Below are 122,292 nucleotides of genomic sequence, written 5' to 3'. Positions count from 1 at the left end.
TGCATGGAAGTCGGATGCCCACCAGGCCCTTTACCACCAACTGCTCTAAACATGCTGTTAGTGTCTGTCCCAAGCGTCTCTCTTCCTCAGGACTCTTTCTGTCTGGAGAGTATAACCACCACCCCTTTGAGGCAGCATCTCAGGAAATCGCACTACAGGAACAAAGTTAAACAGAATTTTCAAAAGTTGTGTGTGTGTGTGTGTGTGTGTGTGTAGTCTGTGGTTGTGGCTCAGTTGGTAGAGTGCTTGCCTTGCAATGCATAAAGCCCTGGGGTTGATCGCAGCACCACATAAACCTGGCCTGGTATTGTAACATCCTAGCACACAGGAAGTGGAGTCCTAATGGCACACCCTGGTAACCCCAGCGCTGTGGTGGTGGTAGAGATGGAAGTTCTCTGTCAGTTTTAGAGGTGAGGCTATCCTCATCTACATGGAGTCCCATGGCTACATAGAGAGACTCTGTCTCAAAGAAAGAAAGAGAGAGAGAGTTAGCCTCAGCTACATTTTGAGTTCTGGGATACATAAAACTGTCTCAAAAAAGTTTCTGGCTGTGGTAGCTCAAGCCTTTAATCCCAGCGCAGAATCAGGCAGATCTTTGTGAGTTCAAGGCCAGAGTGGTTTACATAGCCAGGCCAGCCACACCACATGATCACATGACGACCTCTTCTCGATGACAGGAAAAAGCCGGAATCGGTCTGAGTCTGGTGTGTAACCCCCAGCTCTGTAGACACTAAGCTGGAGAACCACGCATTGGAGACCAGCATTTGCAAGTTCCTAGGTGTGATCTCCAGTACAGCAAAACTAGATAAACAAATGCATTGAAAAAAAAGATTGAACGAGGGGAGAGGGGATAGTAAGTACAAGTCGTTTATCCCTGCACTTGGGAGGCAGAAGCAGGGAGATCTCTGTGAGCTGGAGGCTTTCCTGGTCTGCAGAGCGATTTCCCGGACAGCCAGGGCTACATGGAGGAACCCTGTGTTGAAACCTTCCCTGCCAAAAAAAGAAAGAAGGGAAATTGAGTATTTTTAGGTATAGGTATTGAGTGGATTCCAGAATGACAAAAAAAAAAAAAAAAAAAAAAAAATGCATGTATCACCTAACAGACTATATAACTTATTTATTCTAATTCTTATGTGTTTTCTTTCTTTTTTTCAAGATTTATTTATTTTACATATGTAAGTACACTGTAGTGTCTTCAGACACACCAGAAGAGGGCATCAGATCTCATTGCAGATGGTTGTGAACCACCATGTGGTTGCTGGGACTTGAACTCAGGACCTATGGAAGAGCAGCCAGTGCTCTTAACCCCTGAGCCATCTCTCCAGCCCCCTTATGTACTTTCTGTCTTCCTCTATCTCCCTAGGTAGAACATAAGCTCCATGGGGGAGGGGCAAGGATTTTTGCTTGGTTGGTTCAGTGATGTTTTTACTGGCATCTAGAACAAAGCTTGGTACACAGTTGGTACTCAACAAAGACTCGCTGAATGAACTCAGATCTTGTGAAGCACTTGACTGTCCAGTGGCGACCATGACACAGGTGAACGATGTCCACAAGGAAAGCAAGAGAAGGGACTGGCAGTTAATTTAAGGAAGCCCCTGAAAGTTGTCCAGACATACTTGTAGGATGGAACTGTAGGGGGATCAGGTCGGGAAAGTAAAGAAGAGAAAGTTCTGTGGGGATGACCGTGCTAGGGAGAAGTGTGGACAGGCCCATGAAAGAAGCAGGAGGAAGCAGGTTGCCTCTAGTCTGAAATATGGCATCGGGGCCCAGAAGGGTTTCCACACATTTCACCATCATGAGCAACACTGAAAGGCAGAGGAAACACCTGACAAGCAACAGGCTGTGCAGGTCTAAAGAGTCTACCATTTTCACAAAATGCCACTCACAGAGAGAAGGGCGCAGAAGGGAGAAACCCAGAGACCTGCCCCCTACACTCACACGCTCTGGGCCTGCTCCATTTAACATTGAGGAGCATTCCAAAAAGGAAGAAGAGAACGTTGTAGGTGAGAATAAGACCATTCGGCAACTCAGGAGGTTGAAGCATGTTTCACGTCTTGGGTTCAATCTCCAGTATGGAAAGAAAGCATTGTGGGGCGGCTGGAGAGATGGCTCAGTGGTTGGTCCTGAGTTCAATTCCTAGCAACTGCATGGTGGCTCACAACCATCTGTAATGGGATCTGATGCCCTCTTCTGGTGTGCCTGAAGATAGTAGCAGTGTGCTCATAACATAAAAGAATAAACAAATTAAAAAAAAAAAAGGCATTATGGGGTTAAAACAAAATATCCCTGTACCCACCCCCACAAGAAACTATTATTGTGATGACTGAAGTATTGTGACAGGTATCTGTGGTCCCAAACCACTCTGGAATCTACAACAAGAGGATTTAGAATTCAGGGGCAACCTGAACAATAAAAAAATTAAAAAAAAAAAAAAAAAAAAAAAAAAAACCCAAGCCTGGTGATGGTGGTGTGCACCTTTAATCCCAGAGAGGCAGAGTTGGGGCAAGGCCAGCGTCGTCTGCAGAGTGAGTTCCAGGATAGCCAGAGCTACACAGAGAAATCTTGTCTCAAGAGAAAGAAAGGAAAAAAGAAATCTTCTTTCTCAATAAATACATGTGCAAATGCAATTTTTGTACACCACTATTTCAATATAGTATTTATAATTTTTTTCTTTTTCTTTACTTTGGTGGTATGTGTACTTTTTTTTTTTTTTTTTTTTTTTTTCAGACAGGGTCTCTCTACTAAGCTCTGGCTGTCCAAGTACTCACGTAAAAGGCTGGCCTTGAACTCACAGAGCTCCTGCTTCTGCCTCTGGAGCTCAAGTATTCAAGACATGGCACCACTACACTTGGTCTTTTTTTGTTGTTGTTGTTGTTTTTTGTTTTTTGAGACAGGTGCTTGATCTGCATCCTGTCTTTGAGCTCTCAATCCTCCTGCATCAGCTTCTGAAGTGCTAAGATCACTGTCCTGAAAAGCTCCACCAAGCTTCTCTAGGGAGCCTCATTTTATTCAGTTAGTATAAGGGCCTCTGATTAGCCCCATTTCACAGAGGAAACCCTGGAGGCTATAAGGTCTAAAAGTCACACTATTAGTAAGTGGCTCAGTCTCTGTTTCCTAAACTCTTTATTTCCTGCCTTAGCTAACTTGCCACCCTCTTTCTGGTCTTACAGCTAGTACCAACCCCAGCGGCTTTTCCCAGCCCATAATAATCCTTACTAATATCTTGTTGTGTAAAGGTTTCCTTTGAAATTGAAACATTCCACCCAGCAGGGAAGCTCCTTAAGCAGGAAGGTAAACAACACAAAATAGTTTCAGGAAGTGCCTAAAACTGACCAGATTCACTAGGCTTATCTCTCTGTGAGAGGTAGCAATGTGAAGCCTGAAGCTGAGCGCTAAAGATTTTGAGACCAGATCAGCTGGGGGAATGGAAGTAGAAACCAGCCAAGTTGCCTAGGAAAGGTTTAGACCAACTGAGAGGCGACCAGAAAGGACATTCTCCTACCTGTTGAGCCATCTACCCGCTGTGCAGTGTTCTCCAGGTTCCCAGCTTTTGTGAGCTGTCACCCATGCTGGGGTGGGCTTTGGTGATGCATCTGTCTTTGAGTCATTTCTGCTTCTTTAACCCCTACCCCTCACCCATATCCCTATAAGTAACCCCAATATAACTTAATGGTTCACCAAGTAGGACTTTGGTGATCTGTGCATTTTGGTATGTCCTAGGTTCCTTATCGGGGGTGAGTATAGATGCATGTGTCTCTGTGTGTGTTGCATTTCCCAGGGAAGTCTGGTCACACAATATGTCTCTGCTCAGTGAGTGACCTTCCCTCCTCTCCCCGCCCTCCTCACATAAGCCACCTAGCTCTTCCATTGCCCCAACTTGAATCTGCCTCGTTATTTCTGTTCTTCCCAATTCTTCCTCCTCCGACATCCTAATCCACTCATGGCCCCCCAGACCCCTCACTATACACCTGCTTTGGACACAGCCTGGCTGAGTGGGGGTTGAAAACTGGACTCAACGTCTCCAAACACGCTGTTTCCCAACCACACTGCCAAGGAACCGTCAGCAGCAGCTTGTCTTTGTCTGTGGCACACAGAATGGCTTAGACTTCCTGCAAGTTGGCCATGACCCTCTCCCCAAGTCTAAGATGCACTCATTTCTGTGACAGTCAAGATTCTTACATCCACCAGCCTGGTTCCTTGGTTCTTAGGGTCCTCAAAATTTGTCTTCTCTAGCAGATGGCCAGAAGAGTTGGGATGTCATAGCACTTGTTAGTCTTGAGATGAGATTCAGGAGACTCAGGATGGAGCCGGGCATCTCAAATGGGGGTGAGGGGTTTCCTTTTTGGTCCTGCACTGTCTTACAAAAAGCCCTGCAAGGCTGCCAACTGGAATTCCACGACTGGGAAGAGCGAAGTGAACCTCACATGGGGCTTTTCCTCACACAGCCCAAGAGACCAGAGGCTAAGACAGTTGTCCCATGGTATCATGGACTGGAAATACCATGTCCTTCTAGAATTTTCATATTGGGTTTAGGGAAAACCAAAGGTTTCCAGGACTTTGGAATCAAACAAACCTGGCTAGTCATGTCAGCTGTCCCTTCTTAGCAATTGTAACTTTGGCCAGTTAACCCCTGTGAGCCTTTGTTTCCTTCTGCCCCTGTGAAATGGGGCTCATAGTATCTACTTACTGGGTGACTGAGGGTAATGCACTTTAGAAATCCCATACGCAGGGAGCTCCTTCCATCAGCTACCCCAAAGCCCCATCTCATGTGGGGCTTTGGGGTAGCTGGCACTACTCTTGTGAAAGACAGCAAGGACTCCAGGTGCATTGTCCAGATGAGCCCTGCTACCGAGCAGAACTAGTCAGGAGAACTAGCAATAGACAGGCTGGGCACGTTTCCATGGTGCTAGGTCAAGCAGGCAGCCTTGGGGCAGTGACTGGCCCATTGCCCTCTGGGGGCACTCTCTCCCCATGAGGCTGATGTCCAATCCCACGGACTAATATGGAGGTGGAGAAGTGCATGAAAGGCAGAGGAGGGAGACGAATGAAGAACCAATGGTGGAGAAAGGGCCAGGGAGAAGGCTGGAGGGGAAGTGAGGGCCAGGCAGGCACAGGGTGGGGCTGGGAGAGGGGCCCGTGGTCCTGAGGGCAGCGCCAGCCCTGGAGGGAAAGCTCCGACCCAGGGAGGGAGGAGGGACAGGGAGGGAGACCAGCGCGCTGACACAGCCTCGATGTGTGGAACGGGCTGGGGTTTGGCCCACAGGTCAGGCGTCTGGCAGTATTATGGGATGGAGAGGCCTTAGGAGACAGGGAGAGTATTATGGGCTGGAACAGCCTTAGGAGACTGGGGAATATTATGGGCTGGTGAGGCCCGGCTCCAACTGGAGGCGGGAGGAAGGGGTGCGGGGCGGGAAGGGGGGGTGGTGGTGGAAGGGAGTATTATGGGCTGGAGGCCTCCTGCGACCAGAGGCAAGAGTATTATGGGCTGGCAAGGCCTTCGGTGGCCAGAGGGGGGAGCAGCGGGGGATGGCACCGGCTGCATGTGACTGAGGGGGGGCAAGTTGGGGGTGATGAGTGGGGGTGGGGGAGCTTATTATGGGATAGCTCTTTGTACCTACTGCGGGGACTGCTTCTCCAGAAGATATTATGGGATGTCGTGTGTGGGAGGGGGAGGAGGGCTGGGGGGATTATTATGGGATGGTGGTGCAGAATTGGGAGGGCCTGAGGAGCTCTTCTTCAAGCCCCCCCAACCCCCAGTTCACCCCTTCCTCTCTCATTATTCTAAGGTCAGCCTCCCTCCAAGAGTCCAATGGGAACACCTGAAATCCATCTCCCTACACACTTCACCCACACACACCAACAGCCACTCCCCCGCTCCATCCTGGGCACCTCAGCCCATCCTAGACATCGCCCCTGTCTAGCAGCCACCTCCGGACTGTGGAGGGGAAAATGGAACTCCTGGATAATACAGAAGAGAAAGCCTCAAAGCACGGTTGTGGTGCCCAGTGGTTCCCACCTGCATGTCACCTTTGACCCCTAAATTTTTATGCCACTCTCCTTTCTTCCCTCCCTCGGGTCCACAAAGTGGGGGCCTTTGATTCTCCCCTCCCCCGCCCCTCCATTTCCTCTCCACCTCCCTCCACAGCCGTAACCAGTAAAACAGGCGGCCGGCTATTATGGGATGGCTGCTCCCAGCAGCTCTGCAGGGAGGGGGCGGTCACCGCGGAATGTCTCTTGTGGGTGGCTATTATGGGATGGCCGCCTCTCTTCTGGGAGGGGTGGGGGCTAGGGAGGAGGATTATTATGGGATGGACCCAGCACAGCTGGGTGGGGCTGTCTTGGGTAGGTAAAGCTCTGGGGAGGGCGGGGGAGGGGGAGGAAAGGAAGGAAGAGGGAGGGAAGAAGCTGGGGAGGGTGGGGTGAGCCCTGGAGCCAGACCTGAGGCCTGGCAGGAGTAACTGGCTGGAGAGGTTTCTTTGGTGACAGCTGTTGGAAGAGGCCCCAGGGGCAGGCGCCATCGAGCCAAAGCCTAGGACACCTGGGTCCTATTCACTTCTTGGGGGTTGCAGAGTACAGGGTTTGGCGGGTAGAGCCGCAGGAGCTCCCTGGCTAGGTGGTTGTAGTACTCCCTTCCACCTGTGCCTCCTTTGGCTGGAGGACTCAATCTCCTTCAGGGGTTAAACACCGAAAGGGAACACCGAAAAAGTAGACTGGGTGGACTCCTAAGGAACAAATTTCACTCCCGACATCCCATCTAGCTACCCAGTCTCCACAAATCCTCTTTGTGTCAGTGCAGAACATGAGCCCTTTAGATTTTTGAGCAGTTTCTACAACAGAACAGAGGTGTGAGGAGAGAAACCATAGACTGTATGCTAAAAACTCTGGGATAACCTCCTCCGGGTGCTATTCTAGGTTCCTGGGTACCATGGAATGGAAACAGAACCCTAGATAACTGGCTAGAGGCTGCCCCTGGGGTGCATTAATTAGGAGATTATACCATCCTTAGTCTCTGTGGGCCAATCATGTCAGTGGCCTATTTATAATTGATCAAGGAGGTGAGCAGGGGGCAGAGGAGGGGGTGGTAGGTACAGAAGTGTGAGCTCCACAAAAGCAGCCCAAACACATCCCACACCTCCCCAGTGCTCTACTGAGCTGCCGAGAACAGTCCAGGTTCAGTTCCCAGCACCCACACAGTGGTTCACAACTGCCCAAAACTCCAGTTCCAGGGGCTACGATGCCCTCTTCTGTTCTCTTTAGCCACCAGACGTGTGTGTGCTGCATGCGTGTATATGCACACAGGCAAACACACGCAGAAAATAAACTCTAAAAAGAAAGGCTAAGTGAAAAGGAACTTGAGCCTTCTCGCTGTGGGAGAGGAGAGAGGGAGACGCAAAAGACTAAGTGGGTAGAATCCGCAGGGACACCGTTGGGCGTGGTTGATGAAGGACAGGGAGGTTTTCAATCCTCGGGCAGGAGGCTGTGACTGCCTACGTGTAAACTGTCCCTGGCTTCACTCTTCACTGAGGTAATTCGGTATATATACATAAGAAAGGAAAGATCAGGAGCAGTTGGAGAGATTTAAACAGAATCTCCTTGAGACACGGAGACGAGCTTCATCTAGGAGGATGGGGATAGAAGAGGGTAACCAGCTGTACGGTGTAAGAAACAGCTTTCCTGAAAGATGGGATACTTCCATTACGGTGTCCTAAAAGAGCCACATCCTAGTTGCCTCTGGCCTTCAATCTTAGCACTCAGGAGGCAGAAACAGGCGGCAGATCTCTGTGAGTTCCAGGATAGCCAGGATCTCTCACACACACACACACACACACACACACACACACACACACACACACACACACACCTCTTTCAAAAAACAAAGAAAAGGAAAACCAATCAACCACCACCACTGAACAACAACAAAAGGGGCCACATCCCCTCCCACCTACTGTGAAGCACAGACTCAAAGGGATGAACGGGGAAGAAGGTCTGGACAAGTAAATGGCACCCAATCTTGATGTCAAGAAAGTTGGACTGAGGGAGACTAAGCTTGTGGGATGGAAGGAATAGCTGGGACTAGCCAATACACTACAGTAAACCCACGCTGGGGTTGGTCCAGAGGGTCCAGCTGTTTTGGAAGAAGAAAACACGAACTTCAAAGAGGGGTGCTTCTGGGGAAAAAAAAAACTAATATGGCTTTGCTTGTTTTGAGACAAGTTCTCTCCGTTTTCCTCTAGCTGGCCTAGATTTACTGTGTAGACCAGGCTGGCCTCAAACTCAGAGATCCACCTGTTTTGTCTCTTGAATGCTGGGGTTAAAGGTGTGTACTACCTCATGCCTTGTTAGACCTAAGGGCTTAAGACTCTAGTTTCAAGGCGAGAAAGTGCTTAAATATGGAATGCTCAGGGTTATACACATAGGGTTTGGTGGGAAGACATGTCTAGCTTCCTTAGTGATCTATTTGGGAGCAAGGAGACTGTTTCTAGGTCGAGTCCTTCCAACATCTCTAGAACTCACCAAGTCAGTCCTTTGAATTTCACAGGAGAGTGTTATCTGTCTGGGGGCCCTTTCTAGGGAGGTGAGGGGAGGTGCCCGAGACAGCATGAGGGTCTTCCTGTTCGCTTTCGGGGTCAGGAAGGCCTCTTCCTGTAAAGAAGTTCCGGTTCCTTTTCAAGTTGTCGGGCTTCCACAGGTCTTCGGCCTTCCTGAAACAGACAAGACTAGAGCAGAGGGAGAGACCTCGTTAAGAGAAGAGGCCTAGAGGAAGTGGGGTGGGATATTGGTTTTTCATGTAAAGCCTTATTTTCTGGAACCAGGAAATGGGAAAATGAAAGATTCTTAGAAGGTTTAAGATTGTTGTTTATTTTTGTTTTGCTTGGGACAAGATCTTACGATGTGATGTAGCCCTGGACTGGAGTTCAGTTCCCAGCACCCATGCCGGGCAGCTTATAACTACTCCCTTATAATTCTAGCTCTAGGTGATATGATAATACCCCATATTCACTCTCTCTCTCTCTCTCTTTCTCTCTCTCTCTCTCTCTCTCTCTCACACACACACACACAGAGAGAGAGAGAGAGAGAGAGAGAGAGAGAGAGAGAGAAATACAAATTTAAAAGAGAGAATCTATCAAAAAAAAAAAAAAAACAAAAAAAAAAAAACAAAAACAAGGGCAGCAATTGTGGCCCGGTGGTGTGTTTAAAGGAAAGACATGATAATAATATGGATTTTAAGCATCAGGAACATTGACTGGATGGTTGCTGCTTACCAATCAAACCCCTGTAACATGTAGGGAGCACTAGGAGATGATTTGAAGGCACGTGTCAATAGGCCCTGCAGGAAATTATCTTGACCAGCCTTCTCTTGTAAAATCCTGTAAATCAGCATTTCTCCACCTGTAGGTCAGGATCCCTTTGGCCATCAGAAAACATAGATATAGAGAAAGGACTGAAAGAGCTGAAGGGTTTGCACCTTCATGGGAAGAACAACACCATCAACAGCCAAGGCACTGAAGTGGAGAGGGTGACTGGGAGAGGGAGCACCTTCATGGAAGCAAGTTGGGGGGGGGGTATAACATTTGAAATGTAAAAACAGAGGATATCCAATAAAATTGAAAAAAAAAACCAGATACTTCTATTACAACTCATAACAATAGCAACATTACAGTTATCAAGTAGCAACAAAAATAACTTTATGGTTGGGGGTCAGCACAACACGAGGAACTGTATTAAAGGGTCACAATGTAGGAAGGGTGAGACCACTGGGTCTAGAACCACCTACCCCGACCTCTATGGGGATGTGATCTCTCCTGAGAACATTCTATTTGTTCAGTTTTCCATGACAGGACTGCCACATAGTCAGTGGTCTTTTTCTTTCTTTCTTTCTTTTTCTTCCTTCCTTCCTTCCTTCCTTTCTTTCTTTCTCTTTTTCTTTCTTCTTAGTATGCAATAGAGCTTATTTAGGGCATGTTGAGGGAAGAGAGAGAGAGGAGAGGAGAGGAGAGGAGAGGAGAGGAGGAATAGAGGTTGGCCATCAACATGTGGAGAGAGAGGTGGGAGGGGAATGGGGAGAGAAGGGACAGAGAAGAAAGAGAGGAAGAGCTGAAGAGCTCAGTGGTATTTCTTTAACCAGAGATTTTTATATTGTATCATGGTCTCTTTGGCTGTTTAATGCTTCTTTTAAAAATATTTATTCATGGGTGCCCCTTTAGCCCAGTGGGTTAGAGCATCGTGCTGATGATAAATAAATACATTTTATTTATGAGACTTGTTTTTACTGTTGCCCAGGGTGACCTTGAATTCACTAAGTAGCAGAGTATGGCCTTGAACTCTTGCTTGCCCTCTGAGTGCTGAGGTTCTGGGCATATGATACTGTTTCCAGCTGTGACTGTTTCTTGAAGGAAAGCACCTGTGTCTTCCTATACTCAGTTGAGATAGCTCTTTACCTTGTTAGGTGCTCTGTCAAAGTGTACCTAACTCATGAATGAACATGGGTACTGGTGAGTAGAGAGAGCAAGGCATTGGAGAGGATTCTCAGCTCCTGGTGGTGACGGGATAGCCATCCACAGAGGCTGCCTGGACTTGAAGATGGCAGTGTAGAGGACTTCTGGAATGTTGAGAAATAGTTTGGGGATGGGGGTTTGTACTTAGTATGGGATGTTATGAGTGAGTTAAAGTTTAGCTGGCCTATTGTTTGATTCTACACAAAATTTCAAAGCTGGAGGTAGGTATCTGGAACATAGCTGAATTTGGTGGGGTTTGATGGGGCTCTAGGTTGGCTCTTGGTTCCTGAGTGTCTGGAAAGGGATGGATGAGTTAGGGAGTCCAGGGGTCCTGAACTCGGAGAGGCCAGAACACTCCTATTGTCCAGAAAGGGAATAAGGTGCGTGCTAATGGGGACAGGGCAGTTAGTGGTTTGCCACACCCTTACTTGTTGGAAGAGACTGACAATTTCTAGAGATGGGGGAGGTTGTGAATATTATGGGATGTCTGGTCAGACCTTTGTGAGGTGGTGGAATGTAGGGGAAGTATTATGGGATGTGGCACTGGGTTGTGTTGGGGAGTATTATGGTATCATGGGCTTTTTGAAATTGTGGGATGCCAGAGTAGATGGAGTAAATGATAGGACATTTTCCCAGTGTTAGTGGAGGAGATTTAGATGTCCATATGTGGGGGTGACAGTAGAACTTCTTTCTAATCATTAGTGAGCATCTCTTTGCTGGGAGGAATGGTAATTTATGGACCATGGAGCTAGGAAGAGACTGGGGCTGTGGGTGGTGAAGTGAGCATCTAGAATCTAAACTCTAGTGCAGGGACTGAGGGCAGTTCTAGGGGGTTGGTATTATGGGATATCAGTATAGAAAGTGGGAGACTGATTATTACGTGATATGTGTGGGAGGAGGCCGAGTGTCCGTTGTAGTATGGGGTGGGTGAGTTTCTGACAATCATGGGATACCAAACTGGGGGTGATTATTATGGGATGTCAGTGGGGGATGGGTTGAATATTATGGGATATGAGACTGAAGTGCTGGGAGAGGTGCTTATTATGGGATGGCCAAGGAGAGGGAGGGGTAATGAGTTATTATGGGATGTTAGCAGTAAGGCCAAGAGTGAAGAAGTTGGCAAAGAGTGGTTATTATGGGATATCTAAGGGAGGGGGAAGCAGGTTTAGTTTGTAAAAGATCTGCACTGTATGTCCATAGCCCCGGGCACATATATGCATAGAGTGTGGGGGGCGGGGTGTGTGTATGTGGGGTGTCCGTGTGTATTATGGGATGGCCAGGAGGTGGGCGGTTGCCCAGGTGACGCGCGCGCGCGCTCGACGGGGGCGTGGCCAATGGTTGCCTGAGCGACGAGGGGGCGGGGGTTGCCCGGGAGACCTAGAGAGGAGGGTGGCGGTAGTGGAGGGGGGGGTTGGAGTTGGTTGAGGTTATTATGGGCTGTCCGTGGGGGGGCGGGGCCTGTGCGGTGGGATTTCCCGGCCGGTGTTTCGGGCCCTTTAAGAGGCGACGCCGGAGCCGGAGCCATTTTCCCCCCTTCGGCCGCGGTGAGGAGGAGCCGGAGCGGGAGTGACACCGGCGAGACCCAGCGCGACCTGAGGCGGCTCTAGGGTGAGGAGCGCACGAGGCAACGGGAGAGACATTTTTCTCAGCCCGACAGCGTCCCGGGGGTCATCCCTTCACCTGTCCCTTCCTCTGGCGTCCCGGGGCCCGCGGGCCGTCCCCTCTCCAGGGAGCCGACCCTTCTTCCCTTGAGGCGGCCGGGTTACCCCCAGACGGCGCCCTGCCCTGAGGGAGTCCTGCTCCCCGCTTCCCCCTCCTGGACCCGGCCTCCCACAATGCCGGGCGGGCGCCCGCCCCTCGCCCTTTGCTCGCTAGCCCCCCGGGACACGTGGCCCGGCCCCCTTCCCGGTGGGTGCTCGATTTGCTCCAGCGTCTCGACTCTTCGGGACCCCGGAGCGCCCGAGCCTCCACGCCCCCTGGTCCCCGCCGTTCCGGAAGAGAACCCGAGTTGTCCCAGAGGACAGCCTTTGGAGAGCTGCCCTGTCTGGGAACTGGCCCCTCCCCGGGCGCAGAGAAGCGCCCCCCCACTCCCAAGTGACCTTGTGTCCCCGAGCACCGGCCGCCTCCCCTGACCCTCTCGGCGTCCCTCCACTCGAATCCCCCGCCCCAGGCACTCCTAGCTCAGTCCAGGCTAGCTTGTCCCCTCCCCACCATGCACCAGCCTGTCCTCGGGGGCGTCGCTCCCTCTTCTTGGGGGCTCCTGCTGGGGAGCCGGCTCTCGGGCTGTCCCCGAGGAGTGTGGAACTAAGTTCAGCCTGAGTGGTTCGGGTGCTTGGCTAGGGTGGTAGGGCAGGGGGGCGGAAAGAGCGAGTGGGGGAGGGGGACTGCGCGTCACTCACTGTTCTCCCCCCCTCCCCCGCACAGTGACTCGGGCCAGTGTAGAGGGCCCCAGGCCGCAGACCGGAGCAGCTGGGCCAATTCCCTGGCCGGGGAACGGAAGGGGATGGCGTCGGGCCTGGGCTCCCCGTCCCCCTGCTCAGCGGGCAGTGAGGAGGAGGATATGGATGCACTTCTGAACAACAGCCTGCCCCCACCCCATCCAGGTAACACCTTCCCAGAGGGCCCAGGGCAAGAAGGTGTTTGATCTTTCCTAGAGACTCCAGTGAGGCTGCGTGCGCTGCTTGCTGTGTGCAGAGCCCAGGGTGGAGGGCATCCGAAGGGAGTGGTTCTCTTCTGCGGAGCTCTTGTGTGCTGGGGGTGCTGGAGGAGGTGGCAGCCATGTGCCTCTTGGGCACCACGGACCCAGATGCAAGCTGGCTTCACTCAAGGCTGTCTGGAGTGCTCCGCAGTCCCCAGCTGAGGGAGCTCTCTGGGTTAGCAGACTTTACCTTGTGCAGGTTCTTGAAGGAATGCAGGTGGTTCAGACTCTAGTGGTGGGGTGCGTTGGGGATTTCTGTTGTAGGAGCCCCTGCCAAGCATCTGGGATCCCCCGGTTGCTCCCAGGAGAAGAAAGCGGGAGAGTTGGTTCCTTTCTGTCCTGATCAGCTACCGGTTCTCAGTACTGTTTCAAGAGTAAAGTTTGAATCTCGCTCTTTATCGGAACTTTTAGTTAGTCAGATTGTTGGAATATTTTGCAGTGGAGAAGGGCTGGAGGGTTAGGGGAGGCAGCAATAGCCTAGTAAGGAGGGCCAGAGGGAAGGAAGGGACTCTTTTGCCAGTGTGGATATAATCTTGGCTCTTTTCTAGAGGCTTCTACCAACCACTCTGAGGTAGCTTGGGGTCTGAATCCTGTCCTGAGCTGTTTGTGTGGGCGTGTTAGGGTTTGCAGTATGTTTTGGGGTTGCTCTCTGGACTGGCCAAACCCGTATTGTTATAACCAGGCCTGCCTGAGTGTCTGCCCTTAAGTGATGGTTGATGTCATGCTTGTAAGTGGATGGCTTCCTCTTGTCTCCTTATTTAGAGCCCCCTTAGTTCAGACACCTCTTGGTTTGACTCCTGTTTAGTTAAAAAAAAAAAAAAAAAACAAGTCACCCTCCCCGTTCATTACAATTTCTTTATCCTCTCTGCTTCTACTCTTCCTACATTCTGGAGCCTGGTGATCCTATTTTTGTGCCTTATGACATGACTTTCGATTCTGCCTTTTCCTTATCTTCAACTGTATCCAGAAGGAATGCTTTTCAAATTTGCCATTTAAGAGAGCATTCTTGATGCTGAGTCTTTGGCTGCTGATATAAAGGACATAGATCTGTGTCTGACCACTGAGGTATAGGGCTGCAGATCTTTGCCTTTGGGAGGGTAGAGGGCAGTGGGGGATGATGTGGGTAAGGGAGAAGACTTGCTTACCTCCTCTCCCTCGTCTTTTTTATGAGAGGCTTGGATGAGTGATGTTGTTCAACCAGTGTTGCTCCCCATCTTAACTCTACTATAACCCCGTGGTCTGGTGCTCCCTCCCTAGTGGGAGCTTGCAGGCTCTCAGTGTGAACTCTGCCCCAATCTGTAGCATGACCCAGTTTTTCCATCGGCCACACCCAATTCTGCCCCTATCCCAAGTCTTCCTCTCTCATGCAGTGTTTGCAGCTGGCCGTCTCGGTGTGTGATCGGCCTGATGAGTCTGAGGGCTGTGTGTGGAAGGAAAGGTTTCTGCTGTGCCATGGGCTTGTCCCTGTCTCACTTGTGCTCTAGAGGCAGAGGAGGAAGGGTTTGGTGGATGGTGTATGGGCTGTGGGTGAGAAGCCCTTAAGAAAATGATGTGTTTAGTGATGAGGGGCCTCCTATCCTGACTTGATCCTAGGATGTGGGTGTAGATGTCCCTGGCGCTTTATTCAACCTTGGGATCTGACTGGCTTCAGAGTCGTTTTAGGGCTACTTCTAGGGCCATGTGCTCAGGATGTGGGATAGAAGGGAGCATGCTGTTTGCTACTGTCCTCTGAGTCCACTGCTTTTGGGGGCTTGGACATGGTTTCTGCATATTGGGTAGGGTTCTTGTTGGGTGACTGAGGAAGCTGAGTTTTGACTTTATTACTCAAGCTTAAAGCTTTTTGATACCTTTCAGGGAAGAGAGCATGTGGTTTGGTAACCTCCGCTGAGTCCTTGTTAAATCTTAGTTCTAATGTCTTTAAAGACCTACAACTGAGCGAGTGCTGTGGTCATCCCAATAGCATTGCTCTGGATGCTGTCTTGGCTTTCTTGCCTGGGACATGAGGGTGACCTCTTACAAACTGCCATCCTAGAGTAGGTATCAGAGCTCACTGGCTTTGGATCTAGGGCCAGGTAATAATTTGAGAAGTTTTCTTTGAGGGTACTCTTTGCTCTGTGTACTTCTGTTGGCTCCGCCCCCACCCCGCCACTTCCTGTCTGTCCTATGTTGGCACTGGGTGCCCTGGGCTGGCTTCTGCGGTCAGGAGCCATTTTCCTTCTCTTCAGTGGGTGAGGCACTCCCTTCTCTCTCCTCCCTTTCCTACTCCCCCTTCTTGAGCAGCGGGGGTGGCTTGGGAAGAGGGAGAAGGGACTGGGAGCTGGTGTACATGTCTGGTACAAAGAAAGCTGCCTCCTAACCTTCTCCCCCTCTACCCCTTTCTACCTACCCTTGCTCAGGATTCACCAGTGTTACCCAGGCTTTGTGTGTGCTCCTAGCCAGGGAAGGAGGTGGAGCCAGATGGGAGGGGGGTTGGGAAGGGGAGATGGTGACAGCTGGGCTGATTCCGGGCCCCTAGGGAGAAGAGCCGGCTGACCCAGGAGAAAGCTGGAAAGAAACAGTAGGACTAGAGATGCTGAAGGGAACTGGGAGAGGGTGTGAAGTTGAACTGGCAGCTGAATCTTGGGACAGGGAGATTCTGGTGGTTCTGAGCAGTGATATTCCCAAAGGGGTTTGAGAAGGGTGTTTGTTATATCTTATGAACCTGGTATTTGTTTTAGGGTGGCATGGTGAGGGATGAGTTCGTATGTTCAGTGTATTCTGGGTAGGCTCTTATTCCTGTTGTATGGGCTGTTTGGTGGCCACTTTCCCTCGGGAGACCTGGATTCAGTTCTTTCACCTGCTGAGTTTCAAGCAGCTCAGTTCAGCAGTGCTGGTAGACACAGAAGTACCTAGAGTAGTGAGGAGAGGAGGCAGGGGCCTGGACAGCAGCCCAAGGTGGGCCTGGCCAGGCCGGGCAGCCTATTTTGGGTTTACATCTCTTGTTTTGTGCTGGGTATTGGCTCCCTGTGTGTAGTACAGTAGTTCTCTTTAGGGGAGTCTGGGGCGAGAGGTGGGGAGACAGTCTGGACCCTCTGAATGAGGCCCTTATCTTGTTTGCTGTTCTTTTCCCTGCCTGCCACGCTTTGTCAAATATATGCAGAAAATGAGGAAGACCCAGAAGAAGATTTATCAGAAGCAGAAACTCCAAAACTCAAGAAGAAGAAAAAGCCTAAGAAACCTCGAGACCCTAAAATCCCTAAGAGCAAGCGCCAAAAAAAGGAGGTGAGTGGGTGACTGAGTGTTCTTGGGAGTGAGAAGAGAGAAGGAGGCGCTTGAGGAGAGTTGTGGGGCTGAGCGTGGGGGTCAGGTTCTGGGATGAGCCTCAGGACTGTCCTGAGGTGAGCATGTGTGTAGCATGTGTGCTGTCTCCCTCTCCCCCTTCCTTGCTCCAGCGTTTACTCTTATGCCGGCAGCTGGGGGACAGCTCTGGGGAGGGGCCAGAGTTTGTGGAGGAGGAGGAAGAGGTGGCTCTGCGCTCAGACAGTGAGGGCAGTGACTATACTCCTGGCAAGAAGAAGAAAAAGAAGCTCGGACCTAAGAAAGAGAAGAAGAGCAAATCCAAGCGGAAAGAAGAGGAGGAAGAGGAAGATGATGATGATGATTCAAAGGTGCCTAGATCTCTGTTCTCTCAAGACCCTGTTCCTCCTCCTGTTTGTTCTTCCCAAATCCACTCCTGCCCCCTAGAACATGATCTCTCCATGTAGGCTTGATTATTTCTTCCTAGTTCTTGTTATCCGGCTCTTGGAGACTGTAGTTTGAGTTCATAGTTCCCGTTGTCTCAGCAAGTGTGGGCGCTGTGAAGCAGGCCCATGACCGTGCTGTCTCTGCAGGAGCCTAAGTCGTCTGCCCAGCTTTTGGAAGACTGGGGCATGGAAGACATTGACCATGTGTTCTCAGAGGAAGACTACCGGACCCTCACCAACTACAAGGCCTTCAGCCAGTTTGTTCGGTAAGTCAGGAGGATCTTGGGGGTGGAAAGGGTGGAGACTCCTAGAATTTCTTCCTGTGTCCTTTTATCTTTACATATGACCTTATTCTTGTCAACTTCTCTTCCAGACCTCTAATTGCTGCTAAAAACCCCAAGATTGCTGTCTCCAAGATGATGATGGTCTTGGGTGCAAAGTGGAGGGAATTCAGTACCAACAACCCCTTCAAGGGCAGCTCTGGAGCGTCGGTGGCAGCTGCAGCAGCAGCAGCAGTGGCTGTGGTGGAGAGCATGGTGACAGCTACTGAAGTCGCCCCTCCCCCTCCCCCTGTGGAGGTGCCTATTCGAAAGGCAAAGACCAAGGAGGGCAAAGGTACAGTGGAATTTAATGAAGAGTCTGGGGTGGGCTTGAGAAGAAAGCTAGGAATGCGACATTGCCCCTAAGTTGGGTAACAGGCGGGAGTGAGTCTGGGTTTAGAAGATAGAGGAAAGTGGGTGAACAAGCTTAGGTGAGAAGTTCATTTTCCCATCATTCGCCTAGTGGTAAACCTTTTTCTATATCCTGATTTTAGGTCCCAATGCTCGAAGGAAGCCTAAAGGCAGCCCTCGAGTGCCTGATGCCAAGAAGCCCAAACCCAAGAAAGTAGCCCCTCTGAAAATCAAGCTGGGAGGCTTTGGCTCCAAGCGTAAGAGATCCTCGGTGAGACCCTGGTTCATCCCACTGCAGAAGGAGGGGTCTGTGGTGGAGAGGGGCGTTGCATTCTGTTGGGCACGTGAGGACGTAGGGTACTATTGCTTCGGGCAGGTGGCTGGGGTTCTTTACCATTCTCTTCTTGGCCTGGACTTTGAACTTTCTGTTATTTTTTTCTTTTTATCAGAGTGAGGACGATGATTTAGATGTGGAATCTGACTTCGATGATGCCAGTATCAACAGCTATTCTGTTTCGGATGGCTCTACCAGCCGCAGTAGTCGGAGCCGTAAGAAACTCCGGACCACTAAAAAGAAAAAGAAAGGTGTGTTTCTTTTCTGTACTTATGTGTGATGGAGGGAATGGCCAGGGAAGAGTCTCCCTTAGGAGATAAGGGTTGGGGGGAGGTGGTTGTTTTCTAATAATTGGGCTTTCCCTCTTCCTTGCCCAGGCGAGGAGGAGGTGACTGCTATGGATGGTTATGAGACAGACCACCAGGACTATTGCGAGGTGTGCCAGCAAGGCGGTGAGATCATCCTGTGTGATACCTGTCCCCGAGCCTACCATATGGTGTGCCTGGACCCAGACATGGAGAAGGCCCCCGAGGGCAAGTGGAGCTGCCCACACTGTGTGAGTACCTGGCTACTGTGGCCTCTGGGTCTCCCCACCCCCCAAGGGCAAGGGTGGGTGATGAGCTTCTTTAAGCCTAGGTGGAAATAAAAATGGGAGTGTCCTTGGCTGAGCTTTGGGAAAGGAATGATGGCTGTGGGTCTGGGTGGGGGTGGGGTGGTAATAATCTGAATCTCTGGTTTTTTATTTCAGGAGAAGGAGGGTATCCAGTGGGAAGCTAAAGAGGATAATTCTGAGGGTGAGGAGATTCTGGAGGAAGTTGGGGGAGACCCAGAAGAAGAAGATGACCACCATATGGAATTCTGTCGAGTCTGTAAGGATGGTGGGGAGCTACTATGCTGTGACACCTGCCCTTCTTCCTACCATATCCACTGCCTGAACCCCCCGCTGCCGGAGATCCCAAATGGCGAATGGCTCTGTCCCCGCTGCACTGTAAGTGACTCTTCACTGACTAAGTCTCTGCTCTCCGTAGGCATTGTAAGGCCAAGGTTGGGGAGAGTTCACTGGAGACAACTTTCTAGCTCTGAGACAGGAATTTTCTTTCTTGATTAGTCCTGGGACATCCTCTCCTGTGTGTAGTAATACAGTTCACTGAATAGGAGAGCAGCATTCTTTTAAGCAGGTTGAAGCAGTGTTCCAGTTCAGAGTAGTAGTCATTCTGGTTTTTTGGTGTTTTGAACTGATGCTCAGGCTATCTCCTTAAGCTCACTCATTATCTGCAGCTCAGGATGGCCTTTGAGTTTAGGGTGATCCTCTTGTCTTAGTCTTCTGAGTGATTAAAGAGGTATGAGTGCCACACACAAGCTTGTCTTTCAAAACTGTAATTTGGGGGCCGGAGAGATGGCTCAATAGTTAAGAACAGTTCCGTTTTTGTTTTTTATGATATGAGACAGGGCCTTTCTGTGAGCCCCAGAACTTGCTCTGTATAAAGACCAGACTGGTTGGCCTTGAACTCACAGAGATCTGCCTGCCTGCTGTATTGAGGATGTTTTTTCCTTGTTAAGCCTTTGCTCTTCTTCAATAGTATTGTTTACTTTTATGTCATCTGTACATATATGATTTTATGTAACTAAATTCAGGACTAAAAGATGAGAGAAAACTAAGTCAGACTTAATTTGCTTTATGATCTCCATTTTATCAGTTTTCCTGTAAATAACATAAGTTACACCACATTCTCTTCATTCTTCTGTTGATGAACACCTAGGTTGGTTCTGTAACTTAGCTCTTGCACACAAATGCTGCAGTAAACTTATTTGTAGCCCAGGCTGGCCTTGAACTCACTGTTGTACCTCATGTTCCCCAGAATGAGGAGAAAGCTCATGTTAGCATGGCTTCTCTTAAGCCTCGGTGCCTCACCTCTCCGCTCTTGGTTGCCTAGGTTGTTCCAGAGCTCGTTTACTGCTTTTAGGTTGCTTAGAGAGGGAAGGGCTTGCTTCTCTTTCTGTGGATTTTATGTGCTCAGCTGTTCTGGTTTATAATTTAAACTATAACTCCTTGACTTTTTTTTTTAAAGCTCTGTGGTAATATCCAGAGAAGGGGAGAGTCCTAGTGTTTTTGGCCTAGGGATGGTCATGACGTTAGATTTTATTTGAGAAGAAGTTTTTGTTTTGTTTTCTGGAACTTGCTTTGTAGACCAGGTTGGCCTTGAGTTCACAGAGATTCCCATGCCTCTGCCTTCACTTCCGCAGCACTGAGATTAAAGGTGTGCGCCACCACCAGCTTGAGGGAAGTTTTTATGAGTCATTAACAAAATTAAAGCTCTGGGCTTATCTGCTAATTTCTTTTTAGTTGTTTAAAAACTTTAGTAGGGTCGCACTTTGTATCTCTGGCTGGCCTGAAAATTCTCTGTATAAAACAGATGGGCTTGTCTCCAATTAACAGAGATCTACCTTCCTCTGCCTCTCTAGTTTTGGCATCAGAAACTTGGGTCAGCACACCAGGCTCCCTGTAGTTTATTTTATTTTCTGGGCATGATGGTATATCTAATTCCAGCAGAGACAGGGACGAGCAGTTCTGTGAGTGTAAAGTCAGTCTGATCTATATATTGAATTTCAGGCCAGCCAGGGCTATTACAGTGAGACTTAGTCTGAAAAGAAGAAAAGTGTTGTATGTGCACATGTATGTTCAGGGATCTGGGCCTTGGTGCTGGGCCAGAAAGCAGTAGTGCTGTGCTCTGATACCCACCTTATCACTGAACAGACTCTCACTAAACCTGGAGCTCCGGCTGGCTGGCAGCCAGCGAGCTCTAGTGATCTTTTAGTCTTTGCTCCCATGGCAGTAGGCTGCAGTGTGTATGTGTGTGATGTGCATTGACAAAAGAGGGCATTGGATCCCCTGGAACTCTTAGCTATAGTGTGGATACCAGGAATTCAATCTGGTTCCTCTGGGAGACCAGCAATCTCTTCAGGTGCTGGCATTTGAACTCACATTCTCATGATTGCAGCAAGTGCTCTTACCCACTTACCCATAGACACTGATGTTTATTATTCTTGGAGAGTTTCATGCATCTCCCTTTGGTTTTGAATTGAGATTAAGTGGTTTCTTTTTAACAGTGTCCAGCTCTTAAGGGCAAAGTGCAGAAGATCCTAATTTGGAAGTGGGGCCAGCCACCGTCTCCCACACCAGTGCCTCGGCCTCCGGATGCTGATCCTAATACCCCATCTCCCAAACCTTTGGAGGGGCGGCCAGAGAGGCAGTTCTTTGTGAAATGGCAAGGCATGTCTTACTGGCACTGCTCCTGGGTGTCAGAACTGCAGGTAAGCCTGGGACAGGTTGATGTGTGAGGGGACACTGCAGGGTGAGAGCAGGAAGCCGGATGCAGCTCCAGGGTGGTCTCCTTTCTCTTTCTGCTCCCAGTTGGAGCTGCACTGTCAGGTGATGTTCAGAAACTACCAGCGGAAGAATGATATGGATGAGCCGCCTTCTGGGGACTTTGGTGGAGATGAGGAAAAGAGCCGAAAGCGAAAGAACAAGGACCCTAAGTTTGCAGAGATGGAAGAGCGCTTCTATCGCTATGGAATAAAACCTGAGTGGATGATGATCCACCGAATCCTGAACCACAGGTACCCCTTTTGCTGGGTACCCTGGAGGTCACTTACCTATTAGGGGCTCTTTCTAAAGGGGAAGAAATGGACATTGCTGTTGACTTACATTCAAGAGACATTCCTCTTGAGTTTGGCCCACAGGGAGTATAGAAAGAGTATTGGTTCAAAGAGGCTCTGAGTATATGTGGAGTCTGGCACATTTAGAATGGTTTGTAGGTTTTTAAGAGCAAGGCTGACTAGAGAGGTGAGGGAAGTTGCTTTCTGGCTCTGAGGAGTTTTATTTCTTTATTGATCTTGTAGTGTGGACAAGAAGGGCCACGTCCACTATTTAATCAAGTGGCGAGATTTACCCTATGATCAGGCGTCTTGGGAGAGCGAGGATGTGGAGATACAGGACTACGACCTGTTCAAGCAGAGCTACTGGAACCACAGGTAGGTGGCTTCGAAGAGTAGAAGCTGCTGCTCTCTTTTGGAAGGACCAAGAGGCAGCTGTGGTGTGTTCTCCTTCCTAGGGAGTTAATGAGGGGTGAGGAAGGACGACCCGGCAAGAAGCTTAAGAAGGTGAAGCTACGGAAACTGGAAAGGCCTCCAGAGACCCCAACTGTTGATGTGAGTTTGGGTGGAAGAGGGAAGGTGTATTGTGTGGGCATTGTCATCGTGAAGCTCCAAGTAGTGGCCTGTAGAGGGCTCTAGCAGAGACACTCAGCAGTAAGCACCAGGAGTTTTTTCTTCACCATCAGGAAAAACCCACAGACAGGATATTTTATGTAATGATAGTGTTAGCTAGGAGGTGGTCTTTGATGCAAGGATGTTATTTATTTATTTGAGAAAGGTAAGGTTTCTTGTAGCTTAGGCTGGACTTTAACTCCTGATCTTCCTGTCTCTACCTCCCAAGTGCTTTGATTGTTCATGTGCACCAGTGCCTGGCTTACCGCCTGGCTGATCTTAGTGTCCTGGAGCCTTTGGTTTGCATGATTTAAATAGTGGTCTGTGTCAGACTGCCTGAGGCCTGGATAAGTTGCCTTGTCTTTTGAAGGATCCTAAGCCACATACTTGAGTGACCAATGAGGACCCCATCACTCCTTTTCTGAATGTATTGAGGTTCACACATGTCCATAGTGTGTTCTGCTTACTATCTCTGTGCCCCTCTTACCTCTCTCCTTCCCTTAGCCACCCCATTCTTCCCTGCAGATCTCTTTCCTACATTCATGCTTTTTTGTTCTGTGACCCACTGAATTTAACTGGTGCTATCTGTGACCATTGGTTTAGACCTAACTGTCATTATGGCCTGGTGGATTCTATGGGTACCCCAACCCACTTTTAACTTTCTTTTTTAAGATTTATTTATGTATTTGAGAACATTGTTGGAGTCTTCAGACATACCAGAAGAGGCATCAAATCCCATTACAGATGGTTGTGAGCCACTATGTGGTTGCTGGGTGCTAGGAATTGAACTCAGGGCCTCTGGAAGATCAGACAGTGTTCTTAACTACTAAGCCATCTCTCTAGCCTCTCCCCCTCTTTAGCTTCATTGTTCAATTTTGAGACCGTATTTTTTCTTTTTTCTTTTTCTTTCTTTCTTTTTTTTTTTTTTTTTTTTTTTTTTTGATTCCAAGACTGGCCTTGAACTCAGTCCTTCTGTCTCAGCCTCCCAAGTACTAGGTCTTTATTCCCCTAAGGGCTTTTTTGTTTGGTTTCACTTTGTTTTGTTTCTCTTAGCTCTCAGGAATAAAAACACTGTAGAGAGGATTTATGTAGAGGGAAGCAGCTACTGTCTACCATCTTCTGGGAGCAGGGGATTCTCTCTACCAGCTCTTGACTTCTCTCTTACCTTCAGCCCACAGTAAAGTATGAGAGACAGCCCGAATATCTCGACGCCACAGGTGGAACCCTACACCCCTACCAAATGGAAGGCTTAAACTGGCTACGCTTCTCCTGGGCTCAGGGCACGGATACCATCTTGGCTGATGAGATGGGCCTTGGGAAAACTGTGCAGACAGCAGTCTTCCTCTATTCCCTCTACAAGGAGGTAAAGATGCCAGGAGATGCTGGTGTTTGGTGTGGGTACTTTGTGACTAAGTTCTCTTCTTGTGCTTTAAGGAGTGGGGAGGGAGAAGGAAGCTCTGCTGAGGCACAGGAAGAGACAGCTCTGCAGTGCAGATCCTTTCCTTTCCCATAAGTAAGGCGCCTGGGGAGGCCAGAAGCGGGTGTCACCTCCTTAAACTGGAATTACAGATTGTAAGCCATCATGTAGTTGCTGGGATCTGAATGTGGGGCCTCTGCAAGAGCAGCTAGTGCTTTTAACCAGTGAGCCATCTTTCTAGATCCTACAGTGGAAATTTTACAGGATCAGAGAGCCCTTGATAGTCTTAGTATCTGGCATGTGTTTTGAGGTAAAGGGAATTATGATTGGACTTAGTAGTAGGGAAAACCTTGTCTTGGTGGAGGAGTTTGGTTTTGTCAAGGTGGCCATCACCTTTTGGGAAAGAGGGATAAATGGCTTTTGTAAAGGAGGATGATGATGGGGTTGGGAGGGAGGTTGAGTCTGGGGTTTACAGATAGGCTCTTAGTATTGACTGCCTGCTTTCTTCCTCCCAGGGTCATTCCAAAGGCCCCTTCTTAGTGAGTGCTCCTTTATCCACCATTATCAACTGGGAGCGAGAGTTTGAGATGTGGGCTCCTGATATGTACGTGGTAACCTATGTGGGTGACAAGGACAGCCGTGCCATCATTCGAGAAAATGAGTTCTCCTTTGAAGACAATGCCATTCGTGGTGGCAAGAAGGCCTCCCGAATGAAGGTATCTCAGTGGGAGGGAGTGGGAGATTGTTGAGGAAAACACTGCTATCTTGTTTGCCGCCTCCCTCACCTGGTGTCTGAGTGGGGCGGATGAGAACTTTGGGAGCAGGGAAAGTTTGCTAATACTAAGGAGTTGACTAGTAGTAACCAGCTAGCTTATCATTGTGTGCAGAAAGAAGCATCTGTGAAATTCCATGTTCTGCTGACATCCTATGAGTTGATCACCATTGATATGGCCATCTTGGGTTCTATTGACTGGGCCTGCCTCATTGTGGATGAAGCCCACAGGCTGAAGAACAACCAGTCTAAGGTAAGGAGTGGAAGGTGGCAGCCTCCAGTTCTAGCTAGTCCTTTGGAAGATTCGTCTCTCTCTCTGGTGTTCTCTCTCTCTGGTGCTCTCTCTCTCTCTCTCTCTCTCTCTCTCTCAAGATTTATTTATTTATTTTATGTAAGTACGCTGGTGCTGTCTTCAGGCACACCAGAAGAGGGCATCAGATCCCATTACAGATGGCTGTGAGCCACCATGTGGTTGCTGGGAATTGAACTCAGGATCTCTGGAAAGCACTCAGTGATCTTAACCATTGAGTCATCTCTCCAGCCTGAGATTCACCTCTTTAAAGAAACCTAAGTAGAGAAGAATGGGAAAGTGGTCTTTATTTCCTTCCATACCTTTGGTAACCCTTTGGCTAGGCCTTTAAGAAGGTTGCTGGCCATGGGATGAGGGGCTTAATTCACTGGACTGTGAGACAGCTTGGGATTCTGTTGAGGGTGATACTCTGGTGTCCTCATATCCTGAATTTCATTTCTCTTGACCAGTTCTTCCGAGTTTTGAATGGTTACTCACTCCAGCACAAGCTGTTGCTAACTGGAACTCCATTACAAAACAATCTAGAGGAATTGTTTCATCTGCTCAACTTTCTCACCCCTGAGAGGTTCCAGTAAGTGTGTCAGTTCCTGCTGTTCTTTTGTTCTTGTTGTCCATTTCCTGTGTTACTTATCTTTCTTCCTTTTTCTCCCTCTCCAACAACTTTTTTCCCCCTGAAGCAATTTAGAAGGCTTCTTGGAGGAGTTTGCTGACATTGCCAAAGAGGACCAGATTAAAAAACTACACGACATGCTGGGGCCTCACATGCTGCGAAGGCTCAAAGCTGATGTCTTCAAGAATATGCCATCCAAGACAGAACTGATTGTGCGTGTGGAGCTGAGCCCTATGCAAAAGTGAGTGTGAAGGGGTAGACACACTCAGCCTGTGACAGACACCTGCTGTTGCCAGCGGTTTCTTCCACAGAGCTCCATCTGTCTGCTGACAGGAGCAAGCAGGGCCTGAAGAAACCTGATACCTGGGAGCTGGAGCTTGTAGTTCTTAGTTTTACCTTCCTGTGTCTAACATGAGGATGGTGTGGTCTTGCTTGTTAGCTTAGCCCCAAGTGAGGAATGCTAGAAAGATGATCTCAGGCTGTTGGGTTGTATCTTTACTCATTCAAGACTCTTCAGTCCAACCAGTCCCTGTACTTGTTCATGTAGGAAGTACTACAAGTATATTCTCACTCGGAATTTCGAAGCACTCAATGCTCGAGGTGGTGGCAACCAGGTCTCTCTGCTGAATGTGGTGATGGATCTTAAGAAGTGCTGCAATCACCCTTACCTCTTCCCTGTGGCAGCGATGGTATGTGTGCGTCCTTGTCTCCTGGGCCTTGCCAAGTCCTCTTTGTGGTCCTCCCTTCAATGTGTCTTCCTTTGTCTTGTCACCAGGAAGCCCCTAAGATGCCTAATGGTATGTATGATGGCAGTGCCCTGATCAGAGCATCTGGGAAATTGTTGCTGTTGCAGAAGATGCTTAAGAACCTTAAAGAGGGAGGGCATCGTGTGCTCATCTTCTCCCAGGTATGCGGGCCCAACCTGAACTTTACAGACAGTAGCCGGACGCCCCATAACTGAGGAGAGGGATTATCACCCGACAGCTCTATAATTAAAGTTGTTCCTTTTTACAGATGACCAAGATGCTGGACTTGCTAGAGGATTTCTTAGAACATGAAGGTTATAAATATGAACGTATTGATGGTGGAATCACTGGGAACATGCGGCAGGAGGCCATCGATCGATTCAATGGTAAGGGAAGAGTGTCTTATCTCCAGCCAGTCATTTGTTAATATTATTAAGGTGGGTGTGGTATGCCCACTCACCCTTAATCCCCAGTACTAAGGAAACAAGGCATGTCAATCTCTGAGTTCAAGGCCAGCCTGCTCACCTACGGAGTGAGTTCAGGACAGCCTCAGCTGCTTGTCTCAAAACAAAGAATTATTTCATGTGTGTGCCTAGGTATTCTGGGAATGGTGTTATAAATGGTTGAGAGCTACCATATGAGTGCTGGAAGTCTGTAAGAAACAGAACCTCAGTATTCGTATCCTTGCTGGCCCGGAACTCTCTGTAGACCACTCTTAGACTCAGATACGTAGAGATGGACCTGCATTAGAGTACATCGCCCTGCTCAGCTCTTACCATTTTCCTCTATTGCTGGAGTGATCACTTGTTTTTAAGTGTGCACACATGCATTCGAGCGTGCATCTGCACATATGTGCACCATGGCACAGATGTGGGAGTCATAGGAGAACACAGGAGTTGGTTCTCTCCTTGTACCGTGAGTTCTGAGGACTGAACAGAGATCACCTAGGCACCTTTACTTGCTGAGCTGCCTCAACAGCCCTGCTGGTTTTGTTTCTTAAGATTTTATTTTATTTTGTGTCTGGATGTTTTGCCTGCCTGTGTGTCTGTGTGCTACATGCATGTTGTACCTGTAGAGGCCAGAAGAGGGCATTGGATCCATTGGAACTGGAGGTACAGCTGGTGGTAAGTTCACCCTGTTGGTGCTAGGAATGAACCCAAGTCCTCTGGAAGAAGAGCCAGTGCTCTTGACTGCCGAGCCATGTCCAGTACCTCCATCCCTCCAGAACCCCAACTTGTTCTTGTGTATCTGTTTGTTGTTCTTTTGGGTCTTAGTTGATTGACAGGAAAGAGGAAAGCTTTTGAGATTTTTCTTAATTTCCCTTTGGAGTCTTTGGTCTTTCTGCTTAAAAGGGGGCGTTTTCTTTAACACTGATTATATCCAGAGGCTGAAAGGAAGATCAAATTAGCTTTGGATTTAAGTTTTTTTGTGTTTATGTGCCTACTTATCTATATGTATGTCATATATACAGGTGCCCGAAGTTGGAGGCACATCTTAGCTACCTGATACAGGCACTAGGAACCGAACCTAGAATCCTCTGAAAGGGCAGCAAGTCCAGCCCCAAGGGATCAGATTTGTTGAAGCTCAAATAAGTACACTTGTCTGTCTCAGTAGATGTAACTACACCTTCCCCCCAACTTTTCACTTTAATTACTTATTTTTGTTGGTTTTTTTGAGACAAGTTTTCTCTGTGTAGTCCTGTTACTCTCATTTTTAAAAATATGTTTAGACTTAAAAGTTCTAAAACAATAGAGAATTAGCCTGCCTCTGTTAGCCCCAGCTTACCATGCCAGGCAGCACTTAGGTGGTGAAGCAGGAGACTCAGGAATTCCATGAGGCTGGGAAGGGCATTGGCTCTATTTCCAGAGGACTTAGGTTTGATATCCCAGCACCTACATGGCCGCTTACAACCACTTATAATTCCAGTTCCAGGGATTCCAACATCCTTTTATGGCCTTTCCAGACAAGGATAGCTGAGTACGGAAGGTGCAGCCTGGCTTATTTCCCCAAGTTTCCATGTCCGGGAGTCACAGTGGAGGAGGAGACTGGCTCTGTCCTCCAACTTGATGTGTGTGTTCTCAGGCATACTCTCACATACTGACACATAAACGCACACAAAATCAAAGGGAGTTGTCTGGGATGAGTACTTACCTAACATTGCATGAGGACTTGGATTCAGTCCCCAGTACCGCTAAGTGTGGTGACACAACTGTAACTTGAACATTGGGGAAGGGGAGACAGGATGTTCAGTTTATCCTGGCTATCTAGAGAGTTGAAGACCAATCTGATCTAGCTGAGACTAAACAAAACAAAACCCCCAAACTCAGTAAAACGCATAACAATATATGTGCTCAGGTACAGCTTCTAACAGTAGAAAATGAATTAACATTGGGTCACATGGTCACCTGAACTGTAGGCTCTAACTGGATGTTGACCGTTTTTTTCTTAATGTCTTTTTCTGTTTGAGGATCTAATCCCAGGTCCCACCCACAGGTCCAAGCATAGATTCCACTGTTTACACTTAAGTAGAAAGCTGCTTACCTGACCTTTCACCCCCTAGTCCTTTGTGGCATTTGTTACTTCAAATTTCTAGCCAATTATTTCATGCAGTGTCTCTTTCTTGAAAGATGCTTGTATAAGAATACCACAGATGGGGTGTTGTACGTGATGTTTGCATTTGTCCCTTCTGGTGACTACTGGGCATTTGGCCCTAGTCACCATGTTTGCTAAAATTCTCTGCTGTAAAGTTTCTTTAAAAATTTTATTTTTGAAGTTTATGTATTTATTTTATATAAGTACACTGTAGCTGTCTTCAGACATACAAGAAGAGGGCATCAGATTTCTTTACAGATGATTGTGAGCCACCATGTGGTTGCTGGGATTTGAATTTGGGACCTCTGGAAGAGCTGTCAGTGTTCTTAATCCCTGAGCCATCTCTCTAGCCTTGCTGTAAAGTTTCTTTTTCCCGTTGAAATTCATACATATTTTGAGGGAGATACTTGAAGAGGCTAATATCCTTTTGTTCATAAACTTTGATGTTGATTGCAGTATCAGAGTACCATGTTGACAATGGTTTGATGTTTTTTCTGAAGTTTCTCACCTTCCTTCTACTTATTTATTGGGATTCAGGAGAGAACTCACAGTATTTTCTGTCTCTTAGCACCGGGTGCTCAACAATTCTGCTTCTTGCTCTCCACTCGAGCTGGGGGCCTTGGGATCAATCTGGCCACTGCTGACACAGTTATTATATATGACTCTGACTGGAATCCCCATAATGACATCCAGGTGAGCAGAGTATTTAGCTTTGGGAGGTCCTAGCAGCCCGCACCCTCCAGGACAAGGTTCTGTCATGTGAAATGTAGGTGGGAAACAGCAGACTTCTTTTCTTGTTTTTTTTTTTTTTTGTTTTTTTGTTTTGAGTGTCACTGTCTTGTAAGCCTGAGAATTGGAGTTAGGTGCAGTCCTATTTTAGGTGACGTGATAGGAGGTTGGTATTGTAAGCCTGAGAATTGGAGTTAGGTGCAGTCCTATTTTAGGTGACGTGATAGGAGGTTGGTATCTGGAGAGAGCTGTGAAAGATTTTATGTGAAGACTGGCTTCAGCTTCTGTCTAGTGTTGTCTTGATGTCAGTGACAGGAGAACTTAAGATTGCCGGTTTTGCTTGATCAACTCCAGGCCTTTAGCAGAGCCCACCGTATTGGGCAAAATAAAAAGGTGATGATCTACCGGTTTGTGACCCGTGCGTCAGTGGAAGAGCGCATCACACAGGTGGCAAAGAAGAAGATGATGTTGACACATTTAGTGGTACGGCCTGGCCTGGGCTCCAAGACTGGCTCGATGTCTAAACAGGAGCTTGACGATATCCTCAAATTTGGCACTGAGGAACTATTCAAGGATGAAGCCACGGATGGAGGTGAGCTAATCAGGAACTTAAATTTTGGATGGAGCTCGGTTTCTCAGACTGTAGGGAAGAACCTTTGATAGCAAAAGTCCTGAGGGAACTGCTTTTCCCACTGCTGCTGAACTGACTTGAGGGTTGGCCTCTGGTTCTTCATAGGAGGAGACAACAAGGAGGGCGAAGACAGCAGTGTGATCCATTATGATGATAAGGCCATTGAACGGCTGCTGGATCGAAACCAGGATGAGACTGAAGACACAGAATTGCAGGGCATGAATGAATATTTGAGCTCATTCAAAGTGGCTCAGTATGTGGTACGAGAAGAAGAAATGGGGGTGAGTATGAGTCCAAGGTGCTGCTGTTCTTGGTGATTTACCTGAAAATTGGAATTTAGGTCAAGATGATATTTGAAACCACAGAAAAACATTTTTTTTGCCTTGAAAAGAAAGAAAGTAACATGCTCAATTTACATCTTCAGGTCTGCCCTGACTTGTCAGGGGCCACAAGGCTAGGTTAACATAATCATCATATACTTTCCCAGAGTCTTATTTTTATGAATCTTACTAATTCTCCATTTAAAAAAATTTAAATTCTGCTTCAGAAAAAGTAAATGAAATATATATATTAAATAACTAGCTGTTTTTTCCAAAGATGAAAATTCATTCCCTTTTCCTTTTATATATTCCCTTGGTTTTTTACAGTAAAAACTACCAAAAGAGAGTCTGTGGGGTTTGGTATATATTTCTTCTTTCAAGTAATTTAAAAGCCTTGCTTTCTTTGCTGGTCATTTCTTTAAACCTCTTGACTCAGGCCTAGGCTGGCGCCCTGTGCTTTCTCATCCTCTCAATTGAACGATGCATTTGCTTTTCTCAGAATGTGGTTAGTTTATTCTTATGTTTAAACAAAGTCTTGCTATTTGGCATAGATCTTAAACTTTTGATCCTCTTGCATCAGTCTCCCAGGTGCTACGATTACAGGCCTGGGTGTTATTTTAGCAGAAATCTAGACTGGTTTTGAATTCAGTATGTAGCTTAAGCTGCTTTTTTTTTTTTTTTTTTTTTTTAAATCCTGATTCTCCTGCCTCTTCCCAGGTGCTGGCATTTCAGGCACAACTACCATGTCTGGCCATCTGGCAGAATTTTTATTTATTATTACCTTTTTGTGCTTTATTTTATTTTTGAGATAGGTCTCATATGTCCCAGGGTGGCCTTGATCTTACTTTGTAGCTGAGAGTAACCTGACTCCATTTATCAAGGGCTCTGTTGACAGCATGTGCCACTAGGCCATGCTTACATGGAGATTGAGCTGCCTATCTATATGCTGGCTAGTGTTCTGTTCAGCTGAGTCACATCTCTACCCCTGTCTAGCAGATCTTGATTAGCATGATGTGGTTTTTAAGTGATTTGCATAAGGCTTAAACAATTCTGCCTGTTTAATTAGCCTTTTGAAACATCCTAAATCAAACACTAATAAATAGGAGTGTTTCTTCCTTTCTTGCTTTGTTTTATTTTGAGACAGGATCAACCTATATAACTTAGCCCAGTCTTGAACCTTCCTACCTTAGCCTTTCAAGTGTAAGATTAGGCACTTGAACCACAATGTATCTTTCTCTGTTTTGAGACAGGGTCCCATATATCCCAGACTGATCTGAAAGTCACTATGTAGTCGAGGATAACCTTGAACTTCTGATCCTCCGCTGCCTGTACCTCCTGAGTCTGAGATGACAGATGTGCCTGGAGGTGTGCAATTGCCATGTCCCTTTCCTGTGGCGCTGGGGACTGAGCATGGGCTCTGTGCACACCAGAAGACACTACCCATGATGCTATTTTTCAGCAGCTTTTATGGGATATAATTTCTAGTCATAGTTTATGTGTGACTGGCTGGGAAATTATATAATTTTGTAGTAAATTCAACCAAAAATTTGTTTTGTTAGGTCTTAACTTGTTACAGTAACAGAGAGAAGTAATTGCCTGGCACAGCCCATGCTGGTGCGAAATCTATGCTACTCACTATACAAGTATATGTGCTGTCCTGATTACTGTAGTCCAGTTTAGTTCTGATCATTTATTTCTATTTGATTTTATTGAAAACAGGGTTCTACTATGTCAAACTGGTTTAGAACTCATAAAGATATGCTTGCCTCTACTTCAAAGTGCTGGGGTTAAAGACATCCAGTACCACACCTGGGTATTTATTTCTTTTTAGACCTTTTCATCAGGAGGTGGGGTTGCTAGGGATGGAATCTAGGGACATAGTCAGACTAGAGCTATAGTCAGACATACTAAAAGAATGGTATTTTGTTTTTAAAATGTTTTTTATAATTAACTTTAAATTTTTTTTATTATGTGTATTCATTAAGGTATTATGTACCTTAAAGATATTTTTTGGGACAGGGTCTTATATAGCTTAAGCTAGACTTGAATTTAGGCAGCAAAGGATGACCTTGAACTCCTAACACTGTTGCTTCTGCTTCCCAAGTTCTGGGGTTACAGGCATGTGCCAACACACCTGCTTGTACATGGTGTTGGAAATTGAATCCAAGAATTAGTGCACGCTAGGCAAGCACTTTACCAACCAAGCCGAGTCCCCAGCCCCTATAAGTTGTTGCCCAGGCTGGCCTTGAACTTTTGAGCCTCTTGCCTCAACCTCTCTAGTGGCTAAACACTAACGCTTGTACCATTAGGCCCATAGTTTTACTGGCTAGGTCACACTATGTTAGCCCTCTTTGGCTTGGGATTTATTGTAGAATTCCAGGCTTGTCTCAGGCTCAGTTCTTCTTGGGTGTAGAGGTTATATTGTGGCGATCAATTTTAAAAAAGAAAAAAGCTGAGCCCATCATTGTGGCATATGACTATAATCCTAGCATTCAAGAGGCAGCAGCAAACAAACAGATCTCTTGAGTTCAAGGCCATTCTGGTCTACAGAGGGGCTTCTAGGCCACCCAGAACTTAGTGAGACCTTATCTCAGAAAGTCTGATTGGGGAGGATAAGAAAGCTTGTTTTCATTTACTATTTCAGAAGCTCCAGGGGAAGGCTAGTAGTTCCTAAGCTAATGGGCAAACATACTGAGGAAACTGCTCATAGGGCAAAAAGAGAAGAGCAGACTACTGACTTAATTGTTCCTTACTGTCTCCCATGCTTCAGCAATGTAGCTTCTTCCCAGCAGGTCCATGCTCCATGGAGGCTCTGCACCATTTCCAGTTGCCCCAGAGATTTCCAAGCCATATTGAAGCATGGTTCAAAACTCAAAAAGGAAAAGGATAGCTTCTACTCTGTCCTGCCTAATTCTTTTCTGGAGACAACTAGTGTGTGTGTGTGTGTGTGTGTGTGTGTGTGTGTGTGTGTGTGTGTGTGTGTGTGTGAGTTATATCCAAGGTGACCTTGAACTTATGGTGATCTTCCAGCTTCACCCTACATGCTTAAATTATAGGTGTGAACCATCATTTATATGTATTTATCTGCTATCGAGTTATATAATAAATGGTTTAGGAAGTACAGGCAGGTTAAACACACCTTACCTGAAATGCTTGCAACCAGTTGTTTCAGATATATGAGGGATTTGGGAATTTAGGTGTATTTATAAACTTACTAGTTGAGTATCCATGCATCCGAGCTCAGTAGTCTGGACTCCTTTATAGTGGCATGTTAAGACCCCTGTGTACAGGGTGAGGGACACTTGGTTCAGCAGTCAAGAGCATTGCTTCCAGCCTTCTGTTCCTTACACCCACATGGCAGCTTCTAAGCTTCTAACCACATCTAAGCTTCAGTTTCAGGGAGTCTGATGCCATCTTCTGGTCTCTGGGCACCAGGAGTGATTGTGGTGCCCAGACTTACATGTAGACAAAGTCAACATAAAATTAAAAACCTAAAAATTTTAAAGGCAGTTTCATTTTTAGAATTTCAGTTTCATATTTTTTGGTTATGTTTTCTTTAATTAGGGATCATAAGCCTATTCTGTAATTCAGTTGTATAGGCATTTAGGTTATTTCTTGAAAATGTTTCTTTTTATACGTATTTGAGTGTGGGTATGTGGAGGACAGAAGACTGTGCAGAGTTCGGTTTTGCTCCCATGTCAGTCTCAGGGTCACACTTGGGTATGGGCTTTGTAGTGAGTGCCTTTGCTCCCTGACCAGTCACTGGCATCTAGGTTGTTTTTATTCAGTCTGTGAACAGTGGTTTTACTCTGTCATGATGGACTTGGATTTTCATTTCCTTGAGACACAAATGGTCTCATGTGGTTTTTTTGTTTGTTTTGTTTTGTTTTTAAGACTTAGATTTATTTATATGAGTACACTGTAGCTGCTTTCAGATCCACCAGAAGAGGGTATCTGATCTCATTATGTAATGGTTGTGAGCCACCATGTGGTTGCTGGGATTTGAACTGAGGATCTCTGGAAGAGCTGTCAGTGTTCTTAACCACTGAGCCATCTCTCCAGCCCTGTCTCATGTATTCTAAGATTACCTTGAATTCACTGTGTAGTTGAAGTTGGTCTTGAAGTTCTGATTCTTCTGGCTCTGTTTCCCAAGGGCTAGTATTGTAGGCACATGTGCACTGCTAAGGGTCAAACTCAGGGCCATATGTATGCTAAGCAAGCACTTGCCAATTGAACTGTCCTCAGTCCAGGATTTGTATTTAGTTAATACTTCTGAATTGTCAATGGGGAAAGAAACTGTAACTTGGGTAACATTTGGAAAGCCAAGCTGGAGAGCAGTGGCACTTGGATCCTAATGAGTCCCAGCCAGCCTAGTCTAGAGAGCAAGTTCCAGGCTAACCAGGACTTCGGAGAGAAACCCTGTCTCTGAAAACTAAAGAAGAAACCATTGAACTACTTGAATACATTTCTGTGTATGTTTTTGTTTTTTTTCCAAACAGTTGCTAATTTCTTCTGAGGTTAATTAAGACCAGAATGCTTTCTGTCCTAAAGATCTCTTGCAGTATTTGGGAAGCCCCTCCATTTTGCTCGATAAGGAACTAATCTTTTTATTCTCCTGTTTCTGGATGTTGCCAGGAGGAAGGGATGGCGCTGCACAGTGGCTCTTCACCTTGTCTGTCATAACAGTTTCCTTTACTCAGGCTCACTGCTAATCTACACATTAGAGGAGCCTTGTCTTGTCTGTTAAATTTCTTCCAAGTTTTTAGGTCCAAGCAGGCACATCAAGTGTTTATAAATGGAGCCATGCAAAGGAGCTAGCAGACGGGAACTGTGAGGACCAGGGGTAGCTGGTGGTGCTGACTTCAGCACCCCTGAGTCCTGGCCCTCCCTCTGTCCCAGGAGGAAGAGGAGGTAGAACGGGAAATCATAAAACAGGAAGAAAGTGTGGATCCTGACTACTGGGAGAAATTGCTGCGGCACCATTATGAGCAGCAGCAAGAAGATCTAGCCCGAAATCTGGGCAAAGGAAAAAGAATCCGTAAACAGGTCAACTACAATGATGGCTCACAGGAGGACCGAGGTGTGTGTGGCCGGCCCCGCCCCCCACCCACGGGCCGTTCCACTAGAGCAGTGGGCCCCGCTCATCTGCCCTCTCTCCCTCCAGATTGGCAGGACGACCAGTCCGACAACCAGTCCGATTACTCAGTGGCCTCAGAGGAAGGTGATGAAGACTTTGATGAACGATCAGAAGGTAAGGGTGGTGCCATCTTGATAGTTGTGTAGCTGTTGCATTGTTTAATGTCCTGTCAGTGTCTCAGTGTTGCTCACTCATCTTTCTCTTTACAGCTCCCCGCAGGCCCAGTCGCAAGGGCCTGCGGAATGATAAAGATAAGCCATTACCTCCTCTGCTGGCCCGTGTTGGTGGGAATATTGAAGTAAGTATAGTATGATCCTATCGTGGGAGAAAGGTCTGGGATTGCCGGGCAGTTGGTCTTTGATGAGGAGAGACTATCGTCCTCTTACAGTGGTTCTTTTTCTTTAGGTACTTGGTTTTAATGCTCGTCAGCGAAAAGCATTTCTTAATGCAATTATGCGATATGGCATGCCACCTCAGGATGCTTTTACCACTCAGTGGCTTGTGAGAGATCTTCGAGGCAAGTCAGAAAAAGAATTTAAGTAAGTCCAAGGCTGGGCATACTAGTTGGATCCAGGGCTTATACTGTGTGTGTTTTCTGCAAATCTAGCCCATTTTGTACAAAGAAAGAGAAAGAGGTGTTGCTAGCTGCAATTGGCAGGTGAAACTGTTTCTCTTGATCTTCCCTGAACAGCCCTTAGGCCATAGTGTGGATTTGGAGATGAACATTCCAGGGCATCGTAGACCTTACCTTGAGATGCAGCCGTGTTAATGGCCAGAAGCAATATCTAATGTCTGCTTAACTCTGTTCTCTCCTTTTCTGCAGGGCTTATGTGTCACTCTTTATGCGACATTTGTGTGAGCCTGGGGCAGATGGGGCTGAGACTTTTGCTGATGGTGTTCCTCGAGAAGGCCTGTCTCGTCAACATGTTCTTACTAGGATTGGTGTCATGTCTCTGATTCGAAAGAAGGTGAGCCCCAAGCCTGTTTTCATTGTTAAAATTGAGAAGTTGAGGGCCAAGTAACCGTAGCTGGACTGAGTCTTGAACTTTTCATTCCTTGCTGTATGTAGGTTCAGGAGTTTGAACATGTTAATGGGCGCTGGAGCATGCCAGAACTGGCTGAAGTAGAGGAAAACAAAAAAATGTCTCAGCCAGGCTCACCTTCTCCAAAGACTCCTACACCTTCCACACCAGGGGACACACAACCCAATACTCCTGCACCTGTGCCACCTGCTGGTAAGTCTGCCATCCTGTCATTTCTGTCCTTTTAAAAAAATTTTTGTCCTGTGCCTTTTTCTGCTACCCTGTGCTCAGTCTTAACAGGGTAATCTGGCAGGACACACAGCGATTTACCTCTCAGTTTAGGAGGGCTGTCCTAAGAATAGGGCTGGCTCTTAAAGGCACGAGAGGACAGATAATCTAGAAGACAAACAGCATGACATGACCTCTGACCTAGCACTTTCCTTTCCTAAATGGTTGTCTTTATTGGTTTGCAGAGGATGGAATAAAAGTAGAGGAAAATAGCCTTAAAGAAGAAGAGAGCACGGAAGGAGAAAAGGAAGTTAAATCTGCAACCTCTGAAGCGGCTGTGGAGGTTAGAGAAGGGGTGACTGGACACCATGCTAGCGGCACGTCTCAGATTTGGGGCCCATTTGTTTCACCTTCTGTCTTCTGTTTCTTTGTAGTGTGCACAGCCTCCTGCATCTGGCCCTGCATCTGCCCCTGCCCCTGCCTCTGCCCCTGCCCCTGCCCCTGCCCCTGCCCCTGAGGATGACAAGGCTCCCGCTGAGCTTCCTGAAGGAGAGGAAAAAGTGGAAAAGGCAGAGGCGAAGGAGAGAACAGAGGAGCCTATGGAGACGGAGCCCAAAGGTAAATGTGAGCAGCTGCAGGCAGCTGTGTAGTTCTCCCAGACTTACTAGGCTTTTGAGCCATTAGGAGGAACGATACAGCTGGGACCCTTGCTGCTAAATGACCCTCAGCCTCTGACATCTTTGAAAGTCTTATTTGAAGCAGTGTAGGTGTGTAACACCATTGCAGTGGTGTGGGGCCAATGTAGCTCTCTGTCATTAGGGTGTTCTCAGTGCCTTCTTTTCTCTAGGTACTACTGAGGTGGAGAAAGTGGAGGAGAAGTCTGCAGTGGACCTGACGCCAATTGTGGTGGAAGACAAAGGTCGGTGTATAGGAAAGCTGGTGGTTGTTTGGACTAAAACCAGTCCAAGCACATAACCCATAAACACTTTATTCCAAGATAAGTGTTTCCAAATTTAGCTGTTAGGGAGCTGGCTGGTGACACCTTGTCCTGGTCTGGGAGACTGAGAGTGTAGAGGTGAGGCAGACAGAGCAGGCAGCGCTATGGGCAGGGGCTACTGTGCTGGCTTTCAGATGGAGCTCATGTTTTTCTTTGGTGTATCCTGTAGAAGAAAAGAAGGAGGAGGAAGAGAAGAAGGAGGTGATGCTTCAGAATGGAGAAACACCTAAGGATCTTAGTGATGAGAAGCAGAAGAAAAACATGAAACAACGTTTCATGTTCAACATTGCAGATGGTGGATTTACTGGTATGGAATTGAGGGTCCTGAGGGGAAGTTGGGCTTCTTGCTGGAAATCAGGGCAGAATGGGAACTTAGTATGGATTGCTTGTTCTTTTGGGTTCTATACTAGGGAGCTAGATCTGGACCATACTGAGACAGATGGGGGTAGATGACAAGAATACCTATTTTTGGAGGAAGGGGGTTTGAGGTAGGGTCTCACTGCAGCCTTGGCAGTAAAATATGCTGTGGATCACATTAACCTGCACACCTAACTTTTTCTTTTTTAATTTAAATTCTCACAGATTATCTGTCTTCCCTTCCACTCTAACTTTCCTCTAAATTCCTCCTCAGAGTTGCACTCCCTTTGGCAGAATGAGGAGCGAGCAGCTACAGTCACTAAGAAGACTTATGAGATTTGGCACCGCCGCCATGACTACTGGCTGCTGGCTGGCATTATAAAGTATCCTTGCCTGAGTTGAGTCTGGGGTTTGCATGCAGGGATCTGAGGTTTTAGTCTGAAGCTCTTCCTGTTCCTTCGTTTTTCCTGAGCTCTTTATCAATAGCCACGGCTATGCCCGGTGGCAGGACATCCAGAATGATCCACGGTATGCTATCCTCAATGAGCCTTTTAAGGGCGAAATGAATCGTGGCAATTTTCTAGAGATCAAGAATAAATTTCTAGCTCGAAGATTTAAGGTGAGCAGAATGGGGACAGATGGGACCGTCAGTGGATCTGAAGGTCTCTGTAGAAAGAAGGTTCTGTCAGAGAGGGTCCATTCATTCAGCCACACTTGAGCCTCCCCACAAGACAACTTTATGTGTATGCATGTTTTACTTTCATGGGTATCTGTCTGCCTTGTGTGTGCCTGATGCCTGCAGAGGTCAGAGGAGTTAGAGAAGGTTGTGAGCTCCCCTGTGCTGGTAACTGAAGCTGGGTTTTCTGTAGGAGCAGCTAGTGCTTATAACCATCTTTCCGGCCCTTTAGTTTGTCTTTTTGGATTCATAACTTTGCTTCCAAGTGACTAGATACAGAGATCAGGAGATACAGATGTGGAGGTAGAGTCAGGCAGGCAGATCTGAGTTTGTTGCTAACCTAGTCTATATAATGAGCTTTATTCAGGCCAACCAAGGCTACATAGACCCTGTCTCAAACAGCAAAAGAAAGGTAAGGGTTGAGTTTGGGTTATGCAAGAGTTGTGGCTGTACTTACTGAGTTGAGTGACCCAGACTAGGTCAGTGGGTTTGATGGGAAACTGTAGGTTGAAGTGTTTAGCAAAATTAGGGAGGGATTGAACTGGATCCCTGAGGACGAAGGGCTGTGAGTGGGCTTGAGTCCTTCTTTTCTGGGTCATGGTATTCGTATGGGTAAAGGGAAGGCTGGATACAAAGAGGAGCTACCCAGTGGATACTGTTTTCAGCATTCCTTAGAGAGCGTCATGCAAGTGTCCAGCAGCTATTTATTGAGAATGCCAGTATGTAGTATCAATCAAGTAGGATACCATGGAAATAAGATACAGGTCTCAAGCTGAGTATAGTTGGGGTAAAAGAAAATACCTTTAGGTGTTAATATACTCAGCACTGAGTAGCACAAGGACAGAAGATTAGCATGGTATTTTTCAGCATTTAGTTTCAAGTGGATTTATGTGTATTAGGGGGAGCAGGCTACTAAATATCCTAGGGAAGGCCTTTGGGGCAATTGGGGAGGTAGTGCAACAAAGTCTTAACAGATGCAATAGAGATTATTTATTATCGGGGATGAACACAGAGAGCTATAGAAAAAGATTGGTTTTGAGTAGTGGTGGGAGGTTAGTTGGGAAGGGTTAAGAGCTAGAGGCCAGAAGGCGTGTACCAGAAAGCCAGTAGGTCTTGGTGTCAGAAACAGGGGGATAGATTTTACTTTAGTTCACTGGAGGTTTTTTGGTAGGGCCAACAGAAATGAAAACATTGACAAGATTACAAATACCATATTGCGAGTTATTAAGAGCCTGACCCGTGACACTTTATAAAGATGTGAAGGTTAAAGATAAGAAAACACCAAAGGATTTCTGTGCTTTTGGTGATTTACTGTGGGGTTAACAAAACATTCCTGTTAATGAACCAGAGAATAAGTAATGTTTACTGGGCCTTATGGCCTTTGTTGCAAGTCCACAGCTCTGTCACTGAAAGTAGTGGGAACAGAGGATGCATAAGTAAGTTCCAACAAAACTTGTGTTTGTGGATAGGAATTTCATGTAATTACTAAAAAGTAGCATGAATGAATCTTATTTTTACTTTTACCATAGTCATTTATCTTTAACATAAAACTTATTCTTAGCTCTTGGGCTATACTACAACTGGCCATGAGCAAGATCTAGTACCTACACCAGAGTTCACCAGCTCTTGAGTTATGAGTTTTATGTGTAGTTAGACAAAAGTAATTGGCATCTTCAGTTTGAGTCAGTGAGAAAGATGCTCATGTGAGAGCAGAGAAGCCTATAGAAAAAGCTAAGTTTAATTTTAGGAAAGTTGCTTGGCATTTCTCACAAAATAATACCTCTTTAAGTACTTCCTGTCCACCATTGGGGTCTAAACCATAAGTGTGTGTGAGATGCTGTCTGGTACTGTGGACATCTCTTGAGAAAGTATTTTAAAAAACAGTAGTATTTAGGTATGATATCACATGCCTGCCACCCCGCTTGGGAATTTGAGGTAGGGATATAAGTATGGGGCTAACTTAGATAACTTAAAAGATCTATAGCAACACATGCCTGAAATCTCAGTAAAGTATTTGGATAGTGGGAGCAGGAGTTTAATGTCTTCCTTAGCTAAATTGTTTGAAGCTAGCCTGGGCTATAGTATAATCTGTTTCTAACAACTCTTTCTAGTAGCCAGGGCTCTGTGGAATGCTCATAACCTGGGGCAGGGGAAGTAAGTTAGTGTGAGAAACACAGCATGTAGACTAGAAGTAAATGTGTGTCTGGGCAGAAATTAGTACCTTTTGACTGACTACAGTCCTATGAAAACAGGCCCATTCTCAATGGGCCTACAAAAGAACCACTGGGAAAGGTATGTTGGTAACCTATTCCTATGATGCTAGTGCTTAGGGGACTGAGGCAGGAGGGAACCCTGCCTTAAAACAACAGTGACTGGAGAGATGGCTCAGAGGTTGAGAGAACTGACTGCTCTTCAGACAGGGCTCAATTCTCAGCATCCACAGGGCATGCATATCGTACCTGTAATATGATATGCAGACAGGTGGGGGCAAAACACCAGTGCACACATAAACATTTACAAACAATAATGTAAAACACCTGCTTGGCAGCAACAACAAAATAAAAGAGAAGACTGAGCAGGTATGTAGCCTAGTTCCACCACTCTAGCCTGGGCTTTGAATTTGAGGGAAAGAACACCAAACAATGGGTACTTTGTAACTTGTGGACTAACATTCTCAGGTAGAAGCAGCATGGTCTATATAGTGAGATTCAGGATAGCTGGGGCTATGAAAAGAGACCCTGTTTTGAAGAACTAAAAAATTCTGCCTCTTGGAGTATATTTTAGAAATGTACATGTAAAACAACAGCTTTCAAGAATGCAGGATTGCTGTTAGGAAGAGATACTTGTACAGGACAGAACAATCTAATAAACAGAAGCAAAATATATTTGTTGTTGGGATTGAAACCAAGGAGAGAGAGAGAGAGAGAGAGAGAGAGAGAGAGAGAGAGAGAGAGAGAGTATTTGACCTGTGCTCTACTTACTACTGAGCTGTACTCCAACTTAATGGAAGTAATGACAATGAAATTATGGTTTTTGTCTATCATATTGGGGTCTGTTCGTTTTGAGACAGGATCTATTACGAAGTAGCCCAGGCTGGCCTCTATTATGCAATTCTCTTGCCTCAGGGTGCTGCAAAATCAAAGAACCTGGGTTGGAGAGACAGCTCAGTTGGTAGGTGCTCATCTAGAAGGTACAAAGTCAGCACCCCATAAAGCAGCATGTGGTGCATGCCTGTAATATCAGAACACAGGGTTAGAGGCAGGAAGAACAGGAGTTTTGGCCACATCTTGAGTTCTAGGCTAGGGTTGAGTTTTTGAGACTGCATTTTATTTATTTTAGTGAAAACTGGACAACCTGGTTGGTTCCTGTGTCCATAGGCTAGGTTACTGTGCTGCTGTCAATGGCTGTAATGGTGCGCACCATTTATTCCTAGCACTCAGGAGGCAGGGACAGGGGCAGGCAGATCTCTGTGAATTAGTTTAAGGCTAGCTTGGTCTGCAAATGGAGTTTCAGGACAGCCAGGGCTGTTACATGTTACAGAGAGACCCTGACTCAAAAAAAAACAAAAGGAAAAAAAAAAGATTTTGCCTTTATTGGAAAAGTGGATTTTAGCCAGTTTGAGGCCAGCCTGCTCTACAAGTGAGTTTCAGGCTACACAGAGCTACAGACTCAGATCCTGACTCAAATAACAACTATTTCTGGTAGTGGTGGTGGTATTTGAAAGTCAGAATTAAACCTGTCACTCCCATGTTATTGAAGAGCAAAAGAAGTACCTGGTATGTAATTCAGACATATGCTCATGAATATAGTGTGACTCTGTTACATAAAAGATGTATGCATAGAAAATTTTTGGAAGAAAATTATCAAAATATTAACGTATTTCTAGCAGGAAGGATTACCTATGGTTGTGAGTCTGAGGCTTGGTCTGTGTAAGAAGTCAGAGGACAACTTGTGGTAGTTGGTGTTTTTAAACCATGTGGCTTTTGAGCATCAAATGCAGGTCCTTAGGCTTTGCTTCTTTACTCTTTACTCTCTGAGCCGTCTTGCCAGTCCATGATTTTAAATCTGTATAAATTATATGTTTTCTAAGTTGAGTCCTTAGGATTTCCTATGAGAATCTTAACAGTGTGGCCTTCCACGGCTGGATAGATGCTCAGTGGTTAAGAGCACTGGCTGCTCTTCGAAAGGTCCCATGCACTTATACATAAAATACAATGCTAACCATGTGGACTTCAGTAGGTAGGAGGTGCTAGACTGTTGGAATCTGTGGGTGAGGAACAGTGCTGAGGAGCTGGAACTTCTTCACAGGTTCTTGCTAGCTGGAGGAAGAGATGAATGAGCTGAAAGACCCATCAGTGAGAACATGGCCATTAGTCCAATCCCTTGTCTTCTTTCTCCCTGTGCAGCTCTTAGAACAAGCCCTGGTGATCGAGGAGCAGCTTCGAAGGGCAGCTTACCTGAACATGTCAGAGGACCCCTCTCACCCGTCTATGGCCCTTAATACCCGTTTTGCTGAGGTGGAGTGTTTGGCAGAAAGTCACCAGCACCTGTCCAAGGAGTCGATGGCAGGAAATAAGCCAGCCAATGCAGTCTTACACAAAGGTCGCCAGTGGCTCCCCTGCCTCCTGCTCCTTCAGCCTCCCTCTCCACTCTCCCCTCCCCAACATCCATAAAGGCTTGTTTCCAAACTGTTTTCCCAGCCTGTTTGGAACCATAGAATGGGCTGATCACTTTGTATAGGCAATCAATGAGAACAATCTTCTCCTTGAACTCTTAAGTCTGTTCAGGTTTTGAACATAATGTTACAAGGGGGTGGAGGGTAAATGAGGAAAAGGTGGGTGTCAAAACTATGGGGGGACATCTGGGATGTAAAAAGTCATGAATGCAAAGAGGAGATTGTAGGAACTGAGCTTCTCAAGAGGGGGAGCCCAAGGCCCTTGGTTTGATCCCTGATGCTGAGAATAAAAACAAAGAAACAAAGCTCTGTTGGCATTTGCTGTCATCCCAGTGCTTGGGAGGTGCTGGGAGGCGGAAGCAAGATCAGATTATGATCATGCTTGGCTATATAGTAAGTCTGAAGCCAGCCTTAAAGAAATGTAGGCAATAGTGAGAAGGGATAATGAACTAGAGTTTGATGGCTCTAAAAATAAGAATCTGCCAGCTGTGGTGTCCTGTGCCTAGAGTCCCAGGGCCTAAGGAGACAGGGTAGGACTGTCACCTGAGCTCAAAAGTCCCAGTCCAGCCTGGAGAACATGTGAGACCATAGCCATTTGCAACTAGAACAGGATTAGCTATGTGGACAGGCCAGGTCAAGCGAGTGTCAGCAGCATAACCTGTGTATGCTGGCATGGTGGCCCAGCCCTATAGGCCACAGCTGTGCCCTTGACTACCACAGCTCACCACCGCTTTCTTTCCTTTCCCCTCTGCAGTCCTGAAACAGCTGGAAGAATTGTTAAGTGACATGAAAGCCGATGTGACACGGCTCCCAGCCACCATTGCCCGCATCCCCCCAGTTGCTGTGAGGTTACAGATGTCAGAGCGAAATATTCTCAGCCGCCTGGCAAATAGGGCGCCAGAACCTCCCCCACAACAGGTAGGAGGTCATTTTAGTTGCAGTTCTTCCCATAAACCCACTGGAACTTGTTCTTTGATAATATCACCTCCCTTGACTCAGAGATCCTGGGCTCTGACTCTCTCCGTGTCCTTCCCTGTAGGTGGCCCAGCAGCAATGAAGACCCAGAGTGATGATCCACCTCCACCACTGAGCAGTGACCTTCCTCACTTTCTCTTGTCCTGGCTGCCCCTGGGGGCCAGAGAGACCCTTGCCTTCCTTCTGCCCATCTTCAGAGTTGTAAAGGAACAGCCCCGTGCACTAGGGGCAGGGAGGGAGGGAGAGGCAAAGGTGCCCTTCCTGCTGGAGCTACACGCAGCAGTAACGCAGCAACACGTGCAAAGGAGCTGGCGGGCTGGCTGCCTTCTGGACCCTGGCTTCTCCCCACCGTGCGCCTGTTACAAACTGTTGTGGGTTCTGCCAGGCTTGAAGAAAATGATCTGAATTTCTTCCTCTTTGGTTTTATTTTGTTGGTTTACTTTGTGTTTTCTCCTTTTGGGGGGTATTCAGAGTGGGCCGGGCCCCTGGGTGAGACATAGCTACCTCTGTTGGCATCTTTTTAATACCAGGAACCCAGCGGCTCCAGCCACTGAGCAGCTAAAATAAAGTTGGAAAAAAAAAAAAAAAAGAAAAAGAACCAAAAGCATAAAAAACCACAGCAAATTTCTTGATGAGAACTGAAAATAAAACTTTCCTTGTATTTTAGTGATCTGGTTCTATGTGGGTGAGTGTGGGTTCCGAGTACCCCAGGAACTGGTTCATCCCCAAGGGCGGCTGCCCATTTGCCTGTACTGACAGGACAGCCTGGAGAACAAGAGGCTTCTGGACCATCCTTTTATAGGCTTGACCTCTTGCAAATTGTTCTCAGAGCCCTTCTGCCTTAGTCTATTGCCAGGTAGAGTTGTGACGAGGCAAGGATTCTGCCATGGAAGCATTTTCTACATGCACACACATGAATGGATGGATAGATATGAAAAATTTGAGAGCAGGGTCTAAAGTACTGCCTGCCCCTGCCTCTCAAGTGTAGGAATTAATAATGTGTAAACATACCCTAGTAATTTTCCGTAGTGATTCACCTTTCCTCAGTTTATTGTTATTTATTACTGGTTTTTCAAGACCGGGTTTCTTTGTGTAGTCCTGGATCCAGGAATCCCAGGTTGTCCTCAAAATCCACCTGCCTTTGCTTCCAGAGGGCAAGGGTTGGAGTGAACTGCCACTCTCTTAACATGTTTACTACTGTGCACTTGGAGGTCACAGAGCAGCTTGAAGGAGTTCGTTCCCAATGCCCACCATATGGTGTATTCAAAACTCAGTTCGTGAGGCTGGAAGGCAAGCGCATTTATCTGCTAAGCCATCTCCCAAGCCTGTAAAGTTTCTAATACTGCTTTGGAGGAAGGCCGAGTACATTTTCCTAAAGGAAAAGAGCTGGCGGGGAGGATTACCTTTAAGGAAAGCGGCTCTAGTATAAATTTTGGGAACAGGAAATCAGAGGCGTGGGACCCAGCAATCTTTAGGTCTAATGCAATGAGCAGGGTGCCAGGGGGAAAGCCCAGTTGCGGTCCTAGGTGGAAGGGGCGTGCAGCCTCGAGAGTAACGGGCAGTAGCCAACTCCCGAACGGAGGGCAGAGAAAGGATAACGGCACCGCGGCGCCTTCCCCTCAGCGAGCCGCGGGAACCAGTTTGAAGTGCGTTGCTAAATCAGGCTCGTTCCGGTGCCGCGGCCGGAAGAGGCGGGGCGCTGTACGGGAGCTCTGCGCACGCGCAATTCACTTTCGCGGTGTGCTGCCTCTGAACTCTTCCCCAAGTGCACGTGGAGCGGGCCCTGGCTGGAGGCGCTGGGTCTGCCGGAACCAGGTCTGGGCAAGCCGAGCCTTAAGGTAATCGGTAGGATCGCGGAGCAGGGTTTCGAACTTGGCCTCCCGAGAGGGGCGTGGTGACGAGGTCCTGTGGGAGAGCCTGGAGGGACCCACCGGGATCCCGAGCTCAGGTCCCGGGTGGTGCCCCTTCCCAGGTAATATCCCTACGGCCTGCGTTCACTTTTCAGCATCCACAACGTCTCCTTCCCTTATTTTTCTTGTATTTAGTTATCATGGGGCGCAAGTTGGATCCTACGAAGAAGGAGAAGCGTGGGCCCGGCCGAAAGGCCCGAAAACAGAAGGGTGCAGAGACCGAACTGGCTAGATTTTTGCCTGCAGGTGAGGGTCGTAAATCCTTGATCTCGTCCAGCCTTTGCTCCATTTTGTGTCATAACTTGTCGTTTGCGTGTCCGCCTTTAACTGCTGCATAGATGTGAGTTGTTAGGAAACAAATCGTCCGTGTTAGAGAAGGTAGGGAAGCTACGACTGGGGCATGTACTTGTGCCGAAGAGTGGTGCGGTTTTCCGTTTCTAGGAACGGGGTTCTCATGAAGAATTTAGAAAGGTTTTGTTAGGCTTGGTTTTAGCAAGCAAGAGTTGGAAACCGGGAGGACCAGTCATGAATTGTCTGAAAGAGATGAAATGAAAGCATGGGTCTGAGCCCTGTGTGGTGAAGTTCTTGTTCTTTGAATGAAAGGTGCTATATATTGAAATACTGGCAAGCCACGGGCCCGTGAAGGAGATCCTCAATTCTACGGACACATGGTCTCACTTTATCGAATTTTAGAGTCCTGGGAGAGAGGCTTTGTTAGGTCAGAGGTGTTTTACACAGTAATTGAAAAGAGCCGGGATTTGTGTTTGTAATTCTTGTAGGTGGTGAAAAAGTAAGATAGCAAAGTTAAGTTCTTCTTTAGCTGATAACTAAGGACTCTGAGAACAATCTGATGACTGCTTCGTCTCCTTTACATCTTTTGGTCTTTTTTACTTTAATTTTCTGGAAGTGATGGGAACGTAGCCTTGGGCTTGCCCCATACTCAGCACAGGCTGTACTGTTGGCCTCTCCTTCGAATCCCTCTGTAACTCCTAGTTGAATGTTATGGCGTGACTCCCGTGGACTGCAGTTTGTGACCTGGTGCTGTGGGGGAACCTGGGAACTTGCACTTAGCAAGTCCACATTTGCTCCACCACACTTGAGTTCATGTTGTAATTCTCTAACGAGAATTCCTGCTCCCTCTGTGGGTCCCATTAACTCCTAATCTGCTCCTTTTTGAAACAAAACAGCTGGCGACGAGAACTTCAAGAGGCTGTCAAGTCGTGCTCGGAAGAGGTGAGTGAGGATGCCCGGGTTTAGTGAAGATTGGAGCCGTTTGGTGAAGAGGGCTAGTCGTGCACTGACTTGTTTCCTTGTGGGAGGAGGGCAGAACCCCGAGGTGTGCTCCCTTGTCTTCACTTTCTGTATTCTTTTAGGGCGGCCAAGAGGAGGGCAGGGTCTACTGAAGTCCCTAAGCCAAATAAGTCTCCTGGGATCAAAGCATCACCATCGCCTAGAGAGTTATCCAAAGGTTAGTGACTAGGAGCCGGTTGCTCTTATGTGAAGAATCTTCTGGGCCCGGGATAGGGCTAATTGTTTCTTCTACTTTGTTTGAGATGCTGGAGATAATTCATCAGTTAAGAGACCGGGTGTTTTTGTGTAGCCTTGGGTATCCTTGAACTCACTTTGTAGACCAGGCTGGCCTTGAACTAACTCTGAGAGCTCCAATCAATTAATTGTCTCTGCCTCTTTTTTCTTTTTTGTCTCATTTTATGTGTATGAGTGCCTTGCCTGAATGTATCAATGTGTGCCATGTGGCTGCCTGGTTCCAGTGGGCAAAAGAAGGCATCAGATCCCCTGGAACTAGGATTAGAAATAGTCCTAAATCTCCACCGTGTGTCAAGGCAACGAGGACTCCTGACCCCGTGTCGTCTCTCCAGCCCTGTCTTTACTATTTGTTTCTGTCTGAATGTGGCAGTGTGCTCATAAGTGGAATGCTGAATGGATTCAGAGATAGGATATAGGCACTTGTGACCTGTCAGATGTGGGTTCTGGGAACTGAACTCAGGTCTGCTGGAAGATCAGTCTGTGCTTTTAACTGCTAAGCCATCTCTCCAACCCTCAAAGGACATTCTTAGGGCAAGAAAGTAGGCTCAGACTTGAGAGATGGCACTAACTGCTCTTCCAGAGGTCCTGAGTTCAATTCACAACAACCCCAGGGCGACTCACAACCATCTGTAATGGGATTCGGTTTTCTCTTCTGGTGTTTCTGAAGACAGTTACAGTGTACTCACATACATGAAATAAATAACTAAATCTTTTAAAGAAAGAAAGTACAGGCTCCAGAGGTGTGAGGCAGATTGCTATCCACTCAAGGTTTGGCAAACCCTTACTGTTTTCAGGAACAGTCCAGGCTCGAGGTAAGAAGCGCCCAGCACCAATTCAAAACAGTGATGGGGATGAGGAGGAAGACTCTGAGGAAGATGGTATGGTGACCCAGGGGGACCTTTGGGGCTCTGAAGACAGTAGTGAAGATATGGTGGATGACTATGGAGCTAACTCTGACTCGGAGGATGAGGAGGGAAAGGTGAGTCACTTCTGGGTATTCTCAAGTAGATCTTTCTGTTTATTTTAGATTCTGTCTTATTGTATAGCCCTGGCTGTCTTTGAACTCAGACCTCTTCTTGCCTCTGCCTCCTGAGTGCTGGGATTAAGGGTATGTGCCTCCATGTCCAGCTTGTTTGAGACAATGTCCCACTTTGTAGTCCTGACTGGCCTGAACTCCCAACAGTGTAACCCCACCAAGCGGACCTCTAGTTTACAACTGCCATACTTTGTCTTCCTGGGTATTGGGATTACAGGTGTGTGTCACCATGTCTGACTGGATCTTAGCCTTTTAGTTCCCAGACTGGCCTGGAATGTGTACTCTCAAGTGTTGGCATCTGGGTGTGTGCCACAGTGTCTAACTTTCTTTTTAGCGTCTTTCCAAATTGTGCAGACTGCTTCAGAGACAAGGACAGTCTGAGTGGAGTGAAGGGCTCTGGTGCTCCATCTCAGCACTGTCAGCTTTTTCACATTTGTGTACTTGTGTGTGCTTCAGTGTGTGCACATGTGTGTCAGTGCTACGATGCCTGCAGAGACAAGAGAGGTGGATCCCTTGGGAACAGGACTTCAGACTTTTTTTCCAGTTTATTTTATGTAGATGAGTGTTCTGCCTAATTCAGAGGGCGGATAGATAGACCAGTGGCTAAGAGCACTGCATAGGACCTAGGTTCAGTTCTTAGCACCCACAATGGATTGATCACATCTGCCTGTAACTCTTCAGTCCAAGGAATCCCAGGCCCTCTGGGCATCTGCACTCATATATGAATGCCCGCACATGGATGCTCACATAGAGTAAAATCAAATTTGAGCCAGGCGTGGTTGCATACGCCTTTAATACCAGTACTCTGGAGGCAGAGGCAGGCAGCTCTCGTAGTTCAAGGCCAACTTGATCTTCAGAGCTAGTTCCAGTACAACTAGGCTCAGAAACCCTGTCTCAAAAGCAAAACAAATCTTTAAAAAAAGAAGAAACACTTGGGAACGAAATGTGGTTAATATTATGTACAGGAGCTATGTGTAGAGTGGTTCAAGGAAACGTGGCCTCAGGGCCTAAGAGCAGTTCTTTTATTCGGGAGGTGAGTGGTTCTTGTATGCTTGACATATTTTTGTTGTTGTATCTCAAGCTGGCTTCAAATTGCTCTGTTCTCAGCGTCCTGAATGCCAGGGCTGTAGGTGTGCTTGGCTTTACTTGCCTTCATCCCAACCTCTCTGCCATCAAAAGAAATGAGGAGCCAGGCATGGCAGTCCTCATACTTCAGAGGCTGAAGCAGTAGGATTGCTGAGTTTAAGACCAGCCTAGGCAACTACCTAGCAAAACCAACTAAATGAACCAACAGTTGGGGTGGCAAGTTCAGAGGCTGAGAGCCTGTGGCTTTGACGGATGAGCTAGGTTTGAGTCCAGTACCTACACAGGTGCTCAAAGCTGTCTGTGACTCCAGTTCTCTGTCCCAATGTCCTCTGGCGTCCATGGGTACTGAGTGCCCATGTAATGTACATATGCAAAACACTTAAAACTTAACGAGTAAGGGTCTGGAGAGGTGGCTCAGGGATTAGGGGCCTGGTTGCTCTCGTTGAAGACCTAGATTGATTCTCAGCATCCACATAGCTGCTTATAACTGTCTGTGATTCCAGAGGCAAGGTGTTCACCTCTCCTGGTCATCAGAGTCTCCTTCCTGCACAGACATGTGGGCAAAACACCCATCATATACATTTTTTTAAAAGATTTATTTATTTTATGTATTTGAGAACATTGTTGGTATCTTCAGACACACCAGAAGAGAGCATCAGATCCCGTTACAGATGGTTGTGAGCCACCATGTGGTTGCTGGGAATTGAACTCAGGACCTCTGGAAGAACAGTCAGTGCTCTTAACTGCTGAGCCATCTCTCCAGCCCACACATAAGTAAAAAACCCTAGCATTAAAAACTAGAGAGGAGATACAAGTAACATGGTTTCTGGATCAAATCCTACATTGTCTTTAGCCTCTGCATTTGCTTCAGAGAAAGCATTAGATTCATGTTTAGGGAAAAAAGTAGCCCAGTAGGGACAGACTATGACACAGGGTGACAAAGGGCTGCCTTGTCAGACACGTGTTCTCTCTTCCCAGTTGTTGCCTATTGAAAGAGCTGCTCTGAAGCAGAAGGCCAGGGACGCTGCAGATGGGTGAGTTTGGCCACAGCTGGGAGGAGGAAGATGATGAAGAAGGTGTCTGTCTGGGCCTGAACCCCTGTTCCTGGCCTTGTTTCTAGGGCCCAGTGGAGTGAAGAGGACACTGATGAAGATGAAGATGATGGTGTTTCCCCTGAGTCCCACCCCAGGAAGGATGACAAAGCGGAGGGAGATTTGCAGATTAATGTGGAAGATGAGGAAGCCTTTGTGCTGCCCCCTGCTGGGGAGACAGACCAGGATATCCTTGAGTGCAGAGGGAGGGTGGGAGGAGTGGGTCTTAGTGGGGCTCTCTTAGGACTGTGACTTGAGGCAACCTTTCCTTAATGGGCTCACATACCCAGGCTCCAGACCTGCAGCGAGTTCATAAGCGCATCCAGGATATAGTAGGAGTGCTTCGGGATTTTGGGGCTCAGCGAGAAGAAGGCCGGTCTCGAACTGAGTATCTAAATCGGCTTCAGAAGGATCTGGCCACTTACTATTCTTATGGAGACTTCCTGTTGAGCAAACTCATGGAGCTGTTCCCTCTGTCTGAGGTACCGGCATACCGCCTCTGTTTCTTCCCTTTGTAAGGTGTGATAGCATTTAGCCCCTCACACCTTGGTGTGAGCTGCTGGCTTTTGTCCTGATGTACCATCTCCGTTGCAGCTGATAGAGTTCTTAGAGGCTAATGAGGTGCCCCGGCCAGTCACCCTTCGGACCAACACCTTGAAAACCCGTCGCCGAGACCTTGCTCAGGTGAGGGGTCGGTGTCCTTTGATCAGAACTGCATTCTTACTCACTTGTGGGTCACCCTGCCCAGTCTACCTGTGTTTAAAACAAGGGTCTTGGAGGATAGGAGCTAGATTAGCTTGTGGTTAGCCCTTGTTCAGCCTTTACAAGGCTGTGGATAGAATCCACACACAGTTGGCAGAAGACACGTGGATGGTATGAGGAGGAGAGGATCTGCCCAGTGAATCTGCGGGCTGTTGTGAGTGGGTGTGTGTGGAGCTGCAGTGAATTGGACCAGGTTCTCCTGCCTGTCTGTTTGGGGGTAGACTATCATGGTCTTGACACCTTTTTCTTGTTTTCAGGCTCTGATCAATCGAGGTGTTAATCTGGATCCATTGGGAAAGTGGTCAAAGTCTGGACTTGTGGTATATGATTCTTCAGTGCCTATTGGTAAGTGTCCCCAGCTGGTGGCCCTTCTGTTCCGTCCCTTTGCCAGCATGTCACACGGTGGCCTTCCTTCACAGGCGCTACTCCCGAGTACCTAGCTGGACACTATATGCTGCAGGGAGCTTCCAGTATGCTTCCTGTCATGGCCTTGGCACCTCAGGAGCATGAGCGGATCTTAGACATGTGCTGTGCTCCTGGAGGGAAGACCAGCTACATAGGTATGAAAAGGGCAGACTGGGTGCAGGTCATCTGCCTGTACTTCAGAAAGAATTTAGGTTGGTGACACCTTAAAGGTGATCCAGTTTGGTATACCCTCACTTAGCAGAAAGGGAGGGGCAGCTTCTGTGACCTAGGCTCCAAGTTTAGCTCTGTTACTTAACCCTATGCCTGACCTTGGCTGACTTCTGATTTTGTTATCCTTAAGCTGGGTAGGACCAGAAAGATGGTTAGCAAAAGGGGAGTCATGTGGATGGACTTAGTGCTGGCTGGCTGGGCACAGAGGAGTTGACCTTGAAGGGATAGGATTGGCCTGTGGGTTCTGTGCTGCAGAGTGGGTGGTGGGTGTGGGGCAGAAGTGCTGCTGAGCCTGGCACTCCCCTCTCCTTGCCAATAGCTCAACTGATGAAGAACACAGGTGTGATCCTTGCCAATGATGCCAATGCTGAGCGACTCAAGAGTGTCGTGGGCAACCTACACCGCTTGGGAGTCACCAACACCATCATCAGCCACTATGACGGGCGCCAGTTCCCCAAGGTGGGCTCTTGTCTTTCAGAGGCTGCTTCGGGTTACCTTGCCCCTGGTGACATCACTGTGTTGTGCTGTCCTTGGGAAACTAGGAGTGTTGCTTGCAGCGAGCATTGGGTTGACTTTTCTTTTCCTCAGGTGGTGGGGGGCTTTGATCGAGTGCTGCTGGATGCCCCCTGTAGTGGCACAGGAGTCATCTCCAAAGACCCTGCTGTGAAGACGAACAAGGTGAGAGGCCTGTTCTCAGAGAGTGGGTCCAGTTGAGAGGCTTTGGCTGATGTTGTGGGGCTGGAGTGTGGTGATCAGAGAACACCCTGTCGGCAGCCGCTCATGAGGTCTCATGAAGGGAGAATCATTCTTCTCTTCCTCCTGGTCTCTTGGGCAGGATGAGAAGGACATCCAGCGCTGTGCTCACCTTCAGAAGGAGCTGCTGCTCAGTGCTATTGACTCAGTCAACGCTGCCTCTAAGACCGGAGGCTACCTGGTCTACTGCACCTGCTCCATTACAGTGGAAGAGAATGAGTGGGTGGTAGACTATGCCTTGAAGAAGAGGAATGTGCGGCTGGTGCCCACCGGCTTGGACTTTGGCCAGGAAGGTTTCACCCGCTTCCGAGAAAGGCGCTTTCACCCGACTCTGCGTTCTACCCGACGCTTCTACCCTCACACTCACAATATGGATGGTTTCTTTATAGCCAAGTTCAAGAAATTTTCCAATTCTATTCCCCAGCCCCATGCAGGTAATTTGCTCTTTTCCTTCCACCACCGCCTTTGCTCTTTCTGTTCTTTAAATGTATGTGCATGTGGTATATGCAGTGTGTGGTTCATGTGTATGTGCTGCATGTGTGTGGTATGTGCTGTGTGGCTGTGTGTGTGTGTGTATGTATGTGTGTGTGTGTGTGTGTATGTGTGTGTGCATGTGTGTGTGTATGCACTCTTGAGCTCACCAGGGAACACCTACGGAGCTCAGAATAACTTGGGAGTTCTCTCCATCCACCATGTGGCCCTGATCAAGCTCAGGCTTGACAGCAGGCACCTTTACCTGCTGTGCCTGTCTGACCAGCCCTACATTTAAAAGAGCATTGTTTTAAAGTGTTTTCTTCATGCATTAATGTTTTACACCAAGTCCACCCGTTTTCTGCTTGATTCCTCCCTTTCCCACTATCACCACTTTTCCCTCCAGTGAGTCCATTGAATGTTGACTGTAGGACCATCTACTGGGCCTGAGCGACCTCTCAGGACTTTCCATCCCTTAGGAAACCTGACTCCACCCCCAGCTGCAATCAGTTGCCAGGCACTCCTGAGATAAGACTGGGACTTCTTGCCACACTCACACAACACACTCACACAACACTTTTTTTTTTTTTTTTTTTTTTTTTTTGTAGTCAAACTGTCAGGATCACTAATACCTGAAATTAGCCTGCAATTCTGTCTCCTGTTGTTGTTTTCACTTGGGTGCCAGGGGTCCAAACTCAGGTTGTTACACTGGTGTCCCAAGCACTTTACCTGTGAAGCCATCTCCCTGCCTGCTTTCCAATGGAGGAAGCACAGCCTGCAGCATGACTCGGAGAGGGGGAGCTTGTGTTTATCCTCAGCCTAGTTCCTGAGCTCTGAGCCTTGACTGTTTGAGCAGGTTGAGATGGATTCATCACACACACACACACACACACACACACACACACACACAGTTCTACCAAGTAGCTGGTTGTTTAGCCCAAGTGCATTCCCACTGCAGGTTGTGGTTTTCTTTGATTCTTGGCTCTGCTGGCCCAGCAGCTCTGCACTGGACTGACAAACTCTGCAGGGCTCTGGCAGGTCTCGGAGCCTGTCGATAATGCAGTTTGTTTCCTCAGGCATCTTGATGCTGGCCTGTATCTCGGGAGGGTGGGGTGTTTTAAAACCGGGCTGAGAGGTCTGCATGCCTTGGATTAGTTGGAAGATGGAGAAGAGAGGGGCGGAGTACAGAGTGGTTTCTGGCTTGGTTTTGTTTTTGTTTTCAGTAGCTGCAGACTTAATGCATTGCCAAGTAGGTGCTCTGCACAGTGCAAAAACCTTAAGAAACAGCAAAGTTTAAGAGGTAGAGGCAGGTGTATCTTTGAGTTTGAGGCCAGGCTGGTCTCTATGAAGCAAGTCCAAGACCACCGAGACTACATAGTAAGACCCTGTCTCAGAAAAACCCAGGAAGTTGCAGGTTTTGATATAATTCAGTGAAGTCCACATTTGACATCAGTCTCATTGATGCTTAACTAGCTGGGTTTCCCACATTGCACCAATCCATGAAGGAGACTGGGACTTCCTCCTCCTTGGAGTGTCTTGATATAAATTGCCCTCCAGAGGGCGCAGCTTTCTTTGAAAACCTGACCTAAGAATAGACTGTAATCCCTTAACACAGGGTACACAGAGTTTCAGTAAAAACCATGCACTAGTTAGACTCTCTCTTAGGCACTGTCCTAATGTGTGGGGCTTTATTTGTTGTCTCTTTGGTTTTTGGTGTTTGAAGGCACAGTTTCTCTATATAGTCCTGACTGTCCTGGGACTGGCTCTGTAGACCAGACTGGCCTGGAACTCAACCACCTGCTTCTGCCTCCCAGGTGCTGGGATTAAAGGTTGCACCACCACCACTACCCAGAAACCTCCTTGTTTCTTAATGATCAAGCCAACTGTTTAATTTTTACCTCAGGAAACTCGGCAGCAGCTGCTCCTACAGACCCTGACCTGAAGGATCAGGTCACCCCAAAGTCTGAGAACAGTAGTCAGCCCACCAAGAAAGCCCCTGGGGCTGCCAAGGCGAAGCAGCAGTTGGTGAAACAGCAACATTCCAAGAAGCCCTTCCAGAAGATGAACGGCATCTCCAAAGGGCCAGGCTTGTCCACTGAACCTTCTGTCCCAAAAGTCCAAGTGTCTGCCAGGCCCCCGGAAAGCAGTCAGTCCGGTGGGAAAGCCGACATGATCAGGAAACGAAAGAGGGCTGGGAAGCTGAAGCAACAGGGACCTAAATGGAAACCCTCCAAGGAGGCTGCTTTTCCAAAGCAGGGTGCCCCTTCCAAGGGTGAGGACTCAGGAATACCTGCCACGCCCACTCCCTCTGAAATCTGTGCCACCCCAAGGCCTAAGGACTGTGGTCAGTCTCTTGGGAAAGCCAAAAAGATACAGAAAATAGAGCAGCAGTTATCAGAGCAGCCTGCCAAGAGAACTGCTCCCCTCAAAGAAGATGCTGTCCCCAAGGGACCCTCAGGCCCCAGTGTTTCTCCCCACAGTTCCACCAGGCCTCCACCAGCAAAAAGGAGGAAATCTATGACAAAGGGCAGCAGCCAGCCACTGTTGTCTTAAATGAACTTGGAAACTCATTGACATTGTCTCTGGGTTGGAACTCTTAATCCTCCCTCAAGGACGGCTTCCCCCTGTGCATACGTATGAAATTTAATATACATATTGCCACCCCTAGTCACTTGTGTGTGGTTTTTTTTTTTTTTGTTTTGTTTTGTTTTGTTTTTTGAGGGGACTGGGAACTGGAAATTTGTAGGAAAGTGGGCCTGGGATTCTCTGAAGAGAAAGTTGTGACAGATGAATTTCTTTTTATTTCTTGGTCTCCAAGGAAAAAGCCATAGAATCTGTAGTAACAAGAGAGCAATAGGGAAGGCTGCCTCTGAAGTACCAGAGGTCCTGTGCCTCATGCCCTACAGTCAGACTTAGGCGGTGGCTCCCAGGGAAGGGCTAGTCTGGCTCCTCCCGGTGTTGACTCCACTTACAGGACCTCAGACCCCGGAAAGGTTCAGAGCTAATCCTCTAACGAGGGCCTTTCATTGGCTTCCTCTGCGCCCTCCCTCATGACCTTTGCCCTCCTGCTGGGCTATCTGATTGGCCACTCGTATTCCACAAGCATCTCATTGGCTCTTCTCCTCATCCTCTGTTGCACTGGTCTCCCTCTCCCAGCAGAAGGCGCAGCCATGAATCCGTTATTTGGTCCCAACCTCTTCCTCCTACAGCAGGAGCAGCAGGGCTTGGCAGGGCCGCTGGGGGACCCTCTGGGAGGTGATCACTTTGCCGGGGGAGGGGACCTGCCCCCGGCTCCTCTTGCCTCGGCCGGCCCCTCTGCCTATTCGCCTCCCGGGCCTGGTCCGGCGCCCCCCGCAGCTATGGCTCTCCGCAACGACCTGGGTTCCAATATCAACGTACTCAAGACCCTGAACCTCCGGTTTCGCTGCTTCCTGGCCAAGGTGCACGAGCTAGAGCGCCGAAATCGGCTGCTGGAGAAACAGCTGCAGCAGGCTCTAGAGGAGGGTAAGCAGGGCAGACGAGGCCTGGCCCGCCGTGACCAGGCGGTACAGACCGGCTTCATCAGCCCGATCCGGCCCCTGGGGCTGCCCCTGAGCTCCCGGCCGGCCGCCGTGTGCCCCCCATCAGCGCGGGTGCTGGGCTCGCCCGCCCGCTCGCCAGCCGGACCCCTAGCATCCTCTGCCGCCTGCCACTCATCATCTTCCACCTCCACCTCCACTGCCTTTTCCTCGTCGACCCGCTTCATGCCCGGCACCATCTGGTCCTTCTCACAAGCCCGCCGGCTTGGACCGGGACTGGAACCCACGCTGGTGCAAGGGCCTGGCCTGTCGTGGGTACACCCTGACGGGGTGGGCGTCCAGATCGACACCATCACCCCCGAGATCCGTGCGCTGTACAACGTGCTGGCCAAAGTGAAGCGGGAGCGGGACGAGTACAAGCGAAGGTAGGGACAGGGTTCAAGACATGTCACACACAAACACGACAGGGCAGGGAGTTAGTGGGGCTTCCCAGAACGGAGACGTGGGGGTGCCAAGAATCGTGTTAACAAGAGGTGAAGTTCCTGCTGTGAGGAAAATGAAGAACATGGAAGAATGTGGATGCAGGGGCATCAGAATCCACAGACAGACCCCAAGTCAGACTCGTGGCTAGACGCATTCTAGAACACTGGGGACTGACACTTTTCCCCTGGCATGACTGACTCCCTGTCTCATTCAGGCTGCAGTGTTCGCAAGACTCTGCTGACTGTGGGGTATTGTGTGGTATGAAAGGGAGGCATCGGAGAGAGCTCCATCTGTGGGTCAGGTTCAGACCTTGGGGCGATTTCAGGACATAAACGCCACACATGGGACTAAGGGGGGTGCGGCTTTAATTTTGGAGGTAAATTAAGTGAAATTGGAAGAGGGTAAAGGGAGCGACAGTAACCTGCCCTGGGCTTTCCCTAAGGCATGAGAAGCCAGGTCTCACCCTGGTTCCATGTGAGAGGCTCAAGGGTCCCACTGGCTAAAGACATTGCTTGGACCAGTCAAAACAAACAGGAAAAGAGAAGAAAGAAAGGGTACGGGGTCTCCTAGGACAAGGAGAAGGGATGGCTGTCATAGGGCTGGTGGCTGGGCCCTTGCAGAAGAATTGCCAATGAGGACCAAGTTTAAAAAAAAAAAAAAAGTTGGCAACATGGACCTGCCCTACAGAGATACAGAAGAGAGTTTCTCAGACCCAGCCCAGTGTGTTCTGAGGATGAAGGTTTGGCTCTTTGAGAGGAATCCTGCCCCCAGAAGGTTAACACAGGGTTAAGAGGAAGGGGTGTCACATTGGAGCGCTGCTGTGTGCCAAGAGGACTCACTAGATGACTGGTAACCAGGCAACAGGACAGGACCACAGCAGAGTGAGGTTTCTGAAGGCTGACCAGGCCCTGGTTCAGGAGGAAGTAGGTGGCAGAGGGAAGCCCAGGCTTGGGGGCTCCAGTGCCGTATCCAGTGCCTTATCCCTTTATGGGGAAAGTCTCATCTGTGTGTGAGACATAGCAGGGTTGCTCTCTGGCTAGCCATATGTGGGGACCGTTTGCCGGGTTTGGGTGCCCTTCGGAGATTGGTAATCTGTTAGCATCGCCCGTGATCACTTGGATCAGCAGGCTTTCTGAAGTTCAGTTCTCACCCTGGCCTCCATGACTGTGGCCCGTGTCTGGGGGATTTTAGCTTTCCCAGCATCTAGGCACCACCCAGAACCTGCCTGCACCTGCCTCTGCTCCTGAAGGGCTTGTCAGTCAAGGGAACACGGACAGTCCTGGAGTTCTGCGGTAGTTGTAGGAACAGCTGCTCCTCTCCAAGGCATCTGTTAAAAACGGTATTTGTCCTTGGTGCAGCTGTCTGATTAGCTCATCACTCTGCAACACGCACCGTGCAGAGGGCCCATGGCTAGAATTGCATGGTACACGACACTCGCCCTCCCACCCCAGACCCCTGCCTTCCTTCTGGGCTTGTTATAGCAGCACTGCCCCCCACCCCAAGTCATCAGCCTGAATGGCGTTGGAGAACTTGAGTATTAAACTGGGCAGGATCGGAGCCCCGCCACCCCCTAGCTCCTGTTTTCAGCTCCTTTGCCTGTGTGACCTTTTTCTTGGGACTCAATTTTCCAGTATAAGAATGGTCCTTGCTTTTTCTCTTCAACCCAAAGATAGGATTTATTTGCAGGAGAGGCTTTTGGCAAATGTAGGACATACAAAAACTGCCCAGATTCTACCCGAGTTATGGGAACCTTGCAAAAAAAAAAAAAAAAGATGAGATTTGAATGCAGGTCACAGTGGCACAGTGGCACCTATTGGTGTGACGGGCCAGAGAACACCATGAGCATCTAGATAATTTAGTTTCAGACTCCTTGCTTCGTGTGATCCATCTCACTAACCACCACCTTGCCTTAAACTTGCTCATGTTTCACGGGGATTCATTGAGTTCATCATCAGATAGGACTTCTTGCCCTCCCTGATGCATCTTGGCCAGGGTCATAACCCTATGGGCTCTTCCTCTGGAGACTCACCGACTCTAGGCACACAGGGTGCCACATCCCATACTTGTAGAGGAAGAAACCCAGGCCCAGCAAGGACAAAGGTCTCATGTAAGAAAGCATGGAAAGTGAGGTTGTCAGACTCGGTCTCTGCTGGAGCAGGAGAAGCAGACATGGGGGGGGTGGGTAGTGTGTGCAGGGCTGGCAGGGACAGGGATGGGGCTAAGAGGGTGAGGGAGGTTCAGAGCTGAGCTGCATGGTCAGCTGCAGGGTGGTGGCTAGGTTGGCCGCCTCTTCCCCTGGCTGACTGGGAGTTATTATTAGGAACACTGCAGTGCGGCTGTAGGTGCAGGATAGGAGAGAGCAAAGATTCATGGAACCCGAGAGGGTGAGGGAGGGGAAGGAGCGAGGAGAGAAGGGGCCCAAGAGCTTAGTCCTCCTGACTGCAGAGGCTGTCCTCTGCTGCTTCCTTTCCATGGATCTTATTTTGAGCCTTCTCCTTCAGCTCCCGTGCCCTCCCTTCTGAGGCCAGAAGAAGCCTAAGCAGAATGCGGGCCGGGGTGATGAGCTCATGCACACGGGCATTGCCTCAGGTTCTGAACCCACAGGGCCAAGCAGCACCCCCCCCCCCCCATCTCTAGGACAGGATGGAAAGTACACCTAGCCCTGGGTAACGCCCCATAGGCCCTGCTCCCTGGCAAGTGCCTTCCAGCCTCCTGGTGATGTTGGGTTTGAGCTCTTGGGTGAGAGATGCTAAGCTGCTTGTCCGTGCCTTCCCATCCACTCTGTTCCCTTTCCCTCGGGAGCAAAGATTACTCAGCAATTCTTAGCTTCCCATACCCACTTCTTTCACGCTGCTAGGGGGGTCATCACGCCAACCCTGTGCGTGACCTTCTTAGAACTCACTTCAAGGGGCTGGGTGGGGAAGGACTTTGTTCCCAACGAGGCTGCTGAGCAGCTCTTGATCCAGCCTGTGTCCTGCAGATGCTTTCACAGGAGGCAGGGCAGCAGCCTAACAAGCTCTGTTCTGTGCGGGCAGGAGCGGGAGACCGGATCTGTGCCACTGAAGGTGGGAGACTGGGTTGTAGGGGGGACCTGGTGGCTTGGTGTGGGCAGGAGGTGGGGGATGAGACCAGCTAGACAGCTGGCAGAGCTGGGCCCATGTGGGATGGGTACTGCAGAGGGCCAAAGTGGTAGCTGTTGTTTTTAAATATAGTTCTTGGTACATGGTCCGGAGGTTCTGGCCAGGCAGTTGGTGAGCTCAGCCCTTGCCGGGAAGTGTGGAGCCATTCAACAGCTGCAGCTGCCCACTGGCTGGCTGCCCGTAAATTCTTGTCTCAACGTGAGGTCTGAAGCCTGGGAGGGAGGGATAGGGGCTGTTGTGGCAGGAGGGGCTCTAGGCTATGTTCTCTCCCCTTCCCAATGTCTGTCAGGTGGGAAGAGGAGTACACAGTTCGGATACAGCTACAAGAGCGAGTCACTGAGCTCCAGGAGGTGAGGGTAGCCACCCCACTGCCCCTGCCTCCCTGTCCCTCCCATGCCTTTTCCCACACTGACACCATGTCCCTGTTTCCTCCTGGCTGTAGGAGGCCCAAGAGGCTGATGCCTGCCAAGAGGAGCTAGCCATGAAGGTCGAGCAACTAAAAGCTGAGCTGGTGGTCTTCAAGGGGCTCATGAGTAATGTGAGTTCAGCCCTCCTTCCCCTTTCTCTCAGGGATCCCCAGTGCTTGGCTGTCCCTGGCCCTGCAGTGTCCCTGTGCCCCCCTCTTCCCATCCTCCCCTGCCTTTGCTCTTTGCCACCATCTTCATTCAGGAGACAAAGAAGCTGTTGCCCTGTTGCAGAGAAGGAGGCGTAGCCTCACCGTTGCAGCCATTAGTGAAAACATTAGCTCACACCTGTAATCCCAGGACACGGGAGGCAGAGCCAGAATGGTCAGAAAGATGAGGAGTCCAGCATGAACTATGTTTAAAAAAAGAAAATAAGGGGGCTATCGAGATGGCTCAGCAGTTTAGAGCACTGACTGTTCTTCCAGAGGTCCTGAGTTCAAATCCCAGCAATCACATGGTGGCTCACAACCATCTGTAATGGGATCCAGTGCCCTCTTCTGGTGTGTCTGAAGTATATACATAAAATACATATACATAAAGTAAATAATACATATAAAAATAAAATAGGAATGTGTATGACTCTGGAGCCAGCTGCCTAGGCTCATGTGTGAATTCTGCCACATACTAGCTGTGTGGCCTAATCCTCTTCCTTCCCCACCAAACTCTTTGTGAAAAGAGGGAAGGACATCTCAGGGTTGCCTTGAAGCAGATAATGCCCCTGGCTGATGTGTACTGCTAGACAGTGAGACAAATAAATGTCATTTGTCATCTTCCTCTACTTCTGGATTTTTAAAGCAGAGTTACTCTGTATAACAGCCCGGGCTGTCTTGAACTTGCTCTGTTAACCAGGCTGGCCTTGAACTCAGAGTTCCCCGCTGCCTTTGCTGCCCAAGTGCTGGGATTAAGGGCATACACCACACTGCCTGGATGTCACTCGCAGCAACCTCTTTCATCTCTGGAGACTTAAATTTCAGGTGGATAAAGACTGTTGTTGGTTCAAGGGAGACCCTGCTTATCCCAGCCTAGGCTGAGCTCTCCCATGTCTGTGTGGCTGGGTGTTAGTCCCATGAGCCACCTGGTGGATGGTCCCCTGAGAAAAGGGATGAAGGCTTATCCAGCAGGTCAGGGGCTTTGTGGAGGAGGTGACAGTCGTGTGCTCTGAAGGATGAGGATTTGGCTGTGGTTTTATCCCAGCTCGGGTACTAGTGTCTCCTCACTGTTCCTGCTGTTCCTGGTACAGAATCTGACAGAGTTGGACACCAAGATCCAGGAAAAGGCCATGAAGGTAGACATGGACATCTGCCGCCGCATTGACATCACAGCCAAGCTCTGCGACTTGGCTCAGCAGCGCAACTGCGAGGATATGATCCAGATGTTCCAGGTGAGAGGCCTGCTGTCCGCCCTCTCGGGGCTGGGCAAGTAGAGAAGCTCCTATGATGGCTGGCCTGGCTCTCAGGTCCTGCCACCCTTCACCCTGGGACACAACTTGTCCCCTGGGGCCCTTGGTGGGACTAGGCTGGGAGGCAAGGAACAGCCTCAGGAGAGAGGTTTTGGAATTCATCTCTAACTCCATCTCTCCCTCCCCCCTCCTCTGTCTGCTTCTCTTCTCTGTTCCTCTCATCTTTTCTCTTGCTTTCTCCATAGAAGAAGCTGGTTAGTGTGACCTCACGCAAGCTTATTGCCCCAGTCCCTGTCTCTAAGCCTCCCTGCCCTCAGTTTTGAACCACTGGGCCCTTCCAAAGAGATGCCTTCTTCCTTTCTGTTTTCCTTGCTCCTCCATTTTTAGTCTCTTCCTTCTCCTTCTCCCAGCGGCCTCCCAGATACGGATGTGATTCGAGCTCTCCCATAATAAACACAGGTCTCTCATCTTCCTCGAAGCTAGACCTGGGTTCAGCTGAGCCCTCTGATGAGAAAGACTTCAAAACCAAACCAGACCCAATTCCTTTGTACTCAGTGAACACGTTTTGGTTTTTCTATATGTGTATAAATATTTTGCCTCCATAATGTCTGCACACCACATGAGTGCCTTCTGCCCAAGGATACCAGAAGAGGGCATTGGATTCCCTTGGAACTGGAGTTATGGAGGGCACTGAGCCACCTCGTGGCTGCTGGGAATTGAACCCGGGTTCTCTGGAAGAGCACCCAGTGCCCTTAGCTACTGAGCCATCGCTCCGACCCTCATTAAACACATCACACTGCTGTCCTCACAGGCTCTCTCCTTACCTCTGCTCTACTTCTGTTTCTCCTCCTTTCTTCATCCGCAGCCCTGCCCTATCTGCCTGTGTCTGCCTGTTTCTGTTCCCGTCGTGTAACTGTGTCTCTTCTCTGTCTGTCTGTCTGTCCTCCTTCCTGCTGGCCCTGCCTCACCCTGCGGCCTCCCTGCCCACCCTCTCCTCATGCACCCGGCCTCGCCTCTGTAGTCTCTACACTTGTCTCCCATTAAGGTCCCGTCCATGGGGGGGCGGAAGCGGGAGCGCAAGGCCGCTGTGGAGGAGGACACCTCCCTGTCGGAGAGTGATGGGCCCCGCCAGCCTGAGGGTGCCGAGGAGGAGAGCACAGCCCTCAGCATCAACGAAGAGATGCAGCGCATGCTCAGCCAGCTGTGAGTCCTGCAGGTCCATCCCAGCTGCCCTCATCACCAGATGTGCCCCAGTCCCCGAGGCCGGAGCTCCCATAGTGCCCTGTGCCTGTTCAGAGGCCCCAGTGCCCTTGACACACAGGTCCCTGTCTCTAGGAGGGAGTGTGATTTTGAGGACGACTGTGACAGCCTGACTTGGGAGGAGACTGAGGAGACCTTGCTACTTTGGGAGGATTTCTCAGGCTATGCCATGGCAGCCGCAGAGGCCCAGGGAGAGGTAACCTCCCCTCCCAGCTTTAGGCCCCTCAGGCTCTGCCTCTACATCCTGTCCTGCACACCTGCCTCCTCCCGTGCTCTGTCCCCAGTGTGGCTTCCATCCTCCCTGGCTTCTCCCCATTCCTGTTTGGCAAACTTCTCCACTCTGTCTCCTCTAACTGGACTTTCTCTCTCTTCCCACCTTGGCCTGTGGAATTCCCCATCCCATCCTCCTTGCTGTCCCTGGATTCCTTTCCCCAGCAGCAGGAGGACAGCTTGGAGAAGGTGATCAAAGATACTGAGTCCCTGTTCAAAACCCGGGAGAAGGAGTACCAGGAGACCATTGATCAGATAGAGGTAAGGGTGTTGGCTGCAGGGGCTCTGGGGGCTCTGCCTGGGGCTCACAAGCCACACTGTAGTATGCTTCTGGTCTCCTCCTTGCTGGACCCCAAGACTAGGAGCTTTCATCTGTTGACAGAAAGAGTGGCCCCCTCAGTTGTAGTAGCTACAGCAGGTCTTTGAGACCTCAGGATCTGGGGGCAGACCCTGGCGCTGTCACCACATGGAACAAATCCTTTGCTATCCTTCCTTCCTTTGTATTTATTTTACAATGTGTACGTACATACTGAACACATGCAGTCCATGTGTGTGCGTCTGAGTGTCCTCTCCCCACCCCCACCTCTCTCTTTCTTTGCAAGATCTTGTCTTATACTCTAGGTTGCCCTCAAACTCCTGGTGCTTCTGCCCCACCTCCCACACAGTAGGATTATGAGCATGAGCTTTAATCCAGCTTTGCACTGACCAGCTTTTTATCCTTCCTTAGGTCTTCCTCCTTTTGTGTGTGTGTATGTGTATGTGTGTGTGTGTGTGTGTGTGTGTGTGTGTGTGTGTGTATGCATGCTTGTTTTTGTTTTTTAATTGAGACAGGGTCTTTCACTGGTCTGGAACTTGCTAGGCTGGCCAACCCTAGGCATCCTTAGGATTACAAGTGTGTTCTACTAGTTTCTTCTTCTTCTTCTTCCCTTCTTCTTCCCCTTCTCCCCCTCTTTCTCCTCCGTCTTCTTCTAAAGATTTATTTAGTTATTTTATATGTAAGTGCTCTATCTGTATGTACACCTGCAGGCCAGAAGAGGGCATCAGATCCCATTACAGATGGTTGTGAGCCACCATGTAGTTGCTGGGGATTGAATTTAGAACCTCTGGAAGAGCAAACAATGCTCTTAATTGCTGAGACATTTCTTCAACCAGGCCTTGCTTCTTTTTTATATGGGTTCTAGGATCAAACTTGCGTCTTCATGCTGTGACATAAGCCTTACACTGAGTGAGGTAGACTTCAGCTAGCTTCTTGTTCTTTTTTATTCTTTTGATATAGGCTTTCTTACATACATGTGGGCACACATTCATTCTGCCTGCCTTCCTGCCCCGTCCCCCAGGCCAGAGTGGGCATCAGATTCCCAGGAGCTGGGACTCACAGGTGACTGTGAACCTGACATGGGTGCTGGAAAATGAACTTGGGTTCTTTGCAAGAACAGCAAGTGCTCTTAACTACCAAGTCATCCTAAGTCCCACCCATACAGGGTCTTTCTGGGTAGCCAGTCAAACTTGAGGCAATCCTCCTGCCTCAGCCTGCTAAGGTTAGAGATGGTTTCTACCATGCTAAAGGTGGACCTATCTCTTTATCTGTCCAATGAGATGTTCATAATCTTTTCTGGCAGGCAGGCAGGGTTATTAAGATGATCAGATAGAGTCAGACACCTGGCTCTTAGGACAGGACCTGGCAGGTTGACATGCCGTAGCGTGCGTGTTTACTACTGGGAACATCCTAAGTGCCACAGCACTCAGACTCTTGATTCCTTGGCTCAGCCTTGGAGCTCCTACAGGAGCCTTGGGGCATCGAGTATGAATGGTAGTGGAGCCAGGGACTGCAGGCAGCTTTGTCAAACTGCAGGAAGGTGGTCGCCATCAGAGGGCGGTGGACAGGGCTGTGTGAAGCAGCTGCCTCTTAGACACTTATGTGGGAATGAGGGAGGGGACTGCTGCCGCTGGGCTTCCTGCAAGTGTATTCCTATGCCTGTGGGACTCACTCTGTTTGCATTTTGAGAGGGAACTTTGGAAGTAACTTTCCTGCGTCTGCAGTGTCCCAGCACGTCAGATGGCCATACTACTCTGAGCAAAACCAGAGCTTTTGTTTTTTAACCCAGAGTTCCCACCCAGCTAGTATTCTGCTACCAGCCAAGCTTTGCCTGGGGACAAGTGATCCCCCATCTCCTCCTGTCCACTCCTCTTACCCTTCCTCCCCTGGTTGTGCCCACCTCTATGGATGGGAGATTAAGGCTTGGCCTTTTTCCCCCTACCGTTAGCTGGCAGGAGGAGTCTTAGCACAGTGATCAGGGGCTGCCGCCCTTCTGTGGTTCATCCCTTAATGTGCCATGATCTGGGGAGACAGAAAAGAGCACCCTGGGCTGGGACTGTGCTCCCTTGGTAGAATGCCTGCCTACTGTCATGCATAAAGCCCTAGGTTTGATCCCAGTACCTCATGAAACAGTGTGTGGTGGTGATGCCTTTAGTACTAGTTCTAGGAAGACAGAAGCAGGGGGATCTTTGTGAGTTCGAGGACAGCTTGGTCTACAGAGCTACTTCCAGGACAGCCAGGGCTGCACAGAGAAACCCTGTTTCAAATTCTCACCTTCCCCCACCCCAAAATCAGAAACATGTTTGAACCTGTTCCTAAGTTGTGTGACTTCTGTCCTCTCCTGGGAGAATGACCTGAGAAAGGAAGAGTTAGCTCACTCGGTAGCATTGGTGGCCGCACAGTTCCTTGGATCTACCTAGAAAGTCTGCAGGACCTTTATCTTTGTGTCTCTGTGACCTTTGATCTCAGGGTTATTGAGATGGAGGTAGACCAGTGCCCCCCCTTATTGAATGGGGAAGCCCCAGCCCCTTCATTTCTCCCATCTACCTCTACCCCTGCTTCTCCCACTCTGAGTCTGAAATTTGGGGGGGGTGACTTGTTGAGGGCATCTTCCTCTTCAGTGTGTAAGTCACGGTGACGTATGACAGACAGAGACATGGCTGGGAGGTAGTACTGCCTTATTTGAGAGACCATACGGGGGATGGGGAGGGGGTGTGTTTGTATTTGTGAGTGGCAGCTGATCTCTGACCTGGAGTATTGTGTGTGTGTGTATTTGTGTGTGTGTGAGTGTGAGTGTGTGTGTGTGGGGGGTGGCAGCTGTTCTCTGACCTGGAATGTTGTGTATTTCTCTGTGTGTGTGTGTGTGTGTGTGTGTGTGTGTAGGTGGCAGCTGACCTCTGATCTTCAGTATCATATTTTTCTCACAACGGTTCAGTCAGCTGTGAGAACAAGCATGCCTTTCAAACCGTCTCCCCTGTGGCTTACCCCCAGCTGTCCAGCAGATGAGCCAGAATGCCAGTATCCTGGCAGTCCCTATTTCTGCTCCCATGGTCCCCTTCCTTCCTTCTGCCCATCCGGCTCACATTTGTTTCAGGTGGCTTTCCACAACCACCTCCTTGCTTCAAGGGCACTCTGGTGCCTCGTCTTTGCCCTTAGGCAGCCAAGCAGATCACCCCACAGCAGTTTGATTCTTCCCATCTGTCCCTTGGTCTTTGTATCAGAAACAAAGAGAGGCCGCAGATTGTCTCTGGCCTAGATACTTTTTCCGCCTCAGCCTACTTTTTTGCTGCCTTCAAACCTGGCTGCAGAGTCAGCTCTAGGAGGAAGACTTTTCTTGATACAGAAACCCTCATTTCTTTTGTGGAAAAAATTTTGGTATCGGGGTACACCTTGAAATCACTCGAGGGGAGTCTCTCTTATGTGGGGGAGCAGGTTATAAGTGGAAGGAAATGCTATGAACAGAGGCTGTGGGATATTTCCTGGTGAATTAGCTTCAGTTGAGGGAGGGCTCAGTGGCAGAGACCGACAGATGAGCAGTGAGACGCAGCCTTCCCAGTGCTGCAGCCGTGTTGTGATGACGCTTACCATCAATTATTCCATTGCTACTTCATAACTAATTTATGAATTCTAAATACTGATCTTCAGAGTATCTAATATTCAACCCCTTAAGGGATCACCACCCACCCGTTAAGAACTGAGTTCCCTAGTCCATGAGGAAGGCCTGTGCGGCACACACAACCACGGTGAGCTAAGACAGAAACCCTAGAAGGACTGTGGCATCCCATAGGCCCTGAGTGACGTTCCTGAGAGTGAAGTTCCGCCATCCTGCCCACACTGACACCCTTTCCTTGTTACTCTCTACCTTTTTCTTTTGGGAGTCCCAGGAATTGAAGCCAGGACTCAGGCAAGATTTCTAATTACAGAGCTCAGCTGTGATTTTTGTTTTTAGACAGTCTCTCATGTAGCTCAAACTGGCCTCAAACTTGCTATAGAACAGGCTTACTTCTGATTCTCCTGCCTCCACCTCCCTAGTGCTGGGATTACAGGTCCAGCTTACATGGTGCTGGGTTTTGTTGCAGGCTAGGCAAGCCTTCCACCAGCAGAGCCTCTCCACACCCGTTTACACTGCCTTAAAGTTCAAGTGTATGGTTGTTGTTGTTATTTGTGTGTGTCCACATGCCATGGTGCATGTGTGAAGGTCAGAGAACAATTTGGAGTTGTCTTTTCCTTCTACCCTGTGGGTCCTTGGCACCAAATTCAGATCGCCAGGTGTGCAGATACCTTATCCACTGAGCCGTTTGCCATGGCCTCGGTCCCTTTTGAAACCAGGTTTTACTCTTTAGATTTTGGGTTTGCCTTCATGACTACTCTCCTGCCCTCAGCCTGGGTGCTGGAGTGACGGCTGTGTTTCCCGTACCATGCTTTCCTACAGAGAACTCAGATATTCAACTGATTCTTGGGCGGCAGCAGGAGTAGATTCCCAGAAAAGGGCTGAGTGTGGAGCACTGTCCTGAGCCCTTGCCTAGCCAGAGTGAGGGTCTGAAGCTAGATTGCTAGTTGCTGCCACCCCTCCCCCACTTCCATATCCTGGGAGAGCAGGAAATTGTAGCTTGTTTTCTGAACCGCTTGGCCCCCAGGGGCCCAGCTGGTGCTCTAACCCTGCCTTCCCTGGATTTTCTAACCTTGGTCATCCATCCTCCCTGACCTTACTGCAGCTGGAGCTGGCCACGGCCAAGAATGACATGAACCGACATCTGCACGAATATATGGAGATGTGCAGCATGAAGCGGGGCCTGGATGTGCAGATGGAGACGTGCCGCCGGCTCATCACACAGTCTGGAGACCGGTAAGGGCCTGCCCTGAATGCGAGTCTCTCTCCCAAGGAAGAGTGCTGGGACAGGCCCTAATGGCCTGTGGGCAGTGACTAGTCACATCCTTATGTCCAGCTGTCCCTGGGAGCTCCCTCTAGGTGTGGCCCAGAATGAAGCTTCCTCTCCCTGCCTTGGCCTTAGATGAAACCTACCAGTGCCCCAACTCTGGGTGTCTGAGAGCCTAAACCAGACAAGGAACAAAGAGATACAGGAACAGGATTTTATCCAAATCCAAATCATGGTTTACATGTTTGACCTTGTGTAATGGTAAATCTGGGATTTTGGAATATAGCTCAGTGGTAGAGTATTTGTCTAGCCTGTGTGGGGCCCTGTGTGTACACACAAACTCACACACACTTTGTGAGGCCCTATGTCATACATGCACTTACACACAGAGTAAAAATTTTTAAAAAATCTGTAAACCAGGAATAGCAGGTACATGTCTGCAATCTCAGTCTTGGAAGGCAGAGGCAGAAGGATTGTCATGAGTTTTAGGTTATCCTGGACTACAGCAGCAAAACCTTGTCCCAAACAAATCAAACTACAACAAAATGCAAGGAACTACAGTAAGTCAGGTGTGCTAGCACGCATACCTGTCATTCAATGCATAGAAGCCACAGGCAGGTGGATTGCCACAAGGACTAGACCAGCCTCACCTCAGTATAGAGATCCAGGCCAGGCAGGAATGCATACAGACCTGTCTCAAAGAAAACAAAAAACCCAGCCCAATCCCCAGAGGTACATTAAGCTGAGTACAGTGTACATGCTTACTGGGTTTGTGGCCCCACCCCAGCCACTTTGGTGGCCAGAGGATTGCTTGCACTCAGGAGTTTGTGGTCATCAGTGACAACATAGTGAAACAGCCTTCCACTTCCCCCACACAGCTCAGGGCGCATCTCCATGCTGTGACTTCAGACTTTTCCGATCTCTGAGCCTCTCAGAGCCCCAAAGATAAGAGCAGAACTGTTCCCCATCACAGAAGGGTTTTCCTTCCCTCCCCAGTCCTTGCCTGGCATCCATCCCCCCCCACCCCCCACCTCAGAAGGACCATGAGAAAGAAGCTTAGAAGCCAGCCTCAGGAGGCTTCCTGCTTGCCCCAAGGTGACAGGTGGTGTTTTTCTGCTTGTCCCAAGGTGACATCTGGTGTTTTTTTCTAGAAAGTCTCCTGCTTTCACTGCGGTCCCGCTTAGCGACCCACCGCCGCCGCCAAGCGAGGCTGAGGACTCCGATCGAGATGTCTCATCTGATAGCTCCATGAGATAGGAACCAGTACCTGGTACCCCAGAGCTCACTGGGGCAGGGGTGTGGGTCTGCAGAGGACTGTCTTCTGTGCCACTGCATGAAGCCTGGCCCTGGGCTGTTCTTCCCGAGGTTCTGGGGTGTCTGGAGCTAGGCTCGGCCCCACTGTCCCTGTACAGCTCCCATCACATTGGGGCACTTCTGCCTTTCTCACATGTGGGTCTGTTACTTCTCCATCTTTGGAATGTGCCAGAACACTTGTGAGCCTCCCGTTTCCATTTTATAAGGAATGTGATTATGGGACCTGCCTGTTTGCCTTGGGTATCTTGGATTTTGTACTGGTGCTAACTGGCCTAGGTACTCGTGTGAAACAGATTATGTTACCTTTGGATAGGACTTTGCTCTCTGAGGATAGGCCTCAGTGGGTGCAGGGCACTGTGTCCACGTGTTCCTAGCTGCCCACCTGCTTACTGCACAGTGAACTGTGCAAGTTTCCCTTTGGGAAGCCCAATGCCCAGACCAGGTCACCACTGAGATGAAGCTGACAGCACATGGGTGCGGCCTGCAGGAGGTTCCAGGTGTTCAGAGCCTGTGTCCTCAGTGATCAGCTGAGGGAATGCCTCCATGGCTGTCACTGACCAAACCAAAAAGATCAAAATGTCCTTGACATAGGGAGATAGGGTTATGCAGAGCTGACATTTGAATGGAACCTTTAAAAGCAATGAAGGTGTTAAATTGAAGCCATGGTTAGTCACCGCCGCACAGGGCAGTCCCCTCTTCATGGACAGTTTTACTGTGTGGGTGCCCTTCCAACTTTACCTAATTTAAAGTCTGGAGACCTTGAGATCTGGGTACAACTCACCTTTGTTTTCAGATAAAAGGACAGATTTTTCTCAAGAGCAGCAAGCTCTGAAACTTAAGGACTGCACTTCCTGTTCCAGGCTCAAGCCCCTCCACATTAGCAGACAAGTCAGGTGCTCAGGACAGGAAGCCTGGGGCGGGTACTTGGTCAGAATGTGGCCCTGGACTTCTAGCCCCCAGCTGGATGGCAGAGCAAATAAAGGTACATGCACAAAACTGGGTGGAGCCTTTTTCACCACCCCATAATCCCCCCTCCCCCAACACTGCATTAAAACACAAGGAGGTGGGTGCAGAGGAACTTTATTGATGGTATTCAAGAGAGTAGGGAGGGCTCCCTATTATTATGGGGGTCTGGGATGGAAATTGTGAGGGAGATGCTCAGTGTTGGGGGCTGAGTTGGGATGGGACTCCTCAGCAACTGAGGGCCTCTCTCTTGCTCTCAGTGTCCTTGCTGGGGGGTGGGTGGTCCAGGGTTTCTTACTCCTTAGAGGCCATGTAGGCCATGAGGTCCACCACCCTGTTGCTGTAGCCGTATTCATTGTCATACCTAGAACAAATTGGGACAACTGTTAGTTTGGGCTTTTCTGAGCTAGCCACCAGAGGGCACCAAACTTTCAGTTACTCTTAAAAGCCAGGTTTCCCATCCCCACATACCAAGAAATGAGCTTCACAAAGTTGTCATTGAGAGCAATGCCAGCTCCAGCATCAAAAGTGGAAGAGTGGGAGTTGCTGTTGAAGTCACAGGAGACAACCTGGTCCTCAGTGTAGCCCAGAATGCCCTTTAATGGGCCCTCAGCTGCCTGCTTCACCACCTTCTTGATGTCATCATACTTGGCCTGGTAAGGGCAAAAAAAACCAAAGTGACTATCCTTGCCAAGTCACCACCACACCAGAGACAAACCCAGCTGTCCCCATACATACAGGCTTCTCCAGGCGGCATGTCAGATCCACAACAGATACATTAGGGGTAGGAACACGGAAAGCCATGCCAGTGAGTTTCCCATTCAGCTCTGGGATGACCTTGCCCACAGCTTTGGCAGCACCGGTGGATGCAGGGATAATGTTCTGGGCTGCCCCACGGCCATCACGCCACAGCTTTCCAGAGGGGCCATCCACAGTCTTCTGAGTGGCAGTGATGGCATGAACTGTGGTCTAGAAAACATGGAGTCCATGAGTGAGGCCTTACAGGGCACCCCTCCTACCCAAAGGGTCCACTCATGGCAGGGTTAAGAAATCCATGAGCTGTCTCCATGGCCTACATACCATGAGCCCTTCCACGATGCCAAAGTTGTCATGGATGACCTTAGCCAGGGGGGCTAAGCAGTTGGTGGTGCAGGATGCATTGCTGACAATCTTGAGGGAGTTGTCATATTTCTCATGGTTCACACCCATCACAAACATGGGGGCATCGGCCGAAGGGGCAGAGATGATGACCCTTTTGGCCCCACCCTTCAAGTGGGCCCCAGCCTTCTCCATGGTGGTGAAGACACCAGTAGATTCCACAACATACTCAGCACCAGCATCAGCCCATTTGATGTTAGCGGGATCCCGCCTACAGGTGAACAGGACAGTGTAAATGTCATACCCCATCATCCCCTTCAAGTATCCAGTGTATTTTCCATACGTACTCCTGGAAGATGGTGATGGGCTTCCCATTGATGACAAGCTTCCCATTCTCAGCCTTGACTGTGCCATTGAATTTGCCATGGGTAGAGTCATACTGGAACATGTAGACCATGTAGTTGAGGTCAATGAAGGGGTCGTTGATGGCAACAATCTCCACCTTGCTAGATCCTGAGCAGAAGGCAGCCCTGGTAACCAGGCGCCCAATGCGGCCAAATCTGAGGCAAGAAATAAGAGTTGGGATCAGAACTCATGGACCTGTAGTCAGCCCTGGGCCAACTCATGTTCTTCAGAAATCGAATAAATACTGTTGCACCATAGGTGTGGAGAACCCTCAGCAGCCTGCTATGCATGCATCACAAAAGTACACGGTTTTATGCATATTCCCACCCTAGAAAATCCAAAGAGATCTAATTATATACTCCTTGAGCAACTCAGGGCTGGTGGGGCTTTGATAGTAGTTATAAAGTGGAGGTTCCTTTCCTGTCCACAAGACTCACAGGCTTGCCCATCACCCCCAAGTCATTCTAAGTCTCTTAAGTGGCAGTTTGCCCCAGTCTGGGTGCAGGCTTGGCACATGGCATTCATCACCCATGCCCTGGGAAGCTTGTTCCAGCATGGCCAGACTTCAGGCTACACCTCCTGGACAGGAAAAGACCTGTGAACTCATTCATCAGCAAGCTCAAAGGGCAAGGTTAAAGGTCAGAGTGAGCAGGATAGGGCCGGCCCACCTGTTTTTCTCCAAGTCCCTCTTACTAAGAGGAAAGACTGAGAAAAACCAGTGAGCTTTCCAACCCTAATACCAGGCTCATTTGCAAAACACCTGTCTTTCCCGGCCAAAGCAACAGATGTGTGTAGGGGTGAGCAGGGTAGAGAGCCCAGCTCAGACCCCAGATACAGAAAGGTCAGACAGCTAAATTTAACCTCTGATCAGGGTGGAGTGGGAAGATCTGGTTTCCAGAGGATGGAATGGGAAGGAGGGCAGGATCCTGAGGCTCAGAGACACCCAATCCTCTTAGTGACCTTTTACATCCTAGCCTATAGGGTTTGGGTCGATGCTGGGCTGTGATGGGAAGTGGAGGTTATGGAGGGAAGAGGGGCTGCTACCACCGGAGCCATTTTGTGATGGAAAATTTCTTTTCAGAACCACCATGACTCAGCTCCCCCCCCCCCTGCCGGCTCTACACTCCGCCATTGCTACCGCACCTCTGGGACTGGGAGGTCAAGAGGACCTCTACGTCTACTTTGATTTTCAGATAATAATCTAGACTATAAATTATGCCCGAGGAAAATAAGGCTAGAGGGCTTTAAAGGCTAATAAAACGAAACGGCTTGTGAGGCAGAGTTTTCGAGAACACGGAAGCCTTGCATCACCTGGCCTACAGGATAAAGGACACTCCACCCAGCTGAGAGGAATGAGGTTAGTCACAAGCTAGGAAGGAGGAAGGCAGAAGATTTCCTAACGGTGGTTCATTCATTTCCTTCCCGTTTGCAACATGGCGGCGGCCAGCTACCCTAAGGGAAGCCCTTGGAGGATGATGCGCTAAGGTATGCACCTCACATCCCCGTGCCACCGATCCGGAGGAAGGGGGCGATGGGGGAGGGGCTCCCCTCCTGGCACGTGACTCCTCAGGGCGCGAAAGTAAAGAAAGAAGCCCCTGCCTGGCGAGTGCGGGACGGATCCAGAATGGGCGCGGGGGGGGGGGGAGGGGGAGGTTATTACTGAAGACTCGGGTCGCTCAGCCCCAGCAACGGCGGAGTTACAAGAGGTGCAACAGCTGAGGCCCGTAAGTGCGAGCCTTCCGAGCCTTCGCCAGGTCCGAGCGCTGACCTTGAGGTCTCCTTGGGTGCTTCGGCCACCCCATCCACCTCCCCACGCTACTGCACAGCCCCCCGGGTCAGCCAGGCCTGCATATGCAAAGGAGCGGGGCCCCGCCCTGGAACTCACCCGTTCACACCGACCTTCACCATCTTGTCTAAGGGACGGGGCTGCGGGAGAAAAAAGTAAGATTAGCGTGGCCCGAAGGACATCAGCCAGTCCCCTCCCCCCACCCCGTCTCCATTCCCGCCGTGCGCCCCATCACGTCCTCCACCATCCCCTGCAATGCGAAGCCCGGGCTCGGCTTCCGGACCTCGCACGAGCGCCCCTAGACCCACACAGCGTCCATCCCCTTTCCCAGTTCCCGACTGTCCCCAGCCTCCTGCGGCCCACTCCGCGTTTTTTCACCTGGCACTGCACGAGAAGATACGGCTGTCTGTAGTACAAGGAGGAGCAGAGAGCACCAGGGAGGGCTGCAGTCCGTATTTATAGGAACTGGATGGTGGGGGGAGCTGATGACGCAAGCCCCGCCTCCCGGCCCGCTCATCCAGTCCCTGCTCAAGGGCGCTGAGTTCCTGAGCTACGTGCACCCGTAAAGCCGCGAGTAGCTGGGCCTCTCTCATTTCCCCCTCCCTCTCTTTGGACCCGCCTCGTTTTTGAAATGTGCACGCACCAAGCGTGTGGGCTCCGAACTGAGAGGGGGAGGGGAGCTGATATTGCCCCGCAGAGGAGGTGACCGGATGATGGTTCTGAGGATAGGACTGAGAGAATTACAGACTATGAACTTAAGGACGAGGAGTCCTTGGAGTGTGCACCAAGGACATCCAGGACTCAGAGACCTGAAAGCTGCTTCCTGAATACAATGGGAGAACCTGAGAGCTGCAGGAACGGGGGAAATGGAGCAGAAGTGTGGGTCTGCCCAAGGCTGCCTCATCGAACCTCTCCCCATTATTGAAAAGGTTTAGGAAAAGTTGAGGATCTTCTCCTCGTTGTTCTTCGGTAGTGACACAGCACCCCCCCCCCCCCCCCCGTAAAAAAAGAGCAGAAGGCTGGGGGAGGGACGGGGAAGGGCACTTTTCCTTCGCAGCCCTATTTTCCCCTCTCCCCGCATCCTGGTTTCTATCTCTTAGACCGTTGTGTTCCGCGGTGAGAGAGCAGGAAGGCTTAGAGAAGAGGCTTAAAAGGAGATTCCTACGCCATAGGTCGTGATGCCCTGCAGCCTGGAAACCTGATCATTGAGACTTACAAACACTTCCTTGAGTTTACCTGCTGAACCTAGGCTGGGGCCCCGGGGAAAGGGCAGCATCCCTGATGAGGGTTGGATTGGAGGAGGCTCAGAGGCCTTCACTCCTTGGAATCTGGGAGTTGCACGGCCCAGGCCAGGAGACACTGCCCCCTTTCACCCACTGCAGCCCCAGGGTGGAGAGTTGGGACGTGAGGGCGGAAGTCCCTCCCCATCCAGGGACCTGCTGACTGGTCCTGGAGCCAAGGACTCTCCTTCCTGGCTGCCCTCGTGGACACAGGGTGAGATCAGAGAGGGGAGAAAGCAGAGGGGGAAGTATTATCCTCTGAGCCAGAATAGGCAAGCCCCTAACCTCTTCCCACAAATGGAAGGGAGAAAAGGGATGTTCACTGAACGGTAGGGAGGTTGGAAAGGGTGGAAGGGCAGGTGTGGGACAGGGGGACCCTGGGGCCTCTTTCCTAGGCCAGTGCAACTTGAGACCAGCCCCCTGCTCTTCTAGCTGAAGAGCCTACTGCTAAGTTTAGCTGGCCTGGTGATAACCTTTGCTTAAAAGGCAGGGAGCACGCTGGGCTGCACCCCAAATCTAGTCCTGGCTCCTTGCCCTTCTGGGATTGCCCTACCTCCTTGGGGCCCCTGAGCCAAGGCAGTGCTTAGACTGACAGCTGTGTGGCCCAGGCTTTCCGTGAAAAGGCAGAAGGCCAAATGAACAGGGTGGAAAGGGCGGAGCGGGCCCCAGTGCAGTGCTAGGGAGCAGAGGCATCTCAGACTCAGCTCTGTCCCTTTCCTGTCTTCCTACTGGAGCCTCTAGACCCAGCGTTAACACTTTTCCTCCCCAAAGGTCTCAAGAGCCCTTCCATAGTCCAGCCCTAACCTAGTGTTTCTCAGGTGCATCTTCCCATTTGCCTCAGGCCTATCATCCATCATTATTCTCCCCCCCACCACATCAGCACCACTGTGTTGTCATGGCAGCAGAAAAGGCAGTTGTGACTCAGCAGATTAAGGGCTTGGGGAAGGTGGGCAGCACACAACATGGCCTGCAGCTGAGCGGCTGGGCCTCTGCAGACCCCGTAACAGCATGATCTGTCATCAGCCAGGCTGTCATTTGCCAGTCTTTTGGGATGGGGTGTGGCGCAGATGAAACAAACCGTGGGTCTAGGACAGCGTTTCTCAGGTTGTGCACTCCTGACATGGTGTGTTGTCGGGTGTGCTATGTATGAAGGAGCTTTCTCTGACTGGGTGCTTACAGCGGCCCCCTAGCCCACAAGGCAGACAGAAATAGGTCTCTAGGTATTACCAAATGTTTTCTGGGATGCAAAGTACCCCCAGGCTGAGATGTGCTTATGTGAATCTAGAACCACAGTTATCTAAAGCAGAATCTCAGCAGTTGTGCAAAGATGAAGCATCGTGATGATCCAGACACAGCTCAGGCAGGATGGCTGGGGTTCTCTCTCTAGAGCTAACTATCTGCTGCCTCAATCTGGGCTAACGATGGAACACACCAGCCTAGGACAGAATGTTTAAAAGTGTATAAAAGCATTTATTCATTAGAAAACACCGAGATCGGGACTGGCTTTTCAGTCAGGGGCTCTAAGAGAAAGGCCTTGGACAGAAAGACCATGTGCATATTAAAAACAAGGAGGCTACAAGCATTTTTACAAGTGGGAGAGAGGGGATGCTGTATTCAAGACCATCCAGTAGGATACCCTGCATAGCAGGGATGGAAACAGGCAAAGGCAGCTCCTAGGACCTGTGTCTTTGTGCAGATGCTCTGCGGATGGGGGTGGTTCTCTTGGGTGTCTCTTCTTCCGTCATCTCCGCTGAAAGTTCTATTCAAAGAATTACAGGAACAAAAGCTGAGTCATAAAGATGGAGCAAAATGGATCTCAAAACACACACACACACACACACACACACACACACACACACACACACAGTAAAAGTTAGCTGCACAGTGGGGAAGACACTGCCACACATTCACTACAGCCAGGCTAGCCCTGCTGGAGACTCCACACAGCAGCTGTCCTATTGGGAGGTATCATACCGTCCTCACTGGACTCATCACTTGAGAAGACCACTTTGGCTTTCCTCTGGCATTTGCGTTGCTGAGTATTTACGCGACGGGGTTTGGTTCGTCGAGGCTTAGGTGTGACAAAGTCATTGTCTGAGTCTACAGAAGTCAGAGGCTGTAGCCTTGAAACTAGAATAGGCAGGGGACACAATTTAAAAACCAAAAATAAACTACAAAGAGAAAAAAAAGACGTGGGCCGCTTGTGGGGTCCAGCGTGGGCTTGCCTTTCATACCAGTGGCGGGTTTCTTGGCAGACAGGGCTCTCTGGCTGCCTCTTTGGCCAGTTTCAAGCTCCTCTATTCCATCCATGCCTCTGGTGTGACAGGCACGAAGCTTCTGCTCAAATTCATCTATTGTAGCCTGAAGAAGAAAAAAAAAAGTTAAAAACAGGGAAGGAAGGAAGGAAGGAAGGAACCCTGTTTAAAAAGAAGCAGCCATGAAAGATACAGAAAGTTAAAGAAAGCAATCTGAAACTATGATGCCAACTGACTAATACCACCACAGGGGTGGGGAGCGAGGTGACATCAGAGTCCTGAAAATGCCCAGTATGACACTAGTGGCAAGTATGTGCACTGTATTCATGAGTGGACTTTGGATGCTGATCTGTCAATCACATTCCTTCATCCAAATCAATGTAGATTGTAGGATCACGTACCCAAGGATAAGAAGTTGATGAAGTAGAGGTCATGAGGGTGTGGGACAGGCACAATGGGAACTCCAGTTTTGCTTTAAACATGAACCTAGTCTAAAGAAGCAGTCTAGTGCAGAGCATGCAGGGCACACCTTTACTGCCAGTACACAGGAGACAGAGGCAGGGGAATCTCTGTTAGTTTGAGGCCAGCCAGGTCTACATAGCAAGACTCTATCTCAAGTAGAAAATGGCCTTCAGTGGGGCTAAGGAGGTCGTGTAGCAGTTACAAACACTGGCTGCTCTTGCAGAAGGCCTTGGTTCAGTTCTCAGAACCCACACGGCAGCCTACAACTGTCTGTAACTCCAATTCCAGGGAAATTGGCACCTTCACACAAACATATATACACAGGCAAAATACCAGTGCATATTAAAAAAATAAATAAGACAAGGAAATAAATGGCCTTTAAATGAGGGACCAGGAATTAAGATCTGGTCTTAAGTCAATCAGCTTGCATGGCTGTAGTGAGGCTAGCAAGGCAGGAAATTCAGACAGGAGTTTCCGAGCACTTAGGGAGTGCAGATTACGGTTACTGCACTGAAGCCCAGCAGGGCCAGTGACCCTGGTCCACTCACCTTGCCCTCAGGCTTGGCCCCGCGACGCAGTTTGCCCACAATTGACAAAAAAGCACTAAAGACAGACTCATCTGACAGCTTATCACCAAAGCAGTCAAAGTTGTCCAGCATCTTATGGAGACCTCGCTCTGTGAGGGGCAACTGGGACATACAATAGGTCAGATCCCGGTACTGACGCTCAGTTCTGCACAAGAGAGGGAGGGACTTTGTGAGGCACACACATCCTCCCCCTTCAGTCTCCTTTGGTCCTAGTGGGACCACCAGAGATTCTTTTTTTCAAAAGGCCCCTCTTGGCACAAAGATATCCCAAAATGGCAGCATACCGGGCTGTGCGGAACCGCTGACACAGCTTCTCTACCAAGCTCTCAGTCTGTTTGTCCTTGGTGATGTAGGAGAGGAGCTGCCTGGGAGGAGAGAGTGTATGACTGGCCAAGGAACCCCTCGTCTCTGCCGCTGCACAGAATCTACCACCCCAACCCCAGCCTGGCCTTTTCTGTCCTTGTTTTAGAAGAGAGCTCTTTGCCATGGCCTTCCGCTGGCCCTCTAGTGTCCTCCCTTTATTGAGAATGCAAATGACAGCTGCCATCTAGTGACTGCTACTATGTGTCTCACCCTTACACTCAACCCAGCAGCAGCACCTTTGCCTATTTAAGAGCCTCACGAACTATGCAGCAAGCCCTGTCAATCTCATAGGATTAGACAGGCAAACAGGGGTTATGTTACATGTTAAATGCACATCTGGAGCTGAAGACAGTGGTAAGAGCGCTTGCCTAGCACATGCAAGACTGAGTTCATTCTTACTCATTCTTTGTATTCCATCCAACCATCCATCCATCCATTCTAGGATTACAAGTGTGTCTGGTTCCTAAGTCTGTGTGACACACACACACACACACACACACACACACACACACACACACACACACGCCTCTAGGTCTAAAAAGCCATACTTCATGATGGTGTGGAAGGGCTCCTCCTCCACTCCGCCCTCTGGGTCTGACAGGCGACTGATGATATCAGGGAGGAGATTATAGATTGCATTGCCCTGTAGGAGAAAGAGGATGAGATGAGGTGGGAGGGAGCGTCGGGCAGAAGTGTGACCTATACATTTCCTCTGCAAAAAGCTCCAGGCGCGCCTCTCACCTTGTGGGAGAGCTCATTGAAGAAATTCTTGGCCAGGGCAGCAATCTGAGGCACGGGGTCGATGAGCAGCACGGCCATCTCGCTCACCTGCCCCTTCACTTTCACCATGTCCTTCAGGATAAGGTGTGTCATCACCAACCCCGCTGTCCTCCGCACCTGTTGAGCTGGATCTCGGAGGCTAAGAATCAAAGCTCTAGTCAGAGATCAAGAACTCTGGTTTGTACCTTAAGAACAATAGGAAGGCCCAATACAAGGATCTATTGTTCCACAGTATGCAGCAGCTCCAAATAGAAGCAGTTCCAAGGCTAGTTTGAATTGAAGGCCGGAGTCAAGAACAGCACAAGACTTGTAGACAGAATTTTAGAGGGAAGGTTCAGCTTCCAGGGCCCATTTGGGGCCTGCTTGTACAGGGGGAATCGCTAACAGATTCTCAAGTCAGTGCCACAGGCCAGGGGAAGAAAGAGTCTGTGACTCACTGTACTAGTGGACTGGAACGAGAGAGCTTAGTGGGTTTCAGGTGGTCGAGGGATCTCTTACCGGGCATACAGATGAGGAGTCCAGGGATCCACCAGGTTAGGGAAGCGAATAGCCAGATCCCCAGTGGCAACCATGAGGTTGGACCGCACAGTGGGGAGTGAAGATTTTTCAAGTATGGTGAATAGAAGACGAAGCTGGGAGTCGCAGAAAGGGGCACTGAGGGCAAAGAGAGAACCACCATGAAAGCGAGAAGGAAGGGTGTATCATCCTCGTCTTCGTTGAGATGAAGCCATCTGGGCCTACCTGATCATGCAGAACTTGCCCAGGGCCAGCGAAGCAGCTGCAGAGAGCTCTGGGTTGCTGTATAAGCCAGGGTTGTTGCAGACTTTAAGTAGCAGTGGAACAAAGGCAGCGAGTACCTGGTTACCCTTCAACAGCTCCTTCTCACAGATGCTACGGATGAGTTCCGCCTCTGTGTCGTCAGCAGTGGCCCCCACCAGCCCCAGCTCTTCCTCCATTGTTGTTTCAGAGCTTGTAGTCTGCAGATACAAAAGCCAGGGATCTTGGGTGACCAGGGATCAGTCTCTCCTAAAACTTTTCTGTAGATGGGGCTAACCACAAACTCACAGAGAGCTACCTGCCTGCCTCTGTCTCTGAATGGCTGGGGTTAAAGGCATGCACCACTTCACCCTGCTTTAAGACAAACTTTAAATACTTTTTTTGTTGTTGTTTTGTAAGTATTTCACCTAGCATGTATGTGAACGTACATGTGTGCACTGGATTTTCCTGGAGCTGGAGTTACAGATGATTAGGAGCCACCACGTGTGTTCTGGGATCTGAACTCCGGTCCTCTTCAAGTGCTCTAAACCTCTGAGCCAGCTCTCTACCCGTAAGACATCGATTTTATGCTAGCATAACACTTATTTTACATGAACAGATCTAAAGATGAAGTTTATAAGGCCGTCCACAGAGAGAACTCCTGAGTGAAAGAATGACTAGGTCCATATGTTTGTAAGTTGCCAAGCCAGGCCTCTACACCTCTTCCTCTGAAGACACAATTGGCTATGGTCGATTTACAATGGTAAACAAATAAATCCTGTCCAGCCTACAGAGGGTCAAGGTCACAGAAGTCGGGCTTTACCTCACAGCAGCAAGCCTCTGGCTTATTTGTCTGCAAGACAAATACACCTCCAACAGAGAGGACACAGGATCCCACCAGGTGACAGGCCAGTAACACAGGCTGGTAAGAGGGGTGTGTTATGTGTGTGTTCACACAAACAGTGCCTCCTCAGCTGGGACTTATATCTTACACTAAATCAAACCAGTCAGTCTATATGTACCTAACGCCCCTACTGGGTGAGCATGGGTAGACCGTGCCATCTTTGTTGACACTATCCTTCCCCAGGGGAACAAAGAGACAGACTCTTCATTTACTAGTACCAAAGCAGAGATTCCTAGAAAGACATGTCCGGAGCTGAGGTCTTGGAAACCAGAAAAATGCTTCTAGCCACTCATTCATTCACCTTCTCCTTGGGGCCCTTGGTCCCCTGTTCCTGCTCTTCTCGAAGAACTCGCCGTCGACCCAGCTCTCCATTCACTGCCTGTTCCAAATGGACCAGCTGCTGTAAAGCCACATCCCCAGCCAGGGAGAGCAGGTTCATCAGCAGAAATGTGGGGAGCTTAGGGGCTGTTTCTGCTAAAATAGAGGGAAAGAAAAGAGCCAAGTTCCATTAAACTTCCAGACCTGCTCCTCACTCACGTGCCACAGAATGGCCCAACAACAACCTGAACAAAATGAGATGGTGTGGGCTGAAGTTCCTGACCCGTCAGAAAAAACAGAGGCTGGCTGCCCGCCCCATTCCTGAGCAATGAAGCCTCTGCCCACTTACTGGGGTCCGCCTCAGTGGTATTCTTCTCAAGCTCCTCCAAGGCCTGCTTTGCACAGCCTTGTAACATCCGGGCACAGATCACTTCAGGGCCCTCTGCCAATTGGTAGGTCAGGGTCACTGCTACCTCTTTGAATGGGATCCAAAGAGGATCTGGGTGTGCAAAGCCTAGAGAGAAAGGAGAAGTTGACCTCTCTGGAGAGAGGGACCAACCAGACCTACTTTAGGCCCTTCTGGATAGCTTACCCTTTGTGACCATCTCCTGAAGGCGTTCAAACAACCTGTGCTCCTGAGGCAGCCGGAAGGGAGGGTGACGTTCACCCAGGGAAGGCTGAGGAGAGAACAGAATGCCAGGGTGGGGAAGGCTGACAGGAAGCTCTCCACTCTCAGCTGAGCCAGTCACCCCACATCACCTACCTTCCTCCTGTCTGAGATGTTGGCAATGGTGAGGCACACCTGCTGAGCCAGCCTGTAGTCCTGCGGAAACTTCTCTTCCAGCCCTACCTTCACCAGGGTGTCTAAGTTGCTTCCTACAATTTCTGGTTTTCCTCTAGGGAAAGGAAAGCAGAATTGAAGGCAGCCTGGGCAGGGTTCTGTGGCAGACAACACCAATGCAGGAAGGTACCAGTACCTACTGTGGGGGGGTCTAGAGCCCTGAAGCACTACAGAAAGCTCCTGACCCAGAGCCGGGTCCCTGGTGCCCCTCTTTATCCAGGCAGCCAAGCCCAGGACAGCTCAGCTAGGCTGACTGCTGGGACTGAGAGAAAGGGCCTTTTCCTTGCCTTCCCCACTCTGCTTACTTTTGGGGTCTGAGCCTCACCGTGCCATCATGCCAAGAAGTATGACAGAGGAACAGCGCTCCACAGGAGAGCATGGGACCTTCTCCGTTGCCCGTTCCCATAGCAGTTGGATCACTGCTGGCTTTATCTCATCCTTCTGCACAAACTCACAAAGCTGAGGAGAAAAGACAAATAAGTCTACTTCAGAGTAACAGTCCCCCTTGTCTACCTGTCTGAAGACAACACAGAGTCTGGATGGAACTAGTGCTTGGGAGTGGAAGAGGAAGAAGACTCAAATGTAAACAGTGTGAGGAGGCATTTCTTGCTCCATCCTCTAATTTCCTGCTTCATGGCTTTCTTCAAAGCTGCACTTGCTAAGGTCACACCTTCAAATGGACATTCTGAGTTCTACGAGAATATTCTGAGTTCTGACTGCATTCTGGATATTTCTTACTGTGAGCACAAGTCAATGTATCTATGACAGGGCCACTGTCCCTTTTGCCTTTTCATTTTCCCAGCAATGCTGACACCCTGTTGGGTCACGGCTACTTCTGCAGGCCCTGCCTGTCCTCTCAGGAGCCTCTGGCAGCCCTTCTATCCTGTTGCTGGTTCTTCCCCAGCAGGGCTTGTATGTGACAGGCAGGTCATGTCAGCATGTGACTCCAGCCCTTCTCTGACTAATGTAGGAGTCCTGAGCAACAGCCAGCCCGGGACATACCAAGCCGCTCGCCACCACCAGGTCCTCTTTCCCCAGAAGAGAACAAAAGTAGCAATCAGTAGTCAGGCCTAGCAGTCAGTGCCACTCTCCACTGCCCCCACCGGAGATACTCCCACAAGAATTCACCTCACTCAAACCCCGGTGTCTCCCTGACTTGAAGGCACTCAGTGGCCTCCACAATTTAGTTTCAGCCCACGATCTCAAATCTTCTGCAGTTAATGACCTTGAGTCAGAACACAATGAATACTTTCCTTTCTATCAGAAATTCTCTCCTCTTCAATTCTCTCTCCCTCTCTCTGACTGAACTTCCATGACCCACGCTGATGTGTACCGCCTTGCTAATGTAAGCACCTCTGTGACCTCCACTACACAGAGGCTGAGCATCTTTTCTGGAACTCATATGGTATATGTAATGCAAACTGAGCTGTAGCCAGTCACTTTCCTAACCCTCTCCCTGAGCCTCCCTCACAGATTCCCACCCTGCTAGTGGTGTTAAGAGCAGCCCTGGGCACACATTAAACAAACAGCATGTGTTATTCTGCTACGAGTGGCTACCTATGCCACCAGTGCTGGAGGTGAATACTCACTCACTACATTTTTCTAAATGAATCTGAACACTGAGGAAGCTGTGGCAGGACTATGAGTTTGAGGCCAGCCTGGGCTACGGTGAGACAATTACCTCAAACCAACAGCAAACAAACTAGGAAATAAAAGTAAAGTTGGAAATGGGAAAGCAATTAATTAAACCTCTTTGTGGGGCTCAGCACGATCTCTGTACACAGGCAATAGCCTCTAACTTTAACTACTGGATGAGAAGAGGACCGGGGGACTTACAATTTCCTCAAGACACTGAGCGGTCCCAACGGAGGCATCCATTAACAACAGCGAGAGGTTCTCAATCAACGCCTGCGCCGTGGCTCTATAGGAACAGAGACCAGTGGTCACTAAGACTGGGAGTCTGAACTTGGCAAACAGGCTGTTAGGTCAAATAAGTGCTTGGAGCACACCCCAGCAGAAGTCCACCCTGTGCCTGATATAGACACATCTATGAGTTCAGAACTCCCCTAGAATATCTTCCTCCTTCAGAAGACTAGGAAATCCCATGAGAAAAGTTAACAAAGGCAAAGAACTCCATGTACCTGGCCGAGTCCCTTTTCGGATTGAGGTATAGTTGGCGGTACGCATTAAGCACAGCTTCCCGGACACCAGGCTCTTTAGACCAGATAAGAGGCAGCATTCGGCGTACCCCAAACAAGGCCTGAGGTACCCCAAATTGGAATACCATCACAAAGAACTCAATCACCTCCTGCACCACTGAAAACAGATACAAATATCACCCATCTACTTGGGAAATATCACAACACTCATAGATAGAACCCTTGGTAACACAGTAACGCGGCTGTGGAGGTCATTGTCATTGTCCCTGAGAATGACTGCTAGAATGCCTTCTCATGATACAGCTAAACAAAGGAAACTGTAAAATGTGAACAGTGATAAACACCCTCTGCCTTTTAATGATGGCGCAGCGGTTAAGAGCACTCACTGTTCTTCCAGAAGACCCAGGTTTGATTCCCGGCACCCACATGGTGGCTCACAACCATTTCTACTTAGAGCTTCAAAGAATCTCTGACTCTCTCCTCTGCTCTCCACAGGCTCCAAACCTGCATGTAGTACACACGCAGTAGTCCTACACGACTAATGAAGGTAAGCAGGCAGGACTGCTTTCTGAAGAGCACCCGCCTACCTGTAGTTGTGTTCTCGTACATCATCTTGCTGATGATGCCCATGGCTTCTGTGATCTTCTGGGAGAAGCTGTAGGCATCCTGCAGGTACTGCACCAGAATCTCCTGCTTCACCAGCTCATCATTCCCCTGGGATCCTTCAGGCTCGGACACACTGGGAGGGTCTTTATGGCCAGTTAGCGCTGGATCTGTGTCCCTATGAGACTCCTGTGTGGAAGCTTTAGGGCCTAGGAATTCAACAATGTGAAGGTATGAAATTACAACGTGTTCTAAAACACTTTGGTTCATTTCTTAATTCCTGTAGACCTCTCTAGTTTGCAAAGGTGCCCTATGACTGGGCTGCTCTCTCCAGAGCAAGTGTCAACTCCCCCAGCCTCTTTCAGCCCAAGGCTAGGCTTGCTGACAGAAAAGATTACCTTTGAAGATGATTCCCAAGAGATTCAGGAAGCCATTCTCCTCTGGCTCGGTGTGACTGAAGGGTTCAGACTCCTGGAAGCGACTGGTGGCTTCCCGAGTGAGAATAATTGCCTGTCTAAAAAAAAAAAAAAAAAGAAGAAGAAGAATTAAAAAACAGCAGTCTGTCACCAATCTAGCACCAGACCCATGTCCCTGAAGGCCTTGTAAGGGATCCTACCTAATGACTCCACCCAGCCCCTACATGCAGTAACCCTATAGAAAAGGGTTGTCTCATGCTTAAAAAGCCAAGCAATTCCTACTAGGCAGTAAAACCCAAAACCCTGAGCCTTTACTGTAGTCCTCAAAGAACTTGAATGAGCTTTTAAAAACCACAAACCCAGAGCTAGCCAGATAGCTCAGTAGGAAAGGTGCCTACCACAGAGCCTAAAGACTAAAAGAGCTCAAAGTCTAGAACCCACACGGAGGAAACTGATTACCAAACTGTCCTCTGAACTTTACATATGCTGTACTATGAACATCCCACCCTCAAGTAAATACAAAACTAAATAAATGTAAAACAAAATAAACACTGACTCCAAACAGCTGTGTAAAAACCTGCTATGCACAGAAGCACCAGACTTTCAATAATTTGTTACTTTTATGGCTTAGCCACACAATGAGGTTCTTTTCTGTTCTTCAAACAGTTCTACAGTGAGGTCAGAATAGCCACAAACTCACTACTGGGGCTGCCCTTCACTTCCCAATCCTCCCGATTCACACTCCCTAGTCCTGGGATTGCCAACAAGTGCCACTGCCCAGTGACATCCAGTAGCCATAAAACAAATCACAGGGCTGGGTCAGCGTAGAGGCAGAGCATTCGCATAGCAAGCTCCCAGCTTTCACGTCTAGCAAGAAAAACAGAGAGATAGCAAGTGGCACAGAGCTGTGCTGGAGATTGAAGCCAGGGCTTTGTACCTGAGGCGAGCCCTCAGGCAACCTAGTGATTGCCATCCCTTGTCACCTTTTAGAGACACAAAGTCTTGCTACAAAGGCTTGGGTATGAGGAAAACTTGCTGTTTAGACCCTGCTGGCCCAAACTTACAGCATCCTCTGACTTCGGCCTCCTGAGTGCTGGGGTTACATGTATACACCATCATACTAGGTCCACTTAGTGGTATGAAGTGCAAGGGACCAAACCTAGGGCCTTGGAATTACAGGCCTGTGCCATAGACTAAAAACTCCTGAGCAGTTTTTAAAACATTTCAAAAAGCAGAAAAGCAGTTGTGGAATATGCATTTGGTCAGACATTACTACAGTAAAATACCTATCACTTCCATCAGGAGCGTACATATGTTCAAATTGTTTTTAAGGACTCCTAAGTCTCTCCAAGGTTAACTCTAAATCTACACAGATCTTCAGAGCGCCCTGTTTTTCACATACTTGTAACTAGCTTTGGCAAGCAGTTGGCGGATACGTCCTTTCACCTCCTCTGCAGTCTCTGCATCAGCAATGTGTTGTTGATCTGCCTCTTCTTGGGGAAGCTTTAGAAGCTGCTGCAGGGTCAACTTTAATTCTGGCAACATGGCTTCCCACTCCTCCTCTGGGTCTAGTTCTGCAGCTGAACAGGGGTCGGGGGAGGGAGTCTTATTTAGCCTTTCTTGGGGTTTGTGACGACAGTGCGAAAGCAAAGCAGACTCCCCAGGCAGGGAGTACTCACGCGCAGCTGCAGTCTGCCTCTTGGCTCTCATTTCTTGTAATTTCTGAATCTCCTTCTGCAGTGGTCCAGCAAGGTCAGCATCACTAAGCTGTGAAGGTAGAATGGATATCATGTCACTAAGTGACAGAACTTCATCCCTGTTTCGACTTCACCCCTCTTCGGCACACACCACGGTTCCTTACCTTACAGGAAAAGGGATTGTTGGCTAGAAAGCTGGCCAGCAGCTGAATGGCATTTTTACACACGAGCACTGACTTGTCCGACAGACGTCCCACTGCTAAAGCCACCACTGCCTGGAAACGGGTCAGGGGGAGTGCCTAGACAGCAGAAAGAGAATCAATTAAAATCTAGCAATATCCAACTACAGCCTATGGGGCACAGCCAGTGGAGGACAGCCATGTAAGTGGCTCAACACAAAATCCCAGCCCTACTTAAAGATGTTGGACTCACTGTGAGTTTAAACTCAGTCACCTACCCACTCTCAAGCTTTCCTGTGGGATTATAAAATATGTGAGCAGCACTAGCCTGTAGTCCTTAACTGGATACCTTTGTCGGTGGACAGGAAAGACTTGTATTACTGCTCGTAAGAATCTCACGTTTAGATTCTTTCTTTGGGGCAGTTACTACATTCTGCATCAACAAAACTTTTTTCAGGGCGAGAGAGAGAGAGAGAGAGAGATATGCCTCAAAGGTTAAGAATACTGACTGCTCTTCCAGAGGACCTGGGCTCAATTCCCAGCAACCACATGATGGCTCACAAGCATCTGCAACTTCAATCCTAGGGAGTAAGATACCTTCTTCTGGCCACCACGAGAACTGCATGCACGTAGCACATGGACACAAGCTGGCAAAATACCCATACACGCACAATAAAAATAAAGGAAAAAATATTTAATTGAGGCAAGGTCTCATATAGCCTAGTCTGTCCTCAAACTTTCGATGTACTGAGGATGCCCTTACACTACTGACCCCCTTGCCTCTGCTGGTGTCTATCAGGCGTGGTCTGGTATCAGACATGCCGCAGTGCTCAGCCAGATTCTCTCTTCACTTTGGCAAGTAAACAGAGGAGCGGAGTCTTAAGAGTTTTAGCACAGAGAGGGTAGTTCACCTTCTGTTTGACGATTCGGGTAAAGAGCTGCAAAACTCGGCTTCGAACAAAGGAGTTCACATCATGCCCATGAGCTTGCAAGATGTCCAAGAACTGGTCTCTGGTTCCTCGGGCCGATTCTTCTAGCTGGTCACCATTCAGAACCTGCAGTACCATCTCAGTCATAGCTGCTAACACAGCATTGCGCATCATGTAACTCTGAGAGAGAGAGAGAGACAGACAGACATTAGAACATATCCCTCCATTTCCACAAACACATTTCTTTCCCTCAACTCTTTTGCTCTTAGTCAAGGAGTCAAGCTGAGGATTACTTATGCTAGGCTGTGATGTTTTTCTGGTCAACAGCCTAGGTCTTTGTCCCCAAGATCAAAGAAGATGCTGAGACCCAAAGAGATTTGTTTGCTCTGAAGATGTCAGAAGAAAATAAATAAGAGCCAAATTCAAAGGGTGATGATTCCTAGTCTGAAATGCTTGGAACACAGTACTTTGGATTCTGTATATCTGTGTATACATATTATCTTAGTGATGGAAACTAAATCTAAATGCAAAGTATATGTTTCAAATATTTTGCAGATAATTAAAAAACATATTTTATGTCAGCTTGCATGTATATCTGTGTACCACATGTGTGCCTTATATTCAGTGAATCCAGTGTGGTGTCAACTGTGGACTTTGGGGTACTGAGCTGTCATTCAGAAGAGGACACCAGATGCCCTGAAATTGGGTGCTAGGAACCAAACCCAAGTCCTCTGCAAACAAAGTGCTTTAAAACCACTGAGCCATCTCATCAGCTCCTAGGCAATACTTTTAGTAATTACATATATGAAATACAGTTTCATAGTGTGGAATTTTCCACCTGTGATATCTACTTGGAGTGTTTCAGAATCGAGATTTCTGTTGCTTAAACTATACTTGATTATACTAACTGGCAAGACAGCTCAGCAGGTAGGGTGCGTGCTACCAAGACTGATGATCTGAGTTTGATCCCCAGGACCAGTGAAGGAGAGAGCTAGTTTCCACACATAGGTACATATTATATACATATACACACAAAGTCAATGAATATATAATTGTTTTTCTTCTGGGACAGGGTTTCACTATACAGCACTATCTAGCCTACAGTATAAAGAGCAAGCTAGCCTTAAACTCAGATCCACCTGCCTCTGCGTTCTGGGTGCTGGGATTTAAGAGGAACACCACCATGCCTGGCAAATAATATAATTAAAAAACAAAATCAGGTCTCTCCATCAATGCACATTTGAGAAACATTTCTTTTCTTTATATGAGGCCACAAACATTTGAGCCTTATGAATAAACATTTGCTTTCCTTCTTACTCCTTAGAGACACAGAAGAGCAGAAATCAGCCTCAGTGCCAAGAAGTCCATTATGTAATCTGGTAGAGAATAGGGCAGGAGATTTTCCCCCTACCTCAGCCAAGAGCCAGAGAACAGTTGCACACAAGAAGTTAAAGAAAATTAGATCAATGAGTAGACTGTCTTTGACAATTACCTAGGAACCGCTAGCGCCAGCCTGGGAAGAGGCCAGGTAAGCATCCAGGAAAGAGAAGTAAGAACAGCACAGTTTGGTTGAGAAAGCTCATTGTTTGTAAAAAGCAAGGCTAGCCAGATGGGAGCAAAAGGCTCCAGGCCAAGCAGTGGATGAGCTGGGAACCAAAGCTATGCCATCCTCACTAGACAGGCTGTGGGAAGGCTATCTTGTCTACCAGAACTACACAAAACTAAAAGTGCCACTCATAAAAGGCTCCCTATAGTGATAAAGCTAGACAACCTTGTCTTCTTTATGTGAAATTCTATTGGGGGACAGTCTTGCTTTATAGCCTCGGCTGGGATCGTCCTTCCTCTCAGCCCTCTGGGTCTCAGATTCCAGGTGTATACCTCCATCCTAACTGATAGCTACTTTCTCAAAAAAAAAAAAAAAAAAAAATCCAGCACTTGAAAAGTAGTTAGAAATTTAAGTCCAGCCTTGGCTACACAGCAATTTTGATTTGCTATTCAAGACTCTGCAAAGGGAGAAGGGAAGAGAGAGGGAATGGTTGAGAACCTTCACTAGGCATGGTAGCATATCTACAATCCTGGGACTTGAGAGCCAGCACGGCTATAGAGCAAGCCCCTCTTCCTTCTTACTCTCTGTGGATACATGTTTGATACATGTTTGTGTGGGAACACATATGCATCATGGAGGACTTAGGAATTTAAAGGACAACCCTGAGTGTCAGTGTGCCCTTTTCCTCCGCCCAGTCTTACATGCACATATTTATTAAAAGAAAGTTTAAGGGAAACAAAATTTCAACTTTTAGAGCACGTGCTTATATTAACATGTATAAATCCCTGGATTGATTCCCAGAACCACATTGAAGTGAAGAAAAAAAGAGAAAGAATGGTTTCAACACAAATCCGAGATTCCCCAGACAGACTACCTCTCCATCCAGATGATCTAGCAAAATGCACATGCTGGACATCAGGACAGCTGGGATTCGCTCTGCTAGCTCTGTGAGGAAGGTGGCAAAGCCCTTAGTCCCTGTGGCGTCTCGACTCAGCTCCTGTGGACACTTCTGTCCAATCTCTCTATGTGGGAGAGAAAACACAAAGTAGCAAGAAAGCTAGAGTTCCCACTAAGGGAAGCTAACACAGGCTTCTGGGATGAAGGAATCCAATTCACATGGAGAAAGGATCCCGATACGCCCAGCCCCTCAGGGAACACAGAAGCTCTGAGGAGTCACCTGACAATCTCTCCCACTATGCTCTTCATTCCGTAATCTGTCGCCCACAGACTCACAGCTGCTACCAGGACAGAGGGCAGGTGCTCGAAGTGCTGCAGCATCTGGATGATCTTCACGGTCGCGCCTGTGAAGCAAAACGTCAGGCGCTATTCATGGAGAACCGTGAAGCAGGGGGCAGGAGCGGGTGGGAAACCAACTTACTGAGCATATGGTTATATCGGACCAAGGCCACCCCGAGCAGGTGTGCTATGGCCTCTTTGGTGGGGCGGTTCTTCTGGAGACCAATGGTGGGATTCTCCAAAAGGCGGTAGCAACAGCCAGTAACCAAACTTAAAAAAAAAAAGAACAGACACGAAGAAATGAGCTGTCTGGAGTTAAGACACCAGGAAGCTGTCGTTACTCATTCTGTCCCTATGTCCGTTCTTGCAGTCTAATCGCAGCCTTCTACACCAAGGATTCTTTCCTTCAGGACTCAGTAAATTGTAGCCAGTTACCATGCCAACAAGAAACCAGAATATAAGATCGAGATGGTAAGGAAAGGTTAGTGAAGACTTCTCATTGTTAGAAATTCAGTTCAGTCTTTATAAACGTCTCAATTACGTCTGCTGTAACTAACTGATCATTTACTTTCACTCTGCTTTGTGTGTGTGTGTGTGTGTGTGTGTGTGTGTGTGTGTGTTACTATAAGTGCCTATCAGTGCATATGGAAGCTATCGGTCAACCTGGGGCTTCATTTCTGAGGAGCTGTTTGCCTTGATTTTTGAGACAGGGCCTGTCACTGGGACCCAGGGATAGCTGGCCATGAGTCCCAGAGATCATCTGCCTGTCTCTACCTCAACACTGTACCACATTTGGCTTTTGACATGAGTGTGAAGGATCAGACTCAAGCCCTTATGATTGCATGGTAAGTGCTTTACTGACAGCTACCTCCCCAACCATTCTTTATTTGGAGATACAGCCTTAGCACTACACCGCCCAGGATGCCCAGACGTCTCTATGTTGACCAGGCTGGCCTAAAACTCACAGGAGATTGGCTTGCCTCTGCCTCCCGAGGGCTACGATTAAAGGTGTGCACCATGCACAAGCTTCACCTAGGGGATTCTTAGTAAACACATTTCCACAAATATTTGCGTATTAGCAATAAAAACTTCATTGTGGTGACACATGCCTTTAATCTCAGTACTTGGGAGGCAAAGGCAAGTGAACCTCCGTTAGTTCAAACCCAGTTTGGTCTACATAGAATTCCAGGCCAGGGCTGCACAGTGAGACATTGTCTCACAAAAAAGAGGAGAGGAGACAATACACACTCCATTCACTATGTATTGTATTGTATGTATGTATGTATGTATGTATGTATGTATGTACGTATGTATGTATGTACATATGCATGCATGCATGTAAGTAATATACACTTCTATGTATTAGTACAAATAGAATTAAGGGATGAAGTATTTAAAAGGCACATCTAGCGACATGTTCTGCATGGTTCAAGATCATCTGCTGCCATCCTAACTACCCACCTGACAAATTCCTCTTCAATCACCGAGTGGTTCCACAGGTGACGAATGTCCAGCTGGAGCAGCTGTGTTAAAAGCTGAAGAACTGGTTGCCTCTCTTCCTCCCAGACAAAGCCAAGGGTTGCTTTGGTCCGGGCTTTCTTACCCTAAAGTGAGGCCGGGATCAAAGAGAGTACCAGTCATCTAGTCTCTGTGCCCCCCACTCTCCAGTATCGAGGCAAGCTCGGGCAGTACCACAGAGGATTATAAGAACTACTTGTCAGAGAAGGAGATCTAGTCCTTGAGTGCTCCCTCCTAAACCCCAAGCAAGAACAGTAAACATGCTAAAATCCGTGGTTTCTTTCCCATCAATTCCTTTACCCCTCATATAGAAATGGGCCAGGGATTTCCAATCACCTTCCCACCAACGTCCAGGTCAATGAGGTTAGACCGGCTGGTCATATTCTCAAAGGACTCCAAGAGGCGAATCAGGGCGTAGCAGTTCATTTTGAGGGCATTTAGGTGGGCGCTTTTATCTGATCCACTGGAAGCTGCGTCATCCAGGATGGGTGACAGTTCCTGGGAGTGGCAGGATACCACTGTGAGGGGCAGAATCTGGGAGTTGGTCTCATTGGCTTTCTTCACATACCCATACTGCCACACACTGTGCTTGTAGCCATCAGATTACCAAAGATCTGTGTGTCATCTCTCAGTGGCCATGACAGAGCTGAGTCCTTAGAGACCCCTGACCCTGACATCTCGAATATAGCCTGTTCCTACCTTCATTCCAGTTACCACAATTCCTCTCTGGCAGCTGGAGAATCACCCCGACTGGAGCGAGGTGGTGCAAAAAGTAGGAAATTTTTTGTCGGTCCGCCCTTACAGTGAACGTACATCACTCTGTATCGACCACCAAGATTACAGACCAGAATAGGTCAGAGGTCCCTGGACTTAGCCAAACCGACTGAATCACAACAGCCTTGATATCATCACATGGCTGAGAAAATGCAAAAGCTGCTAAACATAACCAACACCGTCCAGCCCCTGCCCCCAGACCCCAGACACCTTTCGTCATGAATTCCAGAGTGTCTTCCTTGAGGCCAGGCTCTATACTTCGAAAGTGACTATGAAGGAAAGAAAAGTGTGGGAGTGAGACAGGAGCCTGCAGAGCCCATTCTTAAAGATCAGCTCGAAGGAATCTAACGTGTGAAAATACTCTGGAAATTGTCACACAAACATGGTGGCAAGCTGGACAAACACTCAGTATGGGTGTCAGCACCAGAGCCGACTATTAGTGAACCCATCATTTGGAATTTCAAAACTCACATGCAAAACTCAGAAAGAGCACCAGTTCTTTCAAAAGCACTGGCTGTGGTTTCACTCACTGTAAGATGCTGTAGATCGTATCGAAGTGCTCCAATATGGCGAGGGGCCCCTGGGCTCGGAAGGCCAACTGAAATGCTGGAAAATGAAGGATGCTGTTTAATTCAGAGGAAAGACAGGACTTCTTGGTAAATTCTGTTTTTCTCCAAAAGGCTAAGTTGATACATTTCCTAAATCTTTGCTTTTCATGTTCTTGACTTTTTTTTTTTTTTAAAGAATTCTGGTCATTCTAGAATGTCCTCAATTTATATTTGCTTAATGTTTTGTCCTGATTGTACACCACCTACACTGTTTTACCAAGATGACCACAGAAGTGAAGCTTCCATCCTTCTCACTGTGATATCAAAAAGCAATGAGTCTGACGTCATGGCACAGAGCTCTAGCCTCAGCAACTCAGGAGGCCATAGCTAAGAGTTGCCACCACAGAGAGACCCTGTCAGTAAACAAAATCAAAACCACAAATCAAGCAAAGAGGCAACCTTAACAGGGATATTAACTGGGCACTCAGCAGTGTCTCTGCTGTAACACTTTCTCTTTACACAACCACTTCCAACACTTCAGTCAACAAAGGACTGCACACAGCAAGGTCAGTGACATCGCAGCCATCCACTCTAGGATGCTTACACAATAACAAAATTGCCTGATGACGCAGGACTTAGAAGGCATCCTGTTTGGGGACGTGTGAAGATAGCTTGTGGGAAAGTAACTTGGAAGTTCTGTGACTCTCTCGCTTCAGTCACATTTTTGGCAAGGCAAGCGCCTGTGGACAGACATTACTGTGGTATTTCCCAGATTGTTATTTTCTCCTTCCATTATACTTTCTATACTTGCTAATGTGAATTCTAAGTCAAGAATGGGTTGAAGGCTGGGTGGGTGTGGTGCTGTGTTCCTTTAATCCCAGCTTAGAGGCAGAAGCAGGGTCACACAGTGAGACCACATCAAAAAAAGGAAAGGAAAGGGAGGGGAGGGGAGCTGAGGTGATCATATACAAGACCCTAAATGTCCCTTAGGGTTGCTCTGGCCTACCTCATTATTAAATTGTTTACAGGCTCCCGCAGACCTTCTTCTACTGTGTGTTTGGGTCTAGAGCTATTGTCTTCTTTCTCAGGTCCCCATACTCGGTCACAGGGCACTCCTCTGCTTGGCCTTGTGCTCTGGAAGTACTTTCCTTTACCTCTGAGTTCTCTCTTATCTTCCAAGTGTTTGTAACATATACTCATTTTAATAAAGTAGGTTTTGTTACATTTGCTTTTTATGGGAAGGGTTAGGACAAGCCTTTACCATGTCTATCAGGCAGGCCTTGAACCCACAGAGGTCTGCCTGCCTCTTGCTTCCCAGGTGCTGGCATTAAAGGCATGTACCACCATACCTGACTCATTACATTCTCGTACACAAATAGCATGCACTTTAGTCCCATTCACCACATTTCTCTCTCATAAAAATGTTTCATGGTGGCTCGTGCCTTTAATCCCAGTACTCAGGAGGAAGAGGCAGGTGGATCTCTGTGAGATCAAGGCCTGGTCTACAGGATCAGTTCCTAGACAGCCAGGGCTACATAGAGGAACCCCTCAAGAACAAAACAGCAACAACAACAAAAAACAAAAACAACCAACCAACAAAAAAATACGGAATGCTTCATGGGCTTCCTCCCGTCTCATTCCAACCTCAGAACATGTGCCCCTGGAATGAGCATTACTTCCTCACACCACAGGATGGCCTAGGCTTACCTTCTATTTTCATGGCCCAGTTCTGGAGTCAACAATTCTTGATAAGTTCTGACTCATTTTATGGGAGAAGGGATTGTAAAAACCCAATCTCTAGGTACTGGACAGACTCACTGCTGCTCCCAGATACTAAGAGAGGCTGACGCAGGAGGACTGAAAAGTAAAAAGCCGGGCTGGAAAGATGACTCAGTGGTTAAGAGCACTGACTACCCCAGTCACACAGCAGCCACACTTTCAACATGGTACACCACATTTTGGGATGCAGGCTAGCTTGGGATAGAACACTGTAAGGCTTGGAGGCCTAGAGTTCTGCACAACCTTCCCATTTAAAGTTCTAGAAGTTCCACTGGGGCCTCATCATACACCTTTATCATTTAAAAAACAGTTTAAGGACCGGCTGGAGTAAGCTCAGCAACTATAATGTTCTTTCTTTTAAAAACCAAAAAAAAAAAAAAAAAAAAAAAAGGGCACTGATTATTCTTTCAGAGGTCCTGAGTTCAATTCTCAGCAACCACATGGGGCTCACAACCATCTGTAATGGGATCAGATGCCCTCTTGCCCTCTTCTGGTGTATCTGAAGACAGCTACAGTGTACTCTACTCACATACAATAAACCTAAAAAAAAAAACAAAAAAAAAAACAAAGCACAACAACAACAAAACCCAATAAAACAAAAACTAAGCCTCACTTTGTGCACACTAGGTGAGCCCGGCCCCAGCACAGCTACGTCTCCGCCCTTCTCTCGCTTGATCCAATCCCATGTTATTTTACCCACCATAGCCTAGAAGAAACAGGCTATATATAACATACATGCCTAACATTAAGCACATAATACCGTCTTCAAAGCTAGTACACATATACTCTAATGATGTTTCCATAACAATGGTCATCTAGCAACAGGCCTCTCAAAACATATCTCTCCACATCACATTTTTAAGTGACAAGCGACTATATTTTGTTGCTGTTGCAGCTGTTTCTCCTTTACTGCTCATCTTGGAAACATAATCTAGATTCTAAACAGTATTCTCTAAGAAAAGACAAGTCAAACACTATCACTGCCCACATTGTAGACAGTAGTGAGCTGCCTTGTGGATGCTGGGACTCAAACCTGGGTCCTCGAGAAGAGTAGACAGTGCCCTTAACCCCTAGCCTACAATTGCCAGGACTTTACATTGACACATAGTTAAGAGGTAAAAATATGAAAACCTTTGTCTCAAAAACAAACTAGGTTAACAAAGACTGTTTCTTGAATAATCTATGGAAGGTGGCCCAGTACATCTTATATCATGAATTCCATGTAGTGCTACAAAAAAAAAAAAACCAAAACCTGAAAATAACAAAACCCCCAACAACAACAAAAAGCAGGCACTAGGAAAGGTATTCCTGGCCTTGATGGAGTGTTGCAGTGCCGTAGAACAGAAAGAATGACATCATTATTACACATGGTTCAAGAGCAGCCATGGAGTCTTACCTTTAAGCTGGGATGGAAGGTGCTTGATGGGCAATACCTCCTGAACAACATACTGATTCACACCTCCACTTTTCAGCAAGTCCTCTGGAGATAAGGGCAGGTGGAATTCAAAGTTGTGGGGAGACATCTTGTTCCCACTGGTTTACCTAGAAACCAAATAGCAAAAAAGTCATTGTGTAAATCTTTTTATTATGTGACAACATTTCTACTGAGTCTAGTCTATCCTAGGAATTTTTCCCACTACACACACACACACACACACACACACACACTATACGCATATATATATATATATGTATATATATATATATATATATATATTCAAATGTTTCTCAGTGTTACAAGCTATATGAAACAACTTGTAAAATATAAGATCAGAGCCACACAAAATAGCACATGATTATATGTATGTTCGAAGTTCGTGGAAATCAGTAGGTTGGAGTTCAAGGCCAGTCTCTGCTATGTGGTCTGAGCTGCAAGAGATCTTGTCATAAAACACCCTCCCCCACAAACCTACCTACCCAGAAACTATAAAAAACAACTCTAGATGAGAATCTAATTTTTATTATTCTGACACTAAGTCATTGAATTTTCATGGTTTCACTGTAAAATGGTGTTACTCTGGAAATCAAATGAATCAAGGATTAAAACTAGTAGAGAGCCAGGTGTGGTGGTGGTATATGCCTATAAACCAAACATTTGGAAGGCTGAGGCAGGACTGCTGACTTGAGGCCAGCCGGGGTTTCAGTGAGGCTGCCAGGACTGCATCTCAACACCACAAAAGAATGTTAATGAACTATTAAGTGACAATCTATGTGTACATAAAGCCCTACTGCTTCCATTTTAAAGTGAAAAGATCCTTAGAAAATGTTTCACTCAACATTAGGGTTCCAGTCTGCAGAATGGAAGAACATTAACTTCTACTTATCCTCAGCCCGATTCCGTAACTTCTGATCCCAGTCTCACGGGGTGCATAACGAAACAACTAAGTCTACAGATTGGGTAGCAGGGTTATGCGATTTTGCCCGTATCACAGATTCCGATTCAGATCTGACAGACTCACAGCCACACTGGATCTCAAGGGTATCCCTACTAGACGTCGCTCCCGACCGCACTCTGGCAAAGGCTGCGTCAAATCCTGGACCTGATTTTCTCAATTTTTTCTCTCCCCGCTTCCTCGCACTGCCACACCTCACCTGGACACCTCGACACCCCTCACCCGCCGCTTCTTCAACCGGAGATCCCCGGCTGAAGAGGAAGGAAGAAAACACTAGGGTGCAATACGCGCCAAACAGCGAGATGGTTTTCAAGGTGGCAGAGAAACCAGCCAATCCTCTGCAGCCTGACACAGAGACCCGCCTTAGAGTCAGACGTCGCGCCAGCGGAGCCCGCAACTCCGAGTTCAAACCTCAACGGCTGCCAGAACACCAATCGCTACGGAGGCTGGAGAAACCGACCAATCACAGCACGGGAGGCGGGGCAAGCAGGCGAGGGCGTGGCCCGAGTCTGTGTGCTTTATCTTTACCGTAGTTGGCTAAAAATGGTTACCTGTTATCCGGGCCAGGCTGCCTTATCCAGTCCAGGTTTAGCCATGTGACGCCCAGCCCTGTAAACTCCGGGAATATAATGCCTCAGTAAAACTCCGTTGAGAGGCGCAAGGACCTTGCCGTAGCACCGGGCTCCCGTCCTCCGCTTCCCTCACAATTGAGGACGCCCAAGGAAATAGGAGAGGGTTTATTTTAGCGGAATTGCAGTTTGGGGGCATCCTTTTCTGCAACAAGTAACGTATCACAGTGGCAAAGAACTTCCTGTGGGGACACCGGAAGTACTTGACTGGACGCGCCCGATAGGCCGGAACTTGGGGGCGGGGCTTGTGGGAGTGTGAGCCAAGGCGGGTCAGCTCCCTAAGGTAAGACCCAAAATGGCTTCTCTTACTGTAACTCCCGTATAAATCCCGCCTGGAACTGTAGCTTGTGTCTTTGAAATTCACAACTGCTCCACATTTTTTTCCGGCTAGTTTGGTGTCCCTATTGAGGTGGACAGGCTAGAGTAATGGCAGGGAGTGTCCCTTGGGCGGCAAGTAGGAGACTCTGGGGTTGGATGCCCTCGGCCTGCAGAAGCTTCTCTCTTGGTAAGTGGCTAATGTGAAGGAAGGTAGGACGACCCGCTTATCACTTGTTAATAGGCAGTGCTAATTCATTCTTTTCCTTTCCAACCCTAGGTGTTCCACTGTTGGCCCGTGTAAGGCTGACTGTTCCACCTCCTAGAGTGGTAGATCGCTGGAACGAGAAGAGGGCTCTGTTTGGCGTATACGACAACATTGGAATCCTGGGTAGGACATGATCCCCAGTTTCAGAAGGATTAGTATGCTATCTTGACTATTTTGTTTCTATTTGTGTAGAGGATAGTAATGTGCCCAGGGAAAACTTAGTGTTACACAGCACAAACGTGGTACACGGGAGACGAAGGCAGGCAAGACCAGTCTGAGTTAGAGAGAATAGTGAATAATGGTACGTAGTTTTACTAACAGTTAGTAGTGCACTGAGTGCCAAAGCTAGTAAATGGTAGTGTCAGTATTTGAACCCAGACATTCTGGCTGCAAAGTCTTTATTCTTTCTTTCTTTTTTTTTAATAAGATTTTTGTGTATGCGTTTTTCCGAATGTGTACCGTGTGCTGTTCAAGCAAGGCCTGCAGGCAGGTTCAGGGTGTCAGACTCCCCAGAACTTGCCTTACAAGCAGTTGTGAACCTTCAGTTGAGAGCACTGGGAATTGAACTCTTTGGAAGAGTTAGTGTTACAAAGTGTCTTGGTCAGGGTTTCTATTCCTGCACGAACATCTTGACAAGAAGCAAGTTGGAGAGGAGGGGGTTTATTCAGCTTACACTTCCACATTGCTGCTCATCACCAAAGGAAGTCAGAACTGGAACTCAAGCAGGTCAGGAAGCAGGAGCTGATGCAGAGGCCATGGAGGGATGTTGCTTACTGGCTTGCTTCCCCTGGCTTGCTCAGCTTTCTTATAGAACCCAGGTCTACCAGCCCAGGGATAGCACCACCCACAATGGACTGGGCCCTCCCCCCTTGATCACTAGTTGAGAAAATGTCTTACAGCTGGATCTCATGGAGGCATGTCCTCAACTGAGGCTCCTTTCTCTGTGATAACTCCAGCTTGTGCCAAGTTGACACAAACCAGCCAGTACACAAAGATTCTGTGTTATGCTGGTATGCCTTGTCTATAAGTTCTGCTCAGGGAGATGAAACTGTGGGTTGGAGGCCTAGGTGTTCTAGGCTGCCTTCTCTTCTCTTGAAACTAGTATATTCTGTCACATTACAGGGAATTTCGAAAAGCATCCAAAAGAACTGATCAAGGGCCCAGTATGGCTTCGAGGCTGGAGAGGAAATGAATTGCAGCGTTGTATCCGAAAGAAGAAGATGGTGGGAAACAGAATGTTCATTGAGGACCTTCACAACCTTAACAAACGGATCAGCTATCTCTACAAACACTTTAACCGGCATGGAAAGTACAGATAGATCAGGAAATGGGGAACTGGAGAGATATACTTGTCATCCCGGAGAAGAGAAACAGGACTTACCCCAAGCAAGGAAAGAGCTTTGTGTGCTCTCCATAATAAAGTGGGGCTTCTTTGGAATCTGCTCTTCACAGTGCTACATTTACTCATTCATACTGCACACTGAAATCTGTATCATCCCTAAGTTGTATGGTCTTTTTTTTTTTTTTTTTTTTTTTTTTTTAATTTAATGTATATGAGTACACTGTAGCTGTCCTCAGGCACACCAGAAGAGGGCATCAGATCTCATTACAGATGGTTGTGAGCCACCATATGGTTGCTGGGATTTGAACTCAGGACCTCTGGAAGAGCAGCCAGTGCTTAACTGCTAAGCCATCTCTCCACCCCCAGTCTCTTTTAAGATTACTTCTTTACAGCCCAAATATATTTTTGGCCTTAATAACAGACTCATTTATTGCTGGCACTTTCTGACACTGGCCTTCATATATATTTTTAAAGAATTTTTTTGTAATCTTGGAGATGAAACCTAGGGGTTTCATTCAAAGAAAATGCTCTGCCACTAGCTGTCTGGGCCCCTGGAAGTGTAGCTGTTATTTCTAAAGATTCTGCCACACCAAAATGAACTGGGCAAGTGAAATTATACTTTGTACTGCTCTCATCAAAATAAGTTTTATGAAGTGTTAAAGATCATACCCAGGATTGCCCAAGTGCTAGGCAAGCAAGCACTGACCAACCGAGGACCTTCTCATTTAAGAAAAAAAAAAATTGGGGAGCTAGGTGGGGCCAGGGTCTCGATAAATAATTCTGGCCTGGAACTTTATAGAACAGGCTGGATTGTGCCTCAGAGATCTACCTGCCTCTGTCTCCCGAGTGCTGAGATAAGTATGTGAACCAGCTTTTTCTCAGCTTTTTAATAGGAATATCAAGTGTCATGTGAGAGTACACGTGGGGTATGAAGCTGAATCGGTCACCAGAGTCTCCTCCCAAGTTACAAAAACTGATTAGAAGAAATGAAATGAATCTTGGTCTTCATGTCTAGCTTTGTTTTTAATTTGCTTTCTTAGATACAAGATTTCATATAGTTCAGACTGGCCTGGAACTTAGTACACAGCTGAAGCTAAGTTTGTATTCATGATCCTCCTGTCTCCATTTCCCAGGGCTGGGATTACAAGTGTGTGCTACTGTGGTTGCTTTTTTTTTTTTTTTTAAGAAAAAAAATATCATTTAATAAAGATACCTTAATTCAGACTTAGGTACCAGGGCTATGAGAGAGGAGCTCAGATGAAGCAAAATACTTGAAAGTGGGCTTCTCTAAGAGACTCTTGGATGTGGCATAGTGCTGGGGTCTTGAATATACCCAGTGCTTATTTTATAGTGAACCATACACTCTGCCTGCATTTTGTTTTTGTTAGTATATATTAATTGCAAAAAATAATAGGGTTCACTATGACATTTTTCACTTATTTTGGGTTTTTTTGAGACAGGGTTTTCTCTGTAGTCCTGGCTATCCTGGAATTCAGTATGTAGACCAAGCTAGCCTTGAACTCACAGAGATCTGCCTTAGTGCTGGATCTGAGGCTTACACCACCACATTTTCTACACATTTAAAATTTTATGTTTAAATAGAAATTCAATGAGAAGTCTGGAGATTACAGAAAGACGATCTAGAGAATTTTTCTTGTATCTTTTGTTTCTTTTTTTTTTTTTTTTTTTTTTTTTGAAACAGTCTTGGGGCTGGAGAAATGACTCAATAGGCAAGAGCTATCTTCCAGGGCTGCTCTTTCAGAGGACCCAGGTTAACTCCCAGCATACACATGGTGACTCAGGGCTGGCTGTATTTTCAGTTTCTGGGCTCTCCATGGAGATTGGGCATGCACATGTGCACAGACATAGTTGCACGTAAAACATAATAAATTAAAAAACCTACAGTCTCTCACTCTAATTCAGGCTGGCCTAGAGCTCTGGTTCCTCTAGCTCCAGAGAACCAAGATTCTATGCATGAGTCTTCTCGTCCAGCTTCAAGTTCCTGTTTAATCCTCACCTTTAGTGGCCATGTCCAGGGTTATATAATATCTATCTCTCTTTTTTAAAGTATTATGGAGATCCACAGCTAAAGCAGAGCTTGTGAATTCTCTTGGAAGGGGGGGTATTGGAGACAGAGGGGTCAAGGACATCACAAGAAAACTCATAAAATGAACTAACCTGAGCCTATAAGGACTTAGAGAAACTGAGCTGCCAATCATAGAGCTTACATGGGACTGACCTAGGCCCTCCACACATTGTGGTTGGGTAGCTCAGTCTTGTGGAACTAACAGTGGGAGCAGGAGCTATCTGATTCTGCTGCTTGCCTAGCATTAATAGAGACGAGTAGTCTTACTGCATTTGATATGCCAAGGCTGGTATCCACTGAGGCTTGATCTTGTCTGAGGAGAAGGGGAGGGGAGAGCAGGGTGTGGAGAGGAAAAGTGGCAGGGAGGGACTGAGAGGAGGGAGGGAAAGCTGTGGCCGGGGTGTAAAATAATGCTTTAAAAATATTTATTTATGTATGTGAATACACTGTCTCTTGTCTTCAGACAGCATCAGGTCCCGTTACAGATGGTTGTGAGCCACCATGTGGTTGCTGGGGATTGAACTCAGGACCTCTGGAAGAGCAGTCAGTGCTCTTAACCGCTGAGCCATCTCTCCAGCCTGTAAAATAAAATTTAAAGACGTTAAAAGTATTGCAAATACATGAAAATGAATTGCTTGTAGATTCAAGTGAGCTCTGAAGGTATAAGAATTAGGGTGAGTATCCTATTTGATTTAAGTTCTATGCCAATGATCTTTAATAACATAACAGCTCATTCTGAAATTTGACTGAAAACAATTGTAATTCTTCTCTGAGTTTTCTTCTCTAGACCGTTAATTTGATTTTGCTGTCATGAGGCCATATTTAGCAATGGGCTTCCCTGGGGCTAACATGTCTAAGACACCTTCAGTCACATTTACTGAGTCGGTTGGTAGTTGAGGTATTTTTGAGAACCAAACCAGGGCCACTACAAGAGCAGCAAGTGCTTGTAACTTCTGAGCCATCTTGACAGCTAAGGTTCTTTTTCAAACAAGGTCTTATTTTTCATTCTCTCTTGGGCTTGTCTTAGAGACTTGATTCCAAAGGGCAAAATTGGAAGTGACAGGGCTTGATAAAATGAGGCTAACAAGTCATGATGTCATCAGGTATTGGTGGCAAACACCTTTGATCCTAGTACTGATCCCAAGAGACAGAGGCAGACAGATCTACCAGTTTGAGGCCAGCCTGGTCTACAAATCAAGTTCCAGTCTGAGCTACACACTGAAATCCCTTCTTTAAAAAAAGAAAAGAGCCATACAGTGGTGGTGCATACCTTTAATCCCAGCACTTAGGTAGCAGAGGCAGGTGGAGCTCTATAAACTCAAGGCCAGCCTGGGCTAAGGAACAAGTTTCAGGACAGCCAAGGCTACACATAGAAACCCTGTCTCAAAAAACCAAAGGAGAGGAGAAAAGTAGAGAAGGAAGAGGGAAATGTTTTAATACAATCTATGATTGTTAGTGAGGAAGGAATTAACAAGTCAGCTCCAGAAGCCTGTATAAAGTTCTTCCTGCTGATAAGATACAAAAAGTCTCATTTTTCAAGCACAGAGCTGTGTTGTTTCTGTAAGGAAGAAGAATGCAACATTTCCCTTCAGCAAACACCGAATCATTGTGTGGAAGGACCTTGGAGGCATATATACACCACAACCCAGGGCAATCACTGCCTCTAAACAGAGTTTATGCTTCTGGTGCCTGGTGCAAGTAAACTAGATACACATTGAATGGTATTTGCATGGGGGAAGTATTGTTGCATGAGCTTTGTTTTGTGGTTGTTGTCTTTAGGTTATTCGTTTACTATGTATACAGTCTTCTACCTGCCAGTATGCCTGCACCCCAGAAGAGAGCACCAGGTCTATTGTAGATGCTGTCTTGTAGATGCTTATAAGCTACCATGTGGATCCTAGGAATTGAACTTAGGACTTCTGGTAGAGCAGCTCTTAACCTCTGAGCCATCTCTCTAGCCTACATGAGGTTTTTTTGTTTATTTTTGTTTGTTTTTTGTTTTTAAAGGGAGTAAAAAAATTATGTGTGCACATGCACTCATGTGTGTTATTGTGGACTGAAGTGCTTTAAGTAGGCCTTGGAAAAGGTTCAGGGCTAGGAACTTCATGGGAAATTGCTACATAGATGCAGGCAGGAGGGAATCCCTAACCCACCCTGGGGGAGCAGGTAAAGAGCAGGCAAGGCTTCCTGAAGGTGGCCAACACTAATTTATCTTAAGGCAATCTTAAAGGGAGGGGGCGGAGGAGGTAACTGGCTTTGCAGGCTAATGATGCAGAACAAAATGTTGCAGAAGTGAGAAAAAGCATGGAACCAGCACACATTAAAGCTGTGAGTGGATTGTGCTAGTGGAACTACCTTGTGTGCCTAAAAAGAAGCTGAGAAGTAAGAGGCAGGCCATGAAGAAACCTACGGAACTGTTCACATTTAGTTTTGGAAAATCCAGTTGCCCAAAAGGCTAAATACAGAGTTACATATGATTCAGTAATGCTACTTGTAGGTGTCATCGAAGAGAATTGAAAAGCAGCTGTTCAACAAGTGCAGAAAGGTTCGAGACAATGAAGTTCATCATGGTAGTCAAAAGAAGGAAAGAACCGAAAGAGGAACCAAGCCAAACTAATGTCTCATTGCTATCAGAGCCCCATGATCTGGGTGCCTGGGGGTAGAGGCAGGAGGATCAGGGGTTCAAGGCCTTCTTCTGACATATAATGAGTTGAAAGGAAGCCTGAGTTCGATCCCTGGAACTAATCCCTTAGGGTAGAAGGAGAAAACCAACTCTTGCAAACTGGTCTCATTTCCACACGTGCATACCTGCTCCCCGAATAAATGAATGTAATGTTTTCAAAGGACAAATGTCCATCAGTTGATTAAAAAAAAATAAAAGTGATCAAGATGTTGCACAGCCTTACAATGAATTATTATTCAGTTACCAAAAGAATGAAATACCTGTACATGCTACATGAATGCATATTTAAAACCTGTTACATCAAAGAACCAGTCACAAAGTGCTGAATGCTGTATGATTCCGTCTCACTTAAATGTGTGGAGTAGACAGAGGCAGACCTGGTTCAGTTGCTGTTCCTTGAGTGGGATAAAGGTTAGGGAGTGGCTTTAGCACTTACAGGGTTCCCCGGGGACTGTGTGAAAATGCTACTCAGAGAGCACTGGGTTTCCAAGCAACAGGAAATCAGTTAATAGCAACAGATTATATAATACTCGTGGAGCAGAAATTTAGCAGCACTATTTTATCTGGCCTGAACTCCTGAGTGATGATAGCACTTGGCTTTTGTAAATAGTGATTGTTATCTGAGGTTTATGGAGCTGCTCTTCCTAAGGCTTCACAGAACCTTTGCATAACTTAGTCTGGAGACAGACTTGGCAAACCAAGAAGCCTTGTTTGGCTGAGAATTGCTTAGGTAATGGTGCCTTCTAACAATCCCTAGATCAGATGGAGGGGAGGACAGTATTCGGATATTGACTTGCTAATAGCTCCTTTTGTGTAAGAATAAAGAGGCGCTTCTTCGGGAAAACACCAAATAGCTGATGACCCTGGCGCAGTGGGAGGGCCCGGAAAGGGGGGGGGCACGGCGGCTTCTGTGGAGGATAAGGCAGCGGTCTTAGGGGCCACGGGGCTCGTGGAGGTAAAGCTGAAGACAAGGAGTGGATCCCCGTCACCAAGATGGGCCGCCTGGTTAAGGACATGAAGATCAAGTCCTTGGAGGAGATCTACCTGTTCTCCCGGCCCATTAAGGAGTCTGAGATTATCGACTTTTTCCTGGGTGCATCTATAAAGGATGAGGTTCTGAAAATCATGCTGGTGCCGAAGCAGACACGGGCTGACCAGCGGACCAGGTTCAAGGCTATAGGCGACTACAATGGTCACGTTGGTCTTGGTGTTAAGTGCACCAAGGAGGTTGCGACTGCCATCCGAGGGGCCATCATCCAGGCCAAGCTTTCCATCGTCCTTGTGAGGAGAGGCTACTGGGGGAACAAGATTGGCAAGCCCCACACTGTCCCATGCAAGGTGACAAGCCCCTGTGGCTCTGTGCCAGGTCTCATTCCTGCCCCAAGAGGCACTGGCATTGTCTCTGATCCTGTGCCCAAGAAGCTTCTGATGATGGCTGTATAGATGACTGCTACAGTTCAGCCAGAGGTTGCACTGCCACCCTGGGCAACTTTGCCAAGGCCACCTTTGATGCCATCTCCAAGATCTACAGCTACCTAACCCCTGACCTCTGGAAAGAAACTGTGTTCACCAAGTCTCCTTATCAAGAATTCATTGATCATCTTGTAAAAACCCACACCAGAGTCTCTCTGTTCAGAGGACCCAGGCTCCAGCTGTGGCTACCACATAAGGGTTTTTATAAAAAACAAAATAAATGGACTAAGTCTGTTAAAAAAAAAAAAAAAAGAATAAAGAGGCTTCTGCAAAGCAGTTAGGAATTCAGCCTATCAGAGGCAGTAGAAGAAATACCTCCTACAATGTCAATCAGCATATCTGCTTGACTCAAACACCCACCATACTTGAAAGTGGCTGAGTAGGTGTTGTTTGTTTGTTTAAGGAGAGGGTCTCATGTGGCCCAGGTTGACTCTGAACTCACAATATAGTTGAGGCTAGCTTTAAACTCCAGATCCCTTTTTCTCTGCTTCCAAAGTGCTGGGATTATACAAGTGTGTCACCACCATACCTGATTGCTAAGACAATATTTTACATACTAACTACAAAAATAAAAACAAAACAAAACAAACAAAAAACCCCCAAAATGTTAGGTTGGGCTGGAGATGTTACTTAAATGATAAGCTGCTTCCTTGGCATGCAGGAAACCCTGAGTTCATTCTGCCACACTGAGTTAGTGGACATGATCGTACACATCAGTAATCCAGCACTCATGAGGTTCTAGAGTGTCCTCAGACACATAGTGAGCTAGAGCCCAGCCTGAGGACTGTCTCAATATTAATATACATATATGGATTCATAAATATAAATATATCCATAAATGTAATCCTTTCCAAAAGTTTGACCACACAGACACACAATAAATAAATGTAATTTAAAAATTTAAAGATACACACACACACACACACACAGTGGTTTTAGTAAAAATTGCCTGGATAGTCTCACATGTTCGAATGTGTGGTTCCTAGTTGGTAGAACTGTTTGGGAAGGATTAGGAGGTATGGCCTTGTTGGAGAAGGAGTGTCACTGAGGGTGGGCTTTGAGGTTTCTAAAGCCCATGCCAGACTCAGAGTCTGTCTCTTTCTTTTTACCTGCTTTCTGTAGATAAGATGTAAGCTCTCATCCGCTGCTCAGCACCATGCCAGCTATCATCCTTCTTGCTGAGGTCAAGCATTCAACCTCTGAAATTGTAGACATTCTCCCAATTAAATGTGTTTTTGCCTTGCCCATGGTCTCTTCACAGCAATCAAGACATAAGTAAGACACATATGTAAGACAATGTTCAAGTTAGCCATTTATCGCTCTTTTTTCTATTCTCAGTGTATATATCTTTAAGACATGCTATGTACCATAAACATATACAACTTTACTTTTGCTTTATTGAAGATTTATTTAATAAGGTTGAGATTGTAATTCAGTTGGTAGAGTGCTTGCCCAGTGTGTGCAGATTTTGGGCTTGATCATCACTCAGCATAGCATAAAACCAACCAACCAGAATCCAATTATAATAAGCCAAAACAAAAAGCAAATGCATAGAAAATTTGCAAAGATTTATTTATTATTATTTTATGTGTATGAGTCATTAGCCTGCATATCTGTGCACCATGTAAGTGGCTTTGGTGGCCATAAGAGGGCATAGGTCTCCTGGGTCTGGCATTATGAAGGGTTAGTTGTAAATTCCCATGTGGGTTCTGGGAATCAAATCTAGGTCCTATGGAAGAGCAGCTAATGTTCTTAGCTGCTGACCCTCTCCAGCTCCTATTTATTTATTTTTGAAACATAAACAATATAATTAAAAGCATTTCTTCATTTATTTTTGTGTATATATGTGTCTTTGGGAGAGGTGGCTACACGTATTCTTGTGACTGCAGAAGCCAGAAGAGGCTGTAAGAATCCCCTGGTGCTGGGATTTCAGGCCACTGTGAGCTGCCTGAGGTGTGGATGCTGGGAACTAACTCAGGTTCTCTAGAACATTACGTGTTTTAAACTGCTGAACCATTTGTCCAGATTTTTGACAACACTTTTGAAGTTTTTCAGCATTTTTTGGGTGGTGAACTGGTATCTCAATGTGGTTTATATTTGCATTTCTCTGATGGTTATGACATGGAGCACCTTTTCTTCTCCTCCTCTTGAGTTCTGGGAGAAAAAGGTATGCACCACCACCACGTGTCTCAAATTAGTTTTTTTTTTTAACTGCACATGTTCTTTATCCCAGATAGAGGTTTCTTTTCCTTTGGTTCATTCTTTAATAATAGATATATTATTTGAAGTGTTTTTCTGATTCAGTAACCTTCTTTTTAAAATTCCTATCTTTGAAAGACAGAAGTTTTTAAGTTTTGGGTTATGAGTTCAATTCCAAGCAATCACATGGTGGCTCACAGCTAACTGTGATGGGGTGTCCGTTGCCCTCTTCTGAAGACAGCTACAGTGTGCTCATATACATAAAACAAACAGATAATATGTTTTTAAAAAGAGAAAAACAACACATCATTGAGATTTAAAACTAAAAACAAAACCAGTCTTACTATTTCTCCTTAAGTTATACCCAATCAGATCTGTGAAACATTTGCGTTAGTTTCTCTGGTGGCTTACATAAGAATGGTCCCTATGGGTGTGAAGTCTTGGTCATTAGTGGGTGGAACTCTGAGAACTATTTGAAGTTGTTGGAGGAAGTGAGTCACTGGGGGTGGGCTTTGGAGTTTTTAAATTCCTGCCATTCCTACTTAGCTCTCTCACCCTCTCTGCCTCACGTCTGTGGGCCCGATGTGAACTCTAGCCAGCCTGTTGCCATGTTCCCTGACATGATGGTCATGGACTTTAACCCCGCCCCACCTCCACCACCACGGGTACCCAAATCAAATGCTTTGTTTTACAATTGCCTTGGTCATGGTGTTTTCTTGTGGGAATAGAAAGCTAACCAAGACAGTTTCCAAATGTCTAAGCATGTCAGATACTCCATTAGTGTCTTGCCTGTACACTGCATGCCCTACGCTTGCCTTCTTCTAATCTCATCAGGACACGTTGTATCTTGATCCTTGGCACAGCTTCCATTCCAAACATTCCATTCTAAGCTTCTGTTCCATGCCTGAGATCTCGTCTGTCTTTCTCCTGTTTTCCAGAGCCCATCACATAGCGGACTGTTTATAGACAGTGAAGATGACAGCATTTTTGATTCCTTACTTATCTGAATGATACCTTCATTTGATTTCCACTTTTTTTTTGAGTCTGGGTCTTGTTAGGATTTGATCTGGCCTCAAGTGACTCTCTGTCCATCCTTTTCTATGTGGTAAAATTACAGTTAATGACACCAGCCCCGGCTTCTTCTCACCTTTATTAATATTGGAGATGTTATAAAATTCTAGGTTAATAATCATTTTGCCCAGGTAAAAATATTTGTTATGTATATATGTATTGTGCCTGTGCATGCACACACATGCTTTCATAGGTACATGTATGTACAATGCCTGTGAATACCAAAAAAGGGCACCAGATCCCCTGGAACTGGAGGTACAAATGGTTGTGAGGTACCAAGCTTGGGTCTTCTGGAAGAATAGTCAGTCCTCTATCCTGTTGAGCCTCTCTAGTTCCTGGAAGTTCTTTAGGACCCACTGGCCTATTCTCCTGTATTGATAGTGCTGTTCTCTCTCCTGATCCATGTTTATCCTCTTGTTGAAAGATTTTAAAACCTGGTTTTCTCTTCTGTCCTGAGATAACAGAAAGGTGGGCCTTTAATGCAATTCCTTTTCTTTTATTGTGGCAACTAGAACTAGTTAGTCTGGGCAAGCTCATTTAGTTCTGTGAAGTTTCGTTGCATTTATTTCATAATTAGATACCATCCACACATTTCCTTTTCTCATACATCCTGGTTTTTTTCCTTTCATATTCTTTATTACTCAGACGTTGAACTACTTGGCATGACTTTTTAATTTCCTTAATTTGTGTGTCTGTGTCTCTGTTTCTTGGCATGTCTTCCCTGATTTGTTTTCAGCATATGACCACAATTTATTTCTCTTGGAACTGTCTCTGTGGAAATTTCCCAAGGCCTCTATTGAAGAGGAGCTCACAAGGGGAGGTCTGCATTGCTCCTGCTGGTGCTGTGCACTACTGTAAACGCCAGACCACTTGGAAATTCTCGCCATAATGATTTTAGGAAGAAGAGATGCTAAAGCTTTCAGAAGTGAATAAAACTCAGATTTCAGGCAAAGTATTAAAAATGCACAGTTCGAGGTTATGAATTCAAATAGTTAAAAGGACAAAGAGAGCTTCTGCAGGTTCCTCGTTTGCAAATAATTTTAACTGCAGAACACAAGGGTACCAGTACTTTAAAAACTCCCTTAGTTGCCAATATGGGGACTCCAGCTTTATGTCGGGGCTTTCTGTTAGACTTTGAACTTTGAGTAAGTCTGGCATGCTGTTTCCTAGGCTGGCTACACTGGTAGCCAGGCCACAGTGCTTCAGCTCAGTGCTCAGCTAGAAATGTGGTAACACGACTGGACACAGGGTTGAATCTAGAATGTTCCCCTTTTTCCTTTTGTTGCCTCTTTCTGTTTCTGGTAGGGAAAAAAAAAAGTCTCTGAATGTGAAGTTGTAGCTGTTCTATTAATGTAATTATTTTCTCTTTCCCTTTGCATGAATGCCCAATAGTGAGATATAAAAATTTACACTGCATACAAACCTAAACTCCCACTAAATGAAAAATAAAAATTCTAAGACTAAGAAAATGCAATCACATTTATATATCCTTTTAAAGATGTGAGGCATAAAGTTTTACCATTAGTGTCTAGGAAAGGGATACTATTGGAAGAAAGAAGAAAAGTCTTTAAGTATTGAGAAGGAAACTCGATTCTACCTAGATTTTGGAAGAGGGGTAAGGAGGAAAGGGCTGGGGCTGGAAACAGATGGCTCAGTGGTGGAGAGAGCATACTGCTTTTGCAGAGGGTTTGGTTCCCAGCACTCACAAGCACTCAAAACTGTCTATAATTCAAGTTCCAAGGAATATACCCTCTTCTGGCCTCCAAGGGCACCAAGGCATGTATAGATGCAGGCAAAAACTTGTACCATAAAATAAAAATGAATAAAAAATATAAAAAAAGAAAAATCTCAAAAAACCCAAAACAAAGCAAAAACAAAAAATAGGGAAGTCTAGTTTAGTTCAGGTTTCCGGGCTGAATTAACTAAGTCGCTGTGGTAACCTAGAAAGAACAGGTTTAGAAACGAAGTTCGATATAGGGCAGGCTATATTGGAAGAGAAGAATGAAACCTTGGTGAATTTTTCGGCAGGCACTGAGTGGCCATACGGTCAGGGCCTCATGAATATGCATTCACTGCTGAACCCCCGCGGCCAGTTGGATTCCAGCGTCTAGGTCACCTGGGTTTCCTTTCGCCAGGTGCTGTGGGCCGGAGCAGTAAGAGTGACAGCAGCCTCCAAGTCAGCGATTGGTTAGTAGGCTCCATAAAAGGTCTAACTCAGCCGCGGAGATAGCCCTTAGAATTTGAACTGGATATTTAGCAAGCCACTTTTGTATTGGTCCGTAAAGAAATAGAAATAAGAGGACAACTATAATTGCTGTAGTCGTGGGGGCGGGACTAGCAGGACATACCCTACGTGGATTGGACCTGGAGATTTTGACGTCATTCGGGAGGCGTGACCAGGTCTAATAAAGCCGAGAGTCGGCGCTGCACCTGCAGTAGGTTCCAGCGCAGTTAGAGTTCCGGGTGTTGCGTGTGAGGCGGAGCTCGGCAGTTCCGTCTACTTCAGCCGCAGCGTCTCCCTGCCAGTCTCGTTGCATTCTCCAGAGAGGGGACGGACCTCAACTTCCTCTTTCAGAAAAATGTGAGTTGACTCTGGTCTAGGCTCCTCGACACCTTTTTACTGACTCTCCCCCGCAGTGTCCGACTCTGCGGGACGGAAAATGGCGCATTGCAGCAGCTGCGGCGACGCCGGGAACCACCACCTCGCGCCGCCCCCAGACCGGGCCACCCCGGAATGCGGGCGGTGCTCCATCCCGCACCAGCTGCAGCTGGCATTTCACGGCAGGGAGAGGGCGCGGGGGTCCCACGTTCATTGCATCCTCCCCTCTTGTCTTTATATTGTGGAACCCCAAAGGGGAAAAAGTGGGGGAGGTAATAGATTCAGACAGGGTACTCAGAGACCCTCTCCTGTTTGGCAGACTCTCTTAAAGCCAGAAGACTTACATTACAGTGCACCTGTCCATTCTTGACTTGGGTTGCCTGCAGTCTCTGGATTTGTGTATGCCCCTCACCCAGAGTGTGATGTATTTGCCTCATGGCTGTGGGCAAAGCTGCAGAAACTTACTTGCTAGTTCTGTGGCGCCTTGTGAGCAGCTTCAGAAAGTCTCAGGGGACAGAGATCCTAATACAGCCCTTTATGCTAAGGTGATTCCCAGTGATCGAGTCCTAGCCAAATATTGGGGGAGAAAAGGGAGAACGGTGAATTTTTCTTTTTATCCAAAACACATAGTTAAGTCTTTAGCTGTTTTCGGCATCATCCCCTTTTGAAGATCTGTGGCTAGATCAATTAAGAACTTCTCTTTAGGATCATGTACACACAATGAATTTTCTTGCTTTCCATGTATTATCTGGATCTCTTGCCTGGTACTAGATGTGTGTTCTCTCTATCTCTCTCTCTGTCTCTCTCTTCTTCTCTCTCTCCCTGCCCCTCCCTTCCCTCCCTGTCGATCTCACCTTTGTTTGGCTTTTCCACATAGGGTTTCTCTGCATAGCCCTGGCTGTCTCAGAATTCCCTCTATAGACAAGGCTAGCCGTGAACTCAGAGATCCACCTGCCCCTGCCTTCCAAAGGCTGAGATTAAAGGTGGGCACCACCATACTCTGCTGGTGTTGCTCCTCTTGATAGGGTGAGGGAATATTACATAAGGATTGTAACTCCCTGGATAAGTTAGGGTGGAGTGTTTCTACCTCCCTACAAATAGTAAAGTGAGTCGCTAAAGCTTTTCAGTCATTTTACCTGTGTCATTGAGTTCTATGGTTTTAGCATTCTGTGCAATTTTTACAAGCCCATAGGTCTAGATGTGTGGGGTTGGGGGAAGGGTCCATCTTAGCTGACTGGCTGCAGGTAGTTTCATGTGTGATGTTTGGAAGCAGGTGGAGAAAGCATGGTGGCTAGCAGGGAATCACGAGGTCTCTGACCTTAATCTTGTCATTGGTGCCACCATCCTGGACTCCTTCCAACACTAGCTGCTACCAACTCATTGAAATCCCTGCCTCTGGTTAGAACTAGATTGCTTAGCTAGCTCGTAGCAGTGCAGATCCTGTGTCTCCCGTGGCTTTGCATCTTCCTCCATGTCTAGGAAGAAAATGGGGAAAGTGACCCTTTAAGTGGAATCTGCTAATTAGAGTCTTTCTGAGGGGCTATTACATTTTGTCTAGAACATTTCACTTAGTTATGAAAAAGAAGATTCTACATATTAATTCTGTTGTAATTAATCAAAGAATTTACTTTTTCAGCAGCTTTCTGGTGGCTTTACTGTACTTATTCTTGGACTTTTCTAGCATAGTTTTTTTCTTTTTTTTTCTTTTTTTTTTAGCATTTAAGAAATTTCTATTCTCCATCAAATTTTAGATTTCTCTCTTTACCTTGCTTATGTGACCCCCACCATGGCAGGAAAAAAAAAAAAAGAATAAAACTTCTGTAGATTTAATTCTGGGTGTTCATTAGCTGGTGGATACCAGAGAGAAGTTTATCTTCAAGATACAACATTTGCTTTAACCCTTGCAGATGGGAGGCAGAGGAAGGTGGATCTGTATTTCAGGCTAGCCTGGTCTACATAGGGAGTTCCAGGACAGCCAGGGCTTCGTGAGACTCATCTCAAAACAAAACAAAAAATCCCAAATCCATTCTGCATTGTTCCTGTCTGAGGCCATGGGAACGCCTTGCCCTTGGCGGTGCTGAAAGAGAGACTGGTCCTTATGTATAGTAGTGTGGTTCAAGCTCTCTTTTCTGACAGGGGACGAGGAGACGTTTTGCTCACTCTGAAGAAGAGTGAGCAGAATGTGCTGCTTGCACACTGAGGACTGTTTCGCTTCTGGTCTGTGTTTTAGAACAATTAGTATAATTGCTTTAGGTCTCAACTCAGATTCAATTTAAATGAAACTCCTATCTTCTCCGTCAAGAACAACACAAACAGCCCTGATCCACTCCCCTCTATAGACTTTGCTTTTGGTGATTTTCCATACTGTTTTTGCAGCAGCTGTAATGTACCAGTTACAGTGTGAAACATAGCTGGGAACCAGACCCCTCAACCCCATAAGGAGGACCATATTTAAATTCAGAGTTCAAGCATGCCATTTAGTGATTCCTACAAAATTCTCTTTTCCTGGATTGGGATGCCCCATTTTATTTCACAGGAAGAGCTGCTAATGGCCAGGCAAATTCCATTTAGGTCCAGGCTGGCATATCTGTTCCTGTGGCCATTGTGCCAGAGGATGTTGTGGAGTTTGCATCTCAGTACTTGGGGATGGCTGAGGCACTAAAACGCCTTCCATCCTTCAACATTTGCTTTGGAGTGTGAGCCGAGGACACATGTGGTTCTTTTCTTGCCTCAGTTACTTTGTGGACTCTTTGCTTTTCTCCACAGGTCTGCTCCAGCTCAGCCACCTGCTGAAGGGACAGAAGGGGCTGCTCCCGGTGGGGGTCCTCCTGGTCCTCCTCCCAATATGACCAGTAACAGACGATTACAGCAAACCCAGGCACAAGTGGAGGAGGTAAGCACCTGGCACACTCCGTGAGTGACTACGTCGAGAATCAGCTTACCTGTCTTCCTGCTTTTTATACATGAAAGGCTTTGGCGGGCAGAGCATCCCATGGATTCACAGGCCCTGGCTTGTGATCTCCAGGCATATTCATTTTCTCTATCTCTGGGGAAGAAATCTCAGCATCTTCATTTCTGCAATCTCCTCAGGTGGTGGACATCATGCGTGTGAATGTGGACAAGGTCCTGGAGAGGGATCAGAAGTTGTCAGAGCTGGATGACCGAGCTGACGCCTTGCAGGCTGGAGCGTCACAGTTTGAGAGCAGTGCTGCCAAGCTAAAAAGGAAGTATTGGTGGAAAAACTGCAAGGTGAGATCCCTGCCCTCTCTAGCTTTTCCTGCCTCGCTCTTGGGAGGCAGGAGAACCAGACTCTGTAATCTGGAAGCCTCCTTGATATGTATTACCGGTTTTGGCCACCAGGGTAGGCTAGAGTATTCAGAACCACTGAGAAAGCCCTATGTAGAGGAATTTAGAATTTAGACTAGTGAGGCGGCTTTTCCCATTAAGTGTCTTCTGCAGAAATCCTTACCTGGCTCTTTTCCTCAGACCCCCAGCAGACATACATTGGCTCAGCATATGTATTTAAATACCCACAACTTCTGTAACCTCAGCAGATACTTTACAAAGTTTTCCACTCCATTGGAATGCCAAGGGGAAAAAAAAAAAGAACAGGCGAGAGAAAGTAAACAGCATGAGGTTGCAGGTTCTATGCTCCTGAGGTTATGATCCTACAGGAGACAGAGGCCTGTGGGCGACCTCCATCTCTGGTCCTGATTGTCTTCCTCCTTCCTGAGTGCACGGGCTAAGGCTCTGTCCCTGTTTCCTCAGATGATGATCATGCTGGGAGCTATCTGTGCCATCATCGTGGTAGTAATTGTAAGTAAGTATCGCTGAGGTTACTGATGGGGTGAAGAGGTGGGAAGGTCCTGGAGTCTTCTCCCAACCCTGCCTGCCTGCCTGCCTGCCTGGGGAGTGGGGCTGCTCTGCAGAGGTACGGAGACGCTGATGGGGGGATCTTCACCTGGTCTGGGAGGGAGGGAAGGAGGAAGAGAGGGAGGGCAAAAACAAGGATATTCCTTGATGGACAGGCTTCCCCCCTGCAAAGAATTATGGGAGATTGCCCCTTCTGCTGAGGAGGTGGGGTTGTGCTGTTTGTCACTGGCTTGGGTCCAAGGGAGACCTTGGGGCTGGGGTGCCTGTTACTGAGACCTGAATGTCTAGGGATGTGCTGTAACTTGCCCTCTTGTTCTCTCCTGTCTCTTTTTTTCTTCTCCGTCTGGGACTTCCTGGTTCCTGTGTCCAGTCTACTTTTTTACTTGAGAATGTGCCATCCCTTCCCTGTTCTCCATTGCCATCCAAGCTCACATTTCCCCTCTGTTTGCTCTCTCAACAAACTCCCCCATCTTTCATTCTCCATCCTGGCCCAGGCTTCTCCATCATCCGTCCTTCCTTTTTGGTTGCATTCATTTGCATTCTTCCTCAAAACTAGAAATGCTGCTCGTGGTACGGTCCTGACACCACTACCCGAAGAGAGAATAGCGGGCCCTGGAGCTTAAAAGAATTGTGGCCAAGGGGAAGAGGGGGCCGGGAATGGCAGAGGTGAAGTGTCTGAGAAGTCAGCATGGCGAGGAGAGGAGAAGGGTATTTGTGCCCATGGTGTCTCCGAGAAAGGCTGGCCTTTGGCAGGAGGGGAGCAAGAATAGTTGGGAAGTAGTAGCTTGCTGCCATGTATATGTTTATGTTTATATCAGTTGGGAACCACTACCTGCTGTCCTCATTTGGAACTTTCCTCTCATACTAGGCCTGTCTTGGGTCCCAGAGGTCTGTTTCAAGACCAACTTCAAATCCCTCTTAGGAAAAAAAAAAATCAAACTTGTTTTTTTTTGTTTTTGTTTTTTTTTTGTAGCTACTGTTTATCTGTCAGTACAAGATTTTCTGTGTCTTTGGGGAACTTTATAGCTTTCCGCTTTGTTCTCCATAGCCCTGGGAAAGAAGTTTCTTTCTGGTGTTAAAAACAGCAAGACACTCTTAACCTTCTTCTAGAAAGTGTCCCACAGGCTTCTGACTAGAAGGAGCTACTATCTCTTCGTGTCGTCTGAAGTATTTGATGTTGCTCATAAAGACACCAAATAATTTCAGGGAATCTGGGGCTTTGAAAATAACAGGCTCTCAGGAACATGCTTTTTGCCATCTCACTAATGAAAGTCCTTCACCTCCCTTGTTGATTCAGAGAAATGAGAGTTAGGGGTTAGACTCCGAGGCTCCCACAGGACGCTTTTCTCTACACTACCCTGTGTGTAAGACAGGGATGTATAGAAGTCCACAGGCTGCACAGCTCAGACTTAGATAGCAGGGTCCAGGCTGTGTTGTGTCGGGTGTGGCACGGGCCAAGCATCCACAGCTGCCTGCCATGCTTGCCTTCGTTCTTTCTCTGCAGCGGCCGTGCGTACCCATCCTGCATCGTCTCCTTCCTTTCGCTCCCTTTGCATGTTCTGTGTGTAGAGTTGGAATGGAACCTGGGGTAGGAGCTGATCAGTCTGTCTCGGGAGCTGCTACGCCTCATGATAGGATGCTGCATGGGATAAAGCCAGGCACTGGGGAGGAGGGCGGGCGGGATCAGGAGGGGAATGTTCTCAGACCTTTATTCCTCTCTCCTCTGGTCCATAAGCAGGAGGAAGTGGGGCTGTGCTAGGCTGGGGTGCCCACTTCCCACGCAGCAGCATTTCATTCTGCAGAACCATCCTTCCTTTCCCTTTCCCCATTTCCCACCTTCCCTTCGTGCTGCCTCAGGGCAGGACTGAAGAGCTGGAAGAAAGCAGTCAGTGTACCCTCCCAGCGTTCCCCGAAGGTCTCCACTATCCTCTGGGCTTCCCTTTGCCTAGTGCAGGGGGGGGTCACCGCTGGAGAAGAACCAACAGTGACCTCGGTGTGTCCCAACTCTGGTGGCCCACCCAGCCCCAGCAGGGGATTATTTCTGGGTTTCTGTCCCTCCAAGGCTTACCAGGCGTCATTGGCTTCATTCTTCTGGGGGTGTTAGTCCTTCTACTTTCTTTCTCACCTTGCCCTGGACCCCCTTCTGTGTCTCTGCAGTGTCTCCCTCCCAGCCATGTGCATGAGCAAATATACAACTAACCCTGGGGTTTGCAGTCAGTTGAAGCCAGGCTTCCCACATCCTCTGTTTGCCATACGATGATGTGGGCTTTCCATCGTGTCTGTCATCACCTCTGTCTCTTTCCTGACCCAGTCTCACAGTTTCTGTATAGTAGTAAGAGTTGTCCTTCCACCAAAGGCATGTGACAGATTTACCAAGCTCATGTATTCTCAACAAAGGCGAAAAATACAAATTCCTACCACAACATGGACTTGGTTGTTGTTTGGGTTGTGCTGGGGACAGGGAGAAGAAGGCGTTGTCCTATGTTGGCTCTAGGCCAGAAGGGCCGATGTGTGTATTCTTTGGTCTTCCTGGAGATAAGTCTCTGTGTTGGCAGCGGAAGTGGTCTGTGTCTTAGCCTTCGTACCTGAAGCAACCAGCCTTGCAGGTGCGGGTGAGAGGAAGTGCTGACAGGAAGCTGAGTGGGCACTGCATGCTGGCAGACACTTGCAGGCTTTCTCAGCCCCTCCACCTGCTTGTCATGTCTTAAGGCTTGCAGCCCGTGCCTCCTTGGTCCTCATACGTGGTTTGCTCCCCTCTTCAGTTTAATTTTTATTTTCTTTGGTTTTTCAGGACAGGGTTTCTAGTGAGCGCCATTGTTCTTAGCTTGTAAGTGAACTCTCCATATGAATTCTTCTGAAATAGCAAGTTCAGCTTAAGATCAACTCCTACCTAGTGTGTGCGTGTTTGTCTGCATGTATGTATTTACACTACACGTGTGCCTGCCATCCAGTTCCCCTGGGACTGTGGTTGCAGGTGAATGTGAGCCACCATGTAGGTGCTGGGAAGCAAATCCAGATCCTCTGCAAGAGCAACCAGTGCTCCAACCACTGGGCCATCTCTCCAGCCCTTCCCCAGCCTTCTTTTAAGACATTGTTCTGTTCCTAACAATGTCTGTAAAAAACTAGCTTCTAAACCCAGAAAAAAAACCTTTTTTTTTGTTTTTGTTTTTTTTTTTGTTTTTGAGATAAGGTTTCTTTTTGTAGCCCTGACTATCTTGGAATGTACTCTGTAGACCAGGCTGTCATCAAACTCAGAGAGATACCCCTGCCTCTGCCTCCGTAGTGCTGGGATTAAAGCATGCACTATTATTCTCAACTTAATTTTTAAAATTTTTATTTAGGGCTGGAGAGATGGCTCAGCAGTTAAGAGCACTTGTTACTCTTGCAGAGGACCTGGGTTCCGTTTATAGCACCGACATGAGGGCTCACAGCTACCCGTGACTCCAGTCCCAGGGGATCTGACACTCTCTTGTACCAGGCACACAGGTGGTGTACATACACACTTGCACACTAAACACTCAACACACATAAAATGATAAAAATAAGTCAATCTAAAGAACTCTCGGAGGACCCATGTCCAGTTTGCAGTACCCACATGGCCACTAACACCTGTGGGAGCTTCAGTGGATCCAGGGCCTCCTCTGACCTCTGCAGGCTTCTGCATGCATGTGGCGCGCGCGCGCGCACACACACACACACACACACACACTTAGACACACGCATATAGAAATATTTTTAAAGATGTATTGGTTTTTATTTTATGTATACCTGTTTTTTCTGCATTTATGTATGGGCACTGCATGCATGCCTAGTGCCCAAGGACGCCAGAAGAGGGTGTTAGATCTCCTGGAATTAGTTACAGATGAGCTACCGTGTGGTTCTGAGAACCAAATCCAGGATGTCTAGAAAAGCAACCAGTGCTGCTCACCGCTGATTGCTATCTCTCCGGCCCTCCGTTTTTTTCTTTGACAATAGACCTCATAGTCCACAGTTTTTATATACTCGGGTGCATTGTGTCTGTAGACATTTCACGGCCGTGAGCACAAGAACCTTTCCTGCAGCTGTGGGACTGTAGCCTAACTCTCCCCAAACTCCTGACAACTGTCTGAAGGTCAGAACCCTAATTTCTGATGACATAACAGTGAGGATGTAGCCCTGGCAGGCCTCTGAGGGCCTCTGCTTCATATCTTGAAACTGCAAGTTGGAGCAGCTAGGAATGGGGACCCAGGGCTCTGTTGGAACCAATGGAGGAAGAGAAGAAAATAGGAAAGCTTTGCTCTGTAGACACAGCACATTTTTATTTTGACAATGTTGGCATTTATGAGTGGGGGCAACCCCTCCCCTCTCCCTCACTTGCCCCTTTGATTTTTTTTAAGAGAATCTTTAAATATTTTTTTGTTTTTGTTTTGTTTTGTTTTGCTTTTTTAGTTTATTTACTTTACATTCCAATATTAGCTCTCTCTCTCC

The 122,292-nt window shown here is 47.8% G+C and overlaps 7 protein-coding genes across 17 annotated transcripts; 5 read left to right on the top strand and 2 right to left on the bottom strand.

Annotated features, from left to right (window-relative positions):
* Positions 1 to 11,963: 11,963 nt before the first annotated feature.
* CHD4 (chromodomain helicase DNA binding protein 4) lies at positions 11,964 to 45,030 on the top strand. 9 transcript variants are annotated; one of them, XM_080914666.1, is made up of 40 exons: positions 11,964 to 12,104; positions 12,921 to 13,099; positions 16,334 to 16,455; positions 16,647 to 16,841; positions 17,064 to 17,182; positions 17,290 to 17,531; positions 17,731 to 17,858; positions 18,037 to 18,172; positions 18,338 to 18,477; positions 18,670 to 18,909; positions 21,030 to 21,233; positions 21,334 to 21,539; positions 21,822 to 21,953; positions 22,034 to 22,130; positions 23,359 to 23,550; positions 24,120 to 24,320; positions 24,492 to 24,629; positions 25,136 to 25,257; positions 25,364 to 25,537; positions 25,844 to 25,985; positions 26,072 to 26,203; positions 26,311 to 26,428; positions 29,203 to 29,327; positions 29,718 to 29,955; positions 30,100 to 30,275; positions 35,214 to 35,394; positions 35,479 to 35,565; positions 35,661 to 35,749; positions 35,857 to 35,990; positions 36,275 to 36,419; positions 36,521 to 36,686; positions 36,947 to 37,044; positions 37,136 to 37,319; positions 37,549 to 37,620; positions 37,868 to 38,005; positions 38,330 to 38,438; positions 38,542 to 38,674; positions 43,138 to 43,333; positions 44,161 to 44,324; positions 44,446 to 45,030. In XM_080914666.1, exons 2-40 carry the CDS (start codon positions 13,000 to 13,002, stop codon positions 44,461 to 44,463), a joined length of 5,733 nt encoding a protein of 1,910 aa, XP_080770792.1. In that variant the 5' UTR covers positions 11,964 to 12,104; positions 12,921 to 12,999; the 3' UTR covers positions 44,464 to 45,030. The 9 variants fall into 9 exon arrangements, with proteins under 9 accessions (XP_080770792.1, XP_080770789.1, XP_080770788.1 ...); XM_080914663.1 differs by having other exon boundaries at positions 18,299 to 18,477; positions 35,217 to 35,394; XM_080914662.1 differs by having other exon boundaries at positions 18,299 to 18,477.
* Positions 45,031 to 46,129: 1,099 nt separating this feature from the next.
* Positions 46,130 to 56,293, top strand: NOP2 (NOP2 nucleolar protein). The gene is made up of 15 exons (XM_080915058.1): positions 46,130 to 46,219; positions 46,427 to 46,537; positions 47,479 to 47,524; positions 47,665 to 47,759; positions 48,631 to 48,815; positions 50,937 to 50,992; positions 51,079 to 51,239; positions 51,335 to 51,531; positions 51,644 to 51,733; positions 52,069 to 52,156; positions 52,231 to 52,371; positions 52,767 to 52,906; positions 53,036 to 53,125; positions 53,283 to 53,634; positions 55,575 to 56,293. The coding sequence occupies exons 2-15, from the start codon at positions 46,432 to 46,434 to the stop codon at positions 56,222 to 56,224; spliced, it is 2,397 nt and encodes a 798-aa protein (XP_080771184.1). The 5' UTR covers positions 46,130 to 46,219; positions 46,427 to 46,431; the 3' UTR covers positions 56,225 to 56,293.
* A 533-nt stretch (positions 56,294 to 56,826) lies between these two features.
* IFFO1 (intermediate filament family orphan 1) lies at positions 56,827 to 71,681 on the top strand (the record flags this gene model as incomplete). Of its 3 annotated transcripts, none has more annotated exons than XM_080914616.1 (9): positions 56,827 to 57,614; positions 61,102 to 61,162; positions 61,255 to 61,350; positions 62,517 to 62,657; positions 63,721 to 63,878; positions 64,011 to 64,131; positions 64,371 to 64,466; positions 69,237 to 69,367; positions 70,550 to 71,681. In XM_080914616.1, 9 exons carry the CDS (start codon positions 56,842 to 56,844, stop codon positions 70,653 to 70,655), a joined length of 1,683 nt encoding a protein of 560 aa, XP_080770742.1. In that variant the 3' UTR covers positions 70,656 to 71,681. The 3 variants fall into 3 exon arrangements, with proteins under 3 accessions (XP_080770742.1, XP_080770741.1, XP_080770743.1); XM_080914615.1 differs by having other exon boundaries at positions 56,842 to 57,614; positions 64,374 to 64,466; XM_080914617.1 differs by having other exon boundaries at positions 56,842 to 57,614; positions 63,697 to 63,878.
* A 94-nt stretch (positions 71,682 to 71,775) lies between these two features.
* Positions 71,776 to 75,379, bottom strand: GAPDH (glyceraldehyde-3-phosphate dehydrogenase). Its single transcript, XM_080914744.1, has 7 exons — positions 75,343 to 75,379; positions 75,064 to 75,104; positions 73,121 to 73,333; positions 72,756 to 73,044; positions 72,414 to 72,644; positions 72,147 to 72,328; positions 71,776 to 72,039 (listed from the first exon to the last, which is right to left on the bottom strand). The coding sequence occupies exons 2-7, from the start codon at positions 75,084 to 75,086 to the stop codon at positions 71,970 to 71,972; spliced, it is 1,008 nt and encodes a 335-aa protein (XP_080770870.1). The 5' UTR covers positions 75,087 to 75,104; positions 75,343 to 75,379; the 3' UTR covers positions 71,776 to 71,969.
* Positions 75,380 to 77,717: 2,338 nt separating this feature from the next.
* NCAPD2 (non-SMC condensin I complex subunit D2) lies at positions 77,718 to 99,969 on the bottom strand. Its single transcript, XM_080914564.1, has 31 exons — positions 99,839 to 99,969; positions 98,291 to 98,436; positions 95,098 to 95,173; positions 94,778 to 94,836; positions 94,130 to 94,311; positions 93,737 to 93,879; positions 92,418 to 92,545; positions 92,217 to 92,340; positions 91,914 to 92,061; positions 89,476 to 89,673; positions 88,550 to 88,684; positions 88,368 to 88,455; positions 88,091 to 88,268; positions 86,671 to 86,786; positions 86,257 to 86,481; positions 85,652 to 85,826; positions 85,347 to 85,431; positions 83,836 to 83,969; positions 83,433 to 83,565; positions 83,262 to 83,346; positions 83,019 to 83,183; positions 82,653 to 82,825; positions 81,433 to 81,668; positions 81,190 to 81,345; positions 80,653 to 80,830; positions 80,460 to 80,554; positions 79,833 to 79,913; positions 79,510 to 79,693; positions 78,479 to 78,605; positions 78,219 to 78,374; positions 77,718 to 78,003 (listed from the first exon to the last, which is right to left on the bottom strand). Exons 2-31 carry the CDS (start codon positions 98,415 to 98,417, stop codon positions 77,918 to 77,920), a joined length of 4,176 nt encoding a protein of 1,391 aa, XP_080770690.1. The 5' UTR covers positions 98,418 to 98,436; positions 99,839 to 99,969; the 3' UTR covers positions 77,718 to 77,917.
* Positions 99,970 to 100,169: 200 nt separating this feature from the next.
* MRPL51 (mitochondrial ribosomal protein L51) lies at positions 100,170 to 101,937 on the top strand. The gene is made up of 3 exons (XM_080914886.1): positions 100,170 to 100,421; positions 100,512 to 100,622; positions 101,622 to 101,937. Exons 1-3 carry the CDS (start codon positions 100,343 to 100,345, stop codon positions 101,816 to 101,818), a joined length of 387 nt encoding a protein of 128 aa, XP_080771012.1. The 5' UTR covers positions 100,170 to 100,342; the 3' UTR covers positions 101,819 to 101,937.
* An 11,799-nt stretch (positions 101,938 to 113,736) lies between these two features.
* Positions 113,737 to 120,234, top strand: VAMP1 (vesicle associated membrane protein 1). Its single transcript, XM_080914959.1, has 5 exons — positions 113,737 to 113,934; positions 116,719 to 116,845; positions 117,043 to 117,201; positions 117,721 to 117,772; positions 118,196 to 120,234. Coding segments are annotated over exons 1-5 (357 nt in total). The 5' UTR covers positions 113,737 to 113,932; the 3' UTR covers positions 118,213 to 120,234.
* Positions 120,235 to 122,292: the final 2,058 nt, after the last annotated feature.

This window comes from Micromys minutus (assembly GCF_963924665.1).
Source record: "Micromys minutus genome assembly, chromosome: 3".
In the NCBI taxonomy this organism is placed as follows: domain Eukaryota; kingdom Metazoa; phylum Chordata; class Mammalia; order Rodentia; family Muridae; genus Micromys; species Micromys minutus.
This window is presented reverse-complemented; position numbering and strand designations above follow the sequence as displayed.

Excerpts from the sequence above, each read along its gene's own strand:
- CHD4 (XM_080914658.1), top strand. The coding sequence starts at position 13,000 with ATGGCGTCGGGCCTGGGCTCCCCGTCCCCCTGCTCAGCGGGCAGTGAG. Across the intron at positions 21,954-22,033 it reads CAGAGCTACTGGAACCACAG|GGAGTTAATGAGGGGTGAGG; the intron begins GTAGGTGGCTTC and ends TCTCCTTCCTAG. Across the intron at positions 24,321-24,491 it reads AGAAGGCCTCCCGAATGAAG|AAAGAAGCATCTGTGAAATT; the intron begins GTATCTCAGTGG and ends CATTGTGTGCAG.
- NOP2 (XM_080915058.1), top strand. The coding sequence starts at position 46,432 with ATGGGGCGCAAGTTGGATCCTACGAAGAAGGAGAAGCGTGGGCCCGGC. Across the intron at positions 50,993-51,078 it reads GCCAGGGACGCTGCAGATGG|GGCCCAGTGGAGTGAAGAGG; the intron begins GTGAGTTTGGCC and ends CCTTGTTTCTAG. Across the intron at positions 51,532-51,643 it reads AGCTGTTCCCTCTGTCTGAG|CTGATAGAGTTCTTAGAGGC; the intron begins GTACCGGCATAC and ends TCTCCGTTGCAG.
- GAPDH (XM_080914744.1), bottom strand. The coding sequence starts at position 75,086 with ATGGTGAAGGTCGGTGTGAACGG. Across the intron at positions 72,645-72,755 it reads GCATCGTGGAAGGGCTCATG|ACCACAGTTCATGCCATCAC; the intron begins GTATGTAGGCCA and ends CATGTTTTCTAG. Across the intron at positions 72,040-72,146 it reads TTTGTGAAGCTCATTTCTTG|GTATGACAATGAATACGGCT; the intron begins GTATGTGGGGAT and ends AATTTGTTCTAG.
- NCAPD2 (XM_080914564.1), bottom strand. The coding sequence starts at position 98,417 with ATGTCTCCCCACAACTTTGAATTCCACCTGCCCTTATCTCCAGAGGAC. Across the intron at positions 94,312-94,777 it reads TCTGGAATTCATGACGAAAG|TGGTATCCTGCCACTCCCAG; the intron begins GTGTCTGGGGTC and ends TGCCCCTCACAG. Across the intron at positions 92,546-93,736 it reads ATTGAAGAGGAATTTGTCAG|TTTGGTTACTGGCTGTTGCT; the intron begins GTGGGTAGTTAG and ends TTTTTTTTTAAG.
- MRPL51 (XM_080914886.1), top strand. The coding sequence starts at position 100,343 with ATGGCAGGGAGTGTCCCTTGGGCGGCAAGTAGGAGACTCTGGGGTTGG. Across the intron at positions 100,422-100,511 it reads CTGCAGAAGCTTCTCTCTTG|GTGTTCCACTGTTGGCCCGT; the intron begins GTAAGTGGCTAA and ends TTCCAACCCTAG. Across the intron at positions 100,623-101,621 it reads CGACAACATTGGAATCCTGG|GGAATTTCGAAAAGCATCCA; the intron begins GTAGGACATGAT and ends GTCACATTACAG.
- VAMP1 (XM_080914959.1), top strand. Across the intron at positions 116,846-117,042 it reads CCCAGGCACAAGTGGAGGAG|GTGGTGGACATCATGCGTGT; the intron begins GTAAGCACCTGG and ends CAATCTCCTCAG. Across the intron at positions 117,202-117,720 it reads ATTGGTGGAAAAACTGCAAG|ATGATGATCATGCTGGGAGC; the intron begins GTGAGATCCCTG and ends CTGTTTCCTCAG.